At 39.3% G+C, this 138,030-nt stretch overlaps 5 protein-coding genes and 1 long non-coding RNA gene across 12 annotated transcripts in view; 1 reads left to right on the top strand and 5 right to left on the bottom strand.

Moving 5' to 3' along the window:
• Window positions 1-4,297, top strand: part of LOC310724183 (serine/threonine-protein kinase SIK1-like) — a 10,112-nt gene extending 5,815 nt beyond the window's left edge. The window contains exons 8-14 of the mRNA XM_083537926.1: window positions 37-257; window positions 877-1,026; window positions 1,113-1,220; window positions 1,316-1,538; window positions 1,625-1,882; window positions 2,091-2,316; window positions 2,439-4,297. Of these exons, the coding sequence (XP_083394052.1) occupies window positions 37-257; window positions 877-1,026; window positions 1,113-1,220; window positions 1,316-1,538; window positions 1,625-1,882; window positions 2,091-2,316; window positions 2,439-2,922 (1,670 nt within the window). The 3' untranslated portion in view covers window positions 2,923-4,297. The remainder of the gene's footprint in view (window positions 1-36; window positions 258-876; window positions 1,027-1,112; window positions 1,221-1,315; window positions 1,539-1,624; window positions 1,883-2,090; window positions 2,317-2,438) is intronic.
• Window positions 4,298-24,006: 19,709 nt separating this feature from the next.
• Window positions 24,007-27,341, bottom strand: LOC310723339. The gene is made up of 2 exons (XR_014532649.1): window positions 25,186-27,341; window positions 24,007-24,960 (listed from the first exon to the last, which is right to left on the bottom strand). It is a non-coding gene; the product is annotated as an uncharacterized lncRNA (long non-coding RNA).
• An 8,960-nt stretch (window positions 27,342-36,301) lies between these two features.
• On the bottom strand, window positions 36,302-62,171 carry LOC310723287 (cystathionine beta-synthase-like). Of its 2 annotated transcripts, XM_083536083.1 has the most exons (15): window positions 62,052-62,171; window positions 58,661-58,936; window positions 57,609-57,715; window positions 47,928-48,062; window positions 47,422-47,501; window positions 44,080-44,284; window positions 43,906-43,997; window positions 42,569-42,694; window positions 42,389-42,473; window positions 42,184-42,289; window positions 41,824-41,901; window positions 41,188-41,322; window positions 40,786-40,894; window positions 40,048-40,132; window positions 36,302-37,194 (listed from the first exon to the last, which is right to left on the bottom strand). In XM_083536083.1, the coding sequence occupies exons 2-15, from the start codon at window positions 58,927-58,929 to the stop codon at window positions 37,058-37,060; spliced, it is 1,749 nt and encodes a 582-aa protein (XP_083392209.1). In that variant the 5' UTR covers window positions 58,930-58,936; window positions 62,052-62,171; the 3' UTR covers window positions 36,302-37,057. The 2 variants fall into 2 exon arrangements, with proteins under 2 accessions (XP_083392209.1, XP_083392210.1); XM_083536084.1 differs by lacking the exon at window positions 62,052-62,171 and having other exon boundaries at window positions 58,661-58,944.
• Window positions 62,172-73,862: 11,691 nt separating this feature from the next.
• LOC310723296 (OX-2 membrane glycoprotein) lies at window positions 73,863-95,930 on the bottom strand. 4 transcript variants are annotated; one of them, XM_083536096.1, is made up of 10 exons: window positions 95,781-95,855; window positions 95,562-95,608; window positions 93,772-93,849; window positions 92,753-92,959; window positions 92,502-92,571; window positions 92,080-92,400; window positions 89,612-89,941; window positions 85,481-85,765; window positions 80,930-81,031; window positions 73,863-75,742 (listed from the first exon to the last, which is right to left on the bottom strand). In XM_083536096.1, exons 5-10 carry the CDS (start codon window positions 92,569-92,571, stop codon window positions 75,738-75,740), a joined length of 1,113 nt encoding a protein of 370 aa, XP_083392222.1. In that variant the 5' UTR covers window positions 92,753-92,959; window positions 93,772-93,849; window positions 95,562-95,608; window positions 95,781-95,855; the 3' UTR covers window positions 73,863-75,737. The 4 variants fall into 4 exon arrangements, with proteins under 4 accessions (XP_083392222.1, XP_083392221.1, XP_083392223.1 ...); XM_083536095.1 differs by lacking the exon at window positions 95,562-95,608 and having other exon boundaries at window positions 95,781-95,930; XM_083536097.1 differs by lacking the exon at window positions 95,562-95,608 and having other exon boundaries at window positions 92,753-92,955; window positions 93,822-93,849; window positions 95,781-95,930.
• Window positions 95,931-99,555: 3,625 nt separating this feature from the next.
• Window positions 99,556-112,876, bottom strand: LOC310723319 (uncharacterized protein). 2 transcript variants are annotated; one of them, XM_083536142.1, is made up of 6 exons: window positions 112,650-112,876; window positions 106,890-107,207; window positions 104,988-105,035; window positions 103,070-103,117; window positions 101,330-101,449; window positions 99,556-101,225 (listed from the first exon to the last, which is right to left on the bottom strand). In XM_083536142.1, the coding sequence occupies exons 1-6, from the start codon at window positions 112,732-112,734 to the stop codon at window positions 101,125-101,127; spliced, it is 720 nt and encodes a 239-aa protein (XP_083392268.1). In that variant the 5' UTR covers window positions 112,735-112,876; the 3' UTR covers window positions 99,556-101,124. The 2 variants fall into 2 exon arrangements, with proteins under 2 accessions (XP_083392268.1, XP_083392269.1); XM_083536143.1 differs by lacking the exon at window positions 103,070-103,117.
• An 11,343-nt stretch (window positions 112,877-124,219) lies between these two features.
• Window positions 124,220-138,030, bottom strand: part of LOC310723321 (uncharacterized protein) — a 487,719-nt gene continuing 473,908 nt past the window's right edge. For both annotated transcript variants that reach the window (XM_083536146.1, XM_083536148.1), the window contains exon 4: window positions 124,220-124,576. The gene's annotated coding sequence lies outside the window, so the exon portion shown is untranslated. The remainder of the gene's footprint in view (window positions 124,577-138,030) is intronic.

Raw genomic sequence — 138,030 nt, 5'->3', positions numbered from 1 at the left:
TCACAGCCCCTCTTTTTTTCTCTTTCTCCTTCTCAGACTGTGAGAATCTGATCCGGAAGATGCTGGTGGTGGATCCGGCCAAGAGGATCAGCATCGCTCAGATCAAGCAGCACCGCTGGATGTTAGCGGACCCCAGCGCCCCCCACCAGACCCTCTCGCACTCCCTCACCGACTACAACTCCAACCTGGGCGACTACAGCGAGCCCGTCCTGAGCATCATGCACACGCTGGGCATCGACCGCCAGAGGACCGTCGAGGTGAGAGACGAGAAAACAAGCGATTAGCGCAGGGGGAGCGTTAGCGTAATCGCCGTCGTTTCCGGGATTCTGAGAATCCGGTGTTTGTCTCAGCCTCGCGCCAACAGTCGAAACGCATTTCCCTGCTGGCAGAGAAACGATAAACACGGCAGCATCTGTTCCGGAAATCTGCCACCTTCCGCAAGATGCTTGTAATCATAGCTAAAAGAAACGTCGCTCAAACACACGCCGGATTCGCTTCTCCGTAGTGTCAGAAGCATTAATACGGATCAGTGTGCCAGGCAGGGTTTCCGCAGGGTCCTAAAGTCTAAAATCCGCTGTTAGGGGTCGTAAATCAGTTTAAACAGGTCTAAGTTTTCCGACGTCCGTGTACCTCTAATGCCCACGGAAATGCTCTAGTTTTTATATTTATATCTTTCTTTCTCTGGTCCAAATATAATTCACTGTATTACGACTACAACATGTAACAGCCAATCAGCTTTCTGTTACTCTCTCTGGAGTAAACCAGATTTTATTTTTAGTCTAGTTTAGCGATAGAAGACCAGCATACATGTTTATTTTTCGAAACATACACTAATATTTGTATTCGTTTTTTTTTCTCTCTCTCTCTCTCGTTCAGTCCCTCCAGAGCAGCAGCTACAATCACTTCTCGGCCATCTACTACCTTCTGCTGGAGCGGGTTAAAGAGCACCGGAGCCAGCAGCTTACCCGGCAATGCGGCGGCACTTGGACCCAGAGGAGCAGGAGCGGGTCCTCGTCCAGCCCCGAGGTCAGTGTCTCCTCACAATGCCTCTCACCTCCTCCTCCTGGTGTGACATTACATCCCCCCGCCTCACTCCGCTCTTCCTCCTCAAGGTGATGGTGGAGTCATCCGAAGGTTTCCGGCCCGCCCTGCCCGTCGCCGCGACGATGAACAGCGCTTTGCACTCGCAAATGGAGTGGGACCAGGGAGCGCTATTTCAGGTGAGCAATATATGTATTTATTTATTTTTTTGTCGTCGCTCATAATGGAGCTTCCGCTAACTTTTATTAACCCTGTCCTGTTATTTGTGCTCCAGAGGGTGGTGTGTCCGGTGGAGGCGAGTCTGAACGGCCTCCTGTGGAATCGCTCCATCTCCCCTAACAGTCTCCTGGAGACCACCATTAACGAAGAAGTGCGTCCCGGAGACCTGGAGGAGGAGGACGGGACGCTGCAAGGATCTGCGATCGTTCCTAACACCGCTTCACGTAGACACACCCTGGCCGAAGTCTCCGCCCGCTTCCATCTCTGCAACCCTCCCTGTAGGAAAAAAAAAAAATATATATATATATATTATAAAATGTGTACATTTGCTTTCCGATTTTAATGAACACGTTTCTTCTCTCAGGCATCGTGATCAGTCCGTCGGACGGCGCATCATCGGACAGCTGTCTGAAGTCTTCGTCGAACCTGACTCCGCCCCTTTCCGCCACAGCCGTAGGAGATCTCTCTACGATGTTGGCCCCCGGGTTCGGGACCGGGACATCGGGGCCCGTCAGAGCACCTCTGGCACTGTCCTCCAACCGAATCCTGCAAAACCAGGGCAGTCTGCACGCGGCAAGCTTCCAGGAGGGACGGCGAGCCTCCGATACCTCCCTTACACAAGGTGTGTGTGTGTGTGTGTGTGTGTGTGTGTGTGTGTGTGTGTGTGTGTGTGTGTGTGTGTGTACTAAAGGTTTCAATTTAGGCCTGAATCCACAAAAACATGAAATTAGCCTCCTACTCATAAACACTTTGGCAAAGAAGCTGAAGGGCTATAATAACTCTAGGGTGTGTGTGTGTGTGTCTTGTGAACATTGTGCTGATGTGCGCAGGACTGAAAGCCTTCCGTCAGCAGCTGAGGAAGAACTCTCGTACCAAAGGTCTTCTGGGCCTGAATAAGATCAAGGGCCTGGCAAGACAGGTGTGCACCCCGACCTCGTGCTCCAGGGGCAGCAGGGGGTCGTTAGGGCCCACCCTGTGCCCCCCGTCCGGCTTGCAGGGCGCCACAGGACCTCGAGAGCGACGCAGCATGCTGGAGGAGGTGCTGCATCAGCAGAGGTGAGATGCTCGAGCCGTTCCAGGGAAATTAGTTTTCTGTTTTCTAGGCCTGAAATTAGCCCCGCCCACTGGTCGAAAATGTATTATTGTAATAACCTTGTGTTGTGTTTTTTTTATTTTAGGATGCTACAAATCCAGCACCAGCCCCAGCAACAAGCAAACACGCTCTTCCTCACGCAGCTGCCCTCGTCCTCCTCTTCGTCCTCGTCTTCCCCCTGCTCTTCCCCTCCCTCCAACAGCCTGTTCACTCCGGCTGCGCTTTTCTCCAACCCTCCACCGCAGACCTCCACCCAGATGATTTCTGCACAGAGCTCAGTTCCTCTTCTGTGGCATCACCCCGTAGACCCCCCGTCCTCCTCGTACTCGTCCCTCTCTCCGGTGGTGTCGGCGGCTCACCTACTGGAAGCCCGACTGCACATCAGCCAGCAGCCTCACCTGCACGCACATCCTCGCTCGCAGCTCCAGCTCCAGAGCTACGCCCAGACACAGCACTCGCTAGTACCCCAGCAGGTGAGCTGGAGCCTGGGAGGAGGCGGCCGTGCCGGAGCCCCCGACACCCCCGAGCTCCAGGAGCAGCAGCTCAGCAGCTGTGTCATGGTCAAATAACGACTTTTTCACAATCCGGAGTGAAGCGAAACAGACTCTTAGCAGGAGGACGCTTCATTTCCGAAGTGTGTGTGTGTGTGAGAGAGAGCACGGACTCGAAAGAAGCAATAACCAAACTCTTTAGACGTCACACTCGTCCTTCTGCTTCACTCTTTATCTCTGGACTGCCATCTTAAAAAAGCAATAAATACAGGGGTGAAGTGCAGCAACACACACACACACACTGACACACACACACACACACACACACACACATACACACACACACACACACACACACACACACACAGCATGGATTCAGATCACGTCAGACCGCTGGATTTTGTTCATTTACTTTTACGGATCTCGTATAGGACGTCTTCCTGACATTTATGGATATTTTTCGCTTTGTTCGCTGGAACTTTTTCACTTCACTGTAGACCAAAGTTTTTATTAGCCTTTTTTTTCTTTTTACATATTTTAAAACAGAATGCGGGATCTAAGCAAACCTCGAGGGTCGACACAAGAAAGCGGTCCGACGGTACTTTAGTATTTAAATAGAAATAAATTGAATCTGATATGAGATCGGGAGGAGAAACTCCACGTCTCACACACTTGATGCATCTTGATTTATTTTTTTTTTTAGTTTCAGCCTGAAAAACATTTACCTGATTAATGTAGAACTCGAGGCTGCCGGTATATAGTATTAATAATTATTAAATTATTTTTATAAAAAAAATTTACAAAAATAAAATCCAGGTGTGTAAGTGCTCCTGATATTTTTTTTATATAGATATCTCATAACTTTGACGTAACAACTCAAGTAAATATTTGGCCTTTTTTCCCGATTCCTGAATATCGTCCGCCGCAACAATCGGCTAATATAATAATTTTTGCGAGCGCCTGAGAATCACGATGCATCAACGTTGCTGGTTGATTAAACTAGAGACGGCCTTATAACCTCTCGCTTAGCACAGCGCCACCTCTGGCCATGTTTATGTATACTGGACGCACACACGCTGAGATCTTCGGTTTAAAGGAGCCGCCGTGAATTCAGTCCTGAGAAATAACGGGAAACAAAATAATGCACAGCTCCTCCTCTGTCCTATCACTACCTCCTCCTCTTCCTTCCCCTCAATGCAGCAAGTATCTCCCAGAACAAAGCTTACGGGATTAGTGCAATATTTCACACTCAGCTGTAGTACCTATAGTACTTGTAGTACCAGGTTAAGAAGCTTAAAGGAAATCCAGCAGGTACTCAGTGCACGATTTATTTATTTAATTTTCTTTTCTTTTTTTTTTTTTTTTTTTTTTTTTTTTTTTTTCTCCACCAAAAAAATCTCTATCAGTGATCTGTATTATAGCTGTTTTTCTTTTTTTTCTTTTTTCCTTTTTTTTTTTTTTTTTTAAATCAGCCATGCGATTTTATTCACGTTTATCCATTCATTTATTCATTTTTACGTAAAAATTTATTCAAATCTATTTATTTCCTATTAATATATTCCGCAATCTATATATATATATTTTTTTTTAATTTGTGAACAAAATCGCAATCGCAATTAAGATATTTGTTGGAATTTACAACTGAAAAAAAAAAAGATTCTGTAAACTTTTTGAATGAAAAAAAGAAACAAATTGCGATATCTCAAAAAAAAAAAAAAAAAAAAGTGATATCGCTAATACGCGATCAAGTTTTTAACCCAGGAGACAAAAAAAACATGCGAATGTTCGATATTTCTTCATCCACGACCTGATTATAAACCCACAGTGTTCCAAACAAAAAAGTACAGGTTTTTTTTTTTTTTTTTTTTTTGCACAAATTCCGTTTCAAAAGCAATTTTTTTTCTTTTTTCATGCGGATCTTTGTGCTCTTTATTTCCCTTTTTTTTTTACACATTCTGTAGCAATACATAGCTGCCGAGACGTTGCAGGTCGGTGCTAGGAGTAGATTTCACATGCGTGTGTGTGTTTTTTTATACAGTTTGTAACCCACCCCCCACCCCCACCCCCCAGACTGCACGTCTTGTCTGGGGGTTTTTTTGTAGCTGGAGAAACAGGGTTCGAGCGCAGTGACTGAAACAGATAAGCTGAGGGACACGCCGACGTCAGGAACAGTGTTACCCGTTTATTTATAGCGTTGGAATAAAGAAAGAAATAAAAAAGATTTGCTCTCACCAGCGACGCTTGTGCCTTTTTTTTTCTGAACAAATCTCACGGTGAGAAAGAAAAGCAAGTCTTTTTTGTTTGTTTGTTTGTTTCCTCAGTGCTGTTTTAAAAAAAAAAAAAAAAAAAAAAAGCGAATCAGACAATACATTTTCCAGAATAATGCACTTTATATTGAATGTTTCTCCTTCTGAACGTAGTGTTCTCGCTCGGGTTCCTGCATTTTACAATAATAATAATCAATATTTAATTAACACTATTTTCATTTGATTTGATTTTATGTAGAATTTTTTTTTTTTTTTTTTTTCTTTTTTTTTGGTGGGAAACATTTAGGATATATTCCCCTGATTTGCTTGCTGAATTGTACAATGTCTGGACTGTGTGTGTGTGTGTGTGTGTGTGTGTGTGTGTGTGTGTGTTTGAGTAGTTTATTTATGTGGCTATTTATTTTAAATAAAAGTAAAATTCTCTACAATTTACTGTTGATTGTCGTTTTTATTTCCCCATCAAACCTGCAGCTCGTCTCCTCCACCTGTGAGAGACTGAGGCAGGAAGTGTGTGTGTGTGTGTGTGTGTGTGTGTGTGTGTGTGTGTGTGTGTGTGTGTGTGTGTGTGTGTGTGTGTGTGTGTGTGTATGTGTGTATGTGTGTGTGTGTTGCAGTGTTGTTCTGCACGCTTGCTTGTGATTGGTCAGCGTTAGGTGCAGGGTGCAGGGTTTCCTCCTCGAGCAGGTTTTGGTGGGTTCGGCGGGTTTCCTCTTGAAGAGAGAGCGAGACTGCAAATCCGTCCTGATTCAATTTACTGACTTCCTTTCAAATCGAAGAGATGAATAGCTTTACTTTCTAACTCTTTCTCTTTCTGTCCCACTTTCTCAATGTCTCTCTGTCTTCTTCTCTTTCTATCTCGCTCTCTCGAAGTCTCTCTGTCTCTTTGTCTCTCTATCTCACGCTCTTCGTTTCTCTGTCTTCTTTTTCTGTCTCGCCCTCTCAATGTCTCACTGTCTTCTCTTTCTATCTCGCTCTCTCTATGTCTCTCTGTCTCTTTGTCTTTCTATCTCACGCTCTTATGTTTTTCTGTCTTCTCTTTCTATCTCGCTCTCTCTATGTCTCTGTCTTCTCTCTGTCTCTGTGTCTCTCTCTGTCTTGCTCTTTCTATGTCTCTGTCTAATTCTCTTTCTGTTTCGCTCTTTGTCTCTCTCTTTGTCTTTGTGTCTCACGCTCTCTATGTCTCTCTGTCTCTCTCTGTCTCGCTCTCTGTCATTTTCTTTTTCTGTCTTGCTCTTTTAATGGCTCTCCCTGTCTTTCTGACTTAATCTCTGTCTCTTTCTCTTTCTGTCTCACCCTCTCTGTCTGTCTGTCTGTCTGTCTGTCTGTCTCTCTCTCTCTCTCTCTCTCTCTCTCTCTCTCTCTCTCTCTCTCTCAATGTATCTGTCTCTCTTTTTCTGCCTTACTCTTTCTCTCTCTTTCTGTCTCGCTCTCTGTGTCTCTCTGTCTAAAAGATTTATAAAACATTGAGACAGAAAAAAATTCAGTGATATTTAAAAGGTCATTTGTATATAAAGGACCTTCACTACAATATTTTCTACACAATATTCATTCAAATACATTATATGGCCTAAAGTTTGTGGACACCTGACCATACGATTGGCATGTGCTTTGATCATGATGATACAGCACCCCTGGAGCACAGATGTTTTGGGGCCTTGCTCAAGTGCCACAAAGAATGCAGATTGGTCATACTGGGTCTTGAACCCCCAACCTTCCAATCAGTAACCCAGAGCCTTAACCATTCAGCGATCACTTCCCCGGGTTTGAGGAGGAGGTTCCTCTCAAGGTTTCTTCCTCATGCTATCTCAGGGAGTTTTTCCTTGTTGACATGTCTTTCATGTTCCACACAAAGAAATAGATGACAAATAAAATTTTAGCAACATAAGTTTGTCTCTATCAGCTGATGCCTATTGAGTCACTGGAAACTATGGTGAGGGAAAAAAACTCTGAAATGGTATGAGGAAGAAACCTTGAGAAAAAACGGACTCAAAAGCGAACCCGTCCTCAACTGGGTAAAACCGAATGTCCATTCACTAAAGTTCCATCATTGTTGAGGTCACTGATGGAAACTTGGATACAAAGCTGTTCATGGTAATTGCAGCTGTAATCCACTGTAGCAAACAATTTATATTAATCACGGTCCAAATCCATCTCCGTTAGCTGATGTGTGAGGAGCAGCAAGTGGACATGTTTTCATGAGGTGTTACAGTTTCTCTAATCATATCCGTGTTGCAGCACTTTAAGTTTTCTGCCCTGGTTTTCTTAAAAACGTGTATAGGAGGAACATGCATCACTGTCTGTCCTGGATCTGTGTGACGTGAATAAAAAAAGAACAAATATAAGTGTGTGTATCGGCTAGAACTCTACGTCCTGAAAATGGCATGCGTCAGATACACAGTGGCATCGCTGCCGTATGCGCTGATGCTTTCTGGGAAAGCGATGGTAAGCCAGACAAAGCTCCCTGATTGCTGTGCAGACCGTCGATACGTGATACATGAAATTGTGCGAGAAATGTTGTGAGTGTCTACACCTCAGCTGTGAGTGTAACTGTAACTTGGTTAGAGATCTATTCCGGCTAGGGCAGCTCACTTCCTCATTTAGGAACATGGTGTAACCGCTTGAGCATGCTGATCTGAGCATCTGCCGAATGGAGCTCGGGTCAGTGAGGGCAGACGCCGTTCATACAACCTTCAGCTGTTACCAGGACCTGAAACATATGGTTTAAGAAATGGGAGGACTTAGATAGGTCCAGCCAGAGGACAATGATTAATGTTAATGAATGATTAGGAAATGGCTGGGATAAAGGCAGCACCAAGACAATTAATAATCTGGAATAAACTGGGGCAAAACCAGTATCAGCAGACTTTAAGCATTGGAATGGACCTGGAACCAAAGTAATGAACAGATTGGGACAGAACTGGAAACAAATCAGTATATATCGAAAGGCAACCGACACCAAATATAGAAGATATATTTGGAACTATAAAGGGAGTGTATCAAATAGACCACAATCATCACCAAACCAGGAAATACTGGTACAGAACCATTACACAGGATCAACACCCAGAGAGTGGTGGACTGGAAATGACCTGGAGTGTTCAAGAGTGTTGGTAATATACTTGCCAAATGATTGCACTTGAGATAGAGACAATAACACCTGGGCAGTGATAGAATTGGGATTGAACCATCGTCTGGACACTGATGGGATTTGAACATGACTAACATCTGGACTGGGACAGAGATTGGGGCAAGATCAATATCTGAACAGTGATGGTATTGGGACAGGACCAAAATCTAGACAGTAATGGGATTGGGACATGACCAACATCTGGGTAGTAATAGGATTGGGAAAGGACAACATCTGGACAGTGACGGTATTAGAAAAGGACCAATATCTGGACAGTGATGGGATTGAGACAGGACCAACATATCAAAAGTGATTGGATTGGGACGGCACCAATATATGGACAGTGATGGGAATGAAAAAAGATCCAACATCTAGACAGTAATGAGATCTGGACAGCGATGGTATTTGGACAGGACCAACATCTGGAGAGTGATGGTATTTGGACAGGACCAACATCTGGACAGTGATGGGATTGGAACAGGACCAACATCTGGACATTGACGAAATTGGGACAGGATCAAAATATAGACAGTAGTGGGATTGGGATGGGTCCAGCATCTGGACAGTGGTGGGATAGGGACAGCACAAATATATGGAGAGGGATGGGATTGGGACAGGACCGATATCTGGGTAGTGATGGGATTGGGACAGGTCCAACATCTGGGTAGTGATGTGATTAGGAAAGGACTGACAGCTGGGCACTGATGGGATTGGGACATAATTAACATCTTGGCATTGATTGGGTTGGAACAGAAACAACACTTGGCCAGTGATGGGATTGGAACAGTGCCAGTAATAAACAAATTGGAAAAAAATGCATGTATAAAAATGCATTATAACAGCAGGGAGAAACAGTTGAAGTGAAGATTAGAGCAGTGCAGCAGCATTAGCAGAGTTTTGAGTATAGCAGGTGTTTGATTTGGTCTGAAGTATTTGTCCATTTGAACAGTCGAATAACAGATTGGCTACAAAGTACAGTTCATCTGAGGTCAAATGCGAGAGAGAGAGAGAGAGAGAGAGAGAGAGAGAGAGAGAGTGTGGGAAAGTACCCTTGGGTGTTAGTGTTTCATGTTTCATGGTTCATGTATAGTGTAGGCTGTCTGTATGCAGGAATGTCAAAGAAGCCCAGAACGTACCCTGTGAACACTCTATAGGTTTTAGTGTAAATACCTGCTATACAGTGCCTATCACACATTTGGAAAGCTCAGGAGTTTTAACTCCTATTAATTCTGCAGTATTCCACGGCCTGGCTGATTATCAGAAACCTCTGTGTGGTCCTCTGGCTTCAAATCGCTTGGCCTCATTACACACGCTAGCAGTGGAAAGCTAATCAGAGGCAGCTTCTCATAAACGCAGTCCTTCATCCATGACACGAACAATTTTACGTAAAACTCCGCACCGTTTTCGGGGAAGTGAAATTTCTCGGTGGAGGTTATCTACTGTATTTATGGCCGCACTTGTATTGCTGTTGACGGACCGTGTCAGCATGAGATCACTTGCACATCCTGATTGTGTGTGTTTACGAAGTAAACTTCAAATAGCGCCGAAATCTGGCAGACTCTTTTGTCGGGATTGTTAGTAAATGAAAGAAAGAGAATGAGCGCGAAAGCAAGCCAAATAAACGAGTGCACAGCTGCTGAGTGAACGCAGCATGCAGGCCTTGTAATGGAATGCTTAGTGCCTCCTGTACAATATTAACTGGGGCTCAATGTGCGTCATCAAGTAAACAGCTGACCCTGGGAGGGTTGGACATGAGACAAAGAGCATGTCTCTCTCTCTCTCTCTCTCTTCCTCTCACACTCTCACACACACTCCCTCTCGCGCTGCTAGACTTCCTGTCTCATGTTTACCTTTGCTCCTCGCTGTAATCCCAGAGTGTTTCAAATCCTTTCGAAATGTTGCGTTCATGAACGTTCGTTTTTGCACTGCCCTATTTAGGTCGCTTTCGAAAACAAAAACAAACAAATAAGCTGCAGGATAATTCGAGGTCAGACCGAGGCACAGCAGGAAGTGCAGGATGGAAATACAGGAAGACGGTCTCGCTCTGGGTTTTTTTGGTTTGTATTACGGTCGATCGGGTTTCCTGTCACGTTTCACAGCTGCTCGGAAGGCGTCACACACGTATGCCTGGCCTGCGTGACAGACTGTGGAATGACTCGTGTCAAAGGCCAATGTTTTCCATCCGAGTCTTCAGCTCCTTTTTCCCATCACCCTTAATCCAGAGTTCTGTGACCAATTTTCGGTTTACCGTGTAGTGCGTGTTCAAGAACTTCACTTTGTTTCCCAAAAATAAAAATAATCTAAAACCTGTTTACTCTGAACTCACTCAGAAATCTGCCTAGAATGATCTTGGTGTCCAAATATATATTGTAGCCAGTGGTGGACAGTAGTGAAGTAAATGTAAGTTTTTATTGTACTTAAGTAGCTTTTTCACATATCTGTTTCCATTTCACTACATCAAATATTTTACTTTTCACTCAACTACATTTATTGAAATCAGTCGTTCCTTTTTATTAACGAGGATAAAAACGTAACTGGTCGAACACACTTCACCAATCAGGGTACATTTGAAGGCAAATAATTTGTACCTTTACTCCGGTGAAAATTTAAGCCAATGGTGAGGTGAGAAGAGAAGTGAGTGGTGAATCACTCTTGGTGAATCATGAAGGGTGAAGGTAGATCCAACTTTTTGAAAGGTCATAGTCTGAATATAAAACTTTAGAGAAATACTATTTGTTGTATTGTATTGTGCCAATATGGTAGCTACATAACCCTTGAAGAAAAGGTGACCTCAGAGACCTTACCAGACCTCGCGCTGCACCACGCTGTCTGAGATCCTCCAGCACTGCTCGACTGGTACCACCTTCAAGGCTCTTCTCTGTTCTGGCACCGAGGTGGTGGAATGAACTTCCCCTAGATGTCCGAACAGATTTAAGATTTATCTTAAGTGTGTAATCTAATGTACCAGTGTAGATTTATTTATTGATAGAGACTAAGAGCACTCTTGTACGATGCTCTGGACATGGACGTCTGCTAAATGTCGCAAATGTAAACGTAAGGTATGATTCTAGGATTTGGGTAATACACCAACTCTAAACTATGAGATGCAGCTTCCACCTAAAACACCTTTTGTATTAGGTATTTATAATCATTACAATTTCTAAGGAACGTTTCCTGGACAGCTGTCGTAGTACTCAGCTGTTGGTTCATTCCATGAAGCCAAACACACAGTTATAGGTAGTCTGTCTGAGTGTATCAAGTCGCTCCATTCATTCATGGGATGGCATCTGGTTGAGAAGGAGGTCTTGCTAAGTTCAAATCAAATCAAATCAAATCAAATTTTATTCATCACATACACATACACACATTCCTCGCCCATCTTCTTAAGGAAAAAGTTTTAAGTAGGTTTCTGAAGCATGCTGGTGGCAGCATCATAGTGTGGGATGCCCTTCATCAGCAAGATAGTGTCTGAAAATGAGACAAAGAAGTCTGGGGGAGACTTTAAGCAGCTTCAGATCAGAACATGCTTCCAAAGTTACACTGAATTGATTTAAATTCAAGTTCCAGAATTTGTAGAGCAGCCAAGTTAAAGCCCAGCCCTACAGAATACCTGTGAACACTCCCGTTTCTTTTTCTGGTAGTCTTCTGTATTTCATGCCCATCTTCTGCCTTTTATTTTGTTATTTCTCCCAGGAAACTCCCATAATTTATATGGCCTAAACCTTGTTATTTGAATAATCACATCAAATTTTGATTCCAAGGTTGTCTAGTTGCCAGATCTTGTATAAAACTCATTCACCTCACACAATTGACACAATTTACACATTTCAAGCCATTTGTGACCTCAACCTGTCAACCTACAAGCCAGTTGCACTGTTGATATTTACGCAGGTAGTAGGCACAGGAAGATGAATCAAGCATCAGAGGTAGAAATGAAAGGAGAAAAGTCACGTCGTGCTTCGGCAAAAAAAAAAAAAAAAAAAAAAAAAATATATATATATATATATATATATATATATATATATATATATATATATATATATATATATATATATATATATATATATATAAAAATGTAAATTTAACAACAGCTGGAATTCCGACTACTTTCTAAACTTCTTGTTGTGCTTATCAGTCATTGCCGGATGTGAGTGTTGGGTTGATTAGCGAGCTGTTTAGACTGCAGTGTATGGGTGAGTTTCTCTCCCTAATTGCTGTTTAAATCTGCCAGCCAAACATGCTGTGTCAGCATCAGCGCTGGGGATTTCCAAGACAGATGCTGTGGCCTTAAGATAAGGTCAATTCCCAAGACAGCGAGCATGTAGCATTGGCTTCCAGAGGATTTGGCCAATGGTTTTATGTGCACTCTATTTAAAAAGACAAAGGGTCCAGCTCTAGAGCTGTGTTAGTGGAACTCCAGCTAACAGCAGACACAATAGTGACTAAAATCATGCTAGCAGTACCCAACTATAGGGCAGCTAGTTGGCACAATGGGTGATGTGCCAGGATGAGCTCCAATGAAAGATATAGGAGTGAGAGAGAGAGAGAGAGAGAGAGAGAGAGAGAGAGAGAGAGAGAGAGAGAGAGAGAGAGAGAGAGAGAGAAGAGGTGAGAGGAAGAGAAGGATATGGATTATGTGCCCTTGTTGTTGTATGAAAGTTAAGGACACTCTGTAGTTGGGGACTCCGGCAAGACTCGCTCTGGCAGCATAGCTAAAAGGGAGAACCAAAAGGTAACACAGACATGAGGGATCTCTGGGATAAGAGACGACCCACCACACCACCATCAACAAACCTGAGTGAACATATGTTTTCAACCTCGACTTGAACACTGAGACTGTGTCTGAGTCCCGAACACTGATTGGAAGTTTGTTCCATAACTATGGGGCTTTATAAGAGAAAGATCTGCCCCCTGCTGTAGTCTTCATTATTTGAGGTACCAAAAAATAGCCTGCACCTTTTGATCTAAGTAGGCGTGGAGGATCATACTGGTACAGAAGTTCACTCAGATACTGCGGTGCGAGACCGTTAAGTGCTTTATACGTCAGTAGTAGTATTTTATAATCAGTGTGAGATGTAATTGGGAGCAGTGTAGACTGATTAATACAGGGGTGATGTGGTCATATTTTCTAGATTTAGTGAGGACTTTTGCTGCTGCATTCTGAACTAACTGAAGCTTATTTATGCACTTACTCACACACCCAAACAGTAAAGCGTTACAGTAGTCTAATCTAGATGTAACAAAAGCATGAACTTGTTTTTCTGCATCCTGTAACGACATCATATTTCTAAGGTAAGAAGGCGATCCTGCTCAAGAAATAAATAGTTTTTTAAAAGATGTTTCAAATGTATTCAATATTAGGAAATCAAATGGCAAAAAACTTTCTTCAATCCTGAGGGTTTTTTTTTTTTCAGAGCTCTGCTATTTTGCAGTTTAATGACAAGCACAAAGAAGAGCCAGAATAATTTTATGTATTTGGCAGATCGACATCCAACATCAGAGATTCCTAAGATAAGCACAAATCAACGTTGAATAGTTCCATTAGCAAATTCTACTACATGACACTGTTTTCACATAGTAACTTATTCCATACCTCAACATCAGGTATATCATATATTATTTTGTACTTTAAAGTATTATGATTGGTGTTACACAATATATTAAAGGATATGTGTCCTACATATGTATTTAAACATTAGATAATAAGTTCAGAAAACATGTTTGTACATATTCTTCACATATATTAACTATCATTTTATATATTTGTTCATATATAGTCATATATCTATTTATATAAAGCTCAAATACCACTGACTGACTCACTCACTCATCACGAAATCTCAAAAACCACTGAACGGATTGCAATGAAATTTGGAACATACCTTCCTCTTGGGTCTTAGGTGCTCACTAAGAAAGGGTTTTGAAAAATTCGCCCTGGATCGCGGCTAACTCGCGAAAAACCCGATTTCTCACGCATTGTAAATTCTTCGAAATAACATTACGGATCCTCATGAAACTTAGTACATTGTTTCTTATTAGATGTTAGATGCACGATAAAAATTAATTTCAAAGTAGTTTGCCCTGTATCCGTACTACAAAGGGGTAGTACGTTATTTGTTGACGTTACGTTCTGATCTCTGATCATCCAGTCCTGCTCAGTGCTTACTGCTTATTGCCATATTGCTTAGCGTTCTGCCTTCCGTAGCGAAGCACGGGTACTTTCAGCTAGTATATATATATATATATATATATATATATATATATATATATATATATATATATATATATATATATATATATATAAATAATATATATCAGATTTCTGTATGGGACTGGTTAATCAGACTATAAAAGGTAAGTATCAGTTACTGAATTTCACCACAGAGCTAATTTGTAGAGATAAGCAACCAATCCTTTATCATAGCAAATGTAGATATGCAGATATCTCCGAGATGAACATGAGATCAGAAATGATGAGAAGAACAGGAAAGACCTCGTTGTTTATTGGAAATCCTGCATCATGCGTCAATTTGTGACTACGTTCCTGCGTGTTTCTGCATGAATGTGCACGTACAACAAGGGATGCAGGTGATAGTCACCACACCTGCTGGTTAGGAAGGGTAAAGGGTACATTTTTCTCCCCCCACAGTGTTGCAAATCGTGAACATGAGCATTATAATTACGTACAGCAAAACTAATTGCAGGGCGTTTGGGGGGTTTGGGGTTGTGCTCTGTGCCTGTGGGTGAAAGGGAGAATCGAGTGCTTATTACGTCAGCCTCTCTGGGGAGTCTGTCGGTTTTCCAAAAGCCGCCGTCGATGTCTGATTTCACGAGAAAGCCCTACAGTTGTGTACATGTCAGGAGACTCTGCGTGTGGACCGAAATCCGGCCCACGTGGTGTCAACCGAAATACGAAACGTTGACAACTGCATTGTGTGATGTACGAAATCAGGGCGGCTCCCGTGATTCCCTCTCTCTTTCTGTCTCTCTCGCTCACTGTGATGTCGAGGCCGCACAGGAACATGCCATGACGCATGGCGCTCGCTTTTGTGTCTATTGTGCGAACGCATAAAAGGCTCGAAGTACCATTGTGTGTGGAACTGTGTGTAGAGAAAAACACTTTGGTGTAAGTGGTAACATGAATGGAGCTTGAGGCAAGCAGTGGTGCACAAAGTACACAAACCATGTAGCTGAGTTAAAGTAGCGATCCATTCAGTAAAATACGACTCCAGTAAAAGTCTGTCACTTGAGTAAAAGTACAAAAGTTTTTGCCTACAAATGTACTTAAGTATCCAAAATAGTGATTTATTATAACTCTAATGTTCCTATTATCATTTTTATCACAAGATTCTTTACTTAATCACCTCAGTTTCTGTGTAAAGACTCGAATGTGACTCTCAGCACACTGATCTATTAATAGAATGATATTAATGACTCAAACACTGATTGATTTCTATTACAATGATCATGAACCCAAAACCTTCTTTTCAACTACTTAAAAAAAAAAAACGTAAATGAGGTCACGTGTGTTGTGTCAAATTCAAGTCTGGAGTTTCTTCATCATTTATTCATCTCATGTTCTGCTTGATGTTGAACTGATGCTGAACTGTATGTTGGTGATCAGTAGATGCACCGAGCGCCGATCAGAACACGTGTAAAACAGAGCGTGCGCTCGATCCTGATTGGTGACTCGCTGCGTGTTTCAGCAGTTACGTTTTTATCCTCATTAATAAAAAAGCAACGACTGATTTCACAAAATGTTGAGTAAAAAGTCAAATATTTGAAGTAGTGAAATTAAAGTAAAGTATTAGGACACTTGACTTTCCCAACCATATGAAGTTCTTCCTTAAAACTTGACCACCAATTGTATAGGATGTCTTTGGATGAAGTAGCATGAACTTTTCCCAAAACAGAAGGTGCACAAAGCCAGCTCTATGAAAATCTGCTTTTCATGGGTTGGATATGGTGAAAGATCTCCTGCTATAGAGCTCAAACCCTATTGAAGACCTTTGGGACTAGTGTGAACGTTGACTGCACCACAGGCCTCCTCACCTCACCTCCATCAGTACCTGACTTTACTAACACACAGACTTTTGACTTGAATCTCAAACAAATCTCCACAAAATCCAGTGGAACATCTTCCCAGAAGAGTGGAGGTTATTATAACAGCATATGAGGACTTAATGTGGAATGGGATGTTCAAAAAGAAGCACATATAAATCTTAAGTTCAGGTGCCTACAAACGTTGGTCTATGTAGCGTATAAAGCCGCTTTACAGGGTATCCTCTACTATAATTGGTGCCAGATCATGACCTGCTCCAGTACATCTTAGCGTTTACTGGTACCCATAACTAATAAACTGAATAACCATTGCTCACATTTAAAAATACGCTTGACTCATTTCTTCGATGACCAGTCGTCACGTTTTCATGCGTATGTCTTGAAGAAAGGAACTGCATTTGATAACAAGATGCTAAAAAAAACCCCCAAGGGTGGTGCCGTTGCTTCTTCTGAAAATAGTTTGGAGCAATTCGTGACGTCAGGAGGAAAATGAGGGTCACGTGACTGCATCATTTCATGGTAGTTTCGTGTTGTGTTGTTTAAAGGCCATAATGCACTTTATTTTGTGCAGTACATCATTTCTAGCCGAAGCGTCGATGAACCTCATAAAATGCATTTTTGTGCATTTCTGGGGATTTGAAATGAAGGTGCTTTTTATGCAGATTCTACAGGAAGGAAGACGCGAAAGTTTTTGAAATGGCGACATGTTCTGACACCTGTGAGCAGGCCTCAGAGTGACCAAGTCCGATTGGTTGAAGCTACAGCACCAGTCAACATGGAATTTATTGGCACACACAAGAGAAACACCATCAAATAAAGAGAATAGACTATTGTGAATAATTTAATACATTTATATATATAAAAATATATACCGTAATTTCTGGACTATTAAACACACCCAAATATAAGCCGCACCCACTGAATTTGACAAAGATTTTTATTTTAAACATAAATAAGCCGCACCTGTCTATAAGCCGCACCTGTCTATAAGCCGCACCTGTCTATAAGCCGCACCTGTCTATAAGCCGCAGGTTCCTACACTGAAACTAATGAACTTTACACAGGCTTTAATGAAAGACAGTGTCTGTTACACGGCTTGTATCTAAACAGTAGCCTACCAAGAAAGTCATTGTTCACTGTCTTCCTCCTTCCTTTCACAACTATTTCTCTCGGGAGTTTATCTTTCGGCATCGTCGTGCGTTTAAAAATCACCATCGGTGAAGTTTTTCTCCCGATGCCGTGCAGCTCAGAACACAGGTGAAGTGTGTGTTTTCATGCCCGGTTGTTTTCAGCGTGACGAATGATTCGCATTTCCTGTAGACAGTCCGAGTGAGCGGCAGGTCAAACCTCAGAGGAACATCATCCATATTTATGATGTGGTGCGGCCAGATTCAGTGGGAGCGCATCTGATTTAATATAAAGAGTTTCATTGGTTCACCTGAACCCGTTCGGCAATTTCATTGGTCTAATGTTATTGGGGCTCAGTTTATTGTCATGAAGTTTGTGAAACCGGGAAACACCCAGGAAAAATCCATAAATTAGCCGCTTCATTGTTTAAGCCGCGGGGTTCAAAGCGTGGGAAAAAAGTAGCGGCTTATAGGCCGGAAAATACGGTAAATAGAAATAAAATAAATATTAAATCATGTCAGTAATACTGAGTTTAGGCCTGCAGTGAAGGCCTTGCTGGTCCTTACAGCCCCCACTGCCCATACTCCTATATATATAACACACACACAGTGATTAAAAATGTCATGAACTCAAATCCTGACGATTTCTCCGTCTCTTTTCATCTAACCACAGTACGTAATAAAAGAAAATCTCTCGGGATCTTTACTGGAAGAAATGCTGAGGACAAGATTGGTGATGAGGAGAGAAAAATAAACATGCATGACCAGTGCACAATGAGACGGATTGTCCCAGGCGCAAAATAATCCGTGGGAATGAAAGAAAAACCAGAGAGAAAAACGCTGGAAAGGCAGCGAACAACTCGAGTCTATTTCCCGCTGAACAATAGCAGCCTAACCCAATTAGCCCGGCCCCGCTCCGAGGGCAAACCGCCTGATAATCCTTTTGCGTCAGCTGCTTTTGAGAACTGCTTTTGCCCTGAATCTCAGACATTAGGTAATGCAGCACAACGCTGGCTCTCGCTGAATAGAAAGCGCTTTATTATTGTTATGATTGTTGCACTGCTGTCATCGGCCTGGCTGAGGGGATAAAAGCCTCGCAGAAACTGGATCGGCTCCTTCATGCTCCACATGTAAACGCTGCTCTTTGAAGGGCATTCTGTTTAGTGTAGGGTCGGTGTTCACATTCTAAAATGATACACGTTTTTACGAGGAGTTTCGAAGCAGAGCGCCTTGAATGAATTAGTGCCTGTTTGCCTTGGAGTCTTCTGATTAATACAGCTAAGGGTTAAATGTCTATCATGAGGGTACCGTGAACAGCACCGTGTACTTGAACTCACAACCTTCTTCTTACAGGTCCTCGTATCCACGGAGCTGCCACATCGTATTAAGGATGGTAAGATTCAATGATTCGCATTGGTGCACAAAGCATAGTTTTTTTTCCTTTACATATTTGCGTCAGTAAACAACGATTTATTTCTATACAATCAGTAGTAGATACGCATTTTCTCAGCACCGCTGCTGCTACGTGAATATGACGTATCGCAACACTACGGAGGCCGAGGCATGTCCTGAGCGTCATATAGAATACAGATTAACATGGCAGAGGTAGAGCTGTAACTTCCTGCAGACACAACACGAAAAAAACGTCCGGGTTTATTTTTTTTTCTCTTTACTTATTTTTTCCATTAGTCTAACGCAAAGTCAGAGGTCCCTGGTGGTCTAGTGGTTAGGCTGCAGCGCTCTCTCCGCTGCGGCCCGAGTTCGATTCCCGGTCAGGGAACCAACCCCAGACACTCTCAGTGCCGGTTCCAAGCCCGGATAAATGGGGAGGGTTGTGTTAGGAAGGGCATCCAGCCTAAAAACATGTGCCAAATCAAACATGTGGATGATAAGCTGTGGCGCCCCCTAATGGAAGAAGCCGAAAGAAAGTTTTAGTCCAATGCAAAGTCCATGCCTTTGAAGTCAAAAGGCACTTTGCTGTCTGTCTTAACAAAGAAATAAAAGGAACTGTCTACACCATGTTGAATTGCAGAGCATCGTATTGTGTTGAATCAAAATCTTATTTAAGCCTCTTCTGCATTGAGAAACAGCTCTGAGACTCTTCCTGTGTTAATAAGTTTAATAGTTGTATAATAATACAATAATTGTATTGTTGTATCTGTGTCGATTTGACATATATATATATATATATATATATATATATGTATGTGTGTGCGTGTGTGTGTGTGCGCGTGTGATCCAGCTTTCCAGCTTTGGGTTTTATGAGATGCTCAAATAAGCAGATGCTCATATAAAACATGGGCATTAGTGGATTTCCTGAAAATAATAATTTTAGGGGTGCCAATATAATTGGTATTTTTTTAATGTAGAGGTGCAAAAACTCTGCCACTGCCATTCTGAACTGAAGGCAAAGACATTGGTAAACCTTTCTGTAATTCTGTAGTGTATTCTCTCTCTCTCTCTCTCTCTCTCTCTCTCTCTCTCTCTCTCTCTCTCTCTCTCTCTCTCTCTCTCTTTTTTTTCTTTCTTTCTTACCCCCCCCCCTCCCTATTTCTCTCCAGCTGTATCTTTCTGACTCCATTCTTTCATCCTCTATTCCACTCGTTCATAACCTCACCTTTTCTTTTTTCGTTCTCTCTGCATGAATGCCTCTCATTCTCTTTCAATCCCTTTCTCTCTCCCTCTCCCTTTTTTTCTCACTCCCTCTCTCATCCCCTTTCTCTCTCTCTTTCTCTGTGGTGACTCCAATTTCAAAATGAAGCTACAGACTCAGGGAAGGAAGAGTTGAGGAGAGAAAGAGAAAAGGGGATGAGGAGAAAAAAAGAGGAGGAAATAAAGAGAGGAAACGAGCACATAAAGACAGCAGAGGAGGACACAAAGAATGGAGGAAGAGGAGAGAAAGAGAAAAAAATAGAGAGAGGAGAGAAGGTGTGAGATAAAAAGAGGAGGGTGAGAGTGACGGAGGAGGGGAAGAGAAAGGGAGAGAGATTGATGGAGGTTGAAAGAGTGTAATAGAGGGAGAGAGAGAGTGATAGACAGAGTGCAAGTGAGTGATAGAGGAAGAGAGAGAAGTGCTGAATTAGAGTAATAGTAGTAAAGTCTGGTAGTGATGTAGGTGAAGTGAGGAGGTCTGGGGTGCAGTCAGTGTGCAATAGGGTTGAAGCTCTATAGCAGGAGATCCTCCACACAGGGACAGGCATTATCCTGCATCCAGCACCTCTTCACCACCACCGAGCCCCTGTCTGACCTCTTTCTTGAACCTCACACTACACTCTTCCTCCTTCCTGACCTTGTCTGACCTTGTCTGACCTGTCTAGCTACACTGTCCCCTGCCAACACCTTACAGTCTCCAATCTCCTTCAGGTTGCATTTCCTACATAGAACATAGAACCTCCACTCCGCTCCTCCTTCTTCCTAAAATAAGTGTTCACCACTGCCATTTCCATCCTTTTAGCAAAATCTAACACCATCTGCCCTTCCACATTCCACTCCTCAAGGCCATACCTACCATCAACTCCTCATCACCTCTGTTCCCTTCACCAATATTGCCATTGCAATCTGCACCAATCTTTCTTTCCTAGGTACACTTTCCCCTACTTCATCTAACTCACTCCAGAATTTTTCTTTCTCCTCCATCCCACAGCCCACTTGTGGAGCATAGGCACTGATGACATTTATCATCACCCCTTCAACTTCCAGCTGAGCGATCATCACCCTACCAAAAACTCTCTTCACCTCCACTACACTCTTACTGTACTCTTCCTTCAGAATCACCCCTACACCATTTCTCTTTCCATCCCCACCATGATAGAACAGTTTAAACACCTCCAATGTTCCTGGTCTTACTCCCTTTCCACACACAACATATCTACCTTTCTCCTCTCCATCATATCAGCTCCCTCTCCCCCTTTACCCGTCATAGTACCAACATTTAAAGTACCAACCCGAACCTCCACTCTCCTTTCCCTGCCATTTTTGTAGACATCTTCCTCCTCTCCTTCTAATGATACCTGTGGCGGTCGTTGGTAACCCGGGCCTCGACCGATCCGGTATGAAATTCAGGTTTGTGATGCACATATTTGATTTGGCACATGTTTTGCACTGGATGCCCTTCCTAACACAACCCTCCCCATTTATCCAGGCTTGGGACCGGCACTAAGAGTGCACTGGCTTGTGGAACACTAATGGCTGGGTTTTTGGAATTAGACTGTAACATAACAAAATGTGTAAAAGTGATGCACTGTGAATACTTTCCTGGTGCACTGTAGCTAAAAAACTAGCCGCTAGCTTAGCCTGCTCTAACTGTTTAGCACTTTATCTACATGTAAAAACGAACACATGAACAAGCAGTGTTGAATATAAACTCCTAGTTGACTAGTGTTGGAGCAATGAGACTACACTACCCATTATCCCTTGCATGTCACATTACTTTGTCAATGATAAGTTATTTCCTTTCAGATTTTGATTAGCAAACCTCACAGATTGTCACTCATGTCTGTTGTTCTCATTGTCCATGCTTGTAAATACCATGTGTGTGTGTGTGTGTGTGTGTGTGTGTGTGTGTGTGTGTTCGAAAGAGAGACAGAAATCTAGTCATTTACTCAATATTTCACTCTATATATATATATATATATATATATATATATATATATATATATATATATATATATATATATATATATATATATATATATATATATATAATTACCAATCCAATTAAACTCACAGCTAGCCTTTGGTGTTTGACGTTAGTAGCATAGTGCAGTGTTGGTGATGGTGTGTGAGGAGTCTGTGAAATAATGATGTAATTAATTAATTTCTGGCAACATGGTCAGAACGAATGACGCACTACGTGACACATGTATGCGAGAAAGGCTGGACTTTCGCCAGCCCTGAACGTGTGTGTGTGTGTGTGTGTGTGTGTGTGTGTATGTGTGTGTGTTTGTGTGTGTGTGTAGCAGCATGAGTCTGGAAGGAAAAGTGATGACCGTGGCGACTGTGAAAGAGTCAGCGTTAAATCGAGGCTCAGCTCCCTCTGTGTGTCTCCTTATCAGCGTTTCAGCTCTGTCAGGATGCTAGTTGCGCAGCACAGCACTAGCCTGGCTAATGATTTAACGCAAAGCTGTAAGGTGCTACACTGACTAATGAAGGTCTGTGGCACACCACTATGATGGGAAATGTCTGAAGGGCCTGCGCTGAGTCAAAAACCCAGTAATATAATTTGGTATCACCATCAGATTCTAGAATTGTATTCCACCTGTATTCCCAGTTACCATCCATTTTGTTACTGTACAGCCTGTTACTGCCCTCAATGTTACTGTCTTCCCAGTTACCATCTATCCTGTTACAGTTTTTTTTGGTACTGTTTTCCCTGTTAATGTCCTCCCAGTTACAGTCAAGTCAAGTCAAGTCAAGTTTATTTGTATAGCGCTTTTCACAACAGACATTGTCTCAAAGCAGCTTTACAGAAAACAACAGTGAAGGTGAATGGTGTGCGTTTGTCCCTGATGAGCAGCCGTGGCGACAGTGGCAAGGAAAAACTCCCTTAGATGATATGAGGAAGAAACCTTGAGAGGAACCAGACTCAAAGGGGAACCCATCCTCATATGGGTGACATCAAAAGTTTGGTCATAAATCTTTCAACAATACAGAACAATTTGTGATCATCATAGATCCAGCATCAGCTTCTCCATGCCAGGGCCTTTAAACACTCGGCATCTACTTCTCCATGATCATCCATAGGTCCATAATCTTCACGAGGTGGGACGTGACTGGAGCTGGCCAAACCTCAGGATGCCTCGGGATGGGGAGAGAAAGAGAAGCAGTGGAGAGGAATTAGCGTAGCTGCTGTTCATGATATTAACAGCACAAGTCGATAATGTGCATGTGATCAGATGTTCTGGAGCACAAGGTTGTGATGTGATGTGTGTGATGTGTGTTATGTGTAGGCTTTGCTAAAAAGATATGTTTTTAATCTACACTTAAACTGGGAGAGTGTATCTGAACCCCGAACACTGTCAGGAAGACTATTCCAGAGTTTAGGAGCTAAATGTGAAAATGCTCTACCGCCTTTAGTGGACTTTGCTATTCTAGGAACTACTAGAAGCCCAGAGTTTTGAGATCTCAGGGAGCGTGACGGATTGTAGCATGTTAAGAGACTGGATAGATACATGGGAGCCAAACCATTTAGTGCTTTATAAGTGAGTAGCAGTAGTTTGTAGTCTATTCGAAACTTAATAGGAAGCCAATGTAGGGACGATAAGATTGGGGTTATATGATCGTATTTTCTTGACCTAGTAAGAACTCTTGCTGCGGCATTCTGAACTAACTGAAGCTTGTTTATTAATGATGCAGGACATCCACCTAGTAATGCATTACAGTAGTCTATTCTAGAGGTCATAAACGCATGGACGAGCTTCTCTGCATCAGATATAGATAACATATTTCTTAGCTTAGAAAAAAGGCTGTTTTTGTAACTTGATTGATGTGATTTTTAAAAGATAAGTTGCTGTCTAAAATAACTCCCAGGTCTTTTACCGTTGAACTAGTAGTTACAGAGAACTAGTAGTTACAGATTACAGTTACAGTCCTCCCTGTTACTGTCCAACCTGTTACTATCCTTCCTGTTATCTTCCATCCTGTTACTGTCCTCTCTGTTACTGTTACTGTCCACCCTGTTACTGTCCTCCTAGTTACCATCCATCCTGTTACTGTCCAATCTGTTAGATGTGACTACAGGCCTCCACCTCAGGTACCAAAAGAGGCAAGTGCTCCGAATCCAACCATCAGCGGGGTGCCAACGAGGAGGCATGACGTCCTTACAAGACATGGCTCGAGCTCAATTGGAGTGGTGGCTTCTCACTATCTTCAAGCCCGGCAAGGCTTATAAAAGGCAGCTGGAAGGACAGTGAGTTGGAGAACCTTGGGCTCCCGACTAACCGTGGCTCTCTCCCTGCTTTCTTTCACTACAGGCTAAAGATGGCAGATGCAGAGGCAGAGGAATTCCTGCCGGAACAGCGCAACGCCTTATAAGTGAGTAATGACTCATCGGCCACGCGGCAGGAAGACCCTGACCCTTACGAGCCGATGGTGACTGGGGCAGAGTCAGTCTGCCTGTTGGGACCTGAGGCATCGGAGCATGGTGAACGCCCTGCTCCTTCTCCCGCTCCAGCCACTCCTCACACCCTTTCCCGGGCACCAGAACACTATTCCCCTTCCCTCCCAGCAGGGAGTCGCCACATGCTGTTCTCCCTGATACTATTAATCCTGTAACTGTCCTCCCAGTTCGGGTAATCCTGTTACTGCCCAACCTGTTGCTGTCCTCCCAGTTGCTATATATTCTGTTAATGTCATCCCTGATGCTATTAATCCTGCTATTTTCTGCCCTGTTGATAACCACCCTATGACTAACCACCCAGTTACTTTCCATTCTGGTACTGTTCCTCCTGTTAATATTAATCCTGTTACTGCCCTCCCTGTTGCTAACCACCAAATTACTGTCCTCCCTGTTACTCTCCACCCGATGACTTTCCACCTTGTGACTGTCCTCCCTGTTACTCTCCACCCGATGACTTTCCACCTTGTGACTGTCCTCCCTGTTACTCTCCACCCGATGACTTTCCACCTTGTGACTGTCCTCCCTGTTACTCTCCACCCGATGACTTTCCACCTTGTGACTGTCCTCCCTGTTACTCTCCACCCAATGACTTTCCACCTTGTGACTGTCCTCCCTGTTACTCTCCACCCGATGACTTTCCACCTTGTGACTGTCCTCCCTGTTACTGTCCTCCATGTTATGTTCCTTACTGTTAAAGTTCACTCTGTTAATATCCATCCTGTTACAACACACTTTGTTACTGTCTTTTCTGCTACTTCCCTCCCTGTTGCAGTCTTGTCAGGCTTCTGCATCCCAACTCATGTTCTTCTCACATCTGTCACTGTAACTTTTAACTACCACATACAGGATAAATTTTTTATAAGTTAATTATGGCTTTGAGTGTTTAAACCTAATAGAATCGAAATCTTTTGTACTTCCAAACTCATTTGAGATGAAAGTATAAATTCTGTAATTAATTCATTAGATAAAAGTAAATGGAAATTGAACTTTTTTCAGAGAAGATCTGCATAGTGTATGGGTTCCACAAAGCCTTCGGGAAAATGTAAAGGAACAGGAACTACTTCTGCTGCGTTGAACAGCTTCACTCGTCTGTGACTTTTCACAACACCTTTTATATTTCTCAGCTGCCCTCAGGCTTTCACTGTAAGCAGGAGCAGCAGATACTTGAGTTATTGTACTTTAGAAAAGTTCTTCTTTACTGCAGTAATAATGAAAATCGACACTTAAATAATTCCCCAAAGCAAACCAACCTTTCTGTATTTTCGATTCACCCTTCAGAGTTTTCTTTCTTTTCTTTCCTCTTTGCTTACCTCAGCAAAATCTCCTGCATGTACAACATGGACAAAAGATTGCTTTTAATATTGTAGTCCACATTCATCTCTATTTGTTGTTATAATGAATTACACTCTTCTGGAAAGATGTTCCACTAGATATTGTGAAGATTCTTTCAGCCACAAGGGTGTTAGTAAAGTCAGTTACTGAAGTAAGTGGGAGTGGTAGCTCAGTGGTTAAGGTCCTGGGTTACTGTTTGGAAGGATGGGGGTTCAGGCCTGGGGTGCAGTCAGTGTTCACATTTATCCCAAATGTGTTCAAAAGGGTTTAGAGCTCTATAACAGAAGATATGTCAGGTGTCCTAATACTTTCTCATATTGTGAAACATTTGCTGGTAAATCTAAAGACACACATTTTTAAGTTACATTTTTGGTAGATTAGCTAGTAACTTTTACAGTATTTGGTAGCGGCATTTAGCCAGAGAAACTATTACCTCATTTTTTTTTTTTTTTTACAATGGAGCAGTTCACAGTTAAGGGCCTTGCATAGTCACTTTGGTGGTGCCATGATCTGAACTTCTGAACCAAAGCACAACACACTAACCACCTTACTTCCCTTTAGCTCTTTAGATGTACTGATGTATCGAATTTCCAAAATGCAAATTTTCGCCTCTGCTATTAGCATGCTTTTTTTTTTTTTTTTTTTTTGGTGGCCTTTGATGATTTGATTTGTGTTCCTTTATCTCTGCCTGCTTGATGTTATCCTCTGAATTTGGCTTGGTTTTTTGACCTTGTCTGACCTTGCTTCGTGTTTGGGATTCGAGCCAGATCTGGCTTCAAAAACCTGCATCGGCATCTGTCGCCCCGTGCATATTAATGGATTCTTGTTGATCTTGATAGACAGTTGTACATCTGCAGCAGCTAAATAATTCTAAGAGGCATTAGAATAATATTACAAATATGTGAAAAACTAAAAACTTAAAAACACAAACATGACAGAAGAATTTCCCTCAGATGCTAGTTCTTGTGGTCAATTCTCCCGGCGGATGATAAATGCGGGATTCCCAAAAAAACACTGAGACAGGAAGCTGAAAAGAGGAAGGACAGATGACGGTGGTGAGGGGGACACATACCGCCCATGATGAAACGTTTTCTAAACACACACACACACACACACACACACACACACACACACACTGCACTGTGTCCCCAGTGTGTTCGGGCTTTTTTTCTGCTGCCGCACAGTTACATCACTTCATTCCTTTCTCCTGACCTGCTAACCGTAAGTGCAGCTGTGTGTGTGTGTGTGTGTGTGTGTGTGTTTGTGGGTGTGTTTGTGTGGGTGTCTGTGTTCAGGCCAGTAAGAAATCAGGCCAGCCAGGAGACAAATCAATAACAATTAAAGCTCCAACAACACACTCAACCGCCGGTTTAGTTGAATCCCGAAGGAAACAGCGATGCAGGTAGTGATGTTGCTGCAGATCATCTGTAGAGAATCACTTAATGGTACCACGTAAAAAAAAAAAACAAGAGGGTTTTTATGAGGCGTGATGATAACGTGTAAATGGGAGAACTAAAATGTCTGGATTTGGATATTAGATAAATCTCCATCTTTTGCTAAATCAAAACATGTTCCATGATGAAGAGTGATTCCCTGAAGATAAGGAGAACGCACCTTTTTATAGATTCTATAAATATTCAAAAGAACGCAGAGAAAAACAAAGCAGTGGTGATGAGGAGTCTGGAAATATTTAGAGAAGGAACTGTTACATGACAAACTGACTTTTATTCAAGCAGATGTTGTGAAGGAGAGAATTTAAAACAAATGTGATCAGTGATTACTGAATAGGATAAGTGGTGATTAGTGATTGGGAACAGTAGTGATCAGTAAATTGTGCATGGGAACAGTGGTGATTTTTTGATTGGAAACAGTGGTGTTTAGTAATTGGGAACAGTGGTGTTTAGTGATTGGGAACAGTGGCGATTAGTGACTGGGAACAGTGGCGATTAGTGATTGGGAACAGTGGTGTTAGTGATTGGGAACAGTGGTGTTAGTGATTGGGAACAGTGGTGTTTAGTGATTGGGAACAGTGGTGTTTAGTGATTGGGAACAGTGGTGATTAGTGATTGGGAACAGTGGTGTTTAGTGATTGGGAACAGTGGTGTTTAGTAATTGGGAACAGTGGCGATTAGTGATTGGGAACAGTGGCGATTAGTGATTGGGAACAGTGGTGATTAGTGATTGGGAACAGTGGTGTTAGTGATTGGGAACAGTGGTGTTAGTGATTGGGAACAGTGGTGTTTAGTGATTGGGAACAGTGGTGTTTAGTGATTGGGAACAGTGGTGTTTAGTAATTGGGAACAGTGGTGATTAGTGATTGGGAACAGTGGTGTTTAGTAATTGGGAACAGTGGTGTTTAGTAATTGGAAACAGTGGTGATTAGTGTTTGGGAAAAGTGGTGTTTAGTAAATGGGAACAGTGCGGTTTAGTGATTGGGAACAGTGGTGTTTAGTGATGTGGAATGGCCATAAATATTTATTGGTTATTGAGTACAGTAGTGATTAGTGACTGGTGCTGGGAACAATGGGACAGTAGTGCTTAGTGTTTGGTTTTGGGGAACAGCAATGGAAAGTGATTGGTGGTTGAGAACATCAGTGTTCAGTAATTGTAATTTTGTATTTCTTTAGTAGTGATCAGTAATTGATTTTGGAGAACAGGAAAGATCAGTGATTGGGGAGAGCAATAATAAGTAATTGTTTTTTGTGAACAGTAGTGATTAGTGAAGGCTAAAGATTCATGAAGCCGCTGAGCCCCAAGAACTTTGAGGATTGTTTCAGACTGTAATTGATACGCCTCTGTATAAGAGGAATTTAAAAAATATGACACGGACACGATGCAGCTTCAGTCACGTCCAATGTTATAATGTAGTTACCATGAACAGCATAAAACATTTACACAGTATCACACTTACACATGTTATTTTCCCTTTGCATGACAATATGTCTCTATGAGAAACTTCACGATTAGGAAAAAGATCAGCTGGTAAATTATAACTCTATCTTACTAAAATACCTGAGTTAACCTTCAACATGAGTTACCAAAAACATATCAAAATGTGTTCACAGCAACTGTTTTTAAACATTCATAAAACAGTAGATATCAAAATGTATTCACAGCATCTTAAAACAGTATTGGCAAATAACACTGAAACAGTACATTTAATAAAAGATTATTTAAACAAAATAGACTAAACTTTACTCTGTAGTGTTTAGAACAATAAACAGCACAATAGATATTCTTTAATTCTTTTTATAGTTATTATTAATTCAGAATACACTTAACATTTTACCCTCAGTAATAGCATTGTGCTTACACATATAAACTATCTTGCCTCTTCACATTAAACACTCTTTAAACACAATTTTCTTAAACTTGAACAATAACACGTTTACCTCATCCCTATGGTATAAAACGTATACACACACAGAGAAAATGGTGGCTGCGATGTTAGCCTAGCTCAACGTGCTCCACCATGTGCTACACAGCTAGCACGCAGGCTACACTGGCCAACACTTCACACTAGTCTGCTAAATGCACTTACATGAATACAATCATTAGTATTTACTCCCCGCATGTTCCTTACAGAATTAAACACATATATAACTTGTTCACACATTATACAACCCTCGTTCTTACCTGTATAAGAGGAATTTAGAAAATATGACACGGACACAATGCAGCTTCAGTCACGTCCAATGTTATAATGGACGAACTTCAGCTGCATGCTCCGCACACAGGCTGAACGGGGCATTAGCAATCGATCACGAACAGATCATTAAACTTACAGCAAAAGAAAGTGAAATGTAAACAAGCAAACACTGCATATTGTAATGTAAATAAAACAGCATTTTAAACACAGATTATCTTTTGACTTATATCAAACCATTCAGTGTATCAGTATTACATCATTTTCTTTTACATCCTTACATAATTAATATAAACACTCTACTACAATGGCTCAATGGTTCAACAATGGGACTGTAATGAATAGCAATTCAATGCCACCCAGATCAGGATATGTTCCCTTTTGAGTCTGGTTCCACTGCAGGTTTTTTCCTCATACCATCTCAGGGAGTTTTTCTTTACCACAGTCTCCACTGGCTCACTCATTATGAATAAACAATTATAAGGACTAACCTTATATGCAGGTAGAAGAAAGGTACACATTCTTTTATATAACCGTATTACTGCTTTATCTGTGTAAAGCTGCTATGAGACAATGTCCATTGTAAAAACCGTTATAGAAATACAATTGTATTGAATTATATCGATTGGGAACAGTAGTGAGTGAATGGTTTTAGGAAACACTGGGGGGCCAGTAATGATTAAGGATTGGTTGTTGAAAACAGTAGTGATCAATGCTTGGGAACAGTAGTGATCAGTGCTTGGGAAAAGTAGGTGATTGGTTGTTGGGAATACTAGTGATCAGTGATTGGGAACAGTGATTGGTTGTTGGGAAAAGTAGTGATCAGTGATTGCAACTGTAGTGATTGGTTGTTGGGAATAATAGTGATTAGTGATTCGGATCAGTGATTGGTTGTTGGGAATAGTAGTGATCAGTGCTTGGGAACTGTAGTGATTGGTTGTTGGGAATAGTAGTGATCAGTGCTTGGGAACTGTAGTGATTGGTTGTTGGGAATAGTAGTGATCAGTGATTGGGAACAGTGATTGGTTGTTGGGAAAAGTAGTGATCAGTGATTGGAACTGTAGTGATTGGTTGTTGGGAATAATAGTGATCAGTGATTCAGATCAGTGATTGGTTGTTGGGAATAGTAGTGATCAGTGCTTGGGAACTGTAGTGATTGGTTGTTGGGAATAGTAGTGATCAGTGATTGAATAGTGATCAGTGATTAATGTTTGACCTTGCACACTGAAGGTGACTTTTATACACAGCAGCTGTAATGTGGGCTTGGGCGCTGGACCTTAACATTGCTACTCTGTTGTATAAAGAAACCTTCTGAACCATTATTGCTGTGTGGCAGGATGCATTATCCTGCTAAAAGATGCCACAGCTATCATGGAATACCGTATTCATGAAAGGATGTACATGGTCTGCAACAATGCTTAGGTAGGTGGTACGTTTAAAAGTAACATCCACATGGACAGCAGACCCAAGTTTTCCCAGCAGAACATTGCCCAAAGCATCAGAGCTTGCCTTTTCCCATAGTGCATCCTGGTGCCATGACCCTGTCGCTGGTTCACCACTGTTCCTTCCTTAGACATTGGATTACTGAATCTTGCCATCACAATTTGTCAAATGTACTCAAATCCTGTGGTTTGGCCATTTTTCCTGCTTCTATCAACATTGAGTAAAAATGTTCACTTGCTGCCTAATAAATAAATCCACCTACTAACAGGTGCCATGATGAAGAGATCATCAGTGTTCTTCACTTCACCATTCAGTGGTCATAACGTTATGAACGATCGATGTATTTATTCTATACTTCACACTATTAAAACTGTTTTGAAGACACACACACACACACACACACACACAGACACACACACACACACACACACACACACACACACACACACACACACACACACACACACACACACACAAACACACAAAAACATGACCACATTGATTCGATTAACATTAAGCTCAATTCCAAATCCCTTGACACAGGGTCAAAGCTCTGATGTGTGTAATGCAGCAGTGGATAAACTGTATTAATACTGTAAAATACCAGGCCACATACTGTAATACATTCATATACTGTACATACACTTATGTTTCAAAAATCAGACTCACCTCTATACTTCTGCTTTTTGCCTGAATGGAGCGTTAAGGTACGTTAATGCTGGTTCTCTCTGCTGGTTGCACTGGGAACTGCATGTGTTTTTTGTTTTTGAGCTGTAGATGTTTTGAATGGATTTCCCTCATGTGTTAATCAGAAAATTTCCAGTATTTCTGCTCAGAAACAATAAGCACAATAAGCAGATCTATATGGACATCCACCGTGCATGTTCTCAATGTGGGAATTCGGCATTGACTAAGCGTTCTGTTGCTCATTTCCCTGTTTATTCCACCTTACCAGCACATTGAAGCATTAAGCCTGCTTTATATTTACACGTGCCTCTGTCTGTGTGTGTGTGTGTGTGTGTGTGTGTGTGTGTGTGTGTGTGTGTGTGTGTGTGTCTGTGTGTGCTGTTGATTATAAAATTCTCAGCTGATGTTGTTGTGATTGTTGTGATCCGAGTCTCAAAAAAAGAATATCTAATAATCCATGTCCTGTCTTTCTCTTACTCTCTATATCAAGGTACACATGATTCTAAAGGAGTTACCAGTGATCATGTCTGCTCTCTGGACCTTCCTGATCCTTCCTGATGCTTTACCTCTGGATGGAGTTCTCTTCAGATGGAGACCACTCTGTACTCTCGCTGAGGAAGTTGTCCACACGAACGGTCTAACGATTCTTCTTCTTCTTTTTTCTGGTGCTCCCATTAGGGGTCTCCACAGCAGATCCGGATCTGTCTCCATACCCTCTAATAAACTCATTTCTAATCCTGTCCATAGTCATCACTCCAAACAAACATCTTAACATCTTCAGCTCTGCTACCTCCAGCTCCACCTCCTGTGTTTTATTCAATGCCACTGTCTCTAATCCATACAACATCTCAGGTCTCACCACAGTCCTATAAACTTTCCTTTTCACTCGCACAAATACTCTTCTATCACAAATCACTCCTGCTATCACTCTTCTCCACCCACTCCACCCTGCCTGCACTCTTTTCTTCACTTCTCTAACACTTTACATTACTCTACACTGTTGACCCTGAACTCCTCCACCTTCTCCACCTGTTCTCCCTGCAATCGCACCACTCCACTGCCCTCCCTCTTATTTACACACATGTACTCTGTCTTACTCCTACTGAATTTCATTCCCCTTCTCTCCAGCGCATACCTTCACCTCTCCAGGCTCTTCTCCACCTGCTCACTACTCTCACCGCAAATCACAATATCATCCGTAAACACCATAGTCAATGGAGACTCCTGTCTGACTTCGTCCATCAACCTGTCCATCACCACTGTAAATGGGAAAGGTCTCAGAGTCGATCCTTGATGAAGTTCCTCCTCCACCTTGAACCAGTCTATCGTTCCTATTGCACACTTCACTGCTGTCACACTGTCCTCATAAATGTCCTGCACCATCCTCACATACTTTTCTGCCACACCCGACTTCCTCATACAATAGCACAACTCCTCTCTCCACCCTGCCGTACGCTTTCTCTAAATCCAAGGCTGCAATTGCCATGAACACAATTTCAATTTAAGCATCTATTAGTGAACAGCTGATAATCGTAACAATGATGGAAGTATAATAAATAGACATTCAATGATGAGGATGAGATTCCTTTTTGAGTCTAGTTAATCTCAAGGTTTCTTCCTCATACCATCTCAGGAGCTTTTCCTTGCCACTGTCAGCACTGTCCTGCATATATGTAATTTATTTATTGCTGTAAAACTGCTTTGGGAAAATGTCCATTATTAAAAGTGCTAGACAAATTCAACTGAATAAAAAAAATGATCTATGACCTTACATTTAACTAATCTACAGGCTCTAGAGGATTAGTATTGAAATAAAATGTTCTGCTTATTGATTAAGTTGATATTAAACCACAAGGTTCCTGATCAAGTCAAGTTTATTTCTATAGCGTTTTTTTCACAACAGACATTGTTTCAAAGCAGCTTTACAGAATTTAATAGTGAAGGTGAATGATGTGTATTCATCCCTGATAAGCAGCCATGGCGACTGTGACGAGGAAAAACTCCCTTAGATGTTATGAGGAAGAAACCTTGAGAGGAACCAGACTCAAAAGAGGAACCCATCCTCATTTGGGTGATATGAAGAGTGTGATTATAGTTTTTAAACAATACAGAACACTGGAGAGTGAGAACTAACATGAGCACTGGAGTGTGTGATTATATGTAATCAGTCTTTACAGTCATTATGGTTATAAAACTAGGAGCTACTGAGCAACTCATAAAATAGCTCAACATTTGTGATCATCACAGATCCAACACCAGCTTCTCCATGTCAGAGCCTTTAAACACTCCAGGAGGTCCAATGTCAAAACTCCACACATGTAGTGGGATCCAATTGGCACTGGTACGTCTCTAGATGGTTCGGGATGTTTGCGAGTTCGGCATCTACTTCTTTAAAGGTCCACAATCTTCATGAGGTGGGACGTGACTGGAGCTGGAGCAACCTCAGGATGCCTCGGGATGGGGAGAGAAAGAGAAGCAGTGGAGAGGAATTAGCGTAGCTGCTGTTTATGATATTAATAAGCATATGTTGATTTCACAGCCAGAAGTCATGGCCATGTTTTATAGCCTCAACACTGAATAGAAAATCTCTTTACTGAGATTAAATGAGCACCTCATTCCCTCTTATTCCCTGAGTATTTCATGCAGTTCAATAAACATTTGTATTCAGTTCATAAAGTAAGTACATCAACTCATTGTCAGTAATGTTGGTAATTTCATGCTATGCTTTGTACTTTAAATGAAAAATACACAGATCAGACTTCCGAGTTAAGTGGAAGGAATTGTTTATGGAAATGTCTGGGGGTGAAGCTAAATTCGGGGTGAGAACAAAAAGCCTGAAATGAAGAGAGAGCAGTGATGGAAACTTTCCAGTGTTTTTGGTTAACGTGCAAAATACCGGCCTCTAGTGGCAAAAAGATATACATACTGCAGATACATAAGTGGGCTTTTGCTCATCAGTCAATTACTGATCATCATCTAATCACTACACTACTCTCAACAACCAATCACTGATATTTACTCTTCTCAAAAATCAATGAATGATCACATATTGCAAAAAATGTATCTCTGATCACTACTGTTCCCAAAGAAACATCACTGATCACTAACATTTTCAATACAATCAAATGGAACATATTGGGAGCAAAAAGAAATAAAAAGAAATAGAAATATGTGTGTGTTTGTCGACCGTGAATGAATAAAGAATGTGGCCGGGGTTTATGAGTCGATTATGTACACAGTGTGTTGAGTTGATTTAATAATGCATTGCTGTAATTCAATTAAATGTAATACTATTTGTAACAATGGAGATTGTCCCTTAACAGCTTTAAAGAAAGAAATAGGTTAGAAATATCAGTTTTACATTTATAAATTAGTCGCTGTAATTTTATCTATAATGAGTGAGCAGTGGAAAAACTCCCTGAGATGGTATGAGGAAGAAACTTTAAGATAGATCTTATAGGTGATAAGTGATTCTACCTGGGAGGTTAAAATGCCTGGGCTGACTGGGCTTGATGTGATTCTCCTGGGCTGTGTGTGTGTGTGTGTGTGTGTGTGTGTGTGTGTGTGTGTGTGTGTGTGTGTGTGTGTGTGTGTGTGTGTGTGTGTGGCAGCTTTGACCTCGGACTGTAAATGATCAGAGAATAGACAACATATTAATAAACACTCTGACATCCTGAAGCCTTTCAGTCAAATTCACTGAGGATTTCTTATGAATTCCTTTCAAACAGTTCCTGTAATTTAAAGTGAATCATTTTCCTGATGTCTCCTGCTCTCTGGATGTCTCACGTCTCACGTCTACTGTCCCTCTTTAATTCTATTTCCTCTCTGTTCATTTCTGAACTTCAGTTTAATTGTAAGAAAACACAAATGAGCAAAGCAGTTTCTTCTGTTGTGGACTGTAACTCTGGATTTCCCACATACAGACTGAGAGGAGAGAGTGAGAGTGAGACAGAGAGTGAGACAGTCAGAGAGAAAAAAGAGACAGAGAATAAGACAAGAGTGAGAATGATAAACGGACCGGAGAGACAGAGAATGAGAAGAGAGCGAAACAGATAAACAGAGAGGAAAGGAAGGAGAAAGAAAGAAAGAAAGAAAGAAAGAAAGAGAGAGAGAGAGAGAGAGAGAGAGAGAGAGAGAAAATGAGAAGATAGTGAGAGGTAGACAGAGAGCTCAAGAAGTAGGGCGACAGAGAGTAGGAGAATCAGAAAGGAGAGAGAGTAAGAAGAGATAGACAGATAGATGGGGAGAGAGAGAGAGAGAGAGAGAGAGAGAGAGAGAGAGAGAGAGAGAGAGAGAGAGACTTCAGGACAGCCTGTATCTTTTGGAGGATAATTGTCAGTCCTGGACCCTGACAGACAACCTCCAAAAACACTGAGGAGATATTAATAATAATAATAATAATAATAATAATTTCAACCATTTTTAATAATAATAATTTTTATTTCAGTATTCGCCGCATGACTTCTGTGGGTTTTTTTTGCTTTAGATGTTCTACATCATTTTCTGTGTTGTTCCTGATGCTTAGGTGATAATGTGTTTTTTGTCATGCCAATAAAGCGCTCTGTACTGAATTAACTGAGAGTGGGAGAAAGAGAGGAAGAAAGAGAGAGACTGATAGAAAAAAAGCAGGAAACACCATGCACACCTGTCTTAAAGAAGAAAAAAAACTTTATTTAACGTGTGAAATCAAATGTAGAATAAAAAATACAAAATAAAGCCTGAAAAGAAACATGGTGGAGGATGTAACAAGCCTCACAACTGCACTTATTCACATCCTACATCTCACACACAGGTTTCATTTACAATCAACCAACAAGAATAAAGAAAGATAAAGAAAGAAGACCAAAGCATCAATAATCAATAATCATACACAATCCAAGAACAGTACCTCAGATTCTCAGTGTGGCTGTCCTGCAGTGACCCCATGCAGCCACGAGGGGGCAGGCTCATACAATGCCTCATACAGAAGGCTAAATCAGTCCCCGGATCAGCGGGATTAATTTAAACTCTCAATACACAGTAGACGCACTTCTCAGAGAGAAATAAACAAAGAGCAGTGGTTTCATCTTTATTGCATTGTGAATAAAGCGTGTGAAATGCAGCGATCGTCGCTACGCTACCGATATTTGGCAAGAAACAGTAAATGGCTGTGGAGTGTGGATTCCTCCTTCCACTGCGCTGAAAACACTGACCGATCTTCAGTGTTCCGATGTGGAGTTTGGAGAGCACGGTTGCCTAGCAACGCAGCCATGACCAGTGGTGTGAATTATCGTTACACCTGTAAAGGTGTAGAATGATGTTCACGTTAAATATACTGCGGAGAACACAAGCACTTGCATTAGAAAGAAAACTAATCTTCTCTCTGTGTGTGTGTGTGTGTGTGTGTGTGTGTGTGTTAGAGATCAGCTACAAGTCATCAGGGAGCGAACACTCGGACTGCGTGCGCTCTCTCCTCTCTCGAGTGGTCACTAAGTTCAGAAGGTCGATGGCTGTGACGATCCCGAACACCATCTTCTTCAGGATAGACGAGCCGTCGGTCAGGTCTGCAGAACACAGAGAGACAAACAGAGCCAGTTAGACAGGAGACAGAATCCGAGACAGAGTAAATAGAGAAGAGCAGATGGACAGTCAGAGAGGAAGAAGAGAAAGAGAAAAACAGAGAGAGAAAGAGGAGAGAGAGTGAAAGGAGAGAGATAGGGAGAATTGAAGGTATGGTACAGCGATTTCAGAAAATTAAGACCTATTTAAAACATGGAACAGCGAATTTATGACTTTTTAAGGTGTAACATTTTGATTTCTAATTGTAGAAATTTTTTTTTACTTTTTAAGACCTTGTGAAACCCTGAAAATAGGTTCTATAGCCAAGGTGATGGAGCTTTCCTGCCTAATACCATGACTGATATTATACAGTAATCTGTTCACGTTCATTAGCAGGACCAATGTCAAGAGCATCTGGAATTAAGAACTGATTGTTCATAAATGACCTTTCTGGGATACAATAAGTTTTTTTATTTTTTAATGAATGTAAATAAATAACCTTTAAGTTAACTCTATTTGCTAAGAGCGACAAAAGTGAAAAGAGTCCTGGATGACCTTTTTTTGGCTGTGGTTAAAGAACTGCACACCAAAATCTGATTGGAAACATCGATTCCTGGAGAGCGACCTGCATACAGTTGTTTCATTGTTTCTGTTACATCCTGAAGTGTGATTTCCTTGTCTAGCGTCTCTCGTTGCTCAGATCACAGCTGCAGTAAATTCACAAGTACAACCCCAATTCCAAAAAAAGTTGGGATGCTGTGCACAATGTAAATAAACTAAATGAACAAAAGCAAATCTCATAAAACCCCAATATACTTTTTTGAAGAAAGAAATGTCATTTTGGTCATTTTGTAATTGATGGCTGCGACACGTGTCAGAAAAGTTGGGACAGGCCCACGTTTACCACTGTGTAGCATCACATCTTCGGTCCGTATACATCTGGAAACTGAGGAGACCAGTTGCTGAAGTTTTGAGAGAGGAATGTTGTCCCATAAGTGTCTAATACAGGATTCTTGCTGAAAAAGAAATGTTCTAGATGAAAGCATTCGTTGCTCTAAAACCAGTGTATACCGGTTAGCATTGATGGAGCCGTTCCACATGTGCAAGCTGCCCATTCCACAGGCACTAATTAAATCCCTCACCATCAGAGGCTTTTTGAACTGAGTGCTAATAACAGTGGTCCCTTTCCTCCTTAGTCCTGAGGACGTGGTGTCCATGGTTTCCAAAAAAAAATAAAAATAAAATTTGAATTCTTCTGACCACACAACAGTTTTTCACTTTGCCTCGGTACATTGCTTATGTACGGATACATTTAATAAGATAATCCACTGTAAATGATGAGATATTTAACTGCAATTTGGTGTTGAGGAACATTATTCTGAAACTGGTCCACAGTCCATTTTTAATTCTAAGAGAATCGTCCTTTTGAAGATACACTATTTATACCCAATCATCTTACTGACCTGTTGGGAATGAACCTCATTAGTTTTCTCCAACTCCAATGTTTCTCCAGCTGTTAAATTTTAATAACACTTAGTTTTTCCAAACCGTTTTTTGTCCCGTCCCAAATTTTTTGAGACGTGTTGCAGCCATCAAATTCAAAATGACTTTATTTTTACCTTCAAATTTGATATTTTACATTTGAAATGTTCTCTTTGTTCTTTTGTGAAAATAAAATATATGGGTTGATCAAATTGTATTATTGCATTCTGGTAATATTTACATTTTATTCAAATTACTCAACTTTTTGGGATTGGGGTTGTAGATCAGATGTTTCAGGGTCAGAGTTCTCTGTACTGTAATCACCATCCACCGCTAATTCCTGTATTTCCTTTGTGTCATTGTTTACTTAGGGTGAAAAAAGCATTTGCTTCTGGTGGACAGTCTTTACTTGGTCTATCATTAATCTTATTAAAGCACTTTTAACCTGTTCTACAATAATGATTCAATTTCTTTGTTTTTTTGCTTGAAAATCTTATTATTGAGAAGGTCTCTGTCTATTGCTGCAATTTTAAGATTTTTTACATCTTTTTTTCCCCCCAAGTTTCCAAACACACTTTCAAGACTATTACAAAATACAACATTTCCTACTGAATCACCAGAAAAGTCCTGACTGTCACCTATGTTTCAGATTCAAATCAATGGTGATCATATGATGGTCTAAAAACCCAATGGGAATAATGGAAGCATTCATTATTCTGCTATTCGACGTTTTCTATATATAATCTATTTAATTTTTATCCCCAATATATTTATTGTCCACTTTGTTTATTCATGTGTATTGTTTTATTTGTATGTTGGTGCCTGGATCAACTCTGAGTATTTGATCACAGAAACATTTTATTAGGCGAGTTATAAAATTGTCAAACGTTTTACATTAGATGACTTCAGAACTATTGTCACTTTATCTAGGAATTTTGGGAAATCCGTAATGTTTTTTATCATAAAAGATTTTCAATATGGTGAAAAAGTTTCAGTATAATTGCTATGATCAAGGTTTTATATAATAACAGAATTGATGTAAATGTTATATTCATTCGAATTCTTATTAAAAGATTGTAGCAATTGCACATTATACATCACTGTGATTTAGTTTGAAAAAGTATTTTAAGGTTGACTTAATGCCATGTTTTTTTGCATGATGATATTTTCTGTGCCTGGCCACCCGTATGTAAACCCTGGCTCTGCTTCTGTCTTCAGGAGTGGTCAGGAGTGTTCATTGCCTGAGCATCAGGAACACTGATCTGTCTCTGTGTTCTAGAATGCTGCACTGATGTACACTATTTAGTAAGTGCAGCGAGTGAACAGGGAGGTGTTTGGATTCACCCTCAGAGTAAAATCCAACAGAGTTCACTTACACTGGATCTGATTGTGTACGACCAGGACGAAGTGATCGGTCTCCAGGATCCGGGAGATTTTACCCAGGTTATCTGTGAGATGAACCTACACACACACACACACACACACACACACACACACACACACCCACACACACACAGATATATATATATACATACATACATACATCTGATCACCATCACTGCACATCTCAACATCGTATATCTGCTATAAATGGACATTCGGTGCAACCCAGATGAGGATGGGTTCCCTCTTGAGTCTGGTTCCTCTCAAGGTTTCTTCCTTATGCCATCTCGAGAAGTTTATCCTTTACCACAGTCTCCACTGGTTTGTTTATTAGGGACAAACTTACACTTATAAAGAACATATTCACTTTTATTCACCACACTATCTGTGTAAAGCTGTTTTGAGACAATGTTCATTGTTGAAAGTGCAATACAAATAAAAATGAATTGAAATTGGATTCAATTAAAATAAAGCAATTCTGAAGTCCTTGTGAAGTATGTAACCGAGTGTGTGTGTGTGTGTGTGTGTGTGTGTGTGTGTGTGTGTGTGTGTGTGTGTGTGTGTGTGTGAACAGAGGTGTGTATGGACACAGCAGGCTGCACAAATTTCTAATGTTGTGTGTCACGTCCTGCCCAAGTATGTATGAGGAACTCTATCTTGATCTACACTCAAGGCCGTGTGTGTGTGTGTGTGTGTGTGTGTGTGTGTGTGTGTGTGTGTGTGTGTGTTACCTGTTTAAACTGCTTATACAGGACTTTGATGACAGGGTCAGATAGACTGACCTTCTCAGCAAGTACAGAGGACAGCATGTTTCCCAGTGTCACCATCCCCACGATCATGCTACACATACACACACACACACACACACACACACACACACACACACACACACACACACACACACACAAATTTGCTGCAATTAGGATTTCAAACTTGCACCAAGCCGAGAGACCTGTAGGAACCAAAGTGTATCTCTGAGCAAGGTGCTACCACCATCATGTTTCATAGTGCATAGGCTGTGACACTGCACTATGTTTAAGAGTGGGGTGAAAGGCTCTGTACTCTCTGCTGCAGTACGTGATTGTGCACACTGTAGGTGTGTATCAGTGTACGTGTTGTTCATGTAGACGTACCCGGCCTCGTCCACTACAGGAGCCTGGTCGAACGCCATGTCCTTCAGGATCTTGATAGTATTTTTAATGCTGACAGATGGCAAAACCGTTAGCGGGGCAGAGAGTTGCAGCTCCTGAAGGGTCAGATTCCACCACCTGAATCGCCAAGATGAGACGTGACGAGACGAAAAAGAGACACATGATGCATCGGATACACTGAACCGGACCAGACCACGTTCCTAACGTTCCTTACGTTCCTTACGTTCTTTACGTTCCCAACCAGAAATGTAACCGCAAGTTAATAGATTATTACAGACAATGGGTATTCCCTAAACACAGAAAATACAATGTTGCCAGAAATGAACACTAAAGATCAGGTGCATCTGGTCTGAGATCTACCAGAAAAAAAGAAATACAAATGTTGTGACAATTTCTAATAATAATTTAATAAATAAAAGGACATTTGTTTACATTGTACAGGAATATGGTCTAAATATAGTTTTGTATTTGGAGCTCGGAGGAGCAATGTGGACTAAATGTCAGGTTAATGTAACAGAAAAAGGTTGCCAGATTCTGTTTGTATAAGGCAGTGCAAATAAGAAATGCGTGTGCACCACTGACAAAAAGACGAGGTGGAAATGGGTGCGTGTAACTCACCATGGCTTGTGGATCATCAGGTCCTCTTCTCTCAGAAAACCCTTTTCACACATCCACTTATCGCTGAGGAATTTGGACCTGTGATAGGATGCGGTACAGTGAATAAATAAAGCAAAGGTTTTCTGGCTCTTTCTCAAGATTTTCTCGAGAATTGCTCTAATTCTTATTTATTTCTAGCTACATCTTGTGGAATGTCTACAGCACAGAGCAGTTCCTGTTCTCACTTATGTTACAGCAACTGTAAACAGTCGCTCCCTGTTTTGATTTATTAGAACTAATGCATTGATCAAATCCTGCGTTTTTTATTGTTCTTGAGAATTCGCCAATCAGAAGGCAGAATTCGAGTCAGCTGATGCTCACATGTAGTTCCGTAGCGAGTCGGGGAGGACGACCACACAGCGCTGATCTTCGTTCAGCTCCTTGGCCATCTTCATTGCTGCAGCCATGGTTGATCCTGAACTGCCACCTACACACACACACACACACACACCCTATATACACACATCATACACACATTATAATACATAATAGATCTGTCGAGGTCTAGAGTGATTAGCGAACATACCGCAGAGTAGCCCCTCCTGTCGGATGAGCATGCGTGACATGTTGAAGGACTCCTTGTCGTTGGTCTTACACCAGTGGTCAACTACCTAACATTCAGCGAACACATGTTTAATGTTGACTTAATTTTTGACACGATACAACAATTTTTCCAGCAGTGACGTGAAACACAGTGGCCACTCACAGATCTGTCCATTACTGTGGGGATGAAGTCGTTTCCGGTTCCCTCCACCTCATACTGAGTCTTATCTGTCTGATTGAGACCCTCTGGTTCTGCTAGGATCGAGCCCTCGGGGTCCACGCCAACAATCTTAAACACACACAAAATTTTAACAATTGATCAAAAGAAATTGAAGAATTTCAAAATAATCATCAAAAAATAGATAATCAAATAACAGAAATACTGAAATTGGAAGAAATTATCTTACAGGCATAAATGCTGTTTTTTGCACCTTTGACTGCTGCTGGGTTTTTTTGCACTGCATTGTGTCTCCCAGTTATAGTTTTTACAGTTCTCCTCACACAGTACTGTACAGTAGGTTTACTGGTTGGCACTCTCTCTGGTTTTGTCTTGTCTTGTGTTGTCTGTCTGCACTGTCTGCCTGTTTCGTCTGCACTGTTTGCACTCGGTTGCACTCAATGCACTTTATGTAGCTTTGTGTTGTGTTGTAGCTCTATGCTATTGTTTAGTGTAGCACCAGGGTTCCTGAGGAAAGTTTTCTCGTTTTTTACTGTGTACCACTGTGTATAGTAGACATGACAATAAAAGCCTCTTGACTTGACTTGACTTGAGATGCAGTCTTCTACAGTATCTGCATACACGCCAGTTTAGCACCTGGACTCTTACACCTACTTCGACACTATGGACTGAGAGATGCAGTATGCAGTTTGGCTGCAGTTTGCAGCCTTTAAATTGAAAAGTAACTTGTTTTTTTTTTTTTCCTTAAAACGGTATATTTCTTCAGTTCCAGCATGTTTTCTCAGTTCCATTGTGAGTAAAATATGGGTTTATGCGATAGATTACTGCATTCTGTTTTTGCACAGTGTCCCAATGTTTTGGAGTTGCGACTTTAAGAGCAATAAATAACCGAGAAATAAAAGAAAGCAAACATAAAAGTAAAAAAGTACATTTATGATTATGAACCAAAAAATTTTAAGAAGAGAATAAAAGAGATAAAAAACATACAAAAAGAAAGAAATGATAAATGGAAGCAAAATCAAATAAATGATAAATAAATAAAGATTAATGAGAATAAATGAGTGTGAGTAATACACACGAGGTGTGATAGGGTGAGTTTTTAGACGAGGTGTATTTAAATGGAGGTCGTGATCAGATAAGGGCTGATTGTGTGAGGGGTGATTGGGGTGATTGTGTGAGGGGTGATTGGGGTGATCGTGTGAGGGGTGATTGGTGGTGATCGTGTGAGTTGTGATTAGATGAGTGTTGATCTGGTCACGTCTGGTGGAATGAGGTATATTATGTGTATTGTATAAGTGTGACGGGGGATAAACAGAGCTGACCTTGACATTGGGGCATTTCTCCTTCAGTTTGCGTGCGATGCCGGTGATAGTCCCACCTGTTCCAGCTCCGGCCACCAGCATGTCTATTTTGCCTGCAGACACACAGCCAGAACGTCACCACCCCTGAAACACTACACACACCTCCACACCCCGGCGCGATCGTGCATGAGTTACCGTCGCACTGCTCCAGGATCTCCTCAGCCGTTTTGTCATAGTGAGCCAGCGGGCTGCTGGGGTTGCGGTACTGATCCAGAATGTGCGAGTTGGGGATCTCTTTCTTCAGACGCCAGGCCACGCCCACGTGAGACTCCGGAGAATCAAAACGGGCGGCAGTCGGGGTTCGGATGATCTCGGCGCCGAGAGCTCGCAGCACGTCCACCTGGGTTAAAAAAACACAATGATTGATTTGAAAAATGTGAAGATACATACATGACCCACCCCTTCCTTCATAAACCCTGTCCTTCATTTGCATACTAAAACATAATAGGCTGGTTTATTTTATGATGCAATAACACTTGCTCAGCACTAAATTGGATTTAAATTGAAGAGAAATAAAATCAAAATAAAACAAAGATACATGAGAATTAAAAAATAAATAAATGTGAGTTTAATAAAAACAGTTTAAAATATGATAAAAAGAATAAAACAGGAGTAGAAGTGATTTGAATGTAAGTGCAGTCAGTGTGAAGCAGCACAGAGCTCATTCAGTAAATGCAGAGTTAAACAGATGTGTTTTTAATCTAGATTTAAAAGTGTCTACTGTTGAAGCACATCTGATCTCTTCTGGAAGCTGATTCCAGCTACAGGTGGCATAATAGCTAAATGCTGACGCACCTCATTTCGAATGAACCCTTGGTATTTCTAACTGACCTGATCCTGATGATCTGAGTAATCTGTTAGGTTTATATTCAGTTATCATATCTGTCATGTATTTCGGTCCTAAACCATGAAGTGATTTGTACTTTAATACGTCAATACAATACTTTAAAATCTATTCTAAATGTAACAGGAAGCTAGTGTAAGGACCTGAGCACTGGAGTGATGTGCTTCGATTTTTTGGTTCTGGTCAGAATTCTGGCAGCAGCATTCTGTATGAGCTGCAGATGTCTAATGGTCTTTTTGGGGATCCCAGTAAGGAGTCCATTGCAATAGTCCACCCTGCTGGTGATGAAAGCATGAACAAGTTTCTCTGTCTTGTCTTGAGACAAAACATCTAATTCTGGCAATATTTCTGAGATGGTAGTAAGCTGATTTGCTAATTGCTTTCACATGACTACTGAAATTAAGGCCAGACTCTAAACTTACCCCAAGATTTCTGACTTTATTTTGTGTCTTTAGACCCCTAGAGTCATGGTATGTGTTAACCTTAAGAGTTTCATCTTTATTTCCAAATACAATGACTTCAGTTTTGTCTTTGTTTAACTGGAGGAATTTTATCCAACTGTTAATTTCATCAAGAGAGTCAATGGGGCTGTAGTCATTGAGTGACATGGTTAAGTATATCTGGGTGTCATCTGCATAGCTGTGGTAAGCAATTTGGTTCTTTTTCATTATTTGACCAAGTGGAAGCATATACAAATTAAACAGAAGCAGTGCAAGAATTAAGCCTTGTGGGACTCCACATGTCATGGATGTCCACACAGAATTATGATTACCTATGTTCACATAGTAGCCTCTCCCTTTTAAGTATGATTTAAACCATTTTAGGACCATTCCAGAGAGCCTTACCCAGTTTAGAGCCATACACAAATATTCAAAAGAATTGTAATCACCAAGTAACACTTGCTTGCATTGAAATGCATCTTTGAATAAAGCAGCTATTCCTCCACCTCTTGTAACAGCTCTACAGACACTTATGAAAGTAAAGTTGGGTGGGGCTGATTCATTGAGGACTGTAGCGCTGCAGCTGTCAGCTAACCAGGTTTCATTTAGAAACATGAAGTCCAGGTTGTTAGTGGTGATACGATCATTAACTAGAAATGATTTGTTCTTTAGTGAACGGATATTCAGAAGTGATAAGAGTTACTGGTTTTGGCCCTGTATCAATCCCAGAATGACGTCTAATAGGCAGTAGATTAGATAGAATTGTCGTGCGGCTGGAGAGGGTCTTCTTCTTTCTATCACATATCAGGACGGAGATAGGGAAAGCTAAAGGGACATTGGGCTCCCGCTTTTTCTGTAAACATTTGTGATTGTTACTGCTGTCGTAGCGGGGACCCAACACATATCAGTTACCCGTGCTGTTTGCAGATGAGGGCTGGTGTGATCCCTGACGTTGAGAAGAAGGGCGGGCTGGGCCCAGAGGCTTTGGTGGTTGTGGAGCCCACCGTTTCTTGGTGGATATTTGGGGACTCGCAGCAATAGAGTGGGAAAGCTTTGTTTCAGCAAAGAATAGTTTCTACATTTTCTCTGAAAAGCACTGAAGTGGTGATGTTGGAGATAGGGAGAGAGAGTGTGATGACATCGGCTGTGCTTCTGGTGTTCCTGGAGGCTGGGGAGTGTTATCTTGCCTTTCCAATGTTGTTATCCACAGAAATGTCCTTGGGTGTTAAATCGCATTCCAGTTGTAGCGAGGTCTGTGGGAAGAGCTCAGCTTGAGCTGTGTCTGTGAACAGTAGTTGTTGTGGCTGCGGAGTTTTATCCTTGTCATCTCAATGTCCGTCCAGGTGCTGGTGTGAAATCCTGTGGTCGTTTAGGCTGTTCAGGAGTGGACTGGCACACTCAGCTGATAAATGATGAAGGAAGAAAAATATGTTGTCTTTAAGCAACCTAGCTCCTAGTTTGTTTGGGTGGATGGCATCTGTGTTAAAAAGTTGCCTTTGACTCCAGAAGATATTGAAATTGTCAATGTAATTCAGTCCTCTCATGGTGCAGGTTTTTTGCAGCCAAGAATCTAAGCTTAGTAGCCGAGAAAACATATTTGGTCCACTGATGAATGACTAAACTTTAAGTTCTTTCCCACATGTATGACAATCCGACTGACAGACTTATGTTTCATCAGAATGTTGCAAATTTCCTTGTTAACAGCAGAAACTGTTGCCTGAGGAAGCAGTATGTATTGGTAGCCTTGCTTCCAGTGTTTCTGATAATAGAGTCCCCCACTATCGGCATGCTTGGCTCGGCTGCTGCCGCTGCCTGTATGTTATTGAGCGTCTGTTAGCTCTGTTAGCTACAGGCTGATGTGATCTGTGTCCATTTACATTTGGGGATTCTTCACCCACACTCATTAGTGCTTCAAATCTGTTTTCAAGCCGCACAGGGGGTGATGGAATACCAATATTGTCTACTCGTACCCATATCTGGGGTAGATGATGCTAATGCAGCAATTTGTGACACTCGTGACAGTCTAATGTCTTGAGCACCTTTGTGTCTCGCACCCTGTTTATGCCATCGGTTTGTGTCCTCAATTACTTTAGGTTTCTCTGAGCTTACTATGACCTGTTTTTGCATTAGGTTCACAGGACTCACCAGCTTAAAGCAGGAAGTCACCTTTTAAGTTTATAAAAAAATTATCACCTTCTCCATGCTCATTTTCTCCGGCATGACGATGATGCAGTGATAACCCTTTACTGCTGCAACCAGGGCCAGGCCGATACCTGAGAGCACACACACACACACACACACACACACACACAGCCAGAAAATAAGAAACACATACACACAATATAAGGAACACAGAGACAAACACACACAGGTAGGATAAGGAACAAACACAATAAAGTATACACACGCACACAAACTCAGAACAAGAAACAGACAATACACTCACACACAAAGAAAAGAATAACACACAGTCAGTACAAGAAACAGAAAAAAATTAAAAAATACAAATAAAAATATAAACTCAACACACACACACGGAATAAAAAACACACACCCACAATAAGAAAAACACACAAACACAGGAAAAAGGATCTCACTAAAAAGGAACACATTTACACACACACACACACACACACACACACACACACACACACACACACACACACACACACACACACACACACACACACACAACGCACCTGTGTTTCCAGATGTTGGTGTGATGATGGTGTCTCCGGGTTTGAGGACGCCGTCTCTCTCCGCGTCCTCCACCATGCGAATGGCGATGCGATCCTTTACACTGCCTCCAGCGTTGAAGAACTCACACTTACCCACTGCAAACACACATTTACATTAACGCCATTTTGCCAGACGCTCATATCCAGAGACTTACAATTATCTCCTTTATATAACTGAGTACTTGAGGGTTCAGGGCCTTGCTCAAGGGCCCAGCGGAGGAACTTGATGGTGCTGGAATTTGGACCTTTTGTTTGGAAGTCCAATGTCACTGATCTACAGAACAGTAAAATTCTTGCTTTTGCATATCCACTGCATATTGCAGTAATGTGAGGAAGCTTGAGTCAGAGTGCGCACACACACACACACGCACACACACACACGCACACACACACATGCACACGCACACACACACTCATGCACACACACACACACACTCATGCACACGCACGCACGCACGCACGCACGCACACACGCACACACACACACAAAATCTATAAATGTGACTAACAGGTCAATTACCTCTGCACTCGTTCAATATGAATATATATTATATATTATAACAGTCTCATACTTTTTAAGTTACAGATCACATTGTTACAGCCTTAGCTCCGACACCGGAGACTCCTCCTATAGACGTCACTTTGAAGAAAACGTCTTATTATCTATGTTTACCCGTGTTTATTATCCAGACGCTGCTTAATTTCTATACCTTGTTGGGAATGAAGCAGCGTCTGCGCAGATTAATAAACATCGATACTTTAACCTTTTCTTATCGATACTGTGACGTTTAATATAACCGCCTGCAGGAGCTGCTGTGAATCGAAAATCTAAGAATTCAACGCTGCTGTGAGCAGAGTCAATGATTGGGATCATATATACGAGCTGTTGAGTCATGAGTGTGAATGTTTATAAGAGTGCTTGTGCAGCCGGTCTGACCTGTTTAACTGCCAGGTCCCAACCTTCTCACAATTATCTAACAAAAGCACATGTGAAAACACGACATAAACCTAATAATGAAGCCAAATCCAGGTTCCTGTGAACACACACCAGGCCAAAAGCTCTTTGCATTTATAAACTTGGTCCAGAGGTCAGAGAAGTCATGGGTGCAGTAGATAGAGGGTCAGATTAACGCACAAAGAAGCCCTCAGTGGCAGTGAAAGGACGATTGTGTGGAGGCTAAGCAGCCTGGATTGGGAAACAGGCACTAAGGTTACACATCAAACAAGATCTGTTTTGTGAAAGTCAATATATCAGATGTGGTTCAGTACTAACAAGGAATATTCTAGAACATAGTTCAGTATATAAATATAAAAATGTATTCAGAAAGTATTTTCAGTAAGTATTCATACTAGAAAAGTGCTGCAGATTAAACAATTAAATACAATTGAATGCTTGGATCGGTATCTGAGGAAGTTGTGAGTTTCATATGCATATCTTCCTTAATACAGAAAAAGAGATCAGGTGTAAAAGTATCTGAGGCACATGAGCAGTCAGGATGAATACTCCGCTATTTATTGAAAATATATTGAGTCATACATAGAGTATTGCGTTCTCTATTGATAAAGCAATCAATGTTTTTTTTTTTTTACCTGTGCAATAACAATAACTTACATACAGTACAGACCAAAAGTTTGGACACACCTTCTCATTCAAAGAGTTTTCTTTATTTTCATGACTAGGAAAATTATAGAGTCACACTGAAGGCATCAAAACTATGAATTAACACATGTGGAATTAAATACATAACAAAAAAGTGAACTGAAAATATGTCATATTGTAGGTTCTTCAAAGTAGGCATCAAGAGAATGCCAAGAGTGTGCAAAGCAGTAATCAAAGCTAGTTGATAGTTTTTTCTTTTGTATTTATAAACGTGACTATATTTTTGTGTCTCTGCTTTATATTCGCACATTTTCCTTTGCTGTAACATGGAAATTTCCCCACTGTGAGATGAATAAATGTTTATCTGATCTTATCAGAGTGTTGCTTTAGCTATCAATAGAGTATTGTAGTATTTATTAATGGAGTATTGTAGTATTTATTAATGAAGTATGGCAGTATTTATAGGGTATTGTAGTATTTACAGTGAGGAAAATAAATATTTGAACACCCTGCTATTTTGCAAGTTCTCCCACTAAGAAATCATGGAGGGGTCTGAAATTGTCATCGTAGGTGCATGTCCACTGTGAGAGACATATTTTAAAAAAGAAAAAAAATCCAGAAATCACAATGTATGATTTTTAAACTATTTATTTGTATGATACAGCTGGGGAAATTGCCAAGCAGCTTGGTGAAAAAAGGTCCACTGTTGGAGCAATCATTTGAAAATGGAAGAAGCTAAACATGACTGTCAATCTTCCTCGGACTGGGGCTCCATGCAAGATCTCACCTCGTGGGGTCTCAATGATCCTAAGGAGGTTAGAAATCAGCCCAGAACTACACGGGAGGAGCTGGTCAATGACCTGAAAAGAGCTGGGACCACCGTTTCCAAGGTTACTGTTGGTAATACACTAAGACGTCATGGTTTGAAATCATGCATGGCACGGAAGGTTCCCCTGCTTAAACCAGCTCATTTCCAGGCACGTTTTAAGTTTGCCAATGACCATTTGGATGTTCCAGAGGAGTCATGGGAGAAAGTCATGTGGTCAGATGAGACCAAAATAGAACTTTTGGGTCAAGATTCCACTAAACGTGTTTGGAGGAAGAAGAATGATGAGTACCATCCCAAGAACACCATCCCTACTGTGAAGCATGGGGGTGGTAGCATCATGATTTGGGGGTGTTTTTCTGCACATGGGGACATGGCGACTGCACTGTATTAAGGAGAGGATGACCGGGGCCATGTATTGTAAGATTTTGGGGAACAACCTCTTTCCCTCAGTTAGAGCATTGAAGATGGGTCGAGGCTGGGTCTTCCAACATGACAATGACCCAAAGCACACAGCCAGGATAACCAAGGAGTGGCTCTGTAAGAAGCATATCAAGGTTCTGGCGTGGCCTAGCCAGTCTCCAGACCTAAACCCAATAGAGAATCTTTGGAGGGAGCTCAAACTCCGTGTTTCTCAGCGACAGGCCAGAAACCTGACTGATCTAGAGAAGATCTGTGTGGAGGAGTGGGCCAAAATCCCTCCTGCAGTGTGTGCAAACCTAGTGAAAAACTACAGGAAACATCAGAATCAGAATCAGGTTAATTGGCCAAGTGTGTTGACACACACAAGGAATTTGGTTCCAGCTGTTAGTGACTCTCAAAAGTACAGACATAAATAAAACCTATACATGAAAAAACAGACAAGACAAGACAAAAACAGACTATACAAGACAATACAGACAATGTGAGACAGTATAGACATTGTGGGTATTAAATAGGGATACAGATCAGTAATGTACATAAAGTGTGAGAGTGCATAGTAGTGCAAATGACAGTATTGTGTGTCAGGTATGATTAGAGAGTTTACTATAAAACTTTTGTACAGTATATAGCAGCCATAGTGTGTGCAACATATACAGATGATGGGATGACTGACAGTTCTGTGCAGTACTTAGATAGATATGAGCAGGAAATATATTTATGGTCAGTTGTTAGTGAGGCTGATTGCTTGGGGAAAGAAACTGCTCCTGTGTCTGGCAGTTTTGGTGAACAAAGTTCTGTAGCGCCTGCCAGAAGGGAGGAGCTGGAAGATGTTGTGACCAGGGTGTGAAGGGTCATTAATGATTTTTTCTGCCCGGTTTCTGGTTCTTGTTTGGTACTGGAGAGTCCTGGAGAGTGGGCAGAGGAACACCAATTATTTTTTCTGCTGTTTTAACAGTTTTCTGCAGTCTGTTTCTGTCCTGTTTTGTTGCTGCTCCAAACCAGATGGTGATTGATGAGCACAGGACGGATTCAATGACTGCAGTGTAGAACTGCATCAACAGCTCCTGTCGCAGACTGTACTTCCTTAACTGCCGTAGAAAGTACATCCTCTGCTGGGCCTTTTTCAGAATCGAGTTTATGTTGCATTCCCATTTCAGGTCTTGGGAAATGGTAGAGTCCAGAAACTTAAAGTTCTCCACAGATGACACAGGGATGTTGGATATTGTGAGGGGAAGTGGTGTTGAAGGGTGTTTCCTAAAGTCCACTATCATCTCCACAGTTTTGAGTGTGTTTAGCTCAAGGTTGTTCTGACTGCACCATAACACCAACTGCTTCACCTCCTGCTCATATGCAGACTCGTCACCATCTTGGATGAGTCCGATGAGCATGGTGTCATCTGCAAATTTCAGGAGTTTGACAGTTGGGTCAATTGATATGCTGTCATTTGTATAAAGGGAGAATAGCAGTGGGGAAAGGACACATCCCTGAGGAGCACCAGTGCTGACTGTCCGAATACTGGAGGTAACATCTCCCAGTCTCACCTGTTGTTTTCTGCCTGTCAGTAAGCTGGTGATCCATTGACAGGTGGCAGGGTGAATAGTGAGGTTTAGGAGTTTGGACTGGAGAATTCCTGGAATTATTGTATTAAAAGCCGAACTAAAGTCAACAAACAGAATCCGGGCATATGTTCCTGGGCAGTCAAGGTGTTGTAGAATGTAGTTTAGCCCCATGTTGACTGCGTCATCCACCGATCTGTTTGCTCGGTATGCAAACTGTAGGTGATCCAGCAGCTGTTCTGTCACCTTCTTTAGATGGGCCAATACCAGCTTTTCAAAGGTCTTCATGATGACAGATGTCAGAGCGACAGGCCTGTAGTCATTCAGTCCAGTAATGGAGGGTTTCTTGGGGACCGGGATGATTGTGGAAAGTTTAAAGCAGGAGGGGACCTCACACAGATCCAGTGATCTGTTGAAGATAGAGGTGAAGATGGGAGCTAGTTGGTCAGCACATGCTTTGAGACAGGAGGGGGAGACACCGTCTGGGCCGGGGGCGTTCCTTGTCTTCTGTCTCTGAAAAAGCCGATACACATCCTCTTCACAAATCGTGAGCGCAACTTGAGCGCTGGGAGGAGTTGTAAGAGGGGTTCCCAGAGGTGTGATGGTGGCAGACATTGGGCTGGGTTGGATGAGAGGTGTGAAGATATTGTTCTCAAACCTGCAGTAGAAGGTGTTGAGGTCATCAGCCAGGTCTTTGTTTGCTTCAGTGGGGAGGGGTGGTCTCCTGTAGTTTGTGATATCTTGCAGGTCTTTCCACACTGATGCAGGGTCGTTAGCTGAAAACCTGCTTTTCAGCTTTTTCAGAGTAGCATCTTTTGGCTATTCTGATCTCTTTTGTCAGTTGATTCCTGGCCTGCTTGTACAGTGCTTTGTCCTCCCTCTGTAGGCATCTTCCTGGGCATGTCGAAGTTTTTTCAGTTGGCTGTGAACCATGGCTTGTTGTTACTGAACTTGCAGAAGGTTTTGGTTGGCACACACATGTCTTCACAAAAACTGATGTAGGATGTCACAGTGTCAGTCAGCTCATCCAGGCTGTCAGTCCCAGCCTCAAAGACACTCCAATCAGTGCAGTCAAAGCAGTCTTGTAGTTCCTGCTTTGCCTCACTGGTCCATCTCTTCACTTTTATGACTACAGGCTTAACAGATTTTAGTTTCTGCCTGTATGTTGGAATAAGATGAACCAAGCAGTGATCAGAGTTCCCTAAAGCTGCCCGGGGTACAGAGCGATATGCGTCCTTAAGAACGGTGTAGCAATGATCCAGTGTGTTTTTCTTTCTTGTCGGACAGTTAATATGTTGCCTGTATTTTGGAAGTTCAAGTGTTAGTTTTGCTCTGTTAAAGTCTCCAAGGATAATAAAAAGAGAATCCGGATGTTTTCGCTCCAAGCCGGATATTTGGTTTGCCAGGTTTTGCAGTGCATCACTCACGTTGGCCTGCGGTAGGATGTAAACTTCGGTCAGAATGAATGAGGAAAATTCCCGCGGTGAGTAAAACGGTTTACAGTTTATTACCAGTGATTCCAAGTTTGGGCTGCAGTATTTATCCAGCACTATGACATCTGTACACCAACGTTCGTTAATGTAAAAGCAGATTCCGCTGCCTTTCGTTTTGCCCGATAGCTCCGTTACGCGATCCGCTCGGTGTAAGTGGAAGCCCGAGAGAAGTAATCCGCTGTCCGGGATTGAGTGACTGAGCCAAGTTTCAGTAAAACAGAGTGCAGCGGAGCATGTAAAATCTTTGCTTGTTCGTTGAGAAGAGTTAGTTCGTCCATTTTGTTCGGCAGTGAGCGGAGGTTCGCCAGGTGAATCAATGGGAGCGCAGTTCTAAATCCCCTCTGTCGTAGCTTCACTAGCGCGCCGGCGCGCTTCCCCCGCTGGCGTCTCCTCCATGTGCCATAGAGAGTAGCTGCTGCTCCAACTAAGATCTCCAAAAAACTTTCCGGGTTTGTAAAAACTGGTGAAAAAGTGTCTGGAGTGAACTCCCCATGTTAAGCAGTTCTTCTTTAATTAAGATTAAAGCAGTTCTTCTTTTTAACATTTGACCTTTGTAATTGCAAACAAAGGCTACTGTACCAAATATTAACATTGACTTTCTCAGGTGTTCAAATACTTATTTGCAGCTGTATCATACAAATAAATAGTTTAAATATCATACATTGTGATTTTTGGATTTTTTTTTTAGATTATGTCTCTCACAGTGGACATGCACCTACGATGACAATTTCAGACCCCTCCATGATTTCTAAGTGGGAGAACTTGCAAAATAGCTGGGTGTTCAAATACTTATTTTCCTCACTGTATCTGTAATGTATAGCAGTATTTATAGATAGATTATTATAGTATTTATCTGTAATGTATAGCAGTATTTATAGATAGATTATTATAGTATTTATCTGTAATGTATAGCAGTATTTATAGATAGATTATTATAGTATTTATCTGTAATGTATAGCAGTATTTATAGATACAGTGAGGAAAATAAGAATTTGAACACCCTGCTATTTTGCAAGTTCTCCCACTTAGAAATCATGGAGGGGTCTGAAATTGTCATCGTAGGTGCATGTCCACTGTGAGAGACATAATCTAAAAAAAAAATCCAGAAATCACAATGTATGATTTTTTTAACTATTTATTTGTATGATACAGCTGCAAATAAGTATTTTAACACCTGTCTATCAGCTAGAATTCTGACCCTCAAAGACCTGTTAGTCTGCCTTTAAAATGTCCACCTCCACTACATTTATTATCCTAAATTAGATGCACCTGTTTGAGGTCGTTAGCTGCATAAAGACACCTGTCCACCCCATACAATCAGTAAGAATCCAACTACTAACATGGCCATGACCAAAGAGCTGTCCAAAGACACTAGAGACAAAATTGTACACCTCCACAAGGCTGGAAAGGGCTACGGGGAAATTGCCAAGCAGCTTGGTGAAAAAAGGTCCACTGTTGGAGCAATCATTAGAAAATGGAAGAAGCTAAACATGACTGTCAATCTCCCTCGGACTGGGGCTCCATGCAAGAACTCACCTCGTGGGGTCTCAATGATCCTAAGGAAGGTGAGAAATCACCCCAGAACTACACGGAAGGAGCTGGTCAATGCCCTGAAAAGAGCTGGGACCACTGTTTCCAAGGTTACTGTTGGTAATACACTAAGACGTCATGGTTTGAAATCATGCATGGCACGGAAGGTTCCCCTGCTTAAACCAGCACATGTCCAGGCACGTCTTAAGTTTGCCAATGACCATTTGGATGATCCAGAGGAGTCATGGGAGAAAGTCATGTGGTCAGATGAGACCAAAATAGAACTTTTGGGTCATAATTCCACTAAACGTGTTTGGAGGAAGAAGAATGATGAGTACCATCCCAAGAACACCATCCCTACTGTGAAGCATGCGGGTGGTAGCATCATGCTTTGGGGGTGTTTTTCTGCACATGGGACAGGGTGACTGCACTGTATTAAGGAGAGGATGACCGGGGCCATGTATTGCGAGATTTTGGGGAACAACCTCCTTCCCTCAGTTAGAGCATTGAAGATGGGTCGAGGCTGGGTCTTCCAACATGACAATGACCCGAAGCACACAGCCAGGATAACCAAGGAGTGGCTCTGTAAGAAGCATATCAAGGTTCTGGCATGGCCTAGCCAGTCTCCAGACCTAAACCCAATAGAGAATCTTTGGAGGGAGCGACAGGCCAGAAACCTGACTGATCTAGAGAAAATCTGTGTGGAGGAGTGGGCCAAAATCCCTCCTGCAGTGTGTGCAAACCTGGTGAAAAACTACAGGAAACGTTTGATCTCTGTAATTGCAAACAAAGGCTTCTGTACCAAATATTAACATTGACTTTCTCAGGTGTTCAAATACTTATTTGCAGCTGTATCATTCAAATAAATAGTTTAAAAATCATATATTGTGATTTCTGGATTTTTTTTTTTTAGATTATGTCTCTCACAGTGGACATGCACCTACGATGACAATTTCAGACCCCTCCATGATTTCTAAGTGGGAGAACTTGCAAAATAGCAGGGTGTTTAAATACTTATTTTCCTCACTGTAGATTATTATAGTATTTATCTGTAATGTATAGCAGTATTTGTGGATAATGTTTTTCAAGATTTTAGTGTTAATGAATAAAGAATTTTAATATTTATATAAATAGTGCAGTTTGCCAGCATGTGTCAGTTTAGAGGGATTTGAGTTGTTTTCCAATGTTTTTCTGGAGCTTCTGATGAACACAGTGATAGGTAGTACTCTACTGACCTTTAATTCTCAATCATCTTGCCAATGTGGAGCTTAAACTGTAATGTGGGATAAATTTAGATTTGAAGCCTGATACCTGCTCGGACTGGATTACATACGAAATCGGGGTTGTGGCTTTTACCCAACATTAACTAACCCCAGGTAGTGTACAGCAGATCTCAAACTGTTTCCATGCTGGGAAAAGATTGTTTTATCCTATAGGGCAAGAGCTCAATGTGTTCCACTGTCTCCTCTCAAAACCAAACTAACGCCAATTCCTCCAGAACTCCCAGGTGCTTAGAGCAAGTTCTAGGTCTGAGGTTCTCTAGCAAAGGCACAGCCTACAGACATGCTTTATATTTTAGGAACCGTTCTGGGAAATCTGAAATGTTTTTAGGGCATGAACCTTTTTTAAGGAATCTGTAACGTTTTCCTGAAGGTGCGCTTTAGAAAGTCAGGGAAAAAAATTATTGCAGGAACCTTTTCAGGAACTTGCTTCACCCACTGATATTGATAGCACAAGAATGTTTTAGGAACCCTTTTTTTTTTTACCTACTGGAAACTTTTCAGGAATTTCGAAAAAGTTTCCATTTGAGACACTACATGGACTACATGGAACTTTTCAGGAGGTTTGGTAAACTGTCACCTCGGGACACATTTTTTGTGTTTTTTTTTTCCTTAATTTGGATAATTTTCAATAAATTAAGCATTTTTGGTCATTTGTGAATGTTTTCACCAAAGGTATGTGGGAACCTCTTTTTATTTTACTTCAGGAACATTTCCAAGGCCTGGATAAAGTTTTCAATGCAGGAACTTTCTACTACAAGACTTGGAAAAATGTCGTATGAAGAACTTGAGAATGTTATGACCTTTAATGCACTAAATGCACACCATTCACCTTGACTGTTGATTTCTGTAAAGCTGCTTTGAGACTCATACACGGATTAGCATTAATAATTACAAATCTCACACCCATCCACTCACTAGCACTCATACTCACAGATCTCACACTTCACCCCAAACACTTTGGGAATCTTGTTGATGCGGACCAGCGGCGTGTCTTCAATCTGACTCAGGATGTTGGGTAGGATGCCGGGAGCCGCCGTCCTGCAGGGAAAACGAGCGTGCTATAATTTCACAACAAATACATTATGGTTTTTATTCTAACCGCACACACACACACACACACACACACACACACACACAGGGCCTGATGCTAAACGCAATATAAAAAATCTTTCACATTATTTTCAATCACATACTATATTGGCAAAAGTATTGGGACACCTGGTCATATGTGATTTTTAAGCATCATATTCCACATTTAGTCCCAATACGCTCTTTTAATTCCCTCCACTCTTCTGGGAAGATGTTCCACTAGATTTTGGAGTGTGTTTATGGATATTTGTGTTCATCAGCCATAAGGGTGTTATGAAAGGCAGGTACTGATGTAGGTGAGGAGACCTGGGGTGCAGTCAGCGTTCACATTCTTCCCAAAGGTGTTCAGTAGGGATGAGATCAGCGCTCTATAGCAGGAGATCTTCCTCTCCAAAGCATGTAAACCAGATCTTCAAGGAGCTCATTTTGTGCACAGGGGCATCGCCATGCTGGAGCAGGTTTTGGGTTTCCAAGTTCAAGCGAATGCAACATTTTATTATAGCACATCTAAAGACAATTAAGTGCCTCCAGCTTGGAAGTGGAGAACCACATATAGCAGGAAAGATCAGGTGACCCAATACTTTCGGCAATATAGTGTAGTTGACAAAATTCTTCATAAAAGCCAAAGACATTTTGCAGAAAAAAGAAATCCTATTAAAATGAGAAAGATTTGTAACATCTAATTGTAAAACTTTTTTTTTTTTTTTTTTTTTTTTACATTATTTATTTATTTATTTATTTATTTATTATAATTTATGCTATCCTGGCAATTCATTGCACGTGTATTTATTATATAACATTGATATTTATTTTATTTATTATATTTATTTACAAAAAGAAAATATATATCATTTTTCATATATAATAGTGTGTAGATGATAAAGAGTTCCTCACCATTTAGCATGGATGTGAGGAGATTCCTTGGTCAGATCCCCGAGCTGCCATGTGCACCTGTTGGGGAGATCAGGACGGATCCAGTTCCTTGTCATGATGCCCTCCTCCTCCTCCTCCTCCTCCTCCTCCTCCTCCACCACCTCCTCCTTCTCCTCTACACTGTACTGCACCTGGTTCTTATCTTTAAGCTTGAGGTCTCCGTTCAGAGCAGACGATTTGTTCAGGGCATGAGGGCAGGACGACTCAGAGACAGACAGTCCTGAAGACATGGCTCTGCTACAGGGTGGAGAACACAACAAAACTCCTGAGATAGGTGATGGAGGTGTGTCACATGAAGCATTACGTTTATCTGCGTCAGAGCTGCACGTGTGTGATCTTATCTACGTTCACATGACAAGAATTCTTCATCCGATTCCAGTTACATCAACGTAGCTGAGAGATTTTTCTACTGTGCACGAAAAACGCAACACGATGCATAATTCATCTCACACACACACACACACACACACACACACACACACACACACACACACACACACACACACACACACACACACACACAACGTGAATCATGAAAGATGCTCAATAAAGTTTTGGTTCTGCTTTGCTGTGACATGAGCAGCATTGAATCTTTGCAGAACACAATGAGATCTCAAGACTGCGAGGCTCTGAATAAAACCCGGGACAGATCTGAGTTGGGTTTCTATTAGCTCTCATCTGAATCCAAGATCTAAGGGAGGAGAAGAGAATCATTAAGTCTGGAGAAAGCAGGAGCAGTTCGGCCATGAAGAGCGGCACAAACCACCTGTGGACATGTCCGAAGGATTGATTAAAAAAAAATTCCTCTTACTCTATGGAATTATTAAAATGGTATGTGCTTCTTTTTGAACATCCCATTCCACGTTTAGTTCTGATTCGATGTGATAAAAACCTCCACTCTTCTGTTTCACCAGATTTTGAAGTGTGCTTGTGAAGATGTGTGAGATCAGATATCAGAGATCAGTGTTGTAAATCAGGTAGTGATGTGAGTGAGGTGAGGAGGTCTGGGGTGCAGTCAGCGTTCACATTCATCTAATAGGTGTTCCAGGTTTGGAGCTCATATGTTCATGAAGCTGGCTTTGTGCAAAAAGCGTATTATCATGCTGGATCAGGTTTGGGTCTCCTAATTCAGGAGAAGGGAAAATCTCATCGTACTGCATCCAAAGACGTGCGAAACAATTGTGTGACGACAACTGCAAAGTAACAGTTTGCACAGAAGAACGTAAAGTCAGGTGTCCCAATACTTATGTCTACATTGTCCATAGTTTTTCCTTATTTATCAGTCAAAATATTCTGTTGTAGTCAAAAATTCAGAGAAAGTTCAGATTTTTTGCTAAACAAAACATTTCTGTTGGACTATTTCAGAGAGGATCGTGAGCTCTTCTCTACAGATCATATCTGTCCACATCTGTAGATCTCATCACAGCTGTACAAAGTGTGGTATTTTAATGATAATGTAAATACACTGAGGGGTTTTCCTGCACATGTTTTAGGAGATACTCTGCCCTCATTGTGCTGAATGGTGCAGTTCGCTCCTGTGTGGCTGATGCAAGACTCACATTGAGGAAGTTACAGTGAAACTGAGCGTCTGCCCCGTTTTTCAGTCATAATGAGAAATGAATCGTCTGTGCGGTACGAAGCTATTAATACCCCTGAGGTCAATGTTGGGTGACACTCTGTTCCTTCATGTTTGGAAAAATTTGGACAAAAATGATGTTATTTACACTGTATGGATAACCTGACTTTACAATCCTGCTGCTCCGAATCACACACACGGAGAAAGTAGTGCCAGAGGATTACATTCATTTACATGGGTTTTAATGAATCTGTATTTTAGAGAGAAAGAGAGAGAGAGAGAGAGAGAGAGAGAGAGAGAGAGAGAGCGAGAGAGAGGGGAGGGGGAAGAGAGATGGGCAGGGAAAGAACAAGAATACATGGAGAGAATGAGAGAGAAATAGAGAAGAGACCGAAAAAGAGACCGACAGGAGACCAGAGAGAACTAGAAAGAGAAAGACCAGAAAAGAGACAAAAAGAGAAAACAGAGAGAAAAGAAAGGCAGAGAGGAGAGAAAGAGAAAGGCAGGAGTGAGAAAGAGAAAGCGTAAGACAGGTGAGAGAAAGACCAGAGAGAGATAGAAGAAAGGCTAAAGAGGAGAAATAGACAGCAGAAAGAGAAAGACCAGGAAGAGATAAAAAAAAAAAAAAAAAACTGTAGTGAGAGAAAGAAAGAATGAGAAAGACAGGAGAGAGAAAGACCAGAAAGAGAGACAGAAAAAAAAGACAGGAGAGTAAAAGAACAGAGAGAGATAGAAGGAGAAAGACAGGGCAGAGAAAAAAAAACAGATATATAGAAAACAAAATAGAGACGAGTGAAAAATAAGAGAACGGAAGTCAGCAGACGAGAGAAAGACAGAAAAGACAATAGGAGCTACTGCAGTTAAGAAAAAGACAGAAGAGAGAAAAAAAAAAGAGAAAGAAAGACAAGTGAGACAGAAGAATGAAAGAGAAAAGTAGAACAAATGCCTGATAAGTGTGGAATGTAGTGGAAAAGAGAAACATTTGAACTTTACGTCCCAAACGCCTTTAGCTCACGTAGTACGCAGTCTACACCCTACGCCACGCCCTTAACATATTGTTTACTACACAAACTACACAATATTAAAGATACTCACCATATTTAATACGATTTTAAATAATGTAAAGATTTGATGATGATGATGATGATGAATTCTTATTTAGTATCTAAATTAGTATTAATAAGTAATATAGATAATAGATATAAAATATAGATAATAAGTAATTAGATCACATAACATTCTTGAAAAATGATTGTATTCTTTTAAAGATGTATTTATTATATATTCTTTTCATTATTTGCGCTTAAGGATGCAATAATAATAATAATAATAATAATAATAATAATAATAACAATAATAATGATAATAACAATAACAATAATAATAATAATAATAATAATAATAAATGTTACTGTATATAATGATATCAGATAAAGTAGATCATCAGGGATAAATACTTCTACACTATATGACATGTAGCCTCCACCGTCACCCAGAACGCAGGATGATGCAATCGACCTGATCAGGACTGCGTTTTTCCTTTCTTTCTTTTTTTAAGGTAAAAAAGATAAAAATAAATAAAATGGTTATTATGCCTCCATAAACCGCGGAACACATTTAATCGCATTAGGATTAAAACAGTGTTGGAGAACTGGAGAGAACCGGGATGCTGAACACCGTTGCCATGGTTTCGTGTCGAAAAAATGTATGCATTATTTGATAATAATAATAAACATATATTTAGGATATAAAATAATATCCGGTTTGAGCTCTCACCTTAATATGGATTAAACGAGGCGGAAGCTGAAGAGCTGAGAGATTCCAGAGCTTTCACACTTATACACACATATGACACATATATACACACAAGCACGCACACGCACAAACACGCGCTACAGCGCAGCAACCCACGTGGTTTAAAGGGATAAATCTATTGGCCAATCGTCTGGCGGTGCGGCCGTTTCCCCCCGCGCTGATTGGCTGAGTCGGGGGCGGCTGCCCTTTCATCTCAATCAATCAAAAGCGGCCAATTTATTTAAAATTCAGTTCGGTCATTTTTTTTGTTTGTTTGTTTGTTTTTGTTTGTTTAGGTATTTTAACAGTTTTCATTGTCATAAATCACCTATAATAAATATATTACGAATATATATTTTAGCATCATGAAATAAATCCCTATAATAAAGTTTATCTCTAATTAGTACATTTCTAAGTTAATATTAATTACATTACAAATCCATCATCATGTCTTATACACAGTAACTTCATGGATCTTTGGGCTGATCTCTTAATAAACAGAGATCTCCATCCAGAAGTAGGGCAGGTCTGGAACAAAGAAACAGACAAGACCATTGCTGTCTCAGGAAAGAGAAGAGAAAGTGTGACTGAGGCACTTTTATTCATCAGCACCCTGACCAGGATATCTGACCAGACGATTCTTTTTTACAATAAAACTAAAATGAAATAAATCGTCCCATTCAGAATCTGTTCCCACCTTATAATCTCTGTTCCTGGGAAAACAGTCAACACTTTCACCACCACTGGGATTTACTGAAAATGCATGTAAAAGTGAAATGGAGTAAAATGATCTCAGTTATTTGTTGAAGGTAAGAGTGATCTGAATTCAGAGAGCTCATGTGAACAAAACCTGGTCATCAAAACTGAAATGGAGAAAAGTTTGGTATTGATCTGGTCTGTGTTTCATAGTGAGCAACATGGTGACATCATAAAGATCAGACCAGTTTAGCAAATAACATCTACAGTATATGGTGTTGTACTTAGTTGTGTGCATTTGTTCTTCACACCACACTCTCCCCCCCAATACACACACAAACACACACACACAAACACACACACACACACACACACACCCTGACACCAGCTCGTCTGCACCGGAAACCATTTGCCTTTGTTTTTACAGACACTCTCAGGAACCTAATTAACATACAACACCCCGGGGTGAGTTCCCCTGCTGGGGGTCCACAATGCCCTTACACACAGTGCACTGTCTCTATTTAAATCTCTAATCATTATACATGTCAAAGAGGTTCAGGAGTATGAGATACAACACATACAAGCTGGGATGCCATTACTGGGGGTTGGGTGCTGAGTATACCAGGCTTATGGACCCTCCACAGAGAAGTCTAGTGGTTTCAAAGCTTGTTGTGGTGTTCACTTTACTTCAATATGCTTGATATTTCTCTGTTTCAACTCTAGTGGCAGCTCAGTGGTTAGGATGTTGGCCCCCCTAGATCTGAAGGTTGTGAGTTCAAATCCCAGCACCACCAAACTGCCACTGTTGCCATCTGCTCAGGGGTATAAACAAGATCATGAAAAAAGGTGTGTGATTCTTGTCAGATGTACTTTACAGAACAGTGAAATTCTTTCTTTGCATATCCCAGTTAGGAAGCTGGGTTCAGAGTGCAGGGTCAGCCATGTTACAGCGCCCCTGGAGCAAAGAGGGTTAAGAGCTTTGTTCAAGGGCCCCAAGAATGTCAACATGGTGGTACCGGTGCTTAAACTCCCAACCTTCCGTACCTTCGGTAAACCAAAGTCTTAACCACGGTCACTGTTTGGTGCGTGCCAGATGCTGTGAATTCTAGCATGATTTGGATGTAATGGTGGGAGAGTGGGAGACTCGTATTTGCTATTTGCATTATTGCAAATTATCGCAAATTATTACAAAGTCTTCTGTGGTATAATGGCAATAAATCTAATTACTTTAAGAATGTAAATTATATTATTTTTATTGTAATAATACAAAAGAAAGGAGGGGCCCGGGAATTCTGCCGTCTGTGCTTACAAGCCTCCTACACCCATGACTCTATTTATTAACTCCATCTGTTTTCACCTCAACAGCCTAAAGATCGATAAAGTTATTGAGCAAATCAAGGCTCAGGAGTGCAGGTTGCATGAACAGGTTTGATTTAAAGCGTCACTGAACAGTGCACCTTAACCATGATGGAAGTGTAATGAATGAGAATTCAGTTGTGACTCAATCATTAGCAACAAACTTACAGTTATTAGGAACAAACCTCTACAATCTTTTATGCAACTTTACAACCACTTTATCTTTGTAAAGCAGTGTCTATTGTTAAAGGTGCTCTACAAATAAAAATAAATTGAATTGAATTAAATTGAGTAAATTGGCTTGGTGGAAGAAACACTGTTCTGTTCTGAACTGTTCTGATTTGCCTTTGAAAACGGCTTATGGTAGAGAAATAAACATTCAATTTACGGGCAACAGCTCTGGTGGACATTCAATACTTGCGACATCTGTGGACTTGTGCTGTGTGATAAAACTGCACATTTTAGAGTGGCTTTTTATTGTGGCCATCCTAAAGCACACCTGTGCAATATTCATGCTGTCTAATCAGCATCTTGATCTGCCACACCTGTGTTGTGGATGATTCTCTCGGCAAAGGAGAAGAGCTCACTAACACTGATTTAGACAGATTTGTGAACAATATTTGAGAGAAAAAGGACTTTTGTTGACTTAAAAAAATGGGGGCTAAAACAAAAGTCTTGCGTTTATAGTTTTGTTCAGTGTAGATACTGACCCCTGCTGGTCTAAATGGCAAATCTTATATTATTCTTCTTCAAACTCGTTCTAAGCAAATTCATAGAGCATCCTGTGGTGAGGAAGTTAACACGTCACACGTCTTCCGTTTAATACTTTTGTCATAATGCAAGTTTTTCTATACATTGTGTATTTATCTGTACAACAGTCACATTTATTACTTTCACCAAATAAAATATTATTCCATGCAAGCAACCTACTTATCAATTATTATAAACTGCTGTCAGATAACATGGAAGTGCAAGTTTAGAGACAGTGGCATTGAGTAAAAGACAGGAGGTGGAGCTGGAGGTAGCAGAGCTGAAGACGTTGAGATGTTCGTTGGGAGTGACGACGATGGACAGGATTAGAAACGAGTTTATTAGAGGAACAGCACATGTTGGACGTTTTGGAGACAAGGTGAGGGAGGTGAGATTGAAATGGTTTGGACATGTGCAGAGGAGGGACATGGGGTATATCAATAGGAGAATGCTGAGGATGGAGACACCAGGAAGGAGGAAAAGAGGAAGACCAAGGAGGAGGTTTATGGATGAGGTGAGGGTGGACATGCAGGTTATTGGTTTAAAAGAGGCAGATGTAGAGGACAGGGGGGTATGGACATGGATGATCCCCTGTGGTGACCCCTAATAGGAGCAGCTGAAAGAAGAAGAAGGAGATGTTCTGGGGTTTTAAATTCACTCAAAAAGTGAATGCATCTGCGACCAGGAGAAAGCTTCTAAATAAAAGTAGCTGAGTGATAGATTAGTGTCATTATGTTCTGTTTTTCAGTGAGGAGTAAAAAGTAAAGTGGAAGCTCAGTGGTTAAGATGTCTCAGAAGGTTGTGAGTTTAAATCTCTGTACCACCAAGATGCCACTGCTGGGCCCTAGAGCATGGCCCTTAACATTCAGTTGTATGAATGAGATTGTGATTGGATCTTGCTCTGTATAAGGACGTCTGATGTTAATGTTGTAAATGGGATGCTTGTTAATTAATGCTTAATGCTCTGAAGACCTTTATTTGGATTTCAATCATTATATTAGTGTTTTAATTGCAATAAAACCTGTAGCAGTGACCTTTAAAATCCATTGGAAGATTGTTGAAACACTTCAATTCCCAAATTGTCTCATTTCAGCTGAGATGAATCACAGTGCAGACGCAACACCTGAACTGTATTTAAACCCAAACAGCCGAACCGTTACTTCTGATTTAATATAACTGAGAAAGTATTTCACCCAGCTGTAATGAGATCAGATGAAGTCACCGGTTGGTGTCTAGTTTATAAAGACAAACAGAAATCCTTCTGTGTTCCCTCTGAAAAACCACAAGAGGGCAGACTTTTACCAGAAAGGCTAAACACAATCAAATTCCATATACAGCTCACAGATACAAGGTACAAAAGATACAGACACAGCTATACACAGGAAAAAAAGAGAATACTGTTTATGCTCGAGTCCAGGGCTCATCTAAAAATGTGGGTTCGGTCATGATAAAGGTCTGGAAAATCAGCTTTTCATCAGTTCAACAGCACAAAAGAAAAAGAAAAGTAACTCTGATTATGTCCTTAGGTTGTAATTCATATCATTTATATTAATGTAAAGCTTTTTATTCAAAAGTCATCTCAAGGAGATTTTTCTTGGCACGGTCGCCACTGGTTCGCTTATTAGGGATACATTTACATCGATCAGGCGTAACATTATGACCACCTGCCAAATATTGTATTGGTTCCCCTTTTTCTGCCAAAACAGTCGTGACCCATCGGGCATCAACAGCATGAACTTCTTCAGCAGTTTGAGCTACAGGAGCTCGTCTGTTGGATCGGACCACACAGACCAGCCTTCGCTCCTCAGGTGCATCAGTGATCCTCGTCCCCCACGACCCTGTCGCCGGTTCACCACTGTTCCTTCCCCTGAGCTCTATTGATTCTGACCACTGCAGACCAGGAACATACCACAAGAGCTGCAGTTTTGGAGATGCTCTGACTCAGACGTCTAGACGTCCCAAATTGTCAAACTCGCTCAAATCCTTACGCTCGCCCTTTTTTCCTGCTTCTAACATCAACTTTGAGAAGAAAATGTTCACCTGCTGCCTAATAAATAAATCCACCCACTAACAGGAGCCATGATGAAGAGATCATCAGTGTTCTTCACTTCACCATTTATAATGTCATAATGTCTGATCTGATAAGGAACAAACTTATAAGCACTAAACTTATATAATCTTTTATATAACTTTATAACCAAATTATCTCTGTAAAGCTGCTTCCCATTTCCCAATTGTAAAACAATTCCCATTGTGGAAAGCACTCTACAAATAAAAATAAATATTTTAACCCCAACAGCAACAGTGTGTAAAAACCTTGTGGAGACTTACAGAAAACGTTTGATCTCTGTCATTGCCAACAAAGGGAATATAACAAAGTATTGAGATGAACTTTTGTTATTGACCAAATACTGATTTTCCACCATAATTTGCAAATAAATTCTTTAAAAATCAGACAATGTGATTTTCTGGATTTTTTTTTTTTATCATTTTGTCTCTCATAGTTGAAGTGTACCTATCATGAAAATAACAGGCCTCTCTCATCTTTTTAAGTGGGAGAACTTGCACAATTGGTGGCGGACTAAATCCTTTTTGGCCCGCTGTATTTTTACCAAAGCAGCAGCTCTGACATTAATGCAGGTTTCTTCTATTACTCATTCTGACATGTTCTCTTTTCTATAGTAGCAGCTCAGTTACTGTCTGGAGAACATTTACATTTCAAATATACAGGCATCCTGTAAAATTGTGTATCTCCATTTGTGTGCAACAGTTTGATTTGGCTGGGAAAAGTCATGTTTTCCAATACTTTTGTCCATATAAAGTGTACAGTGGGGAAATTTTTTTTGAGATCCTGCTGATTTTGTGAGTTTACCCCCTTACAAAGAAATGGGTCTCTGGTGGTCTAGTGGTTAGGATGCGGCGCTCTCACCGCTGGGGCCCGGGCTTGATCCCCAGTCAGGGAACCAACCCCACCACTTTTAGTGCCGGTCCCAAGCCTGTATAAATGGGGAGGGTTGCGTTAGGAAAGGGATCCAGCGTAAAAACGTGTCAAATCAAACATGCAGATGATCCGCTGTGGCGCTCCCTAATGGGATAAACCGAAAGAAAGTTTGGTTTTTTTCCCCCTTACAAAGAAATGAACTGGAATTTTTATTCCAGTTCACACACCCAAATTAGTCCTGTCCCTTTAAAAAACTCCTAATATCAACTCATTATGTAAATAAAAGACACTCGTCACAGAATCAACCTCCTCCATTCTGGAGGTGTGGGAGTCAGAACTCTTGCTGGTTGATCAAATACTCATTTCACTCGATCAAATACAATTTAATTTATAAACATATATTCATTAATGGGTTTTTTGTGGGATTTTAAAATAAACCCACCATAAAAATCCTAGATTTTATTTCCCACACTACATCATGATGCTATTAGACAGTAGTTTATTTGCCTTAAAATCCAAATCCAGTTCAAAATGGAGCCTCATTTGCTGTTACACAGCAGCAGATTTCGGTGTGTTTTTCAGTGAAGATCAAACAGGGCACGAATCTGTGGGCATGACGCCTACATGTCTGAAAACTAAACCACCCAGGAGGAATGATAACCCACACCAGGTGTAGCAAGAATGCAGAAAACTCATCCATTTAACAGCAGAGGACAATCGAATTTGCACCATTTCAAGTTTATTTTCTATAATGATTTTCACAATATTTTCTCAAAGCAGCTTTACAGAATTTAAGAATTTAAGTGAATGATGTGTATTTATCCCCTAAGATGAAGCCTGGGGCGACTGTGACAAGGAAAAACTCCCTTAGATAAATGTGGAAGAAACCTTAAGAGGAACCAGACTCAAATGGGGGGATTTTAGTGACATCAAGCCTTTGATTATAGTCTTTAAACACTAAAGAAGTGGAGTGTGTGATTATGAGTAATGTCCTTTCTACAGTCTAATACAGTCATTTCAGGTTATGGAGCCAGGAGCTACTGAGCAACTCATAAAATAGCTCAACATCTGAGATCATCAAAGATCCAACACCAGTTTCTCCATGCCGCAGTCTTTAAACAGTCAAAGAGGTGCAGTGTCCAAACTCCACATGAGGTGAAATCAGCTGGCACTGGTACGTCTCTAGATGGTTCGGGATGTTTGCGAGTTCGGCATCTACTTCTTTAAAGGTCCACAATCTTCATGAGGTGGGACGTGACTGGAGCTGGAGCAACCTCAGGATGCCTCAGGATGGGGAGAGAAAGAGAAGCAGTGGAGAGGAATTAGCGTAGCTGCTGTTCATGATATTAAAAAGCACAAGTTGATAATGTGCATGTGATCAGATGTTCTGGATAGCTCTTCATTTAAGTCACAGCAAAATGGTAACAATCAGACAGGTAGGATTTAAGCCAGTTTAATGCCTGTCCCTGAATCTCAATTTAATTCTGTAAGCGATCTAGGAGAAAATCATGATCTATAGTGTCGAACGCAGCACTAAGATCTAGTAAAACTAACAGCGAGATGAAGCCTTGGTCTGAAGCTAAAAACAGCTCATTAGTGATTTTAACTAGGGCAGTTTCTGTGCTATGATGGAGCCTGAAACCTGACTAAAACTCTTCAAAGTTATTGTTCTCTTGTAAGAAAAATGGTCTCCTGAGTTTATAATTACATTTTTTTGAAGATTTTTATGACAAATGGGATTCCTACAAACATTTCTATTAGACTATGTCTGATCCTTTTCTGCCTCCCCCTGTTTGCTAAATTCAGGTGGCCATTCATACATTATACCTACAGTCTGCATATAAATGAATGGCTGACCATTAAAGGCTTTTGTTCTACATGTTTGGGGATATTGATATTGAGTTGCCATTCATATTGATGACCAGTTAGCCAGACAAGCTATTGTTTTACAGTCATGACCATTCATATTGATGTCAGGTCATTCCAATCTCAACAATACACACACACACACAAACAGACACAGGCAGTGTATCTGTAATTGTGGAGTGAGACTGGGTCATGTTTCACTTTCATTTCAATATAACACGCATTACGCTGTCGCACCCCGGATCAGCAGATGGCAGCCTTGGTCAAACTTTAACCTGCTTCCTCTTTGGCCATTCTTACTTGCTGACTTACTACTATTTAACACACATAAGGTAATGTGGATAGATGTAAATTCACAGTTTGCCAACTGATAAATACATTCAGAGCATATACACTATATTCCCAAAAGTATTCAGTCACCCATTCAAATCATTGAATTCAGGTGTTCCAATCACTTCCATGATTAGAGGTGTATAAAACCAAACACCTGGGCATGCAGACCTCTTCTACAAACATTTGTAAAAGTATGGGTCGCTTTCAGGAGCTCAGTGAATTCCAGCATGGTACGGTGACATGATGCCATCTGCGCAATAAGTCCAGTCGTGAAATTTCCTCGCTACTAAATATTCCACAGTCAACAGTTATATTATAACAAAGTCAAAGCGATTGGGAACAACAGCAACTCAGCCATGAAGTCCAAGCAAAATCACAGAGCAGGTCAGCGGATGCTGAGACACATAGTGCACAGAGGTCACAAACTTCCTGCAGAGTCAATAACTACAGACCTCCAAACTTCAGTCTTCAGACTAGATCAAAAACAGTGTGTAGAGAACTTCTTGGAATAGGTTTCCATGGTCGAGGACATCGCAACTGGACTCTAAAGCATTGGAGACGTTCTCTGAAGTGACAAATCATGCTTCACTGTCTGGCAGTCCGATGGATGAGTCTGGGTTTAACGGTTGCCAGGGGAACAGTACTTGTCTGACTGCATTGTGCCAAGTGTAAAGTTTGGTGGAGGGGGAATTATGATGTGGGATTGTTTTTCAGGATTTAGGCTCGGCTTCTTATTTCCAGTGAAAAGAGCTCAATGTTTCAGCATGCCAAGACATTTTGGACAATTTTATGCTCCCGACTTTGTGGGAACAGTTTGGAAACGACCCGTTCTGGTTTTAACATGACTACATGGATGAGTGAGTTTGGTGTGGAAAAACTTGACCGGCCTACACAGAGTCAACCCGATAGAACACCTTTGGGATGAATTAGAGCGGAGACTTTGCAGACCTTCTCGTCCAACATCAGTGTCTGACCTCACAAATGTGCTTCTGGAAGAACGGTCGAAAATTCCCCAAAAGCCTTCCCATAAGAGTTGAAGCTGTTATAGCTGGGGTGGGCCAACATTATATTAAACCCAATGAATTAGGAATCGGATGTTACTCAAGTTCATTTGTATGTGAAGACAGACGAGCGAATAGCTTTGGCAATAGAGTGTGACCCACTCAACCTTCATTAAAGCCACGCCCCTAAACTTTAATCATTGTAAACCCATTTCCCATCCCTAATTTTTTACTGTAACTGACATTCTATTTGGGATTATGCTTTATATAATTTATTTAATAATTTAGTATAAAAAAAAGAAAAAAAATACACTGGATGTAATGTACTGTATACTGTATGTAACTTATTGTAATTGTATGTACTTACTCTATGTATACAGTAAAAAGTTCTGCATTTTTCATATCCCACATAAAAAAATAACGCAATAACATTAATAACAATTGTGCACAGAAAACATGCAATGAGTGTTATTATTATTCTCTATATAAAAAATTTCATACAGATTTTATATTTTATTAATTTTACAAATTCGATCCTGGTGGTTATGCAGAGCCCATCAAGGTTTGGAAACACCTAGTCTTTTACAGTTTTTAAGAGAGACATGAATGTTCCTTTTGTTTCCATGCAAACAACTAAACTAAACTAAACTAAACTAAACTAAAGTAAAGTTACAGAAATCATTTCTATCAAACTGTCACCTTAGGTAATAACAATCAGTTTTCACTTCATGCAGTTTTGTATATATATAAATGTATTTAGCTTAAATGGTAAAGTGAATCCTGAACCAACATGGCAACCATTCCATTCTTCAACACTATACAATTCCGTTTTGACTGCAGCTGATCGGAAACCGACTTCAACATACAACAAGACGATGAGCTGAAGCGTACCTCATCTGGAGTGTTACGGTCTGAAACAACCTGTGAATTCCAACTAGTGGAGAACATCTTTCGCGAGTTTTACAAGAGGCACGGCAAAGTATTTCAGCTGAACATTTGGTGAAGCGAACTGCCCAGATGCCAAGTGTGTGTCAAGCTGTTCTTCATTCTAAGGAAGGATTTTTTAAATGAAAAATAAAGTGGAACATCTGGACGTTTATAGATTTGTTTGGTCAAAGAAATCTTCATAGTGTTACCTTACCGAGTTTGCTGCATAGAAATAAAAGGAACATGCACGTGTCTGCTACAAAAACATAAAACCCTCTGTGTTTTCACACTTTTTACAGGCAGCATATGTAAAATGTGTGTCATAGTGGGGTATTAAATCTTTTGTGTCATTATGTAAAAAACAGAAAAAAACAAATAGCCGTATGCCATTATGCTTGCCAGGAATTGGAGTTTTGTCCTTGTCTTCGAGACCGAAGAGTTTACAAATAAATTGGGTTAAATTGATGTTTTTTAGCTTTTATGAAAGAGAGAAAAGTGAGGTCCATGAATGAATGTGTCAGAGAACCACCATCTATGCCTCCTCAAACTCTCAGCACTCTCCCTTAGCCTCTCCCTCCTATTAATTACCCGCACCTGTTTTCCTGTCTCTCCACTCCTGAGCACCGACGAGGCCATTTCTTTGCTCCCGAACACAGCTGAGGCCATCTCTCCTCTCCTGAGCACCGCAGCAGCCGTCTCTTCACTTCTGAGCTTCTCAGAGGGCACCAGAAAGGGGCCCCACTCTGCTCCTGAGCACTGCCAAGGCCGTCTCTCCATTCCCAAGCTTCGAGAGGGCGCCAGAGAAGGGGAAGCTCTGCTGGTGAGCCCCAACAAGGCAGTTGCTTCATTCCCGAGCTTCGCAAAGGGCACCAGAGAGGGTGCTGCTTCGCTCCTGAGCTTCACAGAGGGCGCCAGAGAGTTTCTGCTCCAGAGTTTTCCGAGCCCCAGAAAGGTAGTTTCCCAGCCTCTGACCCTTTAAGGTAAACGAAGGCCTTCCTCGTTGTGCCCAGGCCCACCTGGCTAAGGTGGGGACGGGATTGTGGGCGGTCAGGAGCCACCACTGGAGGATGGGGTAATGTCAGAGAACCACCAGCCATGCCCCCCTCAAACTCTCAACACTCTTGCTCAGCCTCTCCCTCCTATTAATCATCCGAACCTGTTTTCCCATAACGAGGTCCCCTTTAAAGAGCTCCCTCTCTATTCAAACGCAGTTTGATATACCTTACACTTACCCCAAATCACCCAGACTCCTTACTGCTCCTGTGCTTCCCTGTAATCCTGTGCTTCCCTGTGTTCCTGTGCTCCTCGTTACACCTGCTCTAGTTAACTTCTTTTTCCTTCACTCTCTTTCATAGTTTTCTTTGTTTGACTCTTATAGGTCAATAAAAGTACAATTTGTTTTACTCCCAGTTTCCGGTGTCTGGTGTTTCGTGACAGAATGATTGTTTATAGATGTTATAATGTAAATGAAAAGAGTAGCTTACTCGTTTACCTGCTTTTTTTTTTTTACAGTAAATATCAACAAATTGTAGATCTAAAATTGCATACATCAGTTTTTAAACTAGAGCACAGTCACAGTATGTAGAGGTTACACAAATGTGGAGTTTTTCTGAACCAGTGTCTCGTATATGTTTAATAAGGGGAGTGGTAGATTTGTGATTAAGACATTACTCCACAACTCCTGGGCCCCCTGAGAGGAATGCATGTTGCACTGGATAAGAAAGTCTGACAAATGTCATAAACAATAATGTAATATAACTGCAGTCTGCCACACTAAGCTACAATCCTATCAAAAACCTCAAAACACAAGAATTGGTCTGATTGACACACACACACACACACACACACACACACACACACACACACACACACACACACACACACACACACACACTTTTTGCACAAATAACCACTGCTAAGCCATCAATGTTTAGAGTATTTATTATTATATGTACAATTTATTTGCCACTGTGTGTTGCCTCATTGTGTTGTTTCCACATGTACACTTGTTTGTTGTGTCCTTGGTAGTTGTGTGTTTTTGTGTTAATTTATGCTGTTTCATGGAGCACCTGGAGGAACTGTGTTTCATTTCACTCTGTACTGCACTGTATATAGATGAAATGGCAATAAATGCAAATACATTGGCTGTTAGTACAATAATATACACTACTAAAAGCCACGTGAGACCGATATTAGACATAAATACATTCATTTAATAAAAGAAGACACAAAAAATGGACTAAGACATCAGCCATCTGATTAGAAGGTCATGAGTTGAAATCTCAGCACCACTCTGACAGTCCCCAACAGCTTCCACTGCTGGGCTCTCGAGCAATGCTCTTAACCTGCTCAGGTGTATAAATTAGATAAAGTCGCTCTGCATAAACAAATGAAGAATGCAAACTTTAAACCAGGGGCCAGTGCTGTGAATGAACACCAGTACTGGCATTGTTCATATTCATTTCTCCAGCTTTCATGTATCAAGTGTGATAAAATTCTGCACAATATATTTTCATGAGTATCTTTTAGCTTCATTAATCAATCACATACAAAATAAAATACAGAGGGAGGTAGTAGCTCAGTGGTTAAGACATTGAATCACAAGTTCAAATCCCAGCACCACCACACTCTACTGCTGGGCCCTTAAACAAGGCCCTTAAACGCTCAGTTGTAAGTCACTCTGGATAAAGGTGTCTGCCAAATGCCGCTAAAATGTAAATACCAAGGTGTGCAATATACAGAGTTTTATTTGAACTCTCTGCAATTGTCTTGTGACAGCAAAGAAAAGCAAGAACAAAACACCCTTCTTCAGTCCGCATTTCCGACTGTTCTTCCAGTGCTCGATGACACACTTTGGATTAAGTACAGTATAGTGTGCAAAATAAAAAAAAAAAGGATTTTACATTATTATAATCTGCCAAAGCAAAAAAACTTAGCTAAGAAGACGTGTGCGAATAAATTAACTTGAATAACATCATACATTGTGAGATACAATTGTCATTTTTACATCCTAAAGCTGTCTAGAAAAAGATTCTGCAGACGGCCACTACACTACAGAGACTGTTTATCATTGTGCTGTGACCAATCAGGGAGCCCTGCTTTTTTTGTGTGTTTTTTTTTAACTCCGCCCACACGTCTTGTTTCAGGATTCTTTTTGTAATGGTCCTGGACACAAATCAAACACAGATCCTTCAGCGGCAGTCGTGTCATGTGGGAGAACTGCGTCTTGCAAAAATGTCTAGTAGGTAGTAATAGCGTAGTTGTAGCTGTTTTTAGATATTAGCTAACATATGCAAATTATTCATTTGAAACTAAAAGATTTGCAAAACGGCTTTTTTTTTCTTTTTTTTTTTCTTTTTTACATTTTTTTTGACGTCTCCTAAAATTACAACGCATTCTGATTACAGTTATTTCAAATGTTACAGTTTTAAATAATAAAATGTGGAAAGATAATTTTTTTAGCATAAAGTGATGTTAAGATGTGAGTTAATGATGAAGATTGTAAAAATATATTTTCTGGGTGGCGAAAATAAGGATTTCATAAACTTTGGCTTTGACTGCGAGACTGATATTTATATCAGACAATTAATGAAACTGACACGAGAGGTATTTAGGGATAACGAGTGCCCACCTTGCCCCATCCGTGTACCCATGTGACCACACCCCTGCTGGTGGCCCCTCATCTCAGGGAGCATTATTACAGGTGAGTGTAGATCTGAGTCTGTAGATCTGTCTCCGGTTAGGGTCCATTTTCCATGTCCTGATTTTAAAGCTTTCTCCATTTCAGTCTGAACTGCTTTATTCTGTAAAACCAAAAAGCGAAAATTTAAAATATCATCGTGCTTTTTAAATTCTGGAAATTGTCATAACACAACCTTATTTCAGCCAAATGACACTGGAGTCCAGCGGTGGACAGTAATGAAGTAAATGTAAATCTGTACTTTACTGAAGTATTTCAATTTGGGGAGATTTTTATTTTAAGTTCACTACATTTCAAAGTCAAATATCTCACTTTTTACTCAACTACATTGAGCGGTGAAAAGTAAGCCGGTGAAAGACGTGCCGGCCTGCGAGTGCACTCGGGCGAAAACTGGAAACTCGGGCGGGCGCTAAAGAAAGAAAGCGTGCTGACCTCGAGACTGTGGGTGAGCCCCGGTGTGAGTACAGGAAAGAAAAAGAAAGGAAAATAAAAGCTCTGCTTGGTGAACTTTTGCCCGTCTCTCTTTCTTCCAGCGTGGAACCAATGGGATTTTTACATACATTTTGTGAAATCAGTCGTTTCTTTTAATTTAATTGTGGATAAAAATGGAACCGGACAAACACGCAGCGAGTCTCCAAACAGGATCGAGCGCACGCTCTGTTTTACACGTGTTCTGATTGGCACTTGGTGTATCTACTGATCACCAACATACAGTTCAGCATCAGTTCAACATCAAGCAGAACATTTAGAGAGGAATAAATGATGAAACTCCAGACTCAAACTCACCACAACACACGTGACTTCACTTACACCATTTTTTTTAAAGTAGTTGATAAGAAGGTTTTGGGCTCATGATGATGCTTCTTTCATCCAGTTTGAAATCAAGCCTGGCAACACCGGCACCATGTGGCATTTGGGTCACTTTGTGCAAGACCATGTGATCCAGTCCAATATTTTAACAAAGGAAGTAACAGCAAGTAACAGGAAGTAGACCTGTTAAATCTTTTGTCAAATTTCTTGAAAGTTTCGAAGGTAACAGGACGGGGACTCCTTGTTCAAGGGAACATATAAATCCTTGTGGTATCAGTTTGGGAAAAACCACATATGGTAAAGTCATATGTTCCAATCCTTTTTTTTTTCCAAATAGTGCTAATGTATAGACATGTAGAGGTGGTTTCTCCTTTTGCCTGTAAATTCAACATTAATGTCATCTCCTTTTTTATCTCAGGATGATTAATTGAGTGAGGAAGCCACCCAACATGTCCTGCAGCTTCTTTACTGTTATACACACCGTAATTTTTTCCCTTTTCTCCTCCAAAAAAATGGAGGAGAAATCATTATGCTAAATGAGTAAGAATGAACAGTAAGTCCTGGATCTTTTGACAGATTGATTATTCTCGGTATTCTGTTTCCTGTGCACATGCCCAGTTTCTGCTCTCAGAGCACGGCAAGATCAGGGCATATTATCCTGTTAGTTCCTATTCAAATAAAAAGTGTTAAAGATAATGTTGAAGAAACAGGAAACCGAGGCCATGTGAGAAACGCTGTGGTATGTACACAGGAAATGCCTATAGATCTCAAAAATATTGAGTGGCATAACTGAAGAGTGTTGTGTGTGGGGTTGTGGTTTAAAAGGTGTCTGGTAAAAAAAAAAAAAAAAAGAACTGCTGCTTTTTTTTATCACCTTTCAACCACTTGAACAAAGAATGTACAAAAACTCTACTATGATGCTGAGAATAGTGTATCTACATAGAGCCTGTGAAAAGTCTAGAAAGGGTTTTTATGGTTTTTGAGAGACATGTGCAAGTTCATTTTGTTTCTGTGAGGTAAACTCTGTAATGTAACGGTAAAAATATTAATTTTGACCAAACAGATATTTAAATGTCCAGACGTTGCACTTTATTCTCATCGTCTCAATCCTTCCTAAGCATAAAGAACAGCTTAAAACACTTTCGGCAGTTCACAGTTCGTTTCTCCAAACATTTATCTGAAATACTTTGAGGTGCCAATTATAAGGCTTGTAAAGGTGTTGTCCACTATTTGGAGATTTCTTCACAATGCAGTTCATCCCAGAGCAGTTCAACAGAATTTAGGTGCGGCAACTGGGCAGGCCGTTCCATGATAGATGATGTCACTCCAGACGTCTGTTTGCTCTCTAAATAACTCTAACAGAGCTCAGACGTACGCTTCGGTTTCCTGTTAACCTTTTGGTAGCCTCTCTGGGTTTTCCTTAAGTTCTCTTCTTGTGTTTTCATCAACTTTGCAGGGTCGTCCTGATCTTTCTAATGGTTCTGTGGTGCTACATATCCCTCACTTATGGATGATGGGTTTCACAGAGTACCATGGTACATTTAGAGCCTTTGAGAATTTTTTATATCCCTCTTTTGATTGGTACCTTTTAACAATTACTGAACTGTCTAACATATTATACAGAAGGTATACTGATCGATGCTATTGTAATTATATTAGTTATTTGTCGTGTATTGTTTCCGTTTTGTGATGTTTGCAATCGGTTGCACTTTATATGGCGAGAACAAGTTACTTTTTTCCTCAGCTCTGTGTTTCTGGATGTAGCTCTATGTTGTGTGATGTAGCACTATGCTATGGTCCCAGAGAAACCTTGACTCATTTGACTGTGTACTGTGTCAGCTATATATAGTTGAAATAACAATCAAAGCTTCTTGACCTGTCTTGAATTAAGTCCCAAGACTTTTAGTTTAGTGGTATGGGCTCATGCATTGGGCTCTGAATCGCAAATGCCATAAATGTAAATGTAAATGATGGCCGGTGTATGCTATTTACTTACAGACCTCATTTCGAATGTGACTTAACTCTGAGGCTGGAATAGAGCCAGGAATATGAAATGGAGTGCAGATTATATATCAGTGGTGGGCGTTTAGGGACAGCAAGGCCTTCTCTGCTGGCCTAAACACTATCAGAAGCACTGACCTACACGTACCACCTAAATTCTAATATTTGTTCCATGAAATTGTATTAATTCATTCCAAACAGTTTATTCTCTTCATTTCATAGTGTTTCTCTTGACTGCTGAAGAACAAGGACAAGATCATGAAAGATGTGAAGTTTGATATGCCAATAAGGTCAAATAATATCGAGTTAGAGATCAATAAAGAGTATATAAAAAATGTTTTATATATATTCAAACACACACACACACACACACACACACACACACACACACACACACACACACACACACACACTTAAGCACAATGGTGCTTAGCGGTCAATAAGTGAAAAGAAAAATGAAATAATGGAAATAATGGCTACAGGAAGCCAACTCAATCACTTCCCTTTACAGCTCTTGGGCGAAGCTTGGTTTTCACGCTGCGATCTTAGGAAAATATCCTGCTTAAGAGAATAATATTCCAGGAAAATAAAAACTCCGGCTGCTGTTGGAAAATCATCAGAGACATGGTGGTGTGATGAATGACCCTGAGGAAAATTATGTTCTAGAACAATTCGATTGCTGGAAAACAACTTTCAGTTCTCTTAAGCTTTAGCATCTATAAACACTCACACCCTCATCAGCCTTGGTTTTCTTGCTGTATTGAAGTTCATAAGACAAAAAAAGACACAGCTTGTTACGTTTCTGAGATTTTGCAAAAAATCATCTGTCCTGAGATGTCAGAAAACTCGGAGCGAGAGATTTCCCAGAATTCACCAGTGCTTTGGTCTCATAGGGGAAAACACATAACTCATAATTGAACTTATGAACTTGTCTTTGTGTCTTAGCATTCTGTTTGAGATATATTCTAACTTTGACTGCACACACACACACACACACACACACACACACACACACACACTAGACACACAATGTTAGTTAGAGGCTCCAAGTGACAGAAGCTGAACATAGAGACCCGTATAAATCCTCCTTCTGTACTCCACAGTGACGGTCCCTTTTAATATGGAAATTAAAGCAAACAATGTTCGCACATACAGTACAAACCAGAGAGAGACAGAGAGACTGACACCGAGCCATAAGGACGTGAGGACACTGGGGAAAAAGTCCAGCTGTGGAGAATCACTACAATCACATTAGAGCACTAAAGCTCAGTTCTCACAGAGCGGTGCAGGAAAAATGCGCTCTGTGACCCGTTTTCCCCTTAACCCCGTCCTCTCAGATCCACAAACTCAAGTCAAAATTAACTGAACCGCAAAGCCCTGGTCACTGAGATCCAGAATAAACACACTGATCCTTGTGTGCTGAAGGTATTAATGTCTTTCTTGCATCTGGCTTTCATGGATCTCACCCAGGCTTCACCCACAGCTTTGTTCATCTTTCATTAATTAGAAATTCACCTGACCATTTTTGTTTCATCTCACTGAGACATTTTAAGCCAGAAATTACTCCCAAAGAGCATTTCATATTGTGTGGAAGTGAACGCAATATAACTGAAACCATTATCAGGCCGTGCAAATATATCTAATAAAACGTATAATAATACAGTCATTATGACACCACGACTACAGACACCATCAGTATTACTGAGAAGTGCAGTAGAACAGAGCGCTGCATCACACACAGGATCTCATACAGTGAGAACTTCATCACTAAAGCAAGAAACACAATGAACACAATTCAACACGTCTCCTTTCACTGGAGCCACAACTGCACCTTCACAAACATCATCTCCAGCAGAAGCGTCGATATTCACCTCAGAAAATGACTTTAGTTCATTTTTGTGCATTTTTTTACAGTTCATTTCTGTTTCCCTGGGGATTTGAAATAAAGGCAAATTAAGTGTTTTTTGTGCAAATTCTAGAAAAAAGAAAACGCCTATCTATCTATCTATCTATCTATCTATCTATCTATCTATCTATCTATCTATCTATCTATCTATCTATCTATCTATCTATCTATCTATCTATCTATCTATCTATCTATCTATCTATCTATCTATCTATCTATCTATCTATCTCACTCATTTGGAAACGTCTGTGATCACCTCACTGTGCATAAAAAATGCACTAAGAGCTCGAACACACCAGAACTTCACTCAGACACACAACATTGTACATGAGACCAGCTCCCGAAGTCAGGTGTCCTACTGCGAGCTACTGGTACAATTTAGATATCATCTGTACAGGAAAATAAGAGAGGACGTGTGAACCCTATTGTGGCATTGTTACTCTAATTGTGTTAAAAGATTAATAGGACACAAATATAACCCTGCTACAAAGGGGAAATCACACACACACACACACACACACACACACACACACACACACACACACACACACACACACACACACACACACTTACCATTACTACGCAGAACACACTTCCACAGGCAGATGCACATGCAGATGATCAGAAGGAAGGCCACTGCAGTCACTGAGATCAGGATGGTCAAAGCGGTTCCAACTGAGATAAAGAAACAGTTTAGTTATTCATCTCATTTTATATTGAACTCATACACGACACCTTCTCACATAATGAAGGCTAAAGTGTGTGACATTCAGTGATGGGTCGTGCAGTTCATACCTAGACCTTCGGTGCTATCCAGAGTCAATTCTCCTCTTAACACAATCACTATGACATCACATCTATTGAAACCATCAGTATTACAGAGAAATGCAGTAGAACAGAGCGCTGCATCACAGACAGGATCTCATACAGTGTGAATGAATGTCATCACTAAAGCAAGAAACCTAATTAACACAATTCAACACTTCTTCTTTCACTCTAGCCACAACTGCACCTCCCGCATACATCATCCCTAGCAGAAGCATCGATGTTTACCTCAGAAAATTAAGAAATTAAGAAAATTAATAAATAATGAGGCACAAAAACATTGAAACATAAGTGATTCTGCTAGAGTTTAAGCCAGCAGAGAAGGCCTTGCCTGCCATGATGACCCGCCCCTGAAAAAAAAAAACCACTCCTTGGAGGGTTTTTATATATTTCTAACACAAGGCCAAAGCGCTACAGTAAAATGCATTTCAGATCAATTCAGAAAATGTTCACTAACAAACAAAACCCATCTATTTTTAAAGAATTTAACTCATATTGTCCAATCACAGCTCTCGGCTGTATTCAGGATCATTCTCTTTTTATAGCCATTTCTAACATTAGGTGTATCATTTCTTCACTTTTAATGCTCTATATTATGTAATTTCAATAAAAAAAGGGAAAAAAACATGGCCACCTCTGAGTTCGACTTTTGTTAGTTAGCTAACCATGATAAGTGATGTGCATTGTTCTGAGAACAAAACAGAAAATTCAATGTGGTACATTTCACAGCGGGAATTTGTCTGATTAACAGTGGTTCCATAGATTACATGCAGTATAATTAGTTTGAAGGTTTCTGTTCGGCCAGTTTGATTTGAAATCACTTGATTGATTCAGGGTTGAGATAATTTCCTGAGGCGTGAAAAGGAATTCTGAGTTGAAGTTAAGATGATCAGCCAAATTTAGCCTCGCCATGCAACGTTATTAGAAGTAGTGGACAGAGGTAAATCGTTCCTGTATTTGAATGAAAGGTATTAAAAAATAACTCCTGTAACAGTAAAACGTCTTTTACATTTCTGCTTGAGTAAAAGAACTGGAAGTACAACAAAGGACAAATGCAACAAAGGAAACCCAGAACTGTTGAGCTTCTAGAATCCTGTAACAGACAACTAAGGGACAACATTCCTCTCCCACAACTTCAGCAACTGGTCTCCTCGGTTCCCAGATGTATACAGACAGAAGACATGATGCTACACAGTGGTAAACGTGGCCCTGTCCCAACTTTTTTGAGACGTGTTGCAGCCATGAAATTCAAAATGACCTTATTTTTTTCCTTAATATTGTATATTACAGTGGGTTTTTTTGTTTGTTTTACTGTGGAAAGAATATGGATTTAGGAGATTAGAAAATCATTACATTGCATTTTTATTTACATTTTACACAGTGTCCCAACTTTTTTGGTATTGGGGTTGTAAGATAATGCTGTAAACATTCGAATGTAGTGAAGAAAGATTTCCCAAAATGAAAATACTACTAATAAAATCCATATAGATACTGTTTTATAAAGTGTACATATTCATGTTCAAGTACACCAATATGAATAATAACAAACAAAGACTGCTATTTAAAAATTACATTCAACCCAAAGCCCTTTTTTTTTCTAGATTTATTACTACATAGTGACTTTATAAACTCTGGGCATAGTGACTTTATAAACTCTGTGGTCATGGTGATGTTTGTCTCCTCTTGTATTTGTCTTTATGTATGAGAATTCCCACTACTTAGCTGAGACCTGTGTGTGTGCTGGTATACACTCCTCTGCTGGAGAAACATTTTTGGATGTTTTCTTTGCATGATTGCACCAGCTGCTTCTTATCCCTGTTTTGCTTTTTCTCTCTAGAAGAATTTGCAGTGGGAGAGCAGGAGCCAGGAAAAGCACATGGACAGAACAATCAGCAAATTATAGTTAACTCATGTTGGTTTCCAGTTTATATCTATTTTTCTAGATTATATTTATTAATGTCAACATTGCAGGTGAAAAAAAAAAAAACTAAAGTAAGAAAATCTTTAAAAGATTTCCATTCAACATTCCACTCGAAATATTCTCACATTCTCTTATGAACAAGACTCACATTTTAACCCACACTTTCTCCATGTATGTTTTCTTCTCTTCACCTCCCTGAGCACTGAGATCACATTTGGTCACTGCATGCAACCTTGAGGTAACCATGGACAATCAACTGTCCATTTTTATTTCCTCAGGTGCTTGTTCAGTGACTCTTCATCTCATGACTGGACTACTGCATCTCACTCCTGGTTGGTTTATCTCTGAAAATAATTTAACCTCTTCAAGTATGCAGCCACAAAGCTCCTTAAGGTTCTTCCACACCAATTGCGACACTCCCTCCACTGGCTTTCTGTAGCTGTTGCATCAAATTTAAAACTTCGGTGCATCCCTACACAGCATTTATTTGACCTCAAACTGCACCATGCTTCTTTCCTCATCAACCACTGCTCGACTGGTTCAACCATATCTCAGGGAACGAGAAAGGAATGCTTCCAGGTTCTTTTCTGGTCTAGCACATAGGTGGTGGAATGAATTTCCACTCATCAGAATTGATTTATTCATGGAGACTTCAAAACATTTTGAAGATTGTTTTGGATAAGGGCATCTGCTAATTGTGATAACTGTATATGTTAATGAGCTGCAATCTAATTGGTCAGGAGAAGTCAGGTCCGGCAAGGTCTTCTCTGCTGGCGTAAACTCTATCAGAGTCACTGACTTACGTTTTATTATATTATTCTGCATAAATATATGTATTTGATTATTTCCAAAAGTCTATTCTCTTTATTTCATAGTGTTTCTCTCTTGCTGCTCCAAGTAGTGTCTGTTTACGTTGGAGTTTCTATCCAATCAAGAAATAAACACTTGCAGGTGCTTGCAGTGTAAAATTCATGCTGCTTAAAGCCTGTTGCTTTTACCAATTGGATTTCGAGTGGGTGGCATTGGGGCCATCTAGCAGGCGTACAGTAACATCAGTATCCTTTTAAAAGCTCTGACATGTAGGAGTTGGTGTTGGATCAATGATGATCTCAAAAGTTGAGCTCTTTCATGAGTTGCTCATTAGCTTCTGATTCCACAATGTCAAATGACTGATCATTACTCGTAATCACCCCCTCATGGTAGTTCTCACTTTTCAGTGTTCTGTATTGTTTAAAGACTATAATCACACTCTTGATGTCACCCAAATGAGGACGGATTCCTTTTTGAGTCTGGTTCCTCTTAAGGTTTTTTCCTAATAAAGTCTAAGGGAGGTTTTCTTTGCCACAGTCGCCCCAGTCTTCATCATCAGGGATAAACACTTATATAAATACTTATATTCACTTATATAAATAGTTTTTTTTTACAATCTTACATTCTGTAAAACTGCTTTGAAGACAATGTCCATTGTGAAAAGTACTATACAAATTAATTTGAACTTGGACGTCTGCATTTTCCTGTCTTTTGATTGGACGGTTAGTATCAAAAGCTCAAATATATTTGTGTGGTTTTAATAGCAGATTTTTCATTCCACAATGACTGTCTGATTTGGACGCAGATACAATTTCAGGGACATTTACAAAACGTTTTAAGAAAAGCTGGGCGTCGGGAGGAAAGGTTCGGCCAAAACAGCTTGAAACAATCGTTAAGCTCATGTAACATTGTGACATTTGTGGTTTCTTTTCACTAGAATTTGCATTAAAAAACACAGTTTGCCCTCAATTCAAATCCTCAGGAAAACCGTAATACATAAGGAAAAAATGCAGAGAAAACCAGGGTCATTTGATGAGGTGAATATCGACGCTTCTGCTGGAGATGATGTATGTGGAGGTGCAGTTGTGGCTACAGCGAAAGGAGATGTGTTGAATTGTGTTAACTGGGTTTCTCGCTTTATTAACGACATTCTCACTTTGTGAGATTACTGTGTGTGATGCAGCGCTCTGTTCTTCTGCACTTCTCTGTAAGTGAATAATGTGGCATCATGATGATGGTGATAAGAGGTGGATTGATTCAGGCAGGACACCACTAAAGGCCTGGGTGTGAAATGTATAACCTGCAACTGGACAGGATATAAAACGTTGGTCAATTTATTTGACCAAACTCAAATCCTTTAGGAGAATTTTTCCATACTAATGGATACAATATACAATACACAAAAGGGTATTATGCCGATACCTATTTCAGTTCATCAATTTCACTGAACATATTGACTTTCTTCAAACCGAATAACACTTGGTTACATCAAACATTTTTTTTTCAGTTCATTATAAAATGAGAATCTCTAATTTTCTACCTCCTACAGGTTATAGAGTTACACTCACGCTTGGTGTTCATGGACACAGCGATGGCCGACTCCAGGCCTTTGTGGTGGACCAGACATTTGACAGAGACGTCTTTTAGCAGGTCTGCCTTCAACATTAGTGTGCTGATGACCAGCGTCGTCCCATCATCCTGCTGTGTGACTGTGAATGTCGGTGCTCCCAGGGTTCTGTTATCCCTCTCCACGTTCCACACGATCTCAGCTTTGGGCCGAGCCGCGGCGGTGCAGTTCGCCTCGATCACACCCGGAGACGTGGTTTTGTAGCTCACCTGAGGTTTGGGCAGAACTGCAGAAGGAGAACGCAATAACACACCATATTAGAACAGCATGGGGTTTTATTTTTTGCAAGAAACAGTGTTAGAAAGTCTGGCGCTATGGGGATGTGTGTGCGCTAGTAGGGAATGTCTGGAATCCACTAGCATGAAAAAAAAATTGGGACTGTGCAAAATGTAAATAGAATGCAATGATTTGAAAATCTCATAAATCCATGTCCTATTCAAAATTAAAAAATTGTAAAAAAACATTAAATGTTTAAACCGAGAGTATATACCATTTAAAGGAAAAAATATCATATGGCTACGACTAAAAAAACTTTTTAAACAGTGGAAGGTCTAGACTGCAGGCAGTTCAGCTCAGCACATCTCTTCTACTACCAAGTCATGCTAGTACAAAGTATGCAGTTAGCATTGTCTTTTTTAAATATACAAGGCCTTCCCTGAAAAGGGTGTTTTCTGGATAGAAGCATTTAAATCGTGTATATACCTTTCTGTATTGATGGCACCTTTCCAAATGTGCACCATCAGAGATTCATGTTTTTAAACTGAGCTTTTTGAACAAGCCACATGGTCCCTCTCCTCTTTAGTCCAGGGGATGTGGTGTCCATGGTTTCCAAAACGAAAAGAAAATTTCCATTTGTCTGAGGCACAGATTTCCACTTTGCCTCAGTACAATTTAAATGAACTTTGACCCAGAGAGGATGGCGCTGTTGGATCATGATCACACATGCCTTTTCCTTTGCATGATAGAGATTTAACCTGCATTTGTGAATGACTCGGCAAACTGTGTTCACCAACAATGATTTCTGGAGGTGTTAATGAGCACATGCAGTACATAATCATGACTGAGGGCCCGAAGATCACCAGCATCTTATATTGATTTTCACCCTTGTCCCTTGTGCATAGAGATTTCTCAGGATTCTTTAAATGATGAGATATTCAACTGTTTTGCAATTTGATATTGAAGAATATTATTCTGAAATTGTTCCACAATTTGCAGACACAGAGCTTCACAAAATGGTGAAGCTACGCCCATCTTTACTTCTGAGTGACTCTGCCTCTCTTCTTCTTCTTTCGGCTTCTCCCATTAGGGGTCTCCACAGCGGATCATCCGTCTCCATACCCCCCTGTCCTCTACATCTGCCTCATTCACACCAACTACCTACATGTCTTCCTTCACCACATCCATAAACCTCCTCCTTGGTCTTCCTCTTTTCCTCCTTCCTGGTGTCTCCATCCTCAGCATTCTCCTACTGATATACCCCATGTCCCTCCTCTGCACATGTCCAAACCATCTCAATCTCACCTCCCTCACCTTGTCTCCAAAACGTCCAACATGCGCTGTCCCTCTAATAAACTTGTTTCTAATCCTGTCCATCCTCATCACTCCCACCATTCATCTTACTGACCTGTTGGGAATTAGTTGCAAAATGTTTTTCCAGCTGTTTAATTTTATTATCACTTTTGCCAGGCTTTTGATGCCTCGCACCAAATTTAATTAGAATTGTTGTAGCCATAAAAAAATAATAAATTACCTATTGTTTTCTTAAAATGATACATTTCCTCAGTTTACACACCTAAAATGTTTTTTATGTTCGATTGTGTTTAAAATATGGGTTTATGAGATTTGCAGTTTTTCTTTACATTGTACACAGTGTCCCAATTTTTTTCGAATAGGGTTTATATGTAATTATAATTGTTTATTTAGCATTTTTTTCTCCATTATCTGCTTTATTATTATTATTATTATTTTATTATTGTCATTTTAGCTATGTAGCAAAATTGTTTGTAGAACAATTTGTCGGCTCAAAACAGCATCCTTCATAAAACAGTAGTTAAAACAAGCAACAATAACTAACTAACTATGTTAATTATGGCAGGAGCCACAGATTTCATACTGTAAGAATAAATAAATCATTTATAAATCTTTTTTACTTTTTGAGCTAAACAGATGTGAAGTTTTACAAAAAAACATTTTTTTTCACTGTTAAAAAGTTGACTTTAACTAACGATTCCATTGTTAAGTTGTATGTGCAGTTAGCGGCTGTTATAGAAACATTTTTTGTTTAGAGTACAAATACAATTTTTCTATAACAGGATCACACACACATACTTACATTGCATTACATCATTATTTTTTACTTTATTAATTTATCACATGTTCAGATTTGTTGTGGAAAAAGTTCTAAATGTCTGCCATTTGCATGATGGTTTCCCTAAAAAACAATGTAGTTAGAATGTTTGAGTTGATGGTTGTGAGATCGGGACCGAGTGGGACAGAGTATGAGCGACAGACCTGAAATTGAGTCGAGATTTCTTGACGCACAAGAGCGTGAGTGTTGGACTAAAACAACAGACTGAATAGAAGGAAAGAGAACGCTAGAAGGAGTGAGAGGGAGTGTGAGGGAGGAGGTGGGAGAGCACAGAACGAGGCAGTGTGGAACACAATCATGCATTTCATTCCCAGCCTCCTGTACAATTCCTCATGTTTACAATGCTCTCATTTATCCTTCTCTCTTTTTTATTCTCCACTTTTTGTGAACTTTCCTCATCTCACATCACACTCTCCAGCTGCAAACTGGGCTGGATTTGAGTTTCTCTTCATCTCATTTCCCATTTAAGCTCTAAATCTGAAAGGTCACTGATTCGCATTATTCTACACTTCATTCATGGTAGAGTACATTATAATATTTAATTATTCAGAGAATGAAAGCGTCTGTACAACATGACAAACAATTTTGTGTGGGCAACACGTTCTTATATAAAGCTTCATAATATTTATTTATGCTTTAGAATTTTTATATTTATTATAAAAAATTAATAAATATATGTAAATTTTGTATAAAGTAAAAAAAAAATATTTCTTTACAATATAAATTTATTATTGCTATTATTAGTCATATTATGGTTTAATACTATTATAAAACTTTTTTTAGACAAATTATAATTTGTTTTTTTTTTCTATTTCACGATTCAAGACTTATTATTATTATTATTTTTTGTCATTATAAAATGTTTTATATTTTGACACTTATTTTTATAATAATTAAAATAAATAAATAAAGATTTCTCTCTTTTTTGCTTTTTTATTTGATCTCATTTCATATTGTTTCTATTTTTCCTCTATTATATGCTTTTTCCATAAATAATATATTTTTTTATGTATATTTTTAATTACAGTTCACTTTTTATTGCTTCTCCCCCTTCCTTTTTTTTTAAGACAGATTATGCCTCTTATTTATTTATTTATTTATTTATTTATTTATTTATTTATTTATTCTAAATAAATAATTTCCTCCTTCAAGGAAAGTCATTATTATAGTTTTTTTATTCTTGATACTTTTTATGTTTTCTGCTTCATTATTTTTGCTAATTATAATAATTATTTAGAAAAATGTCTTTTGCATTAACTTTTGAATCTTCTTTTCATTTTTTTTCCTTTACTCGACTGCTTGTTTCCTTATTTTATTTACATTTTTTTGCTATTAATAATTTTTTTATTGCCTTTTTATTGATTTATTTATCATTTATTTATTTATTTATTTATTTATTTATTAATTTTTTGAGCTGTTTAATGGTGGAAGGAAGCTGATATATAAACAGTACTAGTCCCAAATACAATATCTGGGAATTTCACGTTTTTTTTTCCTCAACAAAATTCAATACCAGAAGTTTTTTATATTCCACGTAAGATTTAAAATATTTTACAGGAATGTTGAAATGTACAGTTGACTAATGACTAATCAGGAATCAGCTTCTGATACACAGCTTAACTTCCTGTTCCTGTTCTTATCCTCATACACAGAAGCTCATTGTCTTCACTACCTTCTATTGTAAATAGTTAGTGAGTGACGCACCAAAGACGATGAGGCAGGAGGTGGCGCTCTTGGTGCCTTCTGGGTAGGTGTGGAACTGGCAGGTGTAACAGCCCTCATCCTCCACGGTCACAGGATAAAAGGTGAGCTGGGAGTCTGATAGAGAACGAGTGAGGCTTGTCCGTTCTGCATAATTTTTCTCGATCATGGGGTCGCTCCGTTTAGCGAAAGACGCCACATCGTGTGACACCCCACGTTCTACCACTTTCTTCCATAGAACCTGCTGCACTTTTTCAGGCAGGCCATAGAGGCAGGACAGAGATGCCTGCTTACCTCTCACCACTGTCTTATTGCCACCCTGTCTCACTGAGGCTAGATGAAAAACAGACAGACAGACAGACAGACAGACAGACAGACAGACTGACGTTAAAAGGCTATGGTGGAACATTCCCAACTTTACCTTTAAGATCCATATTCCAAGTCCCAGGTTATCATCTGATACATCACCATGCTGATTTATAGAAAACATGCATTAAGATTATGCTCATAAGCAGAACATTTGCATAAACCACACCCAATTTATTCCATAAACATCATATTTATATAAACGTATTGAACACATTTGGCATCAATTAAAATGTTGGCTTTATCTGATGCCTCCTTACTTCCTATTGATCTTTACCTGACCAATATCTTCCCAGAAAAGTGGAGCTTATTATAACAGCAAAAGGAGACTAAATGTGGAACAGTATCTTTAAATAAAAACACGTACCAATATTATACTCAGGTGTCCATAAACATTTGTCAAGTTTATTTCTATAGCACTTTTCACAATTTGTCCATGTAATCTATATCACTGAGAGAGCAGGAACAGAACTAGAACAAAAAAAGTTTAACACTGAGCCTTGTGGTACACCAGTGCAGAGTCTGCAGAGAGCAGATGTGGAGGCCAACCTGATATGAACTTTCAGATATGAAGGTTGAAACTGGATTGATGCAAGTTTAACCGATAACTGGCATGAATTGAAACAACTGAAACATCTGTGTTGATTATACAACACATAACCTCTCAGTGACCTTTCAAACCGCAGTCTGGACATAACCAAAACATCAATTCAGACCATGTGTCTTGTGAACGTAAAACCTCTCACACACATCTAACGTCTAATCTCATAAATATGATCAAACATCTGGACTGGATACAGATAGATTTCATTATTGCGGAGAAAATACGTTGCTTCTCAAGTTTGCTTCACAGAATTTATATCTGGCATAAAATACAGCCAACATTCCACAACCTCAGAAAATCTGAAACACTGTGATTCTGAAATACTTTTGATGCTCCACAGAGAGATTTATTCACCTTGGAGAGAACATTTTTAATTAAACGGCGGGCTGAAATTTTCCTACTGTCTCTGAAATCTACCCTAAAATACATCTCAATTCTGAACTAGTGCAATGTTCTTGCAAAGCCTGGAGTGTAATATGAAAACACTACCTGAGGTCCGGTCATTATCAGGCCGTGCATTTCATACCAAAGCCTTCAGTATTCTCCTATAGTCAATCCATCTCCTAATACAATTATTATGATGCCACGTCTATAGAAACCATCAATATGATAGAGAAACACAGTAGAACAGAGCGCTGCATCACAGACCCACAAACTCAATGCAATGGACTCATGCAACACGTTTACTTTCACTGGAGCCACAGCTGCACTGCCTGCATACATTATCTCTAGCATTGATATTAACATCAATATGCTATAAATACTATCAAATAAACAATATACTAAAACAAATCGAAATACTTTATACACTATTTTGTATTAAGTAATAAAAAAAATAATACAAATTAATTGAAATAATTTACTTAAATAAATCCCTTCGCGCTGGTCCAGTGTGCATCTTGTAGACTCGTTACGGTCGACGACTAGCTCGCGGCGGCTCTACTCTGTTTTGTTTTTTTCGACTCCGAACAAATTTGACTTTGAGTACGGGTTTGTTCGTATCTGCGAAAGCTTGTAAAGTAAATATTTGTAAAGTGGGGAGCGTCTGTATTTGTATTTTTTCTCTGGTTTTGCTGTGCGTTCTTGTGCAAATTCTACAGGCAAGAAATCACAATAGAATAAATTATTCATGAAAAAGCTTAATAACTGTTTTGAACAGTTTTCCTTACGATGTCCAGCTTTTCTTCAAAAGTCTGTCGTGTAGAAGTCGTGTGAAGTGTATTTGAGACCAAATCATTTTTTTGTTAGCCGTTGTGGATGCAGATTGAGAGCTCTGGATTTATAATGCCTTAAATATACTGCTCGCTCTATCTGTCTGTCTGTCTATCTGTCTGTCTGTCTGTCTGGTTCCAGTCTTAGCTTAGGGTATAGCAGCTATATATATGTTCCCAGCCTTTCTGATTTGAGCTCATGACCGTCTGATTAGAAGTCCAACATCTTAATCACTGAGCTTCCTGTCATTAGCAGCATGTCCACAGTGGCCCGGTTTATGGGTACTCACCAGTGACCGTGAGACACGTCTGTGCTTCCTTGGAGCCTGTGGGATAAACATCGAAGATGCAGGTGTAGCAGCCCTCGTCCCGGGCACTGACACGTTTGATGAGCACCTTGCTCACATCATTTGCGCTGTCGATCAGCTCCACATGGTGCTGTCCGCTCATGCTGTCCGTCTGATCCGGTATGTACGAGATGAGCGTCTGGTTCTTCATGTCCAGCCAGCGTACCTGTTTCACCTGCTCTGATCTGGACTTGCTTAGTGTGCAGCTCAGGGTGAAGGGCTGATCCACCAGTGACTCCACCCGTGGAGGGGCCACCACCCTGCCTGTGAGACACAGCAGCAATCACACACATGCACAATGATCCAAGTGCTGAGGGATAGCAAACACAGACAAGCTTTCATACATTATGTTTTCAGTCACGTACCATGAATGCTTGCTACGAGAACCAGGAAGATGCAGATCTGCAAGCACTTTGGCCACGTCACCTCGAACATCTTAAGATAAATGTGTAGGGACAAAATGCTATTAACAGCTATTTAATTTTAAATCCTAATACTAATGTTTAATATTACTCCTAACACTAATGATACTAATTAATACTAATTAATACTAATGATATTAATACTGAACCCAAACTAATCCTAATACTGATACTAATTCAAATAAAGTACTAACCTTAATACTACTACTGCCAATAATAATTGTAATCCACTTGAGAAGTGTAGCTCAGTGATTAAGGCTGCAGGTTACTGATTGGAAGGTCGGGAATTCAAGCCTCATTATCACTTAGCTGCATTGTTGGTCCCTTGAGAAAGGCCCCTCATCTCTCTCTGCTCCCGGGACGCTGTATCATGGCTGACCCTGCACTCTGACCCCAGCTTCCTGTCAAGCCAGGATATTCAAAGACAGAATTTCACTGTGTGTAGTATACATGCGACATATAAAATAAAATCTATCCTTTTTTTTCTTAATCATAAACCTAATGCTAATACTAATGTTAATCTTAATCCTGATACTAATCCTAATTCAAATACTAAGACTAACACGAATCCTGATACAAATATTAATAGTAATTGGAATCTAAATACTAATCCTAAATACTAATAATATTAATCCTAACACTAAACCTACCTGTAATCCCAAACCAAATGCTAAGAGTACCACAAAGAATGATACTAAACCTGATTCTTATATTAATAGTAATTATAATCTTAATACTAATCCTCAATACTAATCCTACTACAAATAATCCTAATCCAAACCTAAACATAAATCTTAATGTAATAATAATCCGAATCCTTATCCTAATATTAATCTTAATACCAATACTAAAATAAATTCTTAACATGATACTAATCCTGATGCAAATATTATTAATAATAAGAATCCTAACACTAATCCTTAATACAAGTAATCCTAATCCTAATCCTAACATTGATCTTAATAAATTCCTCTTCACTCATGTCTTCTCAAATGCTGCTTTTGTTCTACTTAATGCAGTTTTTGAACGAAGAACTCATGCAGTGACACCTTTTTCTTTTGGTTTGTTCTATTTTTTACTTCCAAAGTCTCCTTCTTTTGTGGTCCACATGCACCAATGAATGTCATGAAATATTTGATGCTATAAATGTTTGTCATGAAACGATCTGTTTGAAGATTTTACTGATGAGTTTTAAACCCTTTATGAAACACACACTCATATTTGAGGCTGAAGTCCTGAAATCAGCTGGGCTTTATGTTACACGATCCTCATCGCTGCAGAGTTGAAGATCCTGTGATGAAATAAAAGTGTTTGGTTAACATTCAATTTCAGAATTAATAGATTTGGTCCTAAAAAAAAAAAAATAATAATAATAAAAAAAAAAATGGAGGATATATTTTGTATACACTATGTGGACAAAAGTATTCCAAGTATTCCAAGTATTCCTGGCTTTTCCAACCATATGTGGTTCTTCTCCAAAATCTTACCACATATCAGGACACAAGTGTTTTGGATGAAGTATCATAAAATTCTCTCCTTCACTTGAACTTGGAGACCCAGAACTGTTCCAGCCTGACAATGCCCCTGCGTACACACTTCATGAAGATCTGCTTTCTCCATTGGTTGGTAGATCTCCTGCTATAGAGCTCTTACAGTATTGAAAACTTTTGGGATTAATGTGAACAATGTTTGCACCTCAGGCCTCCTCACCTCACCTACAAGGTTGTACCAAAAAGTTTTGAGACTCGAGTGCCACAGATCCAAACGCTTTCTCCGAATGTCCTCCCGCAGATGCCTTCAAATCTGGCAGTAGCAATCGCTTTTGACGGTCTTGTTCCTGGGGACAAATTCTTGATGCACAATGCTACAAATGTCCAAAATGACAACATTGTGGACCTGCATGGCCTTTTTCAGTCTTTGAGATAATGTGCTCTTTCACTATGGGTTGTACCCGTACACCAAGGTTTCGTCACCGGTATTAATCCTTGACATGGAGGATGGATCGTCCACTGCACACTGATGGAGTTTGACACAGTGTTCCTTCTGCTCCTGAGTCAGCAGCCTGGGGACGAACTTGGCAGCAACATGGCGCATGTTCATATCATACGTGATGATCGCCTGGACTGTTCCGTATAAGACACTAATGATGGCAACGATGACCTTTGACTTCAAGATCACGCAGAAGTTGCAGAATGGTTTGGAAGTTTTTGGGGGTTGAGCTTTTTGAAGGTCTTCCTTATCTCTCGTTGTTTATTGTTGTTCCAATAATGAAATCGTAGACGTGGTAACTCACCTGGTCAGAATAGCACCAGCTGCACAGCGCCCGATGCACACAGGACATGTTTTTTGCCACACTGACCTGAAAAGTCGGTGCTCCCTGTGACTGTACGTGCAGCCTTGTGCTGCCATCTGTTGGCATGTTACAAAACTAGCCTTGAAACTTTTTGATACCACCTCGTACATCTGTACCTGACTTTACTAACACCCTTGTAGCTGAATGAGTCTCCACAAATCTCCAGCACACTCAAAAATCTAGTGGAACATCCTTCCAGAAGTGTGGAGGTGATTACAACAGCAAACGGGGAAAGAGGACGTTTACACATAATCTTATAGCCAATATAAAAGATTTACAATTTTGTTATACTTTTAAGGAAGAAATATCTAAAGGAACCCCTAAAGGTTTTCTAAAAGACAAAATAAATTGTTAATAAATACAGTTAATTAAAAAAGGATGTTTCTGATTATTGAGTATATTATAGTTTATGTATAAAACTGTTTAATATGTGAATCTTGAATAGAGAGATTTTTCCTTGCGCCGTGCACCAGGTTATGGATTTATAGGAAAATATTGTGTTCATTTGTTTCTATACACTTTTTATTCAAGTGAGAAAATAAATATTACTTTCATGAATATTACAGAATTAATGAATACATATTAATGATGAATTAATAAGTTAAGAATAACTGTGATTAAATCCAGCTGTGTATTCATATAAAACTCACCATTTTTAAGTAAATCTGTTGAATAAAATGTTAGAAATGTGCGAAATCTATAAAAGACAAAAAGTTCAGAATCTCAGATAAAATAAGATAAGATAAAATATACCTTTATTCATCCCACAGTGGGGAAATGTCTGTGTTACGACAGCAAAGAAAAATAAATGTTCAATATATATATATAAATAAAGCATTTATATGGAATAAATACTTAAAATTCTTTACCTTCGAAGGCTGAAATCTGCTCAGTGTGGAGCTCTTCCACTCCGGAGAGAAACTCGCTGCAGTTCGTCTTTGTCTCAATACCACCACCCCCCCAAACACACACACACACACACACACACACTCACACACACACACACACACACACACACACACACTCACACACACACACACACACACACACACACACACACACACACACACACACACAGGCCAGTACGTCGCTTTCCTTTCGGACAATGTCCATTGTTAAAAGTGCTCTAAAAATAAACTGATTTAAACTGAATTTATTCAATAGATTTTTGATTTGCCTTTTTTCCACCCCACAAATATGGTTTTACCTTCTTCCTGGTCGTGTTTTTATCATCTTCTAAAAGTGAAGACATCAGTTAAACCTACTTAAAAACTCTCTTTCTTTTCTTTCTTTATTTCGTTTGCACACAGCTCATCTTGAAATTATTCACAGCCCCTCACTTTTGCCACATTTTGTCATGTTACAGTCTCATTCCAAACAAATCACATGTACATCAGTATTCACAGCATCTGCTCAATACTTCTCAACCTCTCAAGCTCCATCAGGTTGGATGAGGAGCTTTAGAGCACAGTGATTTTTCAGGTCTCTCCAGAGATGTTCAGTCGTGTTTAAGTCTGGACTCTGGCTGGGCCACTCAGGACGTTCACAGAGTCGTCCCGTAGCCTCTCGTTTGTTATCTTGGCTGTGTGCTGAGGGTCGTTGTCCTGTTAGAAGATGAACCATAGCCCCAGTCTGAGGTCCAGAGCGCTCTGGAGCAGGCTTACATCTCTGTACTTTGCTGCATTCATCTTTCCCTCGATCCTGACCACTCTCCCAGTTCCTGCTGCTGAAAAATATCCCCACAGCATGATGCTGCCACCACCATGCTTCACTGTAGGGATGGTATTGGCCAGGTGATGAGCAGTGCCTGGTTTCCTCCAGACATGACGCTTGGCATTCAGTCCAAAAAGTTCAATCTTTGTTTCTCATGCTCTGAGAGTCCTTCTGGTGTCTTTTGGCAAACTCCAGGCGAGCTGTCATGTGCCTTTTACTGAGGAGTGTCTTCCTTCTGACCACTCTACCATACAGGCCTGATTGATCGAGTGCTGGAGAGATGGTTGTTCTTTTGGATGGTTCTCCTCTCCACAGAGATATGCTGGATATCTTTAGGATTGACCATCGGGTTCTTGGTCACCTTTCCTAAATAAGGCCCTTCTCACCTGATCGCTCAGTTTGGCCGGGCGGCTCCACTTTAGGAAGAGTCCTGGTAGTTCTAAACTGCTTCCATTTATGGATGATGGAGGCCACTGTGCTCATTAAGACCTTCAATGCTGCAGAAAATGTTTCTGTCTCCTTCCCCAGATCTGTGCCTCAAAACAATCCTGTCTCGAAGGTCTACAGACAATTCATGATTTGGTTTGTGCTCTGACATGCACAGAACTGTGGGACCTTCTATAGACAGGTGTGTGCGTGTCCTAATTATGTCCAATCAACTGAATTGACCACAGGTGGACTCCTATCAAGTTGTAGAAACATCTAAAGGATGATCAGTGAATGCAGGATGCACCTGAGATATATTTTGAGTGTCATGGCAAAGGCTGTGAATACTTATGTACAGTGATTTATTTAATTTATTTTTTTAATAAATTTTCAAAGATTTCAAACAAACTGCTTTAATGTTGTCATTATTGTTTAATGGATTTTTAGGGGAAAAAATGAATTTAATTCGTTTTGGAATGAGGCGGTAACATGACAAAATGTAGATTCTTTATTATCAAAGTGACGGATCGTTAGTGCGCCCTCTCGTGGTATGAGAGGTAAAATTCAAGTTTGAATATTCAGGTATAAAACTAAAAATAATTAAATTATAATAAATAACCGATTTTTTTTTAATGTTGTCAATAAATACAGTATGATTTAGTTAATAAATCATTATGTTGATTGCACTTCAGACTTAAATAACCCTCAAGGCTTAGAGAAATGCATAAAGAACATTTTGACAAAGAAAACAGTAGTGACACATTTACATAAGAAAATAAAATAAATAAACTAATCCCAATGAGTTGTGCCAGTAACATTTGTTCTTGGTGCAATTTTAATCTCGGCTCTGGCAGGGATGTGCATTTTTCTTTCCATTAAAGTAAAAATAATCTAATGAAAATGTTAAAAATAATCAATCAAGTAATGAAGAGTAAAAGAGCTGATCACAAATCTCCCAATGTTTATTTATCAATCTAAGTTAACAAGCTACTCTACTGTATGTGTATGAAACTTAACCAGCAAAGTCATTTATCATGTGATTTCATATTTCTTAACTTTCTTGTTAATTATGAAACAAACAGCTAGCTAATCCAAGTAATTCATTTGCAAAACTCAAATGCATCTTTACATTTGATGCTATTTTCATTACTAATGTATGAATGTATGAACCGACAAACTCCAGGAAATGTTTTTATGTTTTTAAGAAACCATAAGTGTAAAAAAAAAAAAAAAAAAAAGTGAAAGAAGAAAAATAAAAGGAGGAAGAAGTGTTTTAATTTTCTCTTGGAAATCTCCTTGGATAAACATATCACTAGTTTTAAGAATAGAAATTCAATTGAATTGACAATTGACATTGCCCCCTGGTGGTGGTAGTAGGAGTTACTGACGAGCTACAGATGCATAAAGTATTTATGATAGAAAAAAAACACCACCATCACTTCCTTTTTTATAAACAATATTATTGTTTTATATTGGCCACATCATGTTTAAGGGTTATCTTTTTTCCTTTATAACACCTACGCCTTCACCTAAGCTATGTGTGTGGTCTGTACCCACTCTGTTTTAATTTCCCCGTTTGTGAATCATAAACAGTGGTTTAAATGCTGGGAAATTACCTGCAGTGTCTCCAGACAAGTGAATCAATGGTTAGAAGATTGCAATACAACAGAAAACAATACAATTCCAAACGCTGACTGTCATGAAGTCTTCTCAGTGAATTGTACTTGTGTAAACTTTTCTAGAAAAATATATATGCATTGGTGCACTTGGTGTTTTTTTTGTCACCGAGATAAGAAAGTAGGATGTTGTTATGTTCGAGAACAGGAGGCAAGTTATCTGTTTAGAGGAAGCCCACCTGTGTGTATCATTCAGTGTGGGTGTACAATGTGTAAACATATTTTTTTTTTTTTCCGACGTTAAACATACAGTGTATCTGAAAAGTATTTCAGTATTTCAAAAGTAATCCAAAATGGATTCAGTTCGTTATTTTCCTGGAGATTCTACAAAACCCCATCATGAGAACGTGAAAGAAGTTTGTTTGACATCTTTGAAAATTATTACAAATTAAAAAAATGTAAAGAATCCGGCAATGAGACGCAACATTGAGGGGGAATGATTGTGTTTCAGCAGCAGCAGGTTACACAAACAGTAGTAGGGAAGAAAAAAACCCAGAATGTCATTAAATAATTGTAACTTATTTATTTAAGTAGATCAATTCGATTTTTTCAGGAATGTTCAGCTCTACTCAGCATTAGTTTCTTGGCTAATTAATTTGCTTCCTAAATTCTATTGCGGATTTTTTTATTTGGTGTTTAGTTCAAGTTTATTTCACAGAAGTGAACTAAAACAGAAATCTTAGCTTCAAAGAACCTATGAATGATGTGTGTTTATCCTTAACGATGAAGCAATGGCAACTGTGGCAAGGAAAAACTCCCTTAGATGTTATGAGGAAGAAACGTTAAGAGGAACCAGACTCATTTGAGTGATATCAAGAGTGAGATCATAAATCTTAAAAACATCACCAGCGAGTGAGAACTACCATGAGTACTGGAGTGTACGATTATGAGTAATGTCCTTAAATCAAATCAATCCAATCAATCAAATACTTATGGATGCCTGTAGTCCGAGTCAAAGTGTTCCAGTTTTGCTTAGCATGCACAGAAGGCAGCTGGTGTAATCAGTGTAGTAGATTACAGACCCTAGAGATTTCCATTTGTTATCAGATTACAGGAAAGGCTTCATTTTAATGACTCCTTCATGCATCTTTATTGTCATTAGTATTTGCTTTACCGTTCTGACCGATATATTAGCAAGACCTTCATTCGACTTCACATTGCAGATTCAAATGTAAAAGATGGAAAGGTTTAAAGAAGCGAGAAATTCATTATCATATGAATTGAAAAATTAAGCTCTGGATTTCAATCGCCGAATCTTGACCTGTCTAACGCGTGTCAATCAGTTAATGCAGTTCTAAACCCACACAAGTGAAGAGCAACGATCGGACATGAAGACAACCACAATATGAGAGTGTGAGTACTCGAGGTACTCTCACCTACAAGTAGATACCCAACTATGCAACAATAAGCTTTTTAATGAGTCAGAAATTAGTCACATTTTAACACCTTTGACATCATCAGCTTTAATAGTGTGAGTACAGAACCAGGAGGCACCTTTTTTTGTTTTTATGACACTAATGGTTTCTAGAACCATTTTACGAAGCTAACAACCTTTAACTCTACAAAGTTTTCACCTTTCAAACTCAATGATGTTTGAGTGGGAATGAAAAAAGAATTCACAGTAATAAATCTAATAAACCAATGAGGAACCTTTGAAGAATCCTGTGCTTGTTGCATGCTAATTCTGAGGTACAAACTCCAAATTTTGCTCATTATTATCTACTTAATATACATAACCAGGGTTTCAATATACATTTATCTTTCTTTAAGGCTTCAGGGGTTCATTATATAGTTAAGGTTTCCAAGCTTTCAAGAAAGTCATTCTAAGAATTGACTAAACGGAATTTTGTGCAACAAATACGTAGATATCGCAGAAACTCAATAATGATTTCCTCAAAAGTTCTTTAAGGGTTCAACAAATAATTACTAACATCCCAAAAAGGGATCGACTTGGAACCCTTTCTGACATGAACACACTCCATTGTTAAAGAAAATAGTGAGTTTGGAAAACCCCTTGTTGTACAGTTCTTTATAAAACCTTCAACTGTTATTGCAGAGGGACATTGACTAATACCTCAAGGGCTTATTATGTCGAGTTTAGACCGAACAATTCACATTTCTCATACAATCGGAACGTTTAAGACAAAAGCATGTTTTTAAGTTTGCCGTTTGAAAAGGTGGAAAATGAAAGTCTAAAACACATCAGAATTAGAGCTGCATGTTCCGTGCCCAGCGTACATGCAACAGGTTTCCTGGCAACTGCAAAAGACGGAACAGACCCTTAAAAATAACCCTCTGCAAAACCACACATGCACACACACACACACACACTTCTATTTCAGGTCAGGTCTTGCACTGCTCGGGTTCGAAGTTGTGAAAAAAAGGTGATGATCTCATTTCATGTTTTAATTTGCCTTTGTGATGCGTGACCTTGTTTTTTAAATGTGTTCGAGCTTCTTCTGTGTGTGTGGATCGTGTTACTGTTGATGTAAATAGGTTCTGCAAAAAAAAAAATATATATATATTATTCATAATTTTATTAATAATAACAACATTAATTCGTTTTTAATTAAATACAAGCTGACTGTAGTGTATTTTCTCACCCTGAGTGAAACTTCTGTACCTCTTTTTGCACTTGAAAATTATAACCATCAGACCTGCAAGCAGAATCAAACCTCCCAGTACTGAAAGCACAATCTGCAGTATATAGAAATCCTGAGGATCTGAAAGTTGAGATAACAAGAAATGAGTCACAATAACAGACTTACTGTGTTTAATGAAATACTTCTTATGTGGAGCTTTTTAAGTAGTTCTGCTGGTGCGATGTTTAACATAAAAACATTGACTTTCTCCCAGGTAGAAAATAAATAAAATATACAGTGGACATTAAAATATGTACACCCCCTTTAAATGTTTACATATTGTTGTATGAGATTCTATAAAATTCCTGAATTCATTCAGTGCTCCATGATCTCAACAGCACAGCAGAAATGCAGGAAATCTTCATTTAAAAACAGAAAAACTGAAATTTTCTTCTATCTTAAGTCGAGTCCAGTCGGCTTTATTGCCATTTTAACCATATAAATGAAACAACGTTTCCCCAGGAACAAGCTGCTCCAGCAGCAATATAATTAACAAAAATGAACACAAGGAACACAGAAATGCACGTGACTCTAAACTGACAACACAAAGTGCACATGTACAACATTTAGTCCAAAAAAAAAAAAGAAAAACACACAAGACAACATGAGACGGGAAAAACATTAACACAGTAGCGCCGACCTGTACAGTTGTATAAACGAGAAGGAACGTCCATATACAGGAAGAAGATGAAGGTTGTGTGCAGAAATACAGCACATGGCTACATGAATGGATGTAAACTTTTGGGTGTTTTTTTGTAAATCCCTGACCTAGATTCATTTGGAAATCTGAGGAATTACGTAATTATATAGTCATTCAAATTAAGAAATTGTTGCTATCCATCCAGTGAGAAACAAATAACATTCACAAGCTTCGAGAGTTATGCAAAGAGGAGTGGCAAAAGACATTAGGAAGAGTCTCCAAACTGGGAGCATTCTCTGGTGGGGCATTCAAGACCAGCTTGAAAGCAGGTGAGAACCTGGAGCCATCTCTGCTCTTCAGGACTGCTTTAAAATGTACTGACTGGGAGATGTTCAGGAAGACTGCAACTAACAATCAAGATCATCAGGGTCTCACACACACTTTACTCTCCTAAAGTCTGGAAAGAGGTACAGAAGCAATCGGGTCTCACATCCAGACTGTGTAACAGTTTTTTCCCACAAGCCATCAGACTCCTCAACAAGACTCCTCAAAAGATTGAACTTTATGTGGTGAGGACACTTACTAGTTCTTATCCCTATGTTTTCTGTGATTGTTGTTTTATGTAGCACCAGGGTTCAGGAAGAACGTTGGTTCTTCCCCAGATATCTTTTTCTACTCTGCTCCAATCATCTTCCTGTCAATCTTGCCAAGCCCCTACATATGAGTAACAACCCCAGTCCTTTATGACTGTCTTGAGAATTAAGATAAGAGCTCATTTGATTGTGGGCCATGTTGACAATTGTCTGACCACAAAACCTCCAGCGACCGTTTTTTTTTTTTTTTTTACGTTTTTTAAAAGTAAAGCGGTGTACAGCTTTTAATTCCACTTTATATTATAACTAAATGTCTAAAACACTCAAAGGAAATCAGTCACATAAAGCACAGAGTAAGAAAGAGTTTGATTCTTTAATAGTGTTTCCAATATTTCTTACACGTCAAACACGTCCTAAAGTCTGTAGCACATGCGTTCAGTATTGCAGCTACTGAATTAAAGCTGTTACCTGATGCGGATGATGTGGAGTTATTAGTAGAGGTCTGCTCTGGGATTTCTGTAATTTAAGAAAAATAAATGATAAGTAATTTAATGCATGAGCTAAATAATGTGAAATGCAGTGTTCCTCTAAGAATTAATCAAGTGGGTAGCTTTTTTTTCCTGCCATCCCATTTCAGTCCACATGTGTGTACTATATATAGAACTGTTTATTCTATGATACATTTTGCCCTCTGTTTTTCATAAATTCCTGTATCTCTAAGGTCACTATTTGCTTTCTGGTGGCTTCTCTGACCAAATGTTTCTTGCTTGGACGTCTTGTTCTTACTGACGTGCAGGTTTTGGCAGATCGTTGGTATTGAAATGCATTTTCCATTTCTTGTATACCCTAATTATACCCTTTATTAATCTACAATCCTTAATAGGTGTATTTCTATTACTTTACTGCAGAGTTGTTTTAGGAGCTCTTCAGAACTCTTCAGGAAACTGCTTTTATATGAATCTGTATTTTAAAACCCAAAAGTTACATTACACAATGTTTTTTCTTTTTTTTTTATGTTTTGATTTATTTTTTTCTTTCATTAAAAAGCTTTAATTCATTATGACCTTGAAGGCAATTGCTTATTTCTGAAGTTGTTTGAGATGTTTCAGTAAAGGGGGTGTATATCTTTTAATTCCACTTAATATTTAATCTCATTTTCAACATTTTCTAATGGTGTAAATGCAGTGCAATTCATGGCAAATAAAATCACATTATACTAAAAAAAACGAGATTGCCTAATATATCAGAATCATTGCCTAATATAATTTATATATTTAACTGAAGACACGATCACATAAAAACAAAAAACAGTCCAGAGAAATATGGTTGTCAGGTATGTATATTGTATATAAACAATTACAGTGTGAATACCAAACAGAAACAGCACATCAGTATTGTCCAGTGTTGTTTAAGCTTATCTTTACCATATCTTGATATTCAGGGTCTTGATTTTGCTTTTTTTTTTTTCTTCACATTATTGTACAATAGTTTACTACTTACTCGACTTCTGCCTGTTTTTATTTATGATTTGGGATATTTTTTTACATTTGGCTGCTTGGTTTAATAATAAAATTGCATTTGCATCCTACTCTACCTGCATTACATAGCAATACTTGCAAAATGGATGCAGGTGGAACCAACACCATGATGGCCATTCCAACTCTGAACTCAGTTCAGTTCCTACAGTGGATCCTCATGTTCTCCAAAAAAACCTTTTGACAGCATTTTTGTGCATTCAAAACGCTTCCTTCTGCAGAAATAGTCCATTAAACTCAATCCTCAGAAGAAGCAAATGCTGAGCTACATGTTCACTGGAACAGCCTGGCAGTGGGTTGAAGCTTGTTGGAATTTTAGGGAAAGTGTTTGGGCAGAGAAAGTTAGGAAGGCTTAGGAAGGCTAAAATCAAAGAGCAACCAACACTTTCAGCAGAACTCCAGTCTGAGGCCAATGTGGCAGCCAACCATGAGGAACTTCTACCCAAGGCTGACAAGATAGCCATCCCTGCCTCATGAAATGTCCTCCACAGCCACATTCTAGCCAGCGCTAGAAAGGCAACCTCCCTTGCAGAGGACCTTCCTTCTGAGGTCCAAATGAACTTACAGTCATGTTCTAGACAGAGGCCAATGTGGTAACCTCCCTGCTGCCCCTCAATACTCGGTTTCTGCTGAGGTTAAACGCTGCCTATTTTCTGCTTATTATTTTGGATCTTGATTTGGGTTTGACTGCCTGGTTTATAAATCAAATGTCCTTGAACTGCATTTGCATCCTCTTTTACGCACATTACATGACAACGGTCCTTTGCTAATGTTTTTCAACCACTGACCCCACTTTATGCACTTGATAACACATGCATTCATTATTGTTTGTACTGAATCAAAGTTGTTACCTGATGAAGAGGGTGTGGAGTTATAATCAGGCCTCTGTTCTGTGATTTCTGTAATGTAAGCAAAATAAATGATGAGTAAATTGTGCAAATGATACGCTGTGATATGCTGTAGTTGCCGGGGCCAAAAACATTACAATTTGTTGGTGTTCCTGAATCGAGTAGTAGCGATAATAACAATGGGTTTTACAGACCCAGAATGCAGTGTGCAAATGTACATGAAAATGTGCAACTCCAAATTATGGTGGCGGCTTGATTTGGTTATTTTACAAAATATGAGATGATATAAAAGTTAGCATGAAAGCTTTGGAAGACGATCTGGTTGAGTAAAGTGTATTAATGCGGAGGTGAGAAAACTGGACAGACTCAAGGACTAAAGCACTGCCGCATCTCTCCCTTTACCAATGGTTAAATGTCATGTTATCTATATCTGATGCAGAGAAGCTCGTCCATGCGTTTATGACCTCTAGAATAGACTACTGTAATGCATTACTAGGTGGATGTCCTGCATCATTAATAAACAAGCTTCAGTTAGTTCAGAATGCCGCAGCAAGAGTTCTTACTAGGTCAAGAAAATACGATCATATAACCCCAATCTTATCGTCCCTACATTGGCTTCCTATTAAGTTTCGAATAGACTACAAACTACTGCTACTCACTTATAAAGCACTAAATGGTTTGGCTCCCATGTATCTATCCAGTCTCTTAACATGCTACAATCCGTCACGCTCCCTGAGATCTCAAAACTCTGGGCTTCTAGTAGTTCCTAGAATAGCAAAGTCCACTAAAGGCGGTAGAGCATTTTCACATTTAGCTCCTAAACTCTGGAATAGTCTTCCTGACAGTGTTCGGGGTTCAGATACACTCTCCCAGTTTAAGTGTAGATTAAAAACATATCTTTTTAGCAAAGCCTACACATAACACACATCACGCACATCACATCACAACCTTGTGCTCCAGAACATCTGATCACATGCACATTATCAACTTGTGCTGTTAATATCATGAACAGCAGCTACGCTAATTCCTCTCCACTGCTTCTCTTTCTCTCCCCATCCCGAGGCTTCCTGAGGTTTGGCCAGCTCCAGTCACGTCCCACCTCGTGAAGATTATGGACCTATGGATGATCATGGAGAAGTAGATGCCGAGTGTTTAAAGGCCCTGGCATGGAGAAGCTGATGCTGGATCTATGATGATCACAAATTGTTCTGTATTGTTGAAAGATTTATGACCAAACTTTTGATGTCACCCATATGAGGATGGGTTCCCCTTTGAGTCTGGTTCCTCTCAAGGTTTCTTCCTCATATCATCTAAGGGAGTTTTTCCTTGCCACTGTCGCCACGGCTGCTCATCAGGGACAAACGCACACCATTCACCTTCACTGTTGTTTTCTGTAAAGCTGCTTTGAGACAATGTCTGTTGTGAAAAGCGCTATACAAATAAACTTGACTTGACTTGACTTGAATGTAAATGCACTGCAGGTATTTAAAAGACAAAGATTTAATGTAAATGTAAAACCATTACCAAATTAAAACAATGCATGTAAATGCATGTTGAAAACTCTGATGGAAAATTTTCAACTAAAGGTTAAAAAGCCAATTTGTCTTTATTGTTGCAAAATAATAGTTTGCTCTGTTGATCACATTAATCAATTGAACACAACAGTTTAATTCTTATATGAAGTTAAACATTATATATAATGATTTACAATACAATGAATCTAAAGAGGAAAGTGAAGTAAGAAAACTGGACTGCACTGATGCCAGAAACAGATGTGTGGTGCATTTGTGTGGCCAAAACTGTGTGGAACTGGGATATTCTTCATTGGAAAAAACCATAACACTTAAATGAACGTTTATGAATGTGGAGTAATTCAAAGTAAATGGTAAACTGGAAAAAACTTGCCTGAGGATAGTTTCAGTGAGATGATGTGTGTTTGGATTCTGTTGTCGTTGAATACGATTTTGCAAGTGTAGTTGCCAGTGTCTTCCTGTGCGACATCGCTGATGATGATCGACCCATTCAGCATGAATTGAAGTTTGCTTTCAGTGTGGAATGTTATTGTGTCATTTGCATTTCCCAGGTAAATGATGGCCAGAAGTTTGCCTTTGTCCATCTGTTTCCATTCAGCTGATCTGATGCGTTCGCTGTCAGACTCCACATGAGGTAGATGAAAAATAAAAGTTTGACCCTCCTTCACAAACCACTCTGTGATGTTCACACCTTTCAGAAAAAAAAACATTGCTATTATCATTATTTGCTTAGTCTTTTTGCACATGATTTGATGATTTAGGCTGGGGACTAAACTATGTCAATTCATGTTAACAATTAGTTTATGCTTCTGTTTTTGCACTGTCCAATCATGTGAGACATCATGCTTTTTGTTTGTAATTCACAGAATGTAATTTTAAACTCTGGATTGCTCATGCTATGTTTTCTCTCATCCTCTGCCTTACTGTTTTCCTTATTTCAATACTTTTATTATTCAAATATTTTAAGAATCCTTTCCTTTCTTTATTTTTTCCCCTTGTTTGTTTCCATTGCTGTCCAGCATTAAATAAATCATAAATAAAATGAAATACAAGCCTGCACAAAAATGTAACTATAATCCAGGTCAGTAATGGAGTTGTTATTGTGATCTTTTTCAAGCAAAGCAGCACCTGGCTAGAAGGATCAAGCTTTGCATTTCTTTTTACTACTGTACGTAAATACACATTTATGAAAATGACATTTTTCACCTAAAGAAATCTACTTTGATCTCTAATGAGTGATAATTCACACCAGAATGCACGCTACAACACGTCTTACTGTAAAACGGAGACATTATATATATATATACTCTATGAGTGATAATTCACACCGGAATGCACGCTACAAGACGTTCTACTGTGTCATTATCACTCATAGTGTTAGCCCCCTTTCTGATTATAATATATATATATATATATATATATATATATATATATATATATATATATATATACACACACACACACACACACACACATACACACAGTGGTACCTCGACATACGAGTTTAATTCGTTCCGTAACCTTGCTCGTATGTCAAATTGCTCGTATTTCAAAGCAAATTTCCCCATTGAAATTCATTGAAATGCCATTAACCCGTTACAGCCCCCAAAATGCCACCCCAGTTGTTTTTGTTACGTGTTTTTGAATAAGAAAAATGTATTTATAAATGACAAATATTGTATAAAAACATAATAAAAGAGAAGGTAAAAAAATAAACTGGTTAAGCATAGTACATATCATTGAAGTACTACGCCCGTACTGCCTCGCCAAGTCAATCACTCGCACACCTTGCTCATGTTTTCCTATGATTTCACGCTTTAATTCAATACATCAAGTCAAGTCAAGAGGCTTTTATTGTCATTTCTACTATACACAGTGGTACACAGTAAAAAAACGAGACAACGTTCCTCCGGAATCCTGGTGCTACACTAAACAACATAAAGCTACAACACAACACAAAGCTACATAAAGTGCATCGAGTGCAACCTGGTGCAAACAGTGCAGACAAACATAAGACAACACAACACAAGACAAGACAAAAAAAAACAAATATAGCGCCGACCAGTAAACCTAAAAACTATACCCGGGAGTGAATATAACATCATCTTCTGCGCCCTGACCTTTCCACTCACTTTCATGGTTATAAAAAGAAATGTGATAAAGTACTGTAAATGTACAAAAAGCACAAAACGCGAGCTCAACTTATCAATAATGTTTCGACAGCGAGGCAAACAAGCACACTGACTGACGCCAGTGTTGCTGATTCATCGCGAGATTCGTCACAGCCACGTGTTAGCGTGCGCGCACATTCAAACCTTTGTTTGTGTGCGTGTGTATGGAGACTCAATTTTTCTCACATTTTTGCTCGCGTATCAAAGCAAAAAATCGACCGAGTGACCGCTTGTATCTCAAAAAACTTGCACTCGTATGTCGAGGTACCACTGTATATATATATACAGTGGGTACGGAAAGTATTCAGACCCCTTAAATCTTTCACTCTTTGTTATATTGCAGCCATTCGCTAAAATCATTTAAGTTCATTCTTCTTCATGAATGTACACATATCTACTAAATACTGAGCAAAGGGTCTGAATACTTAGGACCATGTGATATTTCAGTTTTTCTTTTTTAATAAATCTTCAACAATGTCAACAATTCTGTGTTTTTCTGTCAGTATGGGGTGCTGTGTGTACATTAATGAGGAAGAAGAATGAACCTAAATGATTTTAGCAAATGGCTGCAATATAACAAAGAGTAAAAAATTTAAGGGGGTCTGAATACTTTCCGTACCCACTGTATATATATATATATATATATATATATATATATATATATATATATATATATATATATATATATATATATATATACATATATATATATATACATACAGTGAGGAAAATAAGTATTTGAACACCCTACTATTTTGCAAGTTCTCCCACTTAGAAATCATGGAGGGGTCTGAAATTGTCATCGTAGGTGCATGTCCACTGTGAGAGACATAATCTAAAAAAAAGAAAATCGAGAAATCACAATATATGATTTTTTTACTATTTATTTGTATGATACAGCTGCTAATAAGTATTTGAACACCTGTTTATCAGCTAGAATTCTGACCCTCAAAGACCTGTTAGTCTGCCTTTAAAATGTCCACCTCCACTACATTTATTATCCTAAATTAGATGCACCTGTTTGAGGTCGTTAGCTGCATAAAGACACCTGTCCACCCCATACAATCAGTAAGAATCCAACTACTAACATGGCCAAGACCAAAGAGCTGTCCAAAGACACTAGAGACAAAATTGTACACCTCCACAAGGCTGTTAAGGGCTACAGGGAAATTGCCAAGCAGCTTGGTGAAAAAAAGGTCCACTGTTGGAGCAATCATTAGAAAATGGAAGAAGCTAAACATGACTGTCAATCTTCCTCGGACTGGGTCTCCATGCAAGATCTCACCTCGTGGGGTCTCAATGATCCTAAGGAAGGTGAGAAATCAGCCCAGAACTACACGGGAGGAGCTGGTCAATGACCTGAAAAGAGCTGGGACCACCATTTCCAAGGTTACTGTTGGTAATACACTAAGACGTCATGGTTTGAAATCATGCATGGCACGGAAGGTTCCCCTGCTTAAACCAGCACATGTCAAGGCACGTTTTAAGTTTGCCAATGACCATTTGGATAATCCAGAGGAGTCATGGGAGAAAGTTATGTGGTCAGATGAGACCAAAATAGAACTTTTGGGTCATAATTCTACTAAACGTGTTTGTAGGAAGAAGACTGATGAGTACCATCCCAAGAAACACCATCCCTACTGTGAAGCATGGGGGTGGTAGCATCATGCTTTGGGGGTGTTTTTCTGCACATGGGACAGGGCGACTGCACTGTATTAAGGAGAGGATGACCGGGGCCATGTATTGCGAGATTTTGGGGAACAACCTTCTTCCCTCAGTTAGAACATTGAAGATGGGTCGAGGCTGGGTCTTCCAACATGACAATGACCCGAAGCACACAGCCAGGATAACCAAGGAGTGGCTCTGTAAGAAGCATATCAAGGTTCTGGCGTGGCCTAGCCAGTCTCCAGACCTAAACCCAATAGAGAATCTTTGGAGGGAGCTCAAACTCCGTGTTTCTCAGCGACAGGCCAGAAACCTGACTGATCTAGAGAAGATCTGTGTGGAGGAGTGGGCCAAAATCCCTCCTGCAGTGTGTGCAAACCTGGTGAAAAACTACAGGAAACGTTTGACCTCTGTAATTGCAAACAAATGCTACTGTACCAAATATTAACATTGACTTTCTCAGGTGTTCAAATACTTATTTGCAGCTGTATCATACAAATAAATAGTTAAAAAATCATACATTGTGATTTCTGGATTTTTTTTTTAGATTATGTCTCTCACAGTGGACATGCACCTACGATGACAATTTCAGACCCCTCCATGATTTCTAAGTGGGAGAACTTGCAAAATAGCAGGGTGTTCAAATACTTATTTTCCTCACTGTATGTACACACACACACACACACACACACACACACACACACACACAATATCAAAATTAGAGAACAATTTATAAACAATTGAACAATTTTGAAATAATGTGATCTTCACTGCTCAACAGTTGAAGGAGTTTTTGTCCTGTCTATACCATGCTACCAGAACACCTTTTCCACAAAATAACTAAGGCATTTTCAAAAAAACTTTATTTTGCAGAAAACACACTGATCATAATTAGAGAACACTTCCAGATACCTCCCAGTTATTGGTGTTAATCTGGTACCTGGTGCTAATTTCCTTGATTATCTGTCAACCCCTATTTAAAATTTAGTTTTTCTTCAGCCATTCAGAGGTGGACTTGCTGGTGTGTTTTGGATCATTGTGCTGCTACAGAACTCAAGTTTGCTTCAGCTCGAGGTCACAAACAGATGGCCAGACATTCTCCTTCAGGAAACAGCAAAATTCATGGTTCCATTTATCACAGCAAGTATTCCAGGTCCTGAAGCAGCAAAACAGCCCCAGACCATTACACTACCACCACTAATGCGGTGTTACTGTTACGCCAGACGTAACGGGACGCACACATTCCAAAAAGGTCAACTTTTGTCTCATCAGTCCACAGGGTATTTTCCCAAAAACCTTGGGGATTATCAAGATGTTTTCTGGCAAAACTGAGACGAGCCTTTATGTTCTTTTTGCTCAGCAGCGGTTTTCATCTTGGAACTTCTGGACCTTTTTTGCCCAGTCTCTTTCTTATGGTGGAATCATGAACACTGACTTTAACTGAGGCAAGTGAGGCTGCAGTTCTTTGGATGTTGTTGTGGGGTCATTTGTGACCTCTTGAATGAGTCGTCGCTGTGCTCTTGGGGTAATTTTGGTTGGCCGGCCACTCCTGGGAAGGTTCTCCACTGTTTCATATTGTTACCATTTGTGAATAACGGCTTGACTGTGGTTCGCTGGAGTCCCAAAGCTTTAGAAATGGCTTTATAACCCTTTCCAGACTGATAGATCTCAATTACTTTCTTTCTCATTTGTTTCTGAATTTATTTGGCTCTCGGCATGATGTCTAGCTTTTGAGGATCTTTTGGTCTACTTCACTTTGTCAGGCAGGTCCTATTTAAGAGATTTCTTGATTGTGAACAGGTGTGGCAGTAATCAGGCCTGGGGGTGTGGCGAGTGAAATTGAGCTCAGGTGTGATAAACCACAGTTTTAACAGGGGGGAAAACACTTTTTCACACAGGGCCATGTAGTTTTGGATTTTGTTTTCCCTCAATAATAAAAACCTTCATTTAAAAACTGTATGTCGTGTTAACTTGTGTATCTTTTACATATTTTTTAATTAGTTTGATGATCTGAAACATTAAAGTGTGACAAAGATGCAAAAAAAAAAAAAAAAAAAAATCAGAAAGAGGGCAAACAATTTTTTTACACCACGCTCTCTCTCTCTCTCTCTCTCTCTCTCTCTCTCTCTCTCTCTCTCTCTCTCTCTCTCTCTCTCTCATTTATATATATATATATATATATATATATATATATATATATATATATATATATATATATATATATTACACTGATGTTTAAAAGAAACATTCTGCTTTTACCCATATTCTTTATAGACATAAATCATCATCAGACTCACCTTCGGTCAGTACGAAAAGAGTAACCACAATGATGACTGTATATTTATGAATCTTCATTTCAGAGTAGATCTCTTCTTTAAACATCCACCACCTGTGTGTTTCTCCTCTTCAGCTTATTTACACTGCTCATTCTATTCTTATTTTCTTCATTCGCTTCTTACACTGCAGGAGACAGAGGAAAACCTGCTCTTGCTTTGTGACCGTGAGGCGATGTTGTGGTTCTGTGGTCTCGTCATGAGTAATTAGGAGCGATCTCTTGGCTGTAAGTGTTTTAGTAAGCGGATGCAGAAAGAGATGAAAAGCAGACATGCTCTGCCTCTAACTGGATAAATCGAGACACTGCACACAAACACGTTAATTTGTGCAGAATTCACAGTATCGTTTCAAGTTATCATCTTGTTTACTACAATAAACATCATGACATCTTTTTTCTTGTGCTGTTAGTATAGGTGCAGGCTGCCACATCTAAACTTGACGCCTCTTAAGCAAATAATGTAAAGCTTAAGAACATTAGTTTTTCCAGGACACTGGCTGATCTTTTTTTGAAAAGAATGAATGCAGCAATATAGAAACCTTGAATTGTCACCCCTCTCAGTGACCTTTGTTTGAGCCCTGGCCCCAAAATGCTGTTTGTGGACTACAGTTCAGCGTTCAACACCATAATTCCCTCCACGCTCACCCCTAAGTTGGAGGGCCTAGGACTCAGCCTGCCACTGTGCCAATAGATCTCCAACTTCCTATACTGCACATGGACACTTTAAGGACAATTACTAAATCACTTTAATTTGTACTTCCAATATCTGCCATACACATCCATGTATATACATACAGTGGGTACAGAAAGTATTCAGACCCCCTTACATTTTTCACTCTTTTTTATTTTGCAGCCATTTGCTAAAATCATTTAAGTTCATTTCTTTTCCTCATGAATGTACACACAGCACCCTATATTGACAGGAAAACACAGAATTGTTGACACTGTTGCAGATTTATTAAAAAAGAAAAACTGAAATATCACATGGTCCTAAGTATTCAGACCCTTTGCTCAGTATTTAGTAGAAGCCCCCTTTTGATCTAATATAGCCAGGAGTCTTTTTGGGAAAGATGCAACAAGTTTTTCACACCTGGATTCAGGGATCCTCTGCCATTCCTCCTTGCAGATCCTCTCCAGTTCTGTCAAGTTGGACGGTAAACGTTGGTGGACAGCTATTTTTAGGTCTCTCCAGAGATGCTCAATTGGGTTTAAGTCAGGGCTCTGGCTGGGCCATTCAAGAACAGTCACGGAGTTGTTGTGAAGCCACTCCTTCGTTATTTTAGCTGTGTGCTTAGGGTCATTGTCTTGTTGGAAGGTAAACCTTCAGCCCAGTCTGAGGTCCAGAGCACTCTGGAGAAGGTTTTCGTCCAGGATATCCCTGTGCTTGGCCGCATTCATCTTTCCCTTGATTGCAACCAGTCGTCCTGTCCCTGCAGCTAAAAAACACCCCCACAGCATGATGCTGCCACCACCATGCTTCATTGTTGAGACTATACTGGACAGGTGATGAGCAGTGCCTGGTTTTCTCCACACATACCGCTTAGAATTAAGGCCAAAAAGTTCTATCTTGGTCTCATCAGACCAGAGAATCTTATTTCTCACCATCTTGGAGAACTCCATGCGGGTTTTCATGTGTCCTGCACTGAGGAGAGGCTTCCGTCGGGCCACTCTGCTATAAAGCCCCACTGGTGAAGGGCTGCAGTGATGGTTGACTTTCTACAACTTTCTCCCATCTCCCGACTGCATCTCTGGAGCTCAGCCACAGTGATCTTTGGGTTTTTCTTTACCTCTCTCACCAAGGCTCTTCTCCCCCGATAGCTTAGTTTGGCCGGACGGCCAGCTCTAGGAATGGTTCTGGTCGTCCCAAACATCTTCCATTTGAGGATTATGGAGGCCACTGTGCTCTTAGGAACCTTAAGTGCAGCAAAAAAATTTTTGGAACCTTGGCCAGATCTGTGCCTTGCCACAATTCTGTCTCTGAGCTCTTCAGGCAGTTCCTTTGACCTTAATGATTCTCATTTGCTCTGACATGCATTGTGATCTGTAAGGTCTTATATAAACAGGTGTGTGGCTTTCCCAATCAAGTCTAATCAGTATAATCAAAAATTGCTGGACTCAAATGAAGGTGTAGAACCATCTCAAGGATGATCAGAAGAAATGGAGAGCACCTGAGTTAAATATTTGAGTGCCACAGCAAAGGGTCTGAATACTTAGGACCATGTGATATTTCAGTTTTTCTTTTTTAATAAATCTGCAAAAAGGTCAACAATTCTGTGTTTTTCTGTCAGTATGGGGTGCTATGTGTACATTCATGAGGAAAAAAAATGAACTTAAATGATTTTAGCAAATGGCTGCAATATAACAAAAAGTGAAAAATTTAAGGGGGTCTAAATACTTTCCGTACCCACTGTATATTTTCATATATTTACTATAGTTTATACTTTTTATTTATCTACCTTATTATCCTTAATTCTATTCCTTTTTTGCTTAAATGTTGGATAGTCGTACAAAGCATTTTACTGCATGTCGTACTCTGTATGTGACAAATAAAATTTGATTTGATTTGATTTGACTTGATTATGTCTCAGATTGGTGTCTGTGTGTCCTCCAATTCTCTTGCCTGGTGGTGCTTGAATAACTCTCAGTTGGATTCTTGCTCCTTTCTATTCCTTCTATTTACTACACATTCTCCAATAACCCATTTTCCCCTGATCATAAAACAGACTTGAATTGATTGCAGTGTATTATACAGTTGTAAATATATGTACATATGTGTGTTGCTTCTGTTCACCAGTAGGGGGATGCCATTTCTGTTGGGTGTAGGTTTCTTCCCTGTTTTTTAGTGAGGGAGTTAGGGAAGTGATTTGTCTATCTTTTGGGTTTGTTTGTAGGTAATTTAATGTTTGGAAAAAGAAAAAAGGGTTTTTGTTTATTATATTGGCCTTGGTCCACCACAATATACCTCCTGTTTTTAAGATATGCCCATGTATGAGTTTCATCACTCATCACTCATAATACCAAATACACTCACATCTGCCTTATATCCATCACCTCATGCCTTTAATCACGCTGTGTGTCCCAAACCTAGACTGGGACATACCAGTAATCTACCTTTGTTCACATCACAGACTATGGATAAATCTCTGGACAATGCATCCACAAGCTTTACATACATGAATCTATCACTATTGAAGATAAACATATATACAGTGATATGATTTAAATAAGTTTGAATTAATGAAGCGCCCTTGATACTCTGAGCTGCCTGATTCATCCTGCCTCTGGATGGAGTTCTTTTCAATTTGAGACCACTCTGTGCTACTGGGTGATTGTTTCACATCAACAGCCTAACTTAAGAACTATGAGGATGAATTTGGACTGTTACAACAGACTGTTGAAATAGTTTGGGGTTGTAAGTTGCATGAACAAAACATCTGAACAATGATAAGACAATAATAAATGGACATTCTTCCTCATACCATCTCAGGAAGTTTTTTTCTTGCTACTGTTGTCACTGACTCTTTAATAGGGATAAACTTATATATAAACCTATATAAAATTTCCCATTAAATAAAGTGCTTATAAAAAAGTCCAATATATGTAATGAAATATCCTAACAAAAATAAATCCAAAGAAAAATAAATAATGAATTATTGGGAATATTTTAATAACAAGAAAAATCTTCTAAAGCCGATCAAATAAGTATGAAAACCGTCCCAACTAATAGTTTGTGGAAGCACCCGTTGCCTTTATTATGGCATGAAGTCTTTGTGACTCTATTAACTTTACACATCCAGACTTTGGAAGGAAGTCTTCTTTACAAAGAAGGTCAGGTTTCATTCAAATTGTTCGGGGATCTCCTGTGTCCAGCTATTTTAAGGTCATTTCATAGATTTTTTAAAGGAATTGAAGTCTGGGCTCTCGCTGTGCCAATACGAATTTTTTTTTTTTTTTTCTGAAGCAATATCTTTATTGATTTTTATGTTGAAAGCTGCGATTATAGATTTTTACAACCTAATAATCCTCCTTATTTCCAAGGCTACAGTTGACACGAGCGCACAAGGAGTGAGCATGTGCCATGCAAATCACAAAATCCAAATGTTAAAAAGAAAAAAAGATTTGCATCGCCTGTGAGATTTTCCATTCAAATCTGACATCTGAAATAAACAGTGGGTTGGGTCACTCTGGAATGGTGTAATCTTAGCGCTCAAAGCTTCAAGGTTCAGTTTGTATTTCTTTTATATTTTATTACATTTTTGTTTTCTTCATAAAAATAGATGAAATCAAATCACAAAACTAGCCGCATTTTTTAATCCATGCATATTTGATTTGAGTCAAAATTCTATTCTGTATCCGTGCTGTGAAGTCTGAGGATTGCTTTCTGTATTCAAGAGTTTTAACATAATTTTTAAGTATACAGTAGATTGCTGTAATAAAACACTTGTGACCTGCTTCCTCTGATTATATGTCAACTGAGTGGTCATTGTTGTGGTCTATTTCAATTTCTTTTTCAATTAGATGCAAACACAACAATGTGCTTTATAAATCAGTATTTTCCTCTCACCATAAATTAAAATGTTTCTTAGATGATTAAACTGGATTTTTTTTCCCTTGCTATTTTGAGGCTTAAAGACACGTGTTTTACAGGTGGTGGTTTAGATTTAGCTGGAAAATTGTCTCAAGCATGTGTAAGTCTTTCTTTGGCCAAGGAGGAGGTTTATGGATGTGGTGGGTGAAGACATGCAGGTAGTTGGTTTGAAAGAGGCAAATGTAGAGGACAGGGCGGTATTAAGACAGATGATCCGCTGTGGCGCCCCCTACTAGGAGAAGCCAAAAGAAGAAGAAGAAGATGTGCTAGTCCGTTTTTAAAACTTTCCACACATAAATTTAGCTGATACATTGTGTCTATTTAAGATATATTACCCAATAGGCTCAAACTGAACAACACAAAAGGTTATAGCCCCACTCTCCATTTTCAACCAGGCTAGGGCTTGGTCAGATCTCTGCTCTCATACCACATCTCGGTTATGCAAACTCCAACATACAGAACATTTACCAGGTAATCAAACTTAGTTCTAAAGCAGGTGAAGACTTTCATAAGTATACTGACTGGGACATTCAGGGAGGCTGCAACCAACAGTGTCCTCACCAACCGTCATCAGTGAGCAGTAATTGTCATTAGATTGGGTACACTGTCATCAGTGACCAGCGACATTAGCAAGTGCATTGATGATGTAAGTCACCAAGAACATTATATCATGCTCCAATCAGAAACCGTTAATGACTGTGAGGTACACAAACTGGGGACTGGGCAGCTCTAAGGACATTCCTGGGCCAATTAAAGAGGCAAAGCATGCACACATTTAGAGAATCCACAGCCACTTTTAGTACAGCAGCGAAACATCGCACATCCAATCCATCACCAATTATAGAAAATAACCTACCTGTGACAGTGATGGCTTCCTTCCATATGTGTTAAACAGCTTCAACGCTCATAGCAGAAGCACAAAATGATGTTGTATTGAGGAAGACCACCCCTTCTCTCAACCACCAGTTGAGTGAGTGCAGATTGCTAAGAGGATGTGCAGACCAACTGATCTTGAACATCTTCAACTTATCAAATCAAATAGATCAGCACCATGGTTCCAATGTGCTTCAAAGTCACCACCATTGTCCCCATTCTAAAGAAGTCTACCTGCCCATTGCACTTACACATATTGTCATTAATTGTATTTAGGCACATCATAACCCTGCTGCCCATCTCATTGTCATGCAAGCTGTGTTTACAGATGTTACAACTTAATAATCCTCTTTATTACCAAGGCTACAGATGACACAAGAGTGCCCAAGAGGTGAACACGTGCAATTCAAATCGCAATATTCACATTATAAAAGTAAAAACTTGAGCTTTCTTATTCAAATCTGACAGCTGAAAAATAAAGGCGGTGGGTCGGCTCACTCTGGAATTGCATAATCTTATCTTTACAGCTTCAAGGATCAGTTTTTAATTTTTTTTTTTTTATATATATATTTTACAACACTCTGAAATAGTATAATCTAAGCTTGTTATTCAATGCTCCAAGGATCTGTTTGTATGTTTTTTTGAGGGTTTTTTTGCATATAAAAAGTGATAGTCATTCATTAAAGCTATTAAATCTTCCTTTTTCTGTTGTTCAGGGTATTACCTTGATTTTAACATATTTTTTAATTAATAAACAAACATAGATTGCGGTAACAAACACTGTCCTGCTTCCTCTGTATGCTAGATGAGTGGTGGCTGTTGAGGTCTATTTAAATTAGATTAGGCACATAACAAATAAATTGCTTTTTAAATGTATATTTTTTAATATAACATTTGAAACAAATAAATTTTATTTTGATTTAATTTTTTATAGTTATTACAACCGCAATTCTAAAAAAATGTGTATAATGTAAATAAAAATAGAATGCAATGATTTCCTTAATCCATTCACAAAAAACAAAACAAACAAAAAAATGTTTAACCTGAGAATATATATAATTTTAAGGAAAAACAATAAGACCATTTTAAATTTGATGGCTGCAACCGGTCTCAAAAGTTATGACTTTGCTTACACCCTTATTCTATACTTTCAAAATTGTTCAAAACCAACGGGAGGAGCACATTTTATGGAAATAAAAAAGTAAATTTTTATTTTGAAAGTTATTTTTTAAACAGTATACTTTGTTTCTAGTAAGTTAACTTCTCACTAAAATGTGAGTGAATTTTTTAGAGCTAAGCATATTTTTCATAAAAAAAAATACAGTTTTAGTTTTTAATTTAGTTCAATTGAATTTTATTTGATAGCAAATTTTCACAATGGACGTTGTCTGAAAGTGCCTTTGTAGACGTATGTAAATTTAAGACACATTTTAAATTTGTAACGCATGTCAAGTGCTGATCAGTGATGTAGTGAGCGATCATCACAGATCCAACACCAGCTTCTCCATGCCAGAGCCTGTAAACACTGAAGGAGGTCCAGTGTCCAAACTACACATGAAGTGGAATCCAAATGGCACTGGTACGTCTCTAGATGGTTCGGGATGTTTGCTGGGTCGGCATCTACTTCTTTAAAGGTCCACAATCTTCACAAGGTGGGACGTGACTGTGTCTGCCACAACTTCAGGATGCCTCGGGATGGGGAGAGAAAGAGAAGCAGTGGAGAGCAGTGGAGCTGCTGTTCATGATTTTAACAGCACAAGTTGATAATGTGCATGTGATCTGTTCTGGAGCACAAGGTTATGATGTGTGATGTGTGTTCAAATCTCGCTAAAAAGATACGTCTTTAATCTACACTTAAACTGGGTGAGTGTGTCTGAGCCCCGAACACTGTCAGGAACACTATTCCAGAGTTTAGGAGCTAAATGTGAGAATGCTCTACCACCTTGGAATTTGCTATTCTAGGAACTACTAGAAGTCCAAAGTTTTGAGATCTTAAGGAGCATGACGGATTGTAACGTGTTAGAAGACGAAAAAATATACATGGGAGCCAAACCATTTAGGGCTTTGTAAGTAAGTAGTAGTAGTTTGTAGTCGATTCGAAACTTAACAGGTAGCTGCTGTAGGGACGATAAGATTGGGGTTATATGGTGATATTTTCTCAACCTTGTAAGAACTCTGGCTGCTGCATTCTGGACAAACTGTAGCTTGTTCATTACTGATGCAGGACAACTAGTAGTTACAGAACATCCTTCCAAATGCAGGTTGAAATGCTGGAGCTTCTGTGTACTGGTTTTTGGGCCGATGACCAAAATCTCTGTCTTATCAGAATTTATAATAGAAAGTTATGCATCATCCAGTCTTTTAATTCTTTGACACACTCAGTTATTGTCTGAGATGTATAGCTGGGTATCATCAGCATAACAGTGGAAGCTACTCCCATGCCTTCTAATAATATTTCCTAAGGGAAGCCTGTATATTGTCAAAAAAAGCAGGGGTCCTAGAACTGAACCTTGTGGCACCCCATAATTTACATGCATTAACCTGGTTAACTCTCCATTTAAGTCTACGAAATGGTAATGATCAGACAGGAAGGATTTAAACCAGCTTATTGCCTGTCCCTGAATGCCGATGTAACTAAGCTCTAAGCACTAAGATCTAGTAAAACTAACTGAGAGAGGTAGCCTTGGTCTAAAGCTAGAAACAGGTCATTAGTGTTTTTAACTAGAGCAGTTTCTGTGCTATGATGGGGCCTAAAAGCTGACTGAAACTCTTCAAATATATTGTTCTCTTGTAAGAAGGAACAATAAAAAAAAAATAGAAAATAACTGACTGAACCCTGACAGAAAGCAAAAGGTAAAAGGTAGGCATAGTATGCAAATGGAACACTTACCGATCATTGGACAAGTCACCTGACATTCAAGATATACAGAAAGTACAACAGTTCCTCCTTGCTTGCCAATGTTTACTGTTCAAAGATAATGTCCTTCACAGTGAAATTCCTTAGATGGGGAACCTTTGGGCAAAGCCACTTAAGGATATTAGACCATAAAGCTTCTGAACAGTCTGCGGCAGGAAAAAGTTGAAATGTGTAAAATTCAGCAAACTAATCTTTGTCATGATATACTCTCCATCTCCAGCATCATACTCTATGAATATGAATATATGAATGTCCTTCCTCAAAGTAGCTTTAAATTAATTCAATTTTTTCCTTGCTTATGTTTACTTCTGTTATTTTCTTATATTTAAAGGTGCACTAATCGAAATAAAAAATAGTTGAAAGTAAACGGAGAACTTTACACATGTACAAGAAACAAAGTTATAAGATTTCAAACTTCCTGTTTATCTGAATTGTTGTTGTTTTTGGATTTGTTAATGTGTTTGCGAATTTGTTATTTTGTTTTCTCGGATTTGTTTTTTTGTTTTTGTATTTGTTATTTTGTTTTTTCATTTGTTTTGTTTTCGGATTTGTTCGTGCTTTCTAATTTGTTCATTTGTTTTCGGATTTGTTAAGGTGTTTTGCACTTCTCGGCCACAGTATGTTTTGGATTTGACCTGGGGTATTACAAAGCAATACAACTGCTAAAAAGTATTGCAATTAAGTAACACGAAGACTCCAGGCCACAATGAGTAAACAATTGACATCAAATCAAATCAACACAAATCAAAGAGTCAACAAAAGAATAGCAGAACATTTGACATGAGATTTGCCATTCAAATCTGTTGCTAAAAATACAAGCAGGTCACTTTAGAATGGTGTAATCTTTACTTCCGTAATTTTAAGCATTGAATTGCATTCATTCTACAGAGGCTTTACATTTTTGTTGTTTTAATTATATTTTCCCCTTATAAATAGCTGCAAACTAACCAGCAAACAACACTCATATAGAGACACAACTATTTATTTATTTATTTATTTATTTATTTATTTATTTATTTATTTATGGGTGTATGTTCTTTTTTAATAGATTACCGTAATAATGTTTTCTGATCTTTTCCACATTTTCTTTATTTACATTTTTTTAATCAAAACATCCTCTGCACGCATTAAACATATCAGAAATAATACATCACATCATTTTCTTAGGTGAAATTATACATTACATTTTCCAAATATTTCTGTTGCAAACCAACAAATTCTGTGGGAATTTGAATGATCAATCAGTAATTCTAGATTTCACATTTCTGATTACAATTTAAAGTGAAAGCCCAATACCATAATTACAAGTATGAATGTCTAGATATAAATGAAGTGTTGAAGAATTCTCTTTGAGTGATATTCTTTTCATCCCACTTGTAGAAAATCATCTGTATAGAGAAAGGAAATAGCTTCAGTTTTTCAAATATTAAAGTTTGAACATTTCTTGTTTAAGTATGACTTTAATATTAAAACTTACTCAATCCTCATTTAGCTGATTATTACCCACCATTAATGGCAGAGGAAATTGAGCTCCTCATTGCAGTCTCTGTTCTCCCAGGCATAAGTGTTTAAGTTGTAAGCCCCACAGCTATAGGGCTGGAGTGGGCATGGTGGCAGTGATACCAAATTCTCCATTTCCACCCCGTTCACTCTGTACCATTCTTCATCAAGAAAACGCAGTCCTGTCCACATACTGGCAGTTTGGGCTTGTTCCGTTTTTATTTTAAGGGGGTCTGCAAGTGTTTCAAAACCCATAACAGTCAAGTTAGAGTTGTGATTCCTGCAGTGCTGAAGAGCTTCATCCCAAGTCTTTTTCTCTTCCACCACTATGAAACTCCTCTGACACAAAGAAGGAAAATATGTCTCACAGTCCATGTCATTCCAACAATTTTTAAAAGTCGCAGTACAGCTTTCTTTCTTATTACAATCATTTGGCTCTCCAGGGAACCAATTTGTATAATTAAACTCTTCTCCTGCAGACCATTGCCAGATGTTCACATGTGGTGCAGTTCTGTTTAGCCCAATCCAATTCGTAACATTTTGTCCTGCTATCATTCCAGCTCTTTGGTTTTCCTCTTCAGTAGTGATGCTAGCCAAATCATCATAGTGCTGCCTGCAGTAGGTCTGAGCTTTAGTCCAGTTCATCTGCTGTGACACATAAATGTATTCTCTTATCTCACTTAGATCCATTCCATATAGTAGCAACAGGTGGCAAATAAAAAAGAGCGATTTCATCACTGCTATGATTCAAGCTCTGTAAAGCAGGACTAAGGCTTCTGCCAGCTCAGCTCTCACATTTAAGACATCACTTTGACTGAGGATTATTTTAAATCACATGCAAATCAGCATTAGTGCAGTGTCATCCTCACGGTACAAAACTTACAGTGTGGGCAGGTACAATATGATTTGCATTTGTAATGTTTTCTAGGTAGAAACTAATCTCTGACTGGCAGGGCCAGTATGTGTGGCTGGTTACCGGTTAAATCTGTGCGTTTTGTGCAGCTAACTAGACTAACTTCCTGCCATGGGTCAATCAATGCTTAGAAATCTCATTATTTGCCATCTTTCATGCATTAGAGCCACTGGAGTTAGGCGTGGTCCAAACAGAGAGTGAAGACCCGCCCCAGCAGATAGTATCGGACAATGAGGACCACCCACTTGATAGCTAGGCACTCCTTCTTGATCTAGCTTTACCAGCTATGAGGGCTTATGGCTGATGTACATCCATAGTGGCATTTCTCCACTTGCACCAGCTGGGACAACATGGCCCGCAGCCCCCTATCCAACACACCCATCAGGGACAAAAAAGGGAGAGAGAATTAAGGGGAAATAAAACAGAACAGAGTGCAGTCCAGCGTCCACCACAGAGTGAAAGCAAGACACGTCCACTTAACTGGATGACTGCTCTTAGGTTTTGCTCCCAGTGTTTATTATATAGATAATTATGCCAATCAAATTGGCAGTGGCATATGCATTGTGTGGGTGAATGATTTGTAGTAGTGACGTAGCTTCTGTTGTTGATTGTTTGCCAGGATTTTTGTGTTTGTATCGGTGTTTACATTAAATATTGTTTTGATTTCCTGTATTCTCTACTTTCTGTTGGCTCCTTTTTTTTTCTTTTTTTTTTTACTTTTGGATGAGCGCTTTATTCCCTGTATTTTTTTTTTAAGTCAAGTCAAGTCAAGTTTATTTGTATAGCGCTTTTCACAACAGACATTGTCTCAAAGCAGCTTTACAGAAATCAACAGTGAAGGTGAATGGTGTGTGTTTGTCCCTGATGAGCAGCCATGGCGACGGTGGCAAGGAAAAACTCCCTTAGATGTTATGAGGAAGAAACCTTGAGAGAAACCAGACTCAAAAGGGGAACCCATCCTCATTTGGGTGACATCAAGAGTTTGATCATAAATCTTTCAACAGTACAGAACACTGGAGAGTGAGAACTAACATGAGTACTGGAGTATAAGATTATAAGTAAATGTTCTTTCTACAGTCTTTGGTATAAAAGTAGGAGTTACTGAGCTCAACATTTGTGATCATCATAGATCATCATTTTAACCCTTGAGGGTTTGAAAGCAATGAGTGTAGACTATTCCCATCAGAACTACGAACACACACTACAGTAACCACATTAAGGTATGTAATTTCTCTGGTATGGCGAGCATTCAGCTCATTCAGTGTGTGAAGTTAGTCTTTCTAATTTTATCTGTGAGAAGTGTAAGCTAGTTTGCTCTTTGACTGAGAAGATCTTAGAATTAGAGGAGCGCATCCAGAGTCTGGAGAGAAGTAGTGAGTGCGAGAGCAGTCTAGGTTCTGCAGGGGAATGTCTGGATGCCCTAGGTGGAGTTAGCATTCCGCCGACTCTGGCATTAGAGCCCTCGAAGCAGGGCGAGCGGCTGACGTCTCGGTGGCATACTCACAAAGCCAAAGCTAACGCTAAGCAGAGGTGGCAAAAGTACACACATCCTTTACTCGAGTAGAAGTACAGATACTCATTTTTTAAAAGACTCCAGTAAAAGTTGAAGTAGTGACTACACTTTTTTACTCAAGTTAAAGGAAAGAAGTATGGGCTCTGACATTTACTTAAGTAAAAAGTCGCCGTTAATACTACCTGTTTTAGTGTCATGCTGGTAACCGGACGTCATGTTTTATTTATATATATATATATATATATATATATATATATATATATATATATATATATATATATATATATATATATATATATATGTAAAAAAAATTACATTAATTTATACTTCATACTACCTCTATAGCAGTTTTACAGCATATAGAACTCTGACTGAATCATCTTCTGAGAAATGTGAGTTCTCACTTTTATGCACTTCCATTTGTTGTTTCAGGTGGCTTTTAATATAGTCAAGACCTATGGAATACAAAGCCAAAAAGGTTTTTTTTTAATTCCAAGATGGTTAGGTACAATCATTTTGCCCACTCCTGCATGAAAAACATTTGCTCACTATGCTTTTTTTTAATGCCAAAATCTATTTTGTAATCTTCAGCAGTAAAGCATAAAGTTAACTGTTCAAAGCTTACCAAGTTTCAGGACACATTCATCACTTGTCCAGCACGTCTTAAATTTGATGAATAGAATCGCAGCAGCAATTAGCTCCAGTGTTGTGGGTAACGCGTTACAAGTAACATGCGTTACTTAATAATATTACTTTTCTGGAGTAACGAGTAAAGTAGCACGTTACTTTATACATTTACACATTAATATCTGAGTTACTTTTTTTTAAAAGTAATGCGAGTTACTTTTCAGTTAAATTATTTTGCTTAAAAAATAAATACTGAATTAAAATGAACGTAGTCACGTAGAATCGCGCACTCATACGTGCGAGCCGCGGGAACAGAAGCTGGTCAGAAGCGGAGATGGCAAACTAGGGATTACATTACTGTGATGGAAGTGTTCTTATTTTGAAATAGTGTAGGAAAAGGAGAAAGGAATAATGGTTAAGTGTAGATTATGTGTTGGTGAAAAGCTCTTGTCAACTGCAAAAAATACCACTTCAAAAAAACCAAAAAAAAACCAAACATCTGCATGCAAAGCACAGCACTACAGATGTGTGCGTGTGTGTGTATGTGTATATGTGTGTGTGTGTGTGTATAATGTTGAATATATGGAAATGGAGACAGAAATATAGAAAACTTTTGCCGACTTTCCACCACTGCAGATCTATAGACTGCTCAGAATAAAAGTTTTCCGTGGGAGACACATTTACGATGCCATCGCAGCGGAGCGAGAGAGAGAGAGAGAAAAAGAGAGAGAGAGAGAGAGAGAGAGAGAGAGAGCAAATTCACAGCTCGTTTGCTCTTTGTGGGAAGATAAACTGCCACGGTCACTGATAATAGCGCGAACTTTGTAAAAGCGTTCAGAATGTTTCAAGCTGATGATGAAGCAGAGAATGATGTAGACGAGGACGAGGTCATATTTACGGAATTGCACGTTACATCCCTGACGGCGAAGGCAGATTGAAAAGCAGTGTACAGAAGTGCGACTGGAAAGTGTTCAGCCTTGTGGTCAAAATTTAGTCGATCAACTTATTGTTCTCTAAGAAGTTATTAAACATTTTAAATGTTTAAGTGTCTTTTGCCCTAATATAACTTATTTTTTAATGGCAATTATCTATATTACACCTGTTACACCTGTAAGGCGTGAAAGAGATACAAGTAACGCAAAAGTAACGCAAAAGTAATATAACGCATTACTTTCCATAAAAAGTAACTAAGTAACGTAATTAGTTACTTTTTTGGGGAGTAACTCCATTTTGTAATGCGTTACTTGTAAAAGTGTTACTCAGTGTAATCAACACTGATTAGCTCTGGATCAACAAGCATCTGTCCAAAACGTTTTTTCGATTCCTGCTAGAAGAGCATCAACCAAAGGCGCACAGAACCTGGAGGAAATGCAAATTTGCTGAAGCTTTGTCTTTAGAAGTGTTACTGTAGGTACCAACCACCCCATTTGCACATTGTTCTCTCCCTGAAGAGGATGGGCTCATTGTCTTTGCAAATTCTTCCAGAAATGCAAGCTCCGCAGGAGTGAATCTGTCAAAAAATAAATAAATAAAAAGACTGTTATGCTTTGATGCAAGATAAAACAAATATCAGATTTTGTTTTGTAATGTTAATGAGTAGTACTATATCATTTATACTGTGTGTGAGTAAGAAATTAAAGTTTACTTCATATAATTAAAAAAATATTCATACACAGTAGAAATATTGTTTATAGTATTATTTTACATTATTCCTTATTTTAGAAATGTATTTATTGTAAGTCTGTTTAAATTTTTTCCATAACTGTCAAAGATCCATTCATAAATAATGTATTCATACTACAACCAATAGGCTAAGTTCTGAAAATTACATGGTACTTACATGGGAATTTTTAATGCACTGCAGACAGCTGTAATGGCCCTTTCTCCTTGTTCCCTCACAATTCTCACAATCCTCTTCACAGCTAGAAAAAGGGAATTCCACCTAGTGTCATTTGGCCTCAAGAGCTGGAGTTTGCAGTTTTCTTTGATTAGCTCAGCAGCTGTGGTGGATCTTGTACTTTTGTGCCACAGACTTGAGCACTTTGCAAATGCTGAGCGGGACAGACGTTTGTAAGCTGAATTGAAATTGGCTTCCAAGACATCAACTGTAGACACCAGATTCAGGAGGTGGCAGGCACAGCGATGGTGTTTAGGCAATCGATATTCAAGGCCATCATCTTGGTCCAACATTGTTCCAGTTCACCAAACACTCTATATCCATGATCCCTCCAGATCTGCTCCTTTACATAAGAAAAATCAACTGATAAAAGACTTGACTAAATAAATACTTTTTCAACCTCGATTTGAACACTGTGTCTGAGTCCCGAACACTGATTGGAAGTTTTTTCATAACTGTGGGCTTTATAAGAGAAAGATCTGCCCCTGCTGTAGTCTTCATTATTTGAGGTACCAACAAATAGCCTGCACCTTTTGATTCATGGTGCAGGAGAATCATATTGGTACAAAAGTTCACTCAGATACTGCGGTGCGAGACCGTTAAGTGCTATATACGTCAAAATCTGCACTAAGGTCGAGCAAAACAAGTAAAGAGACAAAACCCTGATCAGAGGCCAATAACAGGTCATTTACCACCTTAACAAGTGCCGTCTCTGTGCTATGATGAGGCCTAAATCCTGACTGATACATTTCAAAAATGTAATTCCTAATTGGATATGAGCAGAACTGCTGTGCTACAACCTTTTCTAAAATTTTGGATATAAAGGGGAGATTTGATATTGGCCTGTAGTTGGACAGCTGACATGAGTCAAGGTCAGGTTTCTTAATTAGGTGGTGGATAACTGCCAGATTGAAGGATTTTGGTAAATAAACAGTGCTAATGGAAGAGTTTATTATTTTTAAAACAGGTTCAATTACCTCTGGAAATATCTGTTTGAGGAAACTTGTAGGCGAGGGATCGAGAATGCAGGTTGATGATTTTGATGAGGAAATAAATGAAATTAAGTCATTCTCATGTATAGGAGTAAAGTTTTGTAATTTATTGTCTGTTATAATTACACTGCTGTCAACAGGGTTATTTGTAAAATAATTTGGATTTATATTAACCGTCTGGATTTCTTGCCTGATGTTTTAAATTTTATTATTAAAAAAGTTTATGAAATAATTACTACCTATTGATGGTGTGCATGTGAGTGCAGTGCTTTTATTCCCTGTTCATTTTGCTACCGTGCTGAATACAAATCTAGGATTATGCTTGTTATTTTCTATGAGGGTGGAGAAATATGCTGATCTAGCAGCACTAAGAGATTTTCTATAAATTAGGAGGCTCTCCTTCCATGCTATTTGAAATACTGTTAATTTAGTTTGATGCCATTTACGTTCTAATTTCCGAGTGGTCTGTTTTAAGGTGCGTGTATGATCATTATACCACTGTGCTAATTTTTTTCTCCCTGATCATTTTGGTCTTAAGGGGAACTACATCATCTAGAGTATAACGTAATGTTGATTCTAGGTATTCAGTGGCCCAGTCAAGATCTGCGGGGGTAAGACGGAGATCTAATTAACATCGTAATTTCCGGAAGATTATTGATAAAACTCGCTGCTGTAGCTGACGTGAAAGTACGTTTAACACAGTAAAATAGTGAGGTAGTAATGCAATGACTGAGGCAGATTTTAAAAGAGATGAGATAATGGTCTGAAATAGCTTCAGACTGTGGAATTATGACTAAGTTTTTTATTTTTAATCCAAATGTTAACAACAAATCGAGAGAGTGACCACCACTATGAGTGGGTCCTATAACATTCTGATTAATTCCAACTGACTCTAGAATGGACACAACTGCTGCTCTTAAGGAGTCTTCCTGATTATCAAAATGAATATTAAAGTCACCAACAATTAATGCTTTGTCTAAAGAAGGAGCTAAATTTGTATTGAAATCTGCAAATTCTATGAGGATATCAGAGTAGGGCCCTGGGGGTCTATAAGTAATAATTATTGTAATTGACTGATTAGACCTACTTTTGGACACTGAATATTTTATGTTGGTGTAAAGAACTTCAAATGCTTTACTTTTGTTTTTAGTCTTTTGTGTGACGCTTAGATTATTATTATAAATAGCTGCTACTCCGCCTCCTCTGCCATTTAGACAGGGCTGGTGTATGTAACTATACCCAGGAGGACTCGATTTATTTAATGCTACATATTCATTCGGTTTAATCCACGTTTCTGTCAAACACATTATATTAAACTTCTGGTTGGTAATATTTTCGTTTATAGTCAGCGCTTTTAATGTGAGAGATCTAATATTCAATCCTATCTTTAGATCAGAGGTGCTGGCTGTGTATTCAGTCCTATTTAATTTAATGTTAATCAGGTTACTTGAACAGACTTTCTGAGAATTTATAAATTTTGGTTTCACTCAGGGGACAGACACAGTCTTATTTAGTGGATCCTGAGCGATGACTCTGTGCAGCTAGCGGACGGTCGGTTTAGCCTGGCTGTCTGCTCCGTGGCCTTGGCTCTGGATGGTCACTTGTTAACTAGTGCTGTTTTAAAACTATGACTTATACTACAAGAAATGAGAGCAGCACCTTCCCAAGTGGGATGGATACCGTCCTGGCCAAACAGGCCAGCCTTGCTCTCAAAATTGCTCCAATTATTTATGAAGCCCACATTGTTTTTGGAGCACCACTTGGACATCCAGCAGTTCTGCGACCATAACCTGCTGTAGGCTACATCACCACGTCGCATTGGGATGGCAATTCCTCCTTAAATTGTAACATCTGGCCAACAGTCCAACCTTACAGGGATCACGTTGAACTCCAGATACTACATTAGCATAAATGTATATGAGTGCACATTTCGGACATGTGTTTGCTTGATTAGTGAATGTTAGTTAACTTTGCTAACTATACATTTGTAATGTAAGCTAGCTGTTATTTTTATTGGAATATTAATTAACTTAATTCACCATCATTATATCACCTGCATAATGTTTACTTTTAAGGAACTGTAATTCTGTTAGTTGAATTAATTTTCTATGTCCTATGTGTCTGTCTGTTTCTTAAATCTACTTGTCACTTCTAGAGAAAGCACACCAATCACTTGGAGAGATATACCCAGCTCACTTTAACTGCTCTAAAAAGAAGAGCTTCAGATGAAGGCCCCTCATCAAAGCAAATGAAGTTGTGGGAACCCAAGAGGGTCTCACAGCACAGCGTAGATGAAGCTATTGTAAACTTTGTCATTCAGGGTCTACATCCACTAAGTGTTGTTGAACAGGAGGGTTTTAAATCCCTTGTGCATCTCTTACAACCAAGTGTTGCAGTAATGTCTGGAGGTACTGTAAAAAACAAAGTTCAAAAGGCAACACATGAAATGAAGAACAACCTGAAAGCAGCCAAGGGTGAAATTGAGTTCATTGCAACCACCACTGACTGCTGGACAGCACAAAAACAGAGCTTCATAGGTGTCACAGAAAACTGGATAGATCCAGAAACTCTACAGAGATGTTATGCTGCCCTGGCATGTAAACAACTAAAAGGCACACATTATTTTTCTGCACTTGCAGGTGCCATGTATGAAATTCACACTGAGTTTAACATCTGTGACAAGTTTGTTCGCACAACAACCGACAACGGCTCCAATTTTCTAAAAGCATTTAGAATCTATGGTGAGCTTGAAGAAAACAATAATCCAGAAACTGTGGAAGGGGCCAGGCAAAGTCAAGTGGGAAAAAGAGAGAGTGGTGATGATGATGATGATGATGATGATGATGACTATGAAGAGGAGGAAAACAATGAGGGTGTTGAGTTTGTTGAAACTGGAACAATGTTGGACCAAGATGATGGCCTTGAATATCGATTGCCTAAACACCATCGCTGTGCCTGCCACCTCCTGAATCTGGTGTCTACAGTTGATGTCTTGGAAGCCAATTTCAATTCAGCTTACAAACGTCTGTCCCGCTCAGCATTTGCAAAGTGCTCAAGTCTGTGGCACAAAAGTGCAAGATCCACCACAGCTGCTGAGCTAATCAAAGAAAACTGCAAACTCCAGCTCTTGAGGCCAAATGACACTAGGTGGAATTCCCTTTTTCTAGCTGTGAAGAGGATTGTGAGAATTGTGAGGGAACAAGGAGAAAGGGCCATTACAGCTGTCTGCAGTGCATTATAAATTTCCATGTAAGTACCATGTAAATTTCAGAACTTAGCCTATTGGTTGTAGTATGAATACATTATTTATGAATGGATCTTTGACAGTTATGGAAAAAATTTAAACAGACTTACAATAAATACATTTCTAAAATAAGGAATAATGTAAAATAATACTATAAACAATATTTCTACTGTGTATGAATATTTTTTTAATTATATGAAGTAAACTTTAATTTCTTACTCACACACAGTATAAATGATATAGTACTACTCATTAACATTACAAAACAAAATCTGATATTTGTTTTATCTTGCATCAAAGCATAACAGTCTTTTTATTTATTTATTTTTTGACAGATTCACTCCTGCGGAGCTTGCATTTCTGGAAGAATTTGCAAAGACAATGAGCCCATCCTCTTCAGGGAGAGAACAATGTGCAAATGGGGTGGTTGGTACCTACAGTAACACTTCTAAAGACAAAGCTTCAGCAAATTTGCATTTCCTCCAGGTTCTGTGCGCCTTTGGTTGATGCTCTTCTAGCAGGAATCGAAAAAACGTTTTGGACAGATGCTTGTTGATCCAGAGCTAATCAGTGTTGATTACACTGAGTAACACTTTTACAAGTAACGCATTACAAAATGGAGTTACTCCCCAAAAAAGTAACTAATTACGTTACTTAGTTACTTTTTATGGAAAGTAATGCGTTATATTACTTTTGCGTTACTTTTGCGTTACTTGTATCTCTTTCACGCCTTACAGGTGTAACAGGTGTAATATAGATAATTGCCATTAAGAAATAAGTTATATTAGGGCAAAAGACATGTCTTAAACATTTAAAATGTTTAATAACTTCTTAGAGAACAATAAGTTGATCGACTAAATTTTGACCACAAGGCTGAACACTTTCCAGTCGCACTTCTGTACACTGCTTTTCAATCTGCCTTCGCCGTCAGGGATGTAACGTGCAATTCCGTAAATATGACCTCGTCCTCGTCTACATCATTCTCTGCTTCATCATCAGCTTGAAACATTCTGAACGCTTTTACAAAGTTCGCGCTATTATCAGTGACCGTGGCAGTTTATCTTCCCACAAAGAGCAAACGAGCTGTAAATTTGCTCTCTCTCTCTCTCTCTCTCTCTCTCTCTCTCTCTCTCTCTCTCTCTCTCTCTCTCTCTTTTTCTCTCTCTCTCTCTCGCTCCGCTGCGATGGCATCGTAAATGTGTCTCCCACGGAAAACTTTTATTCTGAGCAGTCTATAGATCTGCAGTGGTGGAAAGTCGGCAAAAGTTTTCTATATTTCTGTCTCCATTTCCATATATTCAACATTATACACACACACACACACATATACACATACACACACACGCACACATCTGTAGTGCTGTGCTTTGCATGCAGATGTTTGGGGTTTTTTTTGGTTTTTTTGAAGTGGTATTTTTTGCAGTTGACAAGAGCTTTTCACCAACACATAATCTACACTTAACCATTATTCCTTTCTCCTTTTCCTACACTATTTCAAAATAAGAACACTTCCATCACAGTAATGTAATCCCTAGTTTGCCATCTCCGCTTCTGACCAGCTTCTGTTCCCGCGGCTCGCACGTATGAGTGCGCGATTCTACGTGACTACGTTCATTTTAATTCAGTATTTATTTTTTAAGCAAAATAATTTAACTGAAAAGTAACTCGCATTACTTTTAAAAAAAAGTAACTCAGATATTAATGTGTAAATGTATAAAGTAACGTGCTACTTTACTCGTTACTCCAGAAAAGTAATATTATTAAGTAACGCATGTTACTTGTAACGCGTTACCCACAACACTGGAGCTAATTGCTGCTGCGATTCTATTCATCAAATTTAAGACGTGCTGGACAAGTGATGAATGTGTCCTGAAACTTGGTAAGCTTTGAACAGTTAACTTTATGCTTTACTGCTGAAGATTACAAAATAGATTTTGGCATTAAAAAAAAGCATAGTGAGCAAATGTTTTTCATGCAGGAGTGGGCAAAATGATTGTACCTAACCATCTTGGAATTAAAAAAAAACCTTTTTGGCTTTGTATTCCATAGGTCTTGACTATATTAAAAGCCACCTGAAACAACAAATGGAAGTGCATAAAAGTGAGACCTCACATTTCTCAGAAGATGATTCAGTCAGAGTTCTATAGTTTCTATATGCTGTAAAACTGCTATAGAGGTAGTATGAAGTATAAATTAATGTAATTTTTTTTACATATATATATATATATATATATATATATATATATATATATATATATATATATATATATATATATAAATAAAACATGACGTCCGGTTACCAGCATGACACTAAAACAGGTAGTATTAACGGCGACTTTTTACTTAAGTAAATGTCAGAGCCCATACTTCTTTCCTTTAACTTGAGTAAAAAAGTGTAGTCACTACTTCAACTTTTACTGGAGTCTTTTAAAAAATGAGTATCTGTACTTCTACTCGAGTAAAGGATGTGTGTACTTTTGCCACCTCTGCTTAGCGTTAGCTTTGGCTTTGTGAGTATGCCACCGAGACGTCAGCCGCTCGCCCTGCTTCGAGGGCTCTAATGCCAGAGTCGGCGGAATGCTAACTCCACCTAGGGCATCCAGACATTCCCCTGCAGAACCTAGACTGCTCTCGCACTCACTACTTCTCTCCAGACTCTGGATGCGCTCCTCTAATTCTAAGATCTTCTCAGTCAAAGAGCAAACTAGCTTACACTTCTCACAGATAAAATTAGAAAGACTAACTTCACACACTGAATGAGCTGAATGCTCGCCATACCAGAGAAATTACATACCTTAATGTGGTTACTGTAGTGTGTGTTCGTAGTTCTGATGGGAATAGTCTACACTCATTGCTTTCAAACCCTCAAGGGTTAAAATGATGATCTATGATGATCACAAATGTTGAGCTCAGTAACTCCTACTTTTATACCAAAGACTGTAGAAAGAACATTTACTTATAATCTTATACTCCAGTACTCATGTTAGTTCTCACTCTCCAGTGTTCTGTACTGTTGAAAGATTTATGATCAAACTCTTGATGTCACCCAAATGAGGATGGGTTCCCCTTTTGAGTCTGGTTTCTCTCAAGGTTTCTTCCTCATAACATCTAAGGGAGTTTTTCCTTGCCACCGTCGCCATGGCTGCTCATCAGGGACAAACACACACCATTCACCTTCACTGTTGATTTCTGTAAAGCTGCTTTGAGACAATGTCTGTTGTGAAAAGCGCTATACAAATAAACTTGACTTGACTTGACTTAAAAAAAAAATACAGGGAATAAAGCGCTCATCCAAAAGTAAAAAAAAAAAGAAAAAAAAAGGAGCCAACAGAAAGTAGAGAATACAGGAAATCAAAACAATATTTAATGTAAACACCGATACAAACACAAAAATCCTGGCAAACAATCAACAACAGAAGCTACGTCACTACTACAAATCATTCACCCACACAATGCATATGCCACTGCCAATTTGATTGGCATAATTATCTATATAATAAACACTGGGAGCAAAACCTAAGAGCAGTCATCCAGTTAAGTGGACGTGTCTTGCTTTCACTCTGTGGTGGACGCTGGACTGCACTCTGTTCTGTTTTATTTCCCCTTAATTCTCTCTCCCTTTTTTGTCCCTGATGGGTGTGTTGGATAGGGGGCTGCGGGCCATGTTGTCCCAGCTGGTGCAAGTGGAGAAATGCCACTATGGATGTACATCAGCCATAAGCCCTCATAGCTGGTAAAGCTAGATCAAGAAGGAGTGCCTAGCTATCAAGTGGGTGGTCCTCATTGTCCGATACTATCTGCTGGGGCGGGTCTTCACTCTCTGTTTGGACCACGCCTAACTCCAGTGGCTCTAATGCATGAAAGATGGCAAATAATGAGATTTCTAAGCATTGATTGACCCATGGCAGGAAGTTAGTCTAGTTAGCTGCACAAAACGCACAGATTTAACCGGTAACCAGCCACACATACTGGCCCTGCCAGTCAGAGATTAGTTTCTACCTAGAAAACATTACAAATGCAAATCATATTGTACCTGCCCACACTGTAAGTTTTGTACCGTGAGGATGACACTGCACTAATGCTGATTTGCATGTGATTTAAAATAATCCTCAGTCAAAGTGATGTCTTAAATGTGAGAGCTGAGCTGGCAGAAGCCTTAGTCCTGCTTTACAGAGCTTGAATCATAGCAGTGATGAAATCGCTCTTTTTTATTTGCCACCTGTTGCTACTATATGGAATGGATCTAAGTGAGATAAGAGAATACATTTATGTGTCACAGCAGATGAACTGGACTAAAGCTCAGACCTACTGCAGGCAGCACTATGATGATTTGGCTAGCATCACTACTGAAGAGGAAAACCAAAGAGCTGGAATGATAGCAGGACAAAATGTTACGAATTGGATTGGGCTAAACAGAACTGCACCACATGTGAACATCTGGCAATGGTCTGCAGGAGAAGAGTTTACTTATACAAATTGGTTCCCTGGAGAGCCAAATGATTGTAATAAGAAAGAAAGCTGTACTGCGACTTTTAAAAATTGTTGGAATGACATGGACTGTGAGACATATTTTCCTTCTTTGTGTCAGAGGAGTTTCATAGTGGTGGAAGAGAAAAAGACTTGGGATGAAGCTCTTCAGCACTGCAGGAATCACAACTCTAACTTGACTGTTATGGGTTTTGAAACACTTGCAGACCCCCTTAAAATAAAAACGGAACAAGCCCAAACTGCCAGTATGTGGACAGGACTGCGTTTTCTTGATGAAGAATGGTACAGAGTGAACGGGGTGGAAATGGAGAATTTGGTATCACTGCCACCATGCCCACTCCAGCCCTATAGCTGTGGGGCTTACAACTTAAACACTTATGCCTGGGAGAACAGAGACTGCAATGAGGAGCTCAATTTCCTCTGCCATTAATGGTGGGTAATAATCAGCTAAATGAGGATTGAGTAAGTTTTAATATTAAAGTCATACTTAAACAAGAAATGTTCAAACTTTAATATTTGAAAAACTGAAGCTATTTCCTTTCTCTATACAGATGATTTTCTACAAGTGGGATGAAAAGAATATCACTCAAAGAGAATTCTTCAACACTTCATTTATATCTAGACATTCATACTTGTAATTATGGTATTGGGCTTTCACTTTAAATTGTAATCAGAAATGTGAAATCTAGAATTACTGATTGATCATTCAAATTCCCACAGAATTTGTTGGTTTGCAACAGAAATATTTGGAAAATGTAATGTATAATTTCACCTAAGAAAATGATGTGATGTATTATTTCTGATATGTTTAATGCGTGCAGAGGATGTTTTGATTAAAAAAATGTAAATAAAGAAAATGTGGAAAAGATCAGAAAACATTATTACGGTAATCTATTAAAAAAGAACATACACCCATAAATAAATAAATAAATAAATAAATAAATAAATAAATAAATAAATAAATAAATAGTTGTGTCTCTATATGAGTGTTGTTTGCTGGTTAGTTTGCAGCTATTTATAAGGGGAAAATATAATTAAAACAACAAAAATGTAAAGCCTCTGTAGAATGAATGCAATTCAATGCTTAAAATTACGGAAGTAAAGATTACACCATTCTAAAGTGACCTGCTTGTATTTTTAGCAACAGATTTGAAAGGCAAATCTCATGTCAAATGTTCTGCTATTCTTTTGTTGACTCTTTGATTTGTGTTGATTTGATTTGATGTCAATTGTTTACTCATTGTGGCCTGGAGTCTTCGTGTTACTTAATTGCAATACTTTTTAGCAGTTGTATTGCTTTGTAATACCCCAGGTCAAATCCAAAACATACTGTGGCCGAGAAGTGCAAAACACCTTAACAAATCCGAAAACAAATAAACAAATTAGAAAGCACGAACAAATCCGAAAACAAAACAAATGAAAAAACAAAATAACAAATACAAAAACAAAAAAACAAATCCGAGAAAACAAAATAACAAATTCGCAAACACATTAACAAATCCAAAAACAACAACAATTCAGATAAACAGGAAGTTTGAAATCTTATAACTTTGTTTCTTGTACATGTGTAAAGTTCTCCGTTTACTTTCAACTATTTTTTATTTTGATTAGTGCACCTTTAAATATAAGAAAATAACAGAAGTAAACATAAGCAAGGAAAAAATTGAATTAATTTAAAGCTACTTTGAGGAAGGACATTCATATATTCATATTCATAGAGTATGATGCTGGAGATGGAGAGTATATCATGACAAAGATTAGTTTGCTGAATTTTACACATTTCAACTTTTTCCT

The sequence above is a fragment of the Silurus aristotelis genome (assembly GCF_946808225.1).
Source record: "Silurus aristotelis genome assembly, chromosome: 3".
Taxonomy (NCBI): domain Eukaryota; kingdom Metazoa; phylum Chordata; class Actinopteri; order Siluriformes; family Siluridae; genus Silurus; species Silurus aristotelis.
Note: the sequence above shows the minus strand (reverse complement) of the source record. Positions and strands in the feature narration are given on the sequence as shown.

Bases quoted from the DNA above. Each gene is read 5' to 3' on its own strand.
- LOC310723287 (XM_083536083.1), bottom strand. From the start codon at position 58,929: ATGTCTTCAGGACTGTCTGTCTCTGAGTCGTCCTGCCCTCATGCCCTG. The intron at 43,998-44,079 runs GTAACTCATGCA...GTGTGTCTGCAG, and splicing joins GATCCTGGAGCAGTGCGACG to GCAAAATAGACATGCTGGTG. The intron at 42,695-43,905 runs GTCAGCTCTGTT...TGTGTGTTTAAG, and splicing joins AGAAATGCCCCAATGTCAAG to ATTGTTGGCGTGGACCCCGA.
- LOC310723296 (XM_083536095.1), bottom strand. From the start codon at position 92,571: ATGTTCGAGGTGACGTGGCCAAAGTGCTTGCAGATCTGCATCTTCCTG. The intron at 92,401-92,501 runs GTACGTGACTGA...TGTGTCTCACAG, and splicing joins TCTCGTAGCAAGCATTCATG to GCAGGGTGGTGGCCCCTCCA. The intron at 85,766-89,611 runs GTGCGTCACTCA...CTCCTTCTGCAG, and splicing joins CTCCTGCCTCATCGTCTTTG to TTCTGCCCAAACCTCAGGTG.
- LOC310723319 (XM_083536142.1), bottom strand. From the start codon at position 112,734: ATGTTTAAAGAAGAGATCTACTCTGAAATGAAGATTCATAAATATACA. The intron at 107,208-112,649 runs GTGAGTCTGATG...TTTTTCTGAAAG, and splicing joins TCTTTTCGTACTGACCGAAG to GTGTGAACATCACAGAGTGG. The intron at 105,036-106,889 runs GCAAGTTTTTTC...CTTACATTACAG, and splicing joins CTCACTGAAACTATCCTCAG to AAATCACAGAACAGAGGCCT.